Source organism: Podarcis vaucheri, assembly GCF_965113315.1.
Source record: "Podarcis vaucheri genome assembly, chromosome: 2".
In the NCBI taxonomy this organism is placed as follows: Eukaryota; Metazoa; Chordata; class Lepidosauria; order Squamata; family Lacertidae; genus Podarcis; species Podarcis vaucheri.
Window position 1 is genome coordinate 92,106,966 of NC_138760.1, and position 111,515 is coordinate 92,218,480.

Sequence of the window (111,515 nt, forward strand, 5' to 3'; positions counted from 1 at the left end):
ACAGCTATTAGCGACTTAGCGGCTATTAACGGCTTAGCGGCTTAGCGACTATTAACGGCTTAGCGGCTTTAAGAAAAAGGAAACAAACTCGCAAGAACTCGCAAGATGTTTCGTCTTGCGAAGCAAGCCCATAGGGAAATTCGTCTTGCGGAACGACTCAAAAAATGGAAAACTCTTTCGTCTTGTGCGTTTTTCGTCTTGCGAGGCATTCGTCTTGCGAGGTAGCACTGTAGTTTAAATGCTGCAGAAAAAATGCTAATTTCCTGAAGGTGTGGAGCATTACAGATCTTTGGCCAAGGCTCTTGTCTATTTTTATTGGACCAGCTCTGTCGACAGGTGTTGGGCAATTAGTTCTATCTTGGAAACAGTTGTGAAACTCCCAAGGATTTTGTTCCTGATAACACAGTTATGGGAAGGCATGATCAAATTTTAGATTAAATACATAAGCTCACACCATTAGTAGTTGTCAAAGTATTTCAAGCTTCTCGTAACATGTAATTTCAGGACAGCTCAGTTGGTAGACCGTGAGACTTAATCTCAGGATGTGGGTTTGAACCCCATGTTAGGCAAAAGATTCCTGCATTGCAGGGGTGTTGGTCGCTTTCAACTTTAGGATTTTATGCCAGGTAAATTTGGTGTATCAACTAATCATTGCACATACAGAATAACTAAATCAGTTCATTACCACAAAAGAACTTATCCTTCTACCCTATATGCCCCCACCATCTGTTCTGGGTTTCCCCCCAACTCTGGAGGAGAATTGGGGCAGTGTTAGGGTGGGGGAGAAAGGGAAAGTTCCATTGGACTCTTGGAAGTTACCCTGCATGCACAATGATTTGGTTGCATAAGCATAACTCTGCAAAGTATAGGTAAGCATATGATTCTATTGCCATGTTAACATAACATTGTAAATGAAGCTGTGTTGGCCCATGGGAAATTCTGAAGTCCGTATTAAGGCAACAGCTTTCTTCAGCCAACCAAAATGACAAAATGGTGCACACATCTTCTGGTCACCTAAAACTCTTCATCGGACTATCAGGCACCCCCAAACTCGACCCTCCAGCTGTTTTGAGGACTACAGTTCCCATCAGCCCTGACCACTGGTCCTGTTAGCTAGGGATGATGGGCGTTGTAGTCCCAAAACAACTGGAGGGCCGAGTTTGGGGATGCCTGGACTAGATGGTAAGCTGAGCAATGTGGATGAGAGAATGGTCTGGTGTAGAAAATCACCGTTGGCTCAACTTCCAGAGGAATAGGTGAGGCCAACCTGATGCCCTCTAGACGTTTGGGATAACTCCCATCTTCCCAGACCAGCACAGCTGACACACAGGGTTGATGGGAGTTGTAGTCCAAATCAAGGGTACCAGGTTGCACTCTGGGAACGTGGGATACAGTCGGAAGCACTGTATCAATAGCAGACCAGGCGTTGCACTAGATGACCCGCAGGGTCCCTTACAATTCTCTGGCCACTGTGAAAACAGGATGGCCCATTGGCCTGATCCAGCAGGCTAGTCTCATGTTCAGGTCGAGTCTCCCCGGCGATCAGGCTTTGCCCTGGAGAGGAGATGGATTTCCTTGCTGTGTTTCGCGCTCCTTCCTCGCCTCTGAACAGGCCTTTCACGGGAGGACCAGGTCGCGCTACCCGCCCCGCTGGGAACAGGCGCACCTGCCCGCCCTTCGCGTGCCTGCAGCAGGAGAAGCGCGGGCGCGCGCCTGAGGAGAGCCTCGGCCTCCAGGCAGCTTTCAGAGAGGCGAAGCCCCGCCGCGCCGCCCTTTCCAGCGGCTTCACCTCGGCCTTGGGTGGGAAAGGGAGAGCATAAGCATCCCGGCGTGGGCTGCCTTAGACCCCGTCTTAGGCCCTGGCTGCTTCTAGGCGGCGCGCAGCAAGAAAGCCGCGGGTGGGGTGGGGGAAGTGCGCGCGCCCTCCCTGGCCGCCCACGCTCCTGGAAGGTTCGGGCGGGTTCCGGAGGTGGAGGGGGCGCGCGGGCGGTTGCCGTTCCCACCTTGCCATCCCCAGGGCCGCGGTGTGAGAGGGCTTCCCTCGGGAAGGGCGGCGCCAGGCGGCGAGGGCTCGTCACACCGAAGTGGGAGCGGGAGAGGCAGCCTTTCGGCCAGCAGGAGGCAAGGCAAGGTCCCGTCCCCGCATTCCCTCAGCATCCTCGGACCCTTCTCTTCCACATAGCCCTCCCTTCTTCTCATTCCGCAATCCCCCCCCCCCCAAGCAGGGCAGGATTAAAATCTTGAGAGAGCCCAAGCACTTGGAAGGTTTGGGTGTTCCCATATTATATATGCATCTAGTTCAAAATATAATCAACAGTAAACCATAAAATGAAACGAAATGAAGTGAAACCTACAGTAAGATGGAAAATAATGCTTATTGGTGTGTACTTCCACTTTACTTGTATTTGGGGGGGGGACACACCTCCCCACTTTTCTAATTGTAAAAATGTCCTTGATCAGATCCTCAAAACTAATGTTTCATTCCATTCTATACTTAGTAGAGATAAGGTATCCAGCCTGGTAGGGGTGCCAACTTGAATAAAATATGGAGGTGCAAGTATGGTAAGCCCTTCCCTGCATAATCAACCACATAATGCAGTGCACATTATGTCATTTAAATGACAGTGCCCGTCAGCTTTGATAGGGCCCAGTCCCCTCAGCCTGCCTTGTTGTCTTGTTGTTCTGTTGAGATTTTTAATGTACTTCAACTGAGAAAATGAATGCTCAGCAATTTGTGACCATTGATGTTAAAACTCTAGCAATGGGAAATTGCTGTGGTGCCCCCTTTCCTTTGATGCCCTAAGCACACGCTTATTTTGCTTAATGGTTAACCCTGCCCTGCCCTGGATTCCAGGATGAAGGAATGGTGAGCGAGGCACCTGGTGCCTGGCACTGCTCCTACCCACCCTCTGCCCCAAATTTACTAATAGTAAGTAGCAGTACAACTGCTGGACTGGGAACTGTGGCATCACCTAACGTATCTTATTGTGCTGCCTTTGGTCCAGCAAGGGCCACTGGCTTCTTCTTGTTCTTTCTGTAGCGTCATCTGTGCACATGGTGCTTTGCAAAGGGTGTGTGTGAGAGGTTCCCTGTCCCATGGGGCTAAGAAGAAGGAAGGCAACAGCAGCAGAAGTAGGGAAATGGTGGAGGAAGGGGAGGGAAACCCAGGCAGGGTTAAATAGAGGATTATTTCCATTGCACGTACTTGGTATTCATTACAGTAAAGGTAACATTGGCTATACATATACACATTGCTGGCCTAAAATGTAGCCAGGTTTGTTTATTTATTTCTCAATTCAGATCAGAACTGGTTTGGGGAAGAACACATCAGAACACAGTATTTCCTAAGAAATGGCAGGATAGATATTATTGTGACTAACGTTGTTGTGGGTACACCGCTTCCCAAACCAGTGGTGGGGTCACAGTGGATGCAGAGTAAATGGGAGTGTGTACATGACCACTGTTTCTGGAAGAAGTTGCCTTTTGTTCATCTGAAGAGCTGTTCTGGATCTGACCGAAGGCTCCTCTAGTCCAGTGTCTTGAGACTGCAACAGAGCCAGCCAAGTGCTTCTAGGAATTCTTCAAGCAGGGAATGAAGGCATCCACCCTTCCCTCATCAATTGAGACCCCAGCAATTATTACTCAAGCAGTGCGCTGCCTTTGAACATGGAGCTTCCATTTAGCAATGATAGCTAATAGCAGTTGGTACACCTATCTTTTCAGGACCTGGCTACAAAAAGCCTTTAAAATATCATCAGAGATCTAGTAGCCATCAACACATCTTGTAGCAGCAAAGCCTATTAGTTAACTACGTATTGTGGGAAGACAGGCTACCTTTCTTTTTTGTCTTGAATGTACCTCCAGTCTGTTCTACCAAATGATCCATAGTTCTAGAATGAGAGAGAGGGGAAAGCTTTCTTCTTCTCAACACAATTAATAATGTAGTACATTCCAGCTCTTCTCTATCTCTATGCAGATTCCATGGTAAGTTGATATCAGCAACAAAAAGAAACTAGGCAGTTATTATATTAGGGAAAATGTAGATAAATTTGGTTTTTAGAAAGTCAGTACAAGCCAAACTGGGGGGTAAAGTGTCCTTAGAGAATAAAGCCCCATCTTCAAGTGCCATAATTTCCTCCAGTTTCAGATCCTGCTGTTTGTTTTTTAATGTTACTTATATTGACTACCTGCCTTAAAAAAAAGAAGTTTATTTTCTTGTTATGTTTCATTGCTTTAATCCTTGTGTTCCACCTTAACAGTCTTTACATTAACAGTTAGTAGTTACCATATTGGAAGGAGTGAGGGCTTGGTACTACTGCAAAAACAAAAGGGCAGGGCAGGGATACCAGTGGGGTGGGGGGAAGGCAGCTGATAGAAGACCATGGCTGAGTAAGGAACAGGAACAGGAGATCAGAAACAAAGGGAAGAGTAATGACCGCTCCCCACATTAAATGGGGTGTGCCCTTTGCGTGGTTGCACGCAGCCCCGGGACCCTATGTGGCACCATTAGCACAGGCTTGGCTTCGCCTTCTCCAGGTGGGATTCCTGGAGGTCTCCGCCTACCTCAGCCAGTTGCCCAATCCCGCCTGTGGAGGCGTTGCCAAGGTGATCAGGCCAGATAGGGGGAGGGACCACCCTGCCCACACAATAGGGGGAGGATCTTACCTGGGAATCGTCAGTTGGCTCCAGAGCTTCTCCCGCCCTACTCACCCTCAGTTAAGACTTCTTTTGCGAGTTAACCTTTTCTCCACAGGTACACGGGCGCTGCCACATCAAGCTCGCTGTTGAAGGGCCGGAAAGGAATTCTCCTGCATTGGCAGGTTTGCCTTTCCCATAGCAAAACATCACAACTTTGGCGGTATCAGGTCTTGGGCAGAATCCTTTAGCCTATCTTCCCTAAATGGGGGTGGGCGTGTAGCGGTGACCCACGCCCTCCTTCTCTTTACGGTGGCAATACCAGGGTTCCCCGTTAAAGGGGTTGTTTTGAGGGGAAGCTTTGGCCATACGCCTAGAGGTTGTCATTGCTCTCCCCTGCGACGGCGGTGTAATGGGGGCAGGCTCTCTCTGCTTGAACATATGTTCTCCAGAGCCAGCCCATCCCTCCCACACACTCTGGATAACCCTGATGTTCCCCACATCCCCAGCGAGGGACTGGGAGGGATAAACGCCCAATGCCTGAGCCAAGGTCTACCCACATCTGAAACATAAGAAAGTTGTGGCCAATTTTAATCCCATAGCACGTTGTCTTGAGTCATTATTCCATACGGGGCCGCCCAGGGTTTGGACGACTCCACCTGTCCATGCAGTAGGTTCAGCTGGTGAGTCAAGCAGTGGGATAGCAAAATTTGGGATGAGGGTGAAGAGCTCAATGTAAGCTATAAAATGTGACATGAAGCAAGCAGAAGGGGAAGAAAGAAACAATTTAAAACTTAAAATTTCTAACAGTAAGGGCTGGAGCCAACTTCCTTGGAAGGTGGTGGGCTCTCCTTCATTGGAGGTATGCGGTTGGATAGATGTCATGGATGCTTTAGTTGAGATTCCTGCATTGCAGGGGTTTGGACTAGATAACCCTCAGGGTTCCTTCCAACTTTCTATGATTCTATGAAAACCGGCACCTTGAACCTGACCCAGAATCAAGATGGCAACTATTAGGTAATACTGTATACTTTTAAAGTCGCATTTGTGTCATGTCCTTCATCTGCAGCAAACTTGGAACTATTCCATTTTATCTTAACAACAGCCGGTGATAATTGCTAACAATTTATGACTTCCACCAGGAACCATTCTTATAAAATGTTGATTATCTATAGACTACAGTGCAACCTCCATAAACAAGGAGGTAAGTTGTGCATTCTTCAAAACCCTGGTGTTTTTTGGGGTATTGAACTAGGTTCATGGAAAACTTGATGTGCACACAAAATCCAAGCTATTTTTACAAATGGGATTTTCCACTTCATTATGTAAATTCATGTTTTTGAATTTCAGGTAAATGTTTTATTGGTTACTAGTATGGTGAATCTTCTGCACCAGCCAGAAATCAGCATAGGGTCTTATTTGTTCTGCACCTACTAGCCAATAGCTTTTGGTAATGGATATAGGCCAAGGGATTACCAGTGCTATAAAAAAGCAAAAGCGAAGAGGTTCCAAGAAAAAAAGGTGAATATGGTACTATATTAAGATTCAACATATTAACTTTAAAATTATCCTTTTGGGTTTATCTGCATGTAACTTTGAAAACATTTTTTGAGTTATGCACCCATATATGCCTCATTGTCGCATTTCTAAAAAGAAATGGGTTGGGTCCAAGTCTAACTTGATCGTTTCCTAAGTCTTTAAGCCTTTTCTGCTATTTGTAAATTTGTGAAAGCTGACGGTGGGTATTCAGCAATGTTTCACTCCTCTCAGCATGTTATAAAAGGCACCCCCTTTCTCATTATTTCATATATCCATATACTGATCCCTAAAACAATCCCGGAAATCACAATAAATATACCCTGCCCCCCACCCCAGAGCTGAAAGACCAATGCTGAAAGTATCACATAATGTCTTATGTAGGCTCCTGCAAACAAAAATTAATTAAAATGTTAAGTTCTAGTAAAATCAGATTAAGGCTTTATTTTTGAAAAACCTCTTAATTAGAAATATGCATTTTTTTCTAGGCACTTTAGAAGTTTGTTTTGTAGACATTTGTGGGCGGGATGGGGGGTACTTTCTGGCATGCTAGACTCACTGGGATTAGTGCATTCTAATGCTTATGGCAGGAATGTACTTAGCTTTCAGGAACTTTTAACTAGCCTGTATCCAGAAGAGACCTCAGTTACAGTTCCTGCCTTCTGCTCAAGGCAATAGCTTGGCAGTCTTTCCAGCATTCCTGCAGTCAGGCGTGTGCTTGGGATCCTGCAGACTGTTTTCTGTGTTTTGTTGGTGTGCCTGCTTGTCTTTTGTTCCAAGTTGTGCATTTTAGTTACCCTTGAGAGATAACATATTTGTTCTTGCGATTGTTAGAGCTGGCTACTGAAAGCCAAAGCTATGTTGCTGATTTTGCAGTTATATTATGGTTGATGTGTCAACCTTTAACTTCTATTTTCTGATTGCTAACTGCCAGCAAAGTAAACCCAGCATTCGTTTTGAGATTCCATCTGGGCCCCACCCCCCCACCAGTCATCACTTCTGTTGTATATGTGTAACATATAAGATGTGTTGCACGCCACTTCAATCTCTGAGCAATATGAGATTCCTGGAGTTCCAGGTGCTCATATTGGTTCATGTTTCCTTTTGGAAATAGGTCACAGTGGAGACTTTGGTGTCTCTATGATATCTGGTTTATTTACACGCATGTACAACCTGAGCTTATGGTGGAGGGGTTCACAGCATCAACACCCAATAGGAACTTGTCTCTCCCATAGCCACAGCCTTGGATTCAAACAAAAACCAAACATTGCTTTCTGACCCTCTGCTTGCTATTTCCCACCTCCCCACCCAAACTCTGACCTAAAAAAACTCGGGCTTTTTCCCATTTAACCATCTATGAACCATTATTTGTCCTCTATCCCCTTAATGGCCCACTCCCCAGGCAATGACCTCATGAGGAATCTAGCCTGGTTTATATTGTTAGGATAATATGGATTAGAAGTCTGACGCCCACAAACCCATAACAGATGCAAGATATAAGATGACCTAGTTTCTGAGGAACCATAATGTAGCCCATAACTCATAATAAAACATGACAATCATGTTATTTGTGATTAGCTGCATTGCCCTTCAGCTGTGAAACCATTTTGAATTAAATGTATAGTTAAACTGGTACTATATTAATTTTATTTGGGATATTTTGCCCTGTGGTAGAATTGCTGGTATATCTTTCTGTTGGTCTTTACACTTCTCTGTGAAAAAGGAAGTAATTATCCTACCAACTTTTCTAAATTTAATGTATATTTTAGTATGTCAGACTAAACATGTGAGGGGAAAAAAATATTCCATGATCTAGCAAGGAGCAAAAGCTGTCAAAACCAGGCATTTGTATGGTTTGCCCTTCTAGATTAAGTGTGTGCATACAAAATAATATACAGGGGAGAAACTCTTTCATTTATTACCCAAAATATTACTTCTTTTACGGAACATTTTAATTTTTTAAAAATAATGTTAATTAAATTTTCAGTTTTACATCTCAAAATGAACATCTTGCATTACAGTCAACAACTTCCCTCCCTCCCCTTCCAAGGTTCTTTTAATTTGCCCACCATTCCTGCATATTTTTCTATATTCATATAATTCAGTTCTCCCATCTTACATCCCTTTTAAATATATTATACTGTTGAATTTACCTTAATACTGCCAGCGTTTTCAACTGGACATAATTATTTTCTACATACTCAGGGAAAATTTTCCACTCCTCTTTAAATACCTCTTCTTCTTGCTATCTTATTCTACTTGTTAGACCTACTAACTCTCCATATTCTATCATCTTAAGTTGCCAATCCTCCTTGATAGGGACCTCCCTCACCTTCCATTTTTGGGCTAACAAGACCCAAGCCACCGTTGTTACATACATAAATAAGTTTTTCTGATAACTGGGTACCTCTGTCTAAACCATTCCTAACGGGAATGCCTCTTGTTTGTTTGTTTGTTTTTTGAGGGGAGGTGTTTTAAACATTTTTTTCATCTCATTATATATCATTTCCCAATATTCTTTAACTTTTTTTACATGCCCACCACATTTGAAAAAAACAGTTCCTTCCATTTCCAACACAAATCTGATTTCGCTCTATACACCTTAGCTAGTCTACTCAGGTTAGATACCATCTATTATTCATTTTCATGTAGTTTCTCTTTCTTTTTCAGAACATTTTTAGGCGTGCTTTGCCCTATAAGCAATCATGGCTGAAAGCTATATTAAAATTTAGAGTCATGGGAAAACAAAAGTACACCCTCTTTGAATTCTGTGGTTTTATATATGAGGACATAATAAAAATCTTCTGTTCCTTAGTAAGTCTTAAAATTAGGTGAATGCAACCTCAGATGAGCAACAACACATGACATATTACAATGTGTCGTGATTTATTTAACAGAAATAAAGCCAATGTGGAGATGCTATTGTTTCATCATGTTAAATGTGGTTTCTCTTCCATTTTCACAAACTGCATTGTAGTATATTTCTTACCTAATCCAAATTTCTGTTTCATTATTGTGAAGATTAACTTTTGAAGATGAGGTGGCTAGAACTGAAGAGCATTTAAAACCAAAGGATATATCACCTCAAATGTAAGTACATACATACATACATACATATATTGTCTCTGGAGATCTGTCTCAAATAGAATCTAAAATTTGTAGCATATGAGCACCATTGTCACTCTAATGAGTCTTGTATACCAAATATGTTTTAATTCTGTTTTGCTAGCATTTTTGTGCCTGAAAACAACTTTTCCACTCCAAAAAAGCGGTACTTTGGTTATTTATTTGATTGGGTTCACATACTATATAAAAACTTGCTTTATTTCTTTTTTTTTGTTTTTGTTTTTCCACTTGAATTTTAGAACTTTGAGTGCAATGTGGCCAGTGGAAATAGATATGCTTCAGTCAGTACCATTTTCCCAGTGCTGTTTATGTATGTCTCTAAAAAGTTAAATTATTCTTCCTGTTGCAGATTTATAGGAAAGGGCACTGCCTTTCTTTCTTTTGGCTTCAGATTAATTAAGAGCTACACCCAGCAAGGTTTAGATATCATTGGAGGTAAGAAGATGTAAATTCTACCCAGTTAAAGATAAAACACCTGTAGAAACATTAGGATCCACCTTCCCTTTCCTCTGTGTATCTCAGTATCCTTCCAGTCATATAAATCTAGAAATGTTGTTTGAAGTCATGGCTTAAAACCATCTTCTTCACAATTCCTTTTAGCAACCTATTCTAACAGTAGCAAACGACTGGTGTTGTTAGATGCGAAAGGATTTTTCAGTCTGGATTTGCTTCCTACTAATCTTTCTGGTAAGGTAAATCTATAGTCTACTTTCAATTTCATTTCACATTTGTGTGTACTTTCAGAAGGAAGAATTAAACAAAGTACCAAATAGTGTGCCCACTAAGAGCTTTATACCGGCCTCTGCCACTTCACATTTGATTAGTGTCTCTAATAATCTGTCTTTTTTTAAAAAAAAAAAACAAACAAACTATTTTTCTGATGACATTCGGCAATATTCAACAAGTAATTGTGCAATGAGTTTCCCTTGTGTGTGTCGTACTGCAGGGGGTTGGGTTGAGAGAAACCCTACAACAGAATTAGGAGGGCTGGGGTGGGGTGAGGAAACCCCATTGTGTGATGAGAAATCCTTGAGTTGACAGAATGCCGCCTTAGTGCTACATTGAATTCCACCTTTAATGGTTTTGTTTTCAAGTGTATTTTCATTTTGTGTCAGTCTTTTTGATCAAGTAGCCCAGATTTCTCTCTTTTTTAAAAAAATGAAGCAGAACATTAATTTCAGCATTAATGTTATTTTTTTATCAAAGTAAGTATTAGATGTTTTGTTTATTTTCTCTTCCTGTATAGTGTGTGCGTATACATGTCAGTAGTACTGCATGTGAGGGATGTCAGTTTGCATTTCTTAGTGCATAAAGTACTGATCTGATGTGTAGAGATCTTTCCTATTCTATTTACGGTAATTCAAGAGGGTTCTGGAAGCTTCTCTGTGTGAAAGAAGCAAGCAGAAGGTTCATGGTGTTTGGGTTATTTCTTCAGAGAAGCTGAGGACAGATGGTTTAATCTGGTTCTCTTATCTCTTCTGTCAAAGGTCATGCTGACTATATAAGTAAGGCCTGGGTTTTACTTTCTCTGTCTATCTTTTTGTTCTGGTGTGATATTCTGTTCTGTATATAGTGTTAAGGTTTATTCTTGTTATAAGTTCTTGCTAGTTTAAGATTAATCTGCTGCAACTGACAGTGCCACTCCTAAATGTACTGGATTTGTGACCTTTATGCTCATTTGCCTTCAGTAACAATAAAGCTCTGCTGGGTGAAGTACAATTGCCTCTGGTCTATTTTTGGGAACCCTGCAACATGTTTTAAGTTTTTCCTCCACACGCACAGCCCTGGAACCACCCTCCTGACACCTACGCCACTGCTCCTTATCTTTACCAAGCTGGGGTGCTGCCAAGGAAGGTCAGGGCTGTGCAGCTGAACCAATGGGAACACTGGAATGTATAGCCACATGGCTCTGACCTTGCCCCAGCCTGGTCCAGGTAAGCAGCAGTGACAATGGTGCCAGGAATGTGGTTATCCCGCTCTTCCTCACCTCTCTCTCTCTCTCTCTCTCTCTCTCTGGTGGTTGCATTCTGTAACATGCCATTGACACAATAATAGCACATTAGTGGTGGATTTATACTGGACTGCACAGACATCATTCCACTTTATTACTTGTTCTGCGATGTTTCCCTAATATCACATTACTGCCGTCTGGAAGGGCAGCACAGCAAAAGTGGAGCTAAATAAATAAATAATTGGAACATTTTGCAGTATGAAAAGTTACAGGATTTCAGCAGGAAGACACAGCCCTGTGTGTGTACATGCAGGTCCCACAATCTGTCCACTCACAATATGGAAATTCAACTAGCCAAATGTAAAGAATTGTGTCCACACCTCACTATACACTCTGCAGATTTAGCCCCCTTCCTTCCTTCCTTCCTTCCTTCGTTCCTTGCTTTTTTGTGATTGCTGGGCAATGGCAGCCATTTTGGGGAAGAAACCATGCAGGGAGGGAGCAAGATCAGATACAGTAATAGAATCATAGAATTGTAGAGTTCGAAGGGACCCTGAGAGTCGTCTAGTCCAATGCCCTGCAATGCAGGAATCTAAACTAAAGCAAAGGAAAGCAGGAGAGATCTGACAGATCAATTTTTCCTTTGTCTCTCTTTTGATGGTTGGCTGCAGCCAAACCAGGAACAAACCATAGAGAGAGATTGGGCAACTCCCAGTTTAGAAATGTTCCCATATGAAACAATGGTAATTATGGACTCATTATGCTAATGCTTGTCTAATGAACAATTTCCAGGGAACACATTGTGTTCAGTAAACTGGACTAGCATTTATCTTAATCTGTTCTTTGAGGTCTCCTAGCTGAGGAGCCATTTATATTGATAAATCTGCTCTATTCAGTGCCCAAATCCCTTTTCCATTTCTGTTCTGCTAGATACAGAGTATGAAATTGTTCATAATCCTATACCAACTCAAGTTAGTCATGTTAAATATAATTTTAAATATTTCTTCTATTGAATTGTAGAATATGACTTTTCTACTGATTTTAATGACTATCTTCTGAGTAGTTCCATTGAAGATGGAGCCAATAGTATAAAACAGTTGGATTAGCTGAGCTTGTATTCAACTACTTGCCAGGAAGACATAGCAAACCAGAAATTCTATGCAGATGATTGAATGGACTGGTGGAAGAAGACAGATCTTGCCACCTCTCCTCTGCAGATCTACTTGGTGGAAGGCTAGTTAGAAAAACCTGCCTGCTAAGTGGTAGCACCTTTGCTGGCTGCAGAGGAGAATACTTCCCTTTCTCTGTAGCCAGCATGGAAGCACATGCTAGTACTGTAGTGCCTTTGCAGCTTGTTTCCCTCACCCTCTCCCTATCTAGTAATGTTTGTGGATTTATTTACAAGGCTAGATTAGATTCCCAAATAATTATTATTATTATTATTGTGTAAAAAATCTTGTCTGTGTTCAACTTTTCAGTTAGAAGAGAGTTGGAGTTTCCAAAGTCTCAGCTCAGCTCAGCAAGAATCATCACTTACTCTGAAAAGTATAATGTCTACTTTGTTCTGCAAAAAGATTTCTCAATTAAGGTAAAATTGTGTTTTGTCATTCTTGATACAAGCGGTTTTTTTTCCTTATGAGAAGAGAAACGATTTGCAGATTCTGGCAGCAAAGTAATAGGACTTCGGTATTTCCCTGTTAGGGAAGATTTGCGCAGCACGTGAGCATATGGAACTAGCTATATGTCACTTTCAGAGAAGTGTAACAGAGCCCAAGTATAACTGCCCCCGCCGCTTAATGGATCCAAATGGTTTCCAGAGAGTTGTAGGGGATGTTTTATCCCATGTTGATGTCCTTTCAGCTGATTCCCTGGTGGCCCACTGGAATGTAGAGTTAACCAGGGCTATTGACTGTTTGGCTCCGAAGTGCCCTCTCCGATTGCATGGAGCCTAGACAGCCCAATGGTTTTCCACGGATCTAAGGGCAATGAAACAATTGCTGAGACGGCTAGAGTGCTGGTGGCTAATAACTCATTCTGAATCTGACCGGACACGGGTTAGAGCTCAATGTCAAGCCTACCAAGTGACGATAGCGACGGCGAAGAAGACCTTCTTCACCGCCTCTGTTGCATATGCGGAAAACAGCAGCAGGAGACTCTTTTAGGTGGTTTGCAATTTAGCAGAACCACCTGCTCCATCGGGGCCCAGTACGGGCCACATGATCTCCTGCAATGATTTTGCAAAGTTTTTTTTGCAGATAAAGTCGCTAAGATTTGGAAAGAGGTAGACTCCACCGTGGGAGCAGGGCCAGGGCGGGAGAGTGCTAGATTCCTGTCTAGTTAAGTTGCATGGGATCAATTCCAATCTGTTACCTTCAAGGATGTGGACAGGCTGCTTGGACAACTGAAACCAACCACCTGTCTCCTTGATCGTTGCCCACCCTGGCTTATAAAAGCTAGCTGGGAAGGGCTGGGCAATGGGCTTTGTGGGGTGGTGAATGCTTCTCTCTATGTGGGAGCCTTCCCAGTCCCACTGAAAAAGACGGTTATCAAACTGCTTCTTAAAAAACCATCTTTAGATGCGGCCAATATGGCCAACTATCGCCCAGTGTCACATCTTCCATTCTTGGGTAAGGTGATTGAGCAAGTGGTTGCTGAACAATTCCAGGCACGCCTGGAAGAAGCGGGCCATTTGGATCCCTTCCAGTCAGGATTCAGGCCTCATCATGGGACTGAAACTGCCTTGGTCGCACTGGTTGCTGATCTCCAGCAGGCTAGGGACAAAGGTGAGAGCTGTTTCCTAGTTCTGCTGGATCTCTCTGCGGCTTTTGACACCATCAACCATAACATCTTTCTGGACCATCTAGAGGGACCGGGAGCAGCAGCCAAGACCATTTAACACCGGTCTTGAAAGACCTACATTGGCTCCCAGTACGTTTCCGAGCACAATTCAAAGTGTTGGTGCTGACCTTTAAAGCCCTAAATGGCCTCAGTCCATTATACCTGAAGGAGCATCTCCACCCCCATCGTTCTACCCGGACACTGAGGTCCAGCTCTGAGGCCTTCTGGCGGTTCCCTCACTGCGAGAAGCCAAGTTACAGGGAACCAGGCAGAGGGCCTTCTCAGTGCTGGCACCCATCCTGTGGAACGTCCTCCCACTAGATGTCAAAGAGAACAACTACCAGGCTTTTAGAAGACATCTGAAGGCAGCCCTGTTTAGGGCAGCTTTTAATGTTTGGTGGATTACTGTATTTTAATATTTTGTTGGAAGCCGCCAAGAGTGGGTGCGGAAGCCCAGCCAGATGGGCAAGGTATAAATAAATTATCATCATCATCATCATCATCATCATTTTAAAGTTCAAAGCAGCTTGGGGAGAAGGGAGTTCTGAGTGAAGAAACTGGGTGTTCAAAGGGTTAAGTGCTCCACTTCCATGTGCAACATCTTGGCTTTAAATTATTCACTTTCAAAGCCACATTTCACTTTCAAAAGCAGTGTTGAAGCTCAGTTGCATGCCTTTGCATGTGACATATGAAAACTGTTGTCTGCTTGAGCTGCCCCTATTTACCTGAAACTCCAGTTTTTTAGTAGCTGTACCTGGTAATCTACTGTCTCTGCTTGTGCACCCCCCCCCCTTTTCCCTTTGCCTGTTTGGGGAGATTTTGTGGGTGCCTTCTAAACATTTACAGAGCAATCCTAATTATAGGAAGCCAGTGTAATTTAGGCTAGCATAACTCACATCCACATAAACTATCCCATTCCAAACTCCATTCAGGAGCTTTTGGCAAGGGCTAATGCCAAGTGCAGGGGACCAAGCTTTGAGGTGTGGGCCCTGAGTCACATGACCAAGCTGAACAGGGTTTGGAATAGGTATAAGTCTCTCTTTGCCCCAACCTGCGCCTCCTCCTCCTCTGGAATGTCCCTTTTAGTTCAGCAACATCTGGCAGACCAAAGGCTTCCCACACCTGCCTTAGCACATTAGCAGGTAAGGCTTCGTCATACTGGCCACATGACTCTCTAGGCAAACACTGGCTCCCTCGGCTTATAGAGCGAGATGAGCACACAACCCCAGAGTCGTCCATGACTGGACCTAATGGTCAGGGGTACATTTACCTTTTACCTTTAAGCTTTACTGAATCAGCGGGCACTACTCTTGAGTAAGCATGTTTAGGATTGCAGTGGCAGTTTTGCTCTGTAACCGAAAACACGGACATCCCATTTGCTTTTTCATTCAGTTCAGAGACACTGTTGCAAAGCTAATGAATACAAGCATACAGCAGTCACAAAATAGCCTTTAAAGAGGTTCTGACACTGATGCTTCTGTGAGGATAGGAATGAGACAGGTACACAAGATGCTAGAATCTTCAACATTGCTTATTACTTTGGTAATCCAGACAGCATTTTTTGTCAACTCTTCCATATCTGAGCTCATCAATCTGGTTTGCCTGTCACAGCAAGCCAAACTATAGTGTTGTTGGATGTTGTTCAAAATTCACAGTTTGAAAATTACTGTATTTTTCTGTGTATAAGACTAGGGTTTTTTCCTAAAAAATAATGTCCAAAATTTGGGGGCGTCTTACACATGGATAGATCTTCCCCCATTTTCTTAAATTGGAGTCCCCAAAAATACATGAGGACGTCTTATAGACGGAAAAATACAGTATATATGTATCAGGAGACATATTGTCTCAGAACTATGCAGAATGTTGCTTTCTTTTGGGTTGTGAGAAGAAACAGGTTAAAAGTATATACGTATTATAAACTGAGGGAAAGATTTAGGATTCTTGATAATGTTTGATATTTTGGAGAATATCTGGACAGGGAGTCATAATTTTTCATTGTACACCAGTATAAAAGAAAATTCTTTTATAGTAATAACCAGATGATACATGACAACAAAAAAGTTCCATAAAACGTGAATCTAATACTGAAAGGGGTTTCCCCCCTCATTTATGGTGAAAGCATGAGAACACAAATAAATTTTGGGGGCCACTGGGGGGCGCATTGGAAGTTGGCTGACAATAACATCTCTCCGACCCACACGAGGTAATTTGGAGGCTATGATGGGGGTAATTAGCCTCCTTAACCCCCCCCCAGGATTGGGGGGGGCGGCCCTTGCCTGCTGTGCCCTATACCACCCCCGAATTTGTGGGGGTGGGGGCACTAGGCACAGCGCCCTCCTGTGGGATTTCGGCACTCCTGAACGCCATCCCTGATTCGCGCCACTAGATGCAGAACTTCAAAGGAAACAATTTGGATGAAAGGAATGCACATATTTCAAGAAAGAAGGGGGAGTAAAGACTGCTAACAGAAGAGATCTCTGACAAAACAAGATAAGAATAAAACATGAGAAGATACGCCAAGACAAGGTACGGCAAATGCTTGATGGGGGAGGGGGAAAAACCTCTTCCTTCGTTCCCTATGTGATTAAACAAGAATCACCTCCCCTTACGAGTCAGAAATGTCGTTTTAAGGACTTAAGCTGTGGATTTAAGGCTGTGTGGAGATAAACTTTCAAACCAAAGCACGTTTTAAGAAGAGCGTGGAATGTGTAAGAGCTTGGGAATGACGCAGTTAAAAATGCCGTCGCCATATTGGGAAGTTCTGTCGGAGGTTTTGAGTCTGGGAGGAGAAAGAGAGAAATAGAGCTGTTTATTTATTGTGGGTTAAACTCCTCAGTGGGACTTAAGAGCGACAGTTTTACGAGACTATGATGGAAAGAGTGATGTTATCTATGAAGGAGACGATATATGGAAACCATCTCGATTTGAGGATTGGAAGAACGGAAAATTCACACAGGACTATTATTACTATTGGTGTTTATCGGCTTAAGGAGACTATCAGAAGAGATCATAAAGAAAAAAGAGAAAATATATGAACAAGATGTGATGTGGAAACAGCAAGATAAGATGGGATAGAACTATGAACTTTGTTTGGACTGATTGGGACTGATTGGGACATTAACGCAGCAGCAAGAAGATGATCAGAATCCCCCTTCGGATCTTGAAATATGGGTCCCCCCAACAAAATTTAGAATTTGGCTTTGTAATTCGGAATTTATGTGATATGATTTAATTTGATGTGATTGGCCAGTTAATAAAAAATGTTTTTTTTTAAAAAAAAGAGAACACAAATAAATTTTGGATACAAATTAAACAGGCCATGGAAATAATAATGCAGAAATAGTAATAAAACTAAATTATAATGCAGTAATGGTAATAATATTAAATTAAAATGCAGAAATAATAATAATAATAATAATAATAATAATAATAATAATAATAATAATAATAATAATAATTATTTAGAACCTGCTTTATTTTTACTGACAAGGAAAGAAAGTATGTGCACATTAAAAAGAGTTAATTTTAGATGTAATTTGAAATGTTGTAAAATACAAGATCTTTGACATCAGTATTTGTTTTTTTAAGGTTTACAACAAGGATTATAATGAGACTTGTTCAGTAGAAAATCCAGGTTTTGGACGGTTAACCTTTCTATCATTCAACCCAGTGAGAGATGAACTCATCGGTGGAGGAATCATGGGAGTAAAGGTACTGCCATTGCCATTTTATTTATAAGCCACATTTTCCCACAAATAAATCTATGCTCACAGTCACAGAAAAAAAATCAAAATACAACAACAATACATAGTAAGCCATATAGTAACAATGCAACATAACACACACAAACAAATCGCCAGCAATTAACAGTTCATTTGACCTAAACATTTAAATAAACATACACATTACTAATAGATCAAGTCAAAACATATATTAAGCAACAGTTGGTCTACTGGCAGCTTTTCACTTCTGTTTTTTTATTTTTTTATTTTTGTAAAAAAATTTATTGTGTTTTTCCAGATAAAGATATACAGTCAGATATACAAAGAAACAAGAACAACAAGAAAGAAAGATAAAAAGAAAAATAGATCCTTTCAAAGCTTCTTTCAGTTTTCTACCGGACTTCCCCACATCTCCCTCACCGTGCATTCTTGACAATAAAAATATCAGCAAATTATAACCTTGTTTCATGCGTTTCATTTGTACTTTCAAATCATTATATTTTAAGTTTAAATTACTTATTATCAATTTACTCTAAGCATAAATATAATCTTGTTTTAAACATTTAAACATTGGTCCTTTCGTTAATATTACTTTGTTTCATATAACATCCACTCTCATTACTGGGGCTAACCTTTCCAAATCACGCGAGTTCTTATAATTCATATAACTTATAAAATTTTTGCAGATAGTTCTTAAATTTTTTCCAGTCTTCCTCCATTGCTTCTTCTCCCAAATCTCGGATCCTGGCAGTCATCTCAGCCAATTCCATATAGTCCATCAGTTGCGTTTGCCACTCTTCCAGTGTGGGCAAATCTTGAGTCTTCCAATGTTTTGCGATGAGAATTCTTGCTGCAGTAGTTGCATACATAAAAAACGTTCTGTCCTTCTTTAACACCTTTTGGCCGACTATGCCCAAGAGAAAGGCCTCTGGTTTCTTAGGAAAGGTGTACTTAAACACCTTTTTTAACTCATTATAGATCATTTCCCAAAAGGCCTTCACTTTTGGACAAGTCCACCATAGGTGAAAGAATGTCCCTTCAGCCTCCTTACATTTCCAACATTTATTGTCAGACAAGTGATATATCTTAGCAAGCTTGACTGGGGTCATGTACCACCTGTATATCATTTTCATAATATTTTCTTTCAAGGCATTACATGCCCTAAATTTCATACCGGTGGTCCATAACTTTTCCCAGTCTTCAAACATAATGTTGTACCCAATGTCTTGAGCCCATTTTATCATGGCTGATTTAACTGTCTCATCCTGAGTGTTCCATTTAAGCAGCAAGTTATACATTCTTGATAATAACTTAGTCTTTGGTTCTAACAATTCTGTCTCTAGTTTCGATTTTTCCACCTGGAATCCTGTTTTTTTATCCATCTTAAACACCTCCTGAATTTGAGCATAATGAAACCAATCTTGCACCTTACTCTTTAGTTTTTCATAGCTCTGTAATCTCCAGTTTTCTCCAATTTTTTCTACTATTTCAGCCAGCCGGCCTCCATATTGGGTTTTTTCCTGGCTTTAGCCTCCACTGGTGATAACCACCTCGGGGTCTTACTTTCTAGTAAGTCTTTATATTTTGTCCAGACCATAAATATTGCTTTCCTGACAATATGGTTTTTAAACATTTTGTGAGTCTTTACCTTGTCGTACCACAAATATGCATGCCATCCTAACGAGTTGTTAAACCCTTCCAGATCTAGGACATCCGTGTTCTCTAAAAGCAACCAATCTTTCATCCAGCAGAAGGCTGCAGCTTCATAATATAACCTTAAGTCTGGCAGGGCAAACCCCCCTCTTTCTTTTGCATCAGTTAATATTTTAAACTTTATTCGGGGCTTTTTGCCCTGCCAAACAAACTTCGAAATATCCTTCTGCCACTTTCCAAAACATTCCACTCTGTCCACGATCTGTAGGGTTTGGAACAAAAACAACATCTTTGGCAAAACATTCATTTTTATAGCTGCTATTCGGCCCAACAAGGAAAGTTTCAGTCTTGACCAAATTTCTAAATCCTTTTTAACTTCTGACCAACATTTTTCATAGTTATCTTTAAATAGGTTCAAATTTTTGGAAGACAAGTTGACCCCCAGGTATTTCACTTTTTTAACCACATTTAACTCTGTTTCCTTCTGAAACCCATCCGTTTCTAAAGGTGTCAAGTTTCCCCCCAAAACTTTAGTTTTTTGTTTATTCAACTTAAAACCCGCCACCCGACCAAAATCATGAATCAGTTCTAAGACTCTTTTTGTACTAGATTCTGGCTCCTGTAGTGTTAACACCAAGTCATCTGCAAAAGCCTTCAGTTTGTATTGTTTCACTCCGACCCGTATTCCTTGAACCAGCTGGTCCTCCCTAATCATATTCAAAAGCACCTCCAGGACTGAGATAAATAACAAAGGGGAAAGGGGGCACCCCTGCCGTGTTCCTTTTTCAATTTTAAACTCATCTGTCACCACATTGTTCACTATCAACTTTTTGTTCTGAATAAATTGCTTCTAGACCGTTTTCAAACCCCCGTCCCACTCCCATTCCTTCCAGGTTCTTTTTCATAAACTTCCAAGAGATATTGTCAAAGGCCTTCTCCGCGTCAATAAAAATTAACACTGCTTTAGTGTTAATATTGGTTTGCAACAGTTCCAGAATATCAATAATGTTCCTGGTATTGTCAAACAAATGTCTGCCTGGGAGAAAGCCTGCCTGGTCCTTATGGATTACTTCATTTAAAACCGTTTTAAGTCTATTTGCCAAAATGTCCGCAAAAATTTTATAATCCACGTTTAGGAGTGAGATGGGACGGTAATTCTTAAGCTGAGCCTTTTCAGTTTCCAATTTAGGTATCAATGTGATGAAAGCTTCTTTCCACGTTTCCGGTGCCCTCCTTCCCTCCATAATCTGATTACAGACCTCCATTAGTGGTTGTGTCAAATAGTCTTTCAATGTCTTATAATACTTGGAGGTAAGTCCATCTGGGCCTGGGGATTTGCCTAGTTGCATATTCTGAATGGCACCCTCAATTTCCTGTAATGTTATTCTGTAGTTCAGGGTTGATCTCTTCTCCTGAGATAATTTTGGTAGGCCATTAACTTTCAAAAATTGTTCTATCTCTAATACTTCCTCAGGTCCTTGCGTGTACAGTTTTTTAAAATATTTCTGGAAACACTTTCTAATTTCATCTGGTTTCTGAATATTTCTCCCTTCAACCTCTAAATTGGTAACAAAGTTCAGTTTTTGTCTCTTTTTCAACTGCCATGCTAGCAGTTTTCCACATTTGTTTGCCGATTCAAATGATCTTTGTTTCATTTGTTTAATTTTCCATTCCACTTCTTGGTTTATCAATTTCATATATTGTGTTTGGTGCAATTTAATCTCTCTTAAAATCTCTTTTGATTTTGGTTTTAGTCTCAATTATTTTCTCTCCATCTCTTATCTTCTCTAAAATCTTATCTTTTTTCCCATTCCAAAGTTTTTTCTTGATCGTATTCTGTTGTATCAGAAATCCTCTCATTACAGCTTTACTTGCGTCCCAGATTACTCTCTTTTCCACTGAGGTGTTCAAGTTAATTTCAAAATAGTCCTTTAAAGTTTTTTGGGCCTTCTTTACAATCTCTTGATCTCTTAATAGGGTGTCATTCATTTTCCATCTGAAGGAGCCAGCTGACAGGTGGGCCTCAGAAAAGAATGTTCCTTCTTTACCTAGGGGGTTTCTTGTCCTCCAAATATCAATCAAATCCATATTGTCAGTTAGTTCAAAAAATGTTTTTGGTAGTCTGCCATCTTTAGTTAGATTTTGATTTTGTGACTTATCCATATAAGTAGAGACCACCCCATTCATGTCTCCCATCATAATGATGTTGGTATAATCCAGAAAGTCCAGCAATGTCTCATGTAGCTTCTTATAAAATTCCGACTTCCCCTCATTTGGTGCATAAATTCCTAATATCAAAAATTTTTCTCCTTGAGTTTGTATTTCAATTGCCCAAATTCTTCCTTGCTCATCTTTAAACAGAAATTTCGGTGACAAGTTCTCCTTTGCATATATCACCACGCCTCTCTTTTTAACTCTATCTGATGAAATAAATTCTTGGCCCAATCTTTTATTAATTAAAACTTTCCTGTGGAGTCTAGTCACATGTGTTTCCTGCAAGCAAATAATGTCCAATTGTTCTTTTTTCAAGATATGGAAGATCTTTTTCCTTTTTTCCGGGGAATTTGCTCCATGAATATTCCAACTGTACAGCTGCAGAGACATCCTGAATCAGTCTGTTGTCCTCTTTATGGGGTGTCCTTCTCTTCGTCTGGGCCCGAGGGAGAAGGTGTTGGTTCTATTCCAGGTTGTGGCTGTGGCCAAGGAACTGCTATTCCCTTCTGCAGATCCTCTCCGTGGTCGTGCAGGAACTTCTGGTTGTCCTCTGTTGTTTTAATCTTAAATTTCTTTCCTTTGTAGTTAAAAGATAAACCTTGGGGAAACTCCCACCTGTAGGGTATCCCGTTGCCTCTCAGTAGTCTTGCTAGGTCAGTATATACGGCTCTCAGGTCCAAAAGTTGTTTTGGTATATCCTTGTAAATTTCCGCCCTTTTATCTTGAATATCAAGCGATTTCTTGAAATGAAGGTCCAATATTTTGTCTCTCTCCTGTTTGGATCTCAAGATGATCAAACAATCTCTGGGTCTGTCTCTCTTTACTACTCTTCCCAATCTAAACACGGTTGTTATTTTAAAGTCCTTATCTGCTTCTATACCCCAGAACTTAGAAAATTCTGCTGTCAGATAGCCAATCAAATCTTCTTTCTCAAGCTCTGGGATAGATCTTAATCTCAAATTATTTTCCCGATTTCTCAATTCCACCATAGACAGATAGGCCTGTTGGTCACTGATGTGCTTATGAAGTGGCCTTACCTCCCCTTTTATGGCCTCAACTTTCTGATTTGCTTGATCAGCCTTTAAATTGGCTGCCTCAGCCAGTTTCCGATTCTCAGAAGTTGCTTCTTTAAGATTTCCAATTGCTTGTGTGTTTTGTGCAACTTGTTCAGACAGTTTTGTAATAGAGGATGTGGCTAGGTCAATTTTTGCCGTCTGGTCGTCCATCTTCTTGTTTAAAATTGCAAATTGTTCTAACATTTCTTTTAAGAGGGTATCAGATCCTCCTGCAGCCATATCCTCTGTTGTTGGCTGTTCAACTTCCCTTAGTACAGCTGGAATGGATGATCTACGTGACTGAGTGGTCAAAGTTGTTTGCACAAGTTGAGCTTGCTTTGCTTTCGTTTTTGCTCTTGTTTTCGGTGGGCCACTCATTCCACACCTGTCTATGAATCAAGGTCAGATTGCCTATTATCCCATGGGAAAGACAGTTCCCAAATGTAAATAACCGAACAGCAGAGAGTCAAAATAAAGTTTGTTCCCAGGCTCTTATAAATCCAAAGTTCCACTAGGGGGAGTGTTACAGTTCAGGAAAGAAAGAAAGAAGTTTGTCCACCATTAAAGTCCCTGCAGTCCCAAACAGTCTAACAATAGTCCTTCAAACTTTTTTAGCTTACAGAGCACTTCCCAAATTGCCACAAAGTCTCATCTAGAAGGTGCAAGTTACAGTTCCTTAGTTGTATCTTCCAACAACACTCAACTGTAGCAATTTCTATTTTAGTTACAGTTTCCGCAATGACAGTTCTCTTTTCTCCTGTCAGTCCGATATTTGGTATCTTAAATTTTTATAATCCATAAAAAGGAGGAGAGTCCCAATTAGAATCCAACACACACAAAAAAGACTTGCCTTTTCCCTTTTACGTACCAGTTCCACCAGCGCACGATAATTCCAAATTTGTAATCCTTTTAAATTGCCTCCAGCTTGTCAGTTTCTTTGCCTTTGATCTTTAAGCGCAGCCGGGAGACGGACTTCCTTTTTCTCGTCCCCCGCTTTCAGCCGAATTAAGAATTTATAATCCCAATAAAAATGGTCCTTACTCACGAGTAGGTAATTTAGAATCCAATAGTTCAGGAAGAAAGGTCGGCGCTCATCAGCAGCAGCCGCGCAGCTTCACTCCCGCAGAAAGAGCGATGAACTCACAGCACCGCTTCCCCTCCACGCTTCCGGAGCCCCTTACGGGGTCCCTTCTTCGTTTTGGGGGTCGCTCCAGGTGCCCGCCGAGTCCCACGGCCACGGACTCACTCTGCCCGTTGTTTTTCTTGGTGGGTCGTCGCTGTGCCGCAGCATACGACCCTTTTCTGCGGAGCCCCTCTTCAGAGACCGAAGAGGACCGCCATTGCTGTTTCGCGCCGCCTCCGGAAGTTGCCCTTCTGAAGGCTTTTAAGGCTGGATGGAGGCACAAGACTAGTAGAGATAGTCATCCTCTGATGTCCAACACAGAGTCTTTCACGCCTCACAGTTATTCCTCTGGAAACAGCTCCCTTCTGAAGGGATGTAAAAACAATACAGAGGCCTAGGCAAAGCGGGTAGTAAAATTCAAAAATGACCTGGGCAAAAGAGGAGAGAAAGGTTAGCCTTCTCCCCACATGGTACCTGTTTTGTAACTAGCCAGACTCAGCCATAGAAATGCCGTTTTGTGGTGGGTGCCCATGGTGTTTTCCAAATCTGCCTGCAGGCCCAATAAGTTTGGCAAACCCTGCTTTTTTGTTTGTTGGTTTGTTTATTATTTGAATAGTCAAGTTCATGATTCCATGGCAGCTTACAACACTGGATACTTTCAGACATAAACGAAACAATCCTTGTAACATTTTAGACAGAAGGCATCTTGGAAGCTGGTTAATCGCATCAATTCCGTAAAGAGGTGTGCTGAAAGCATTGTTGCCAGTCAGTCTTCAGCAGAGTGGACATTCTATAGGTGCATGAACACTAGAATTATGTTTTCCTGCGTTAAGTTTGCAGGCATGACACCAAATTAATGTAACTTGGAAGCTGCATGTTTAGGGGTGCTGATCAGGAAAATCAGGATATATGAGGCCTCTTATTTTGTGAATCACTCACTGGAATCCAGATTTTATCAGTTATGTGTATATGCATTATTATTCCATGGACACTTCTATTATGTCACTTGGTGGATGGCAGATCATGCAAAAACTATTGAACTAATTAATATTGATTTCTGATCCACATCTTTATTATTTTACTACTGAATTACTGAATTAGGTGGATTCGGTTGAAGAAGAAAAATCTTTTAATGCTTGTTTGGTACAGAAACCTGTAAAATTATCATTGCAGCTCTCTGATGAATATTTTGCCTGCTAATAAAAGATTTGGAGAATAGATTTTTTTGGGAGGGGGGTTCATTAATTATATAATACATATGCTATTTTAAAAGAAAATGAGGATTTCTTCCGTCTGGTTCTAGCAGTGTCCTTTCTAATAAAAAATAAAATAGCACACTTTCTGAAATGTAAATCCCTTGCCAAAAAGATTTCAACACAGCTCAATCATACGCATATTTACTTGGAGATAAATTTCACAGCGTTCCAAATAAGTGTCCGTAGGAATGAGGTCTTAAACTTCTAAATTTCCAACTGATGCTATTTAAGCTTTTCAACTAAGTTTATAAAATTTTCTATTTTAGATTTGGAAGTTTAAAGAAAAGAGGATCTCAGAAGAATCTAACATCTATCCAATGTGCAATTATGGCCTCTTCCCCAGGTACATGAGTTTGTTTGAATTTTGGAATGAGCATTTAGACTAAAGAGCCCAGACCCAGATGCCTGTATATGTGTACCTTATTTCTTTGATGCAATCCATCACAATTCATGTATGTGAGTTGGAATATACAAATATGTGGAAGTATAACTATGAGAAAAGTATCACCCTTTCCATTTGTGATTCAAGCTTTCTGGTGCTCATGGAACTGCAGCCAAAATATCATCACTCACACACAAGCAAAGAGGTGTCAGCAGACTCAGAGTAACCTGAGGTTTGCATATATGCAAACATTGTTTAGAATATACATGAGGGAGCAACACCCCTTTCCCAGTAGCCTCATCATAACCATAATAATGTTGAGGAGCTGAGAGCAGGGGAAACAGGCAACAGCTTAAGAGAGGAAATGGAACTAAGTGACTGAGGATAGGAAGAGACACATAGATAATATATATACAGTGGTACCTCGGGTTAAGAACTTAATTCGTTCCGGAGGTCCGTTCTTAACCACTTTACCTAATGGGGCCTCCTGCTGCTTCTGTGCCGCCGGAGCACAATTTCTGTTCTCATCCTGAAGCAAAGTTCTTAACCTGTATAATGAAATATTACACACACACACACACATATATATACAAACAAACACACACACTGGTACCTCGGGTTGCAGACGTTTCACGTTACAAACGCTTCAGGTTACAGACTCCGCTAACCCAGAAAATAGTACCTCGGGTTAAGAACTTTGCTTCAGGATGAGAACAGAAATTGTGCTCTGATGGCGCGGCCGCAGCGGGAGGCCCCATTAGCTAAAGTGGTGTCTCAGGTTAAGAACAGTTTCCCGCCCCCCAAAAAAAAGTTTACACAAATTCTATTTTAGCTCACAGCTATGCAAATGGAATGAAAATGTTTACTTAGACTGAAATCCTATATGCTTGCCAAGGATAAGCTCCATTGAGCATATCTTTTGGCAGGCTTTGGGCAGAGATGTGAAGTGTTAGGTGATATTTTGCTGCCAGACTTTTATAGAATGATGAACAATTTAATGCTGATTTTTTATTGTTCTGTTGGAGATATTGTTTGCATTATATTTGATTTCAATTATAAAATATTGCTTTATATTTTTATTGTTGTGAACCTTTCTGGGCCTATTGATAGATAAATAAATAATAGTATGCAATACGTTTAGCAGTGTCTGGTTACATCCACATCTTGGGTCCAGAGTTTTCATGAGCAGATCTTGGTTCATGTGATGCTCCAGCTGGATGGAGGAAGGGAGGAGGTGGTTTTTGCTGATTCCTTCTTCCCTCTGTAGCCCCTGGTGATGCTTCGAAAACTGTGCTGGAGGGTTGAGGAAGTGACCCTGGCTCCTGCAGCTAAAAAGGAGAATTTGTGTGAATTGCTTCTTTCCTTCCACCATTGGCTCTCGGTGTCCTTTCCACAAACAGAAGCAGCCCTTCCATTTGTAGAAGTCACACATTGGATCCAGCCATATATTTCTTGCTCAGTAGTGACAGTTCATATAAAACATCTGGTTCTAGCAGATTTTCTCTTTTTATCAGATTCAAATAATTCCTACAGTATTTTCACATTGCTATGTTTTATTATTGTGTATGTATATTTAATGCAGTAGAGAATATCCACACATGGGGAAAAGGTGGTGCACAAATATGGATTTTGATGTCCTTATGCAAAGATACTACTGCTTTTCTGAATGCCATTTCACCTGCTACAACATAAACGGGAAAATGCTATTCGAGATACCAAATGCACATACAAGCGAAATTACCTCTTGTGTCTACTCATCTGACGTTAACGTTTTGGTTACTTCCTGCAAAGGCAATGAAAGTAAGTTGTCCCAGAGAAGCTGCAAATAATCCAATGTTATCTTCATACTTATCTCCTTATTTTATGGCACATTTTATTGCTGTTAAGAAAAAGGGATTAAATCAACAGTCTCCAATTACTGTTAATTTAAATGTGAAATTTGTAGGAGTACTTATTTAAAATATTTTTATCTTGCCCTTTATCACCACAGATTTTTTGGGGGGTACGTGCAGTAAATTCATAAAATTAAACCTTAGCAGTGAAATACAATGCAGTACTTAAATGACAGCAACTAAAATACCATGGTTAAAAAATATTCTTTATAACAGCAGGGCAGACTTCATCCTTCCAGTCCGAAGCTATGAAACTTATAACCAGCAGAACCCTGGGCAAATCCATAAGTTTTCAGTTGGGACCAACCTTGGCAGATGGGCTGCCACCACAGAGCAGGCTGCTTACCACATCACTGCATAATGAAGTTTTTGTCAGAAGAGACCCCAAAAGGACCTCTGACAATAACAATGCATGTTTTACTAGTACAGGAGGCACTTCTTCAACCAAATTAATACATTTCATGTATTATTTTATACATCATTTAAACCATCCACATCCTGCCTTTCCTTCAAAGTGCTCAGGAAGGCTGCCAATAAATATAAAACCACAAGTTACCAATGAAAAGTTTGTTAAGTGCTAAAGCAGCAGCAAGAAATAAGGAAGCATTTAATGGAATACAAGCTTCCACACAAGAAAGCCAGAAACTTAATGGGGACAGTGGATGATAGATCACAAGGTGCAATGTAGCCTGCACTATCTCCACATGGAATTACCAATGGTAGATCGTACAAAAATAACTAGACTAGATGCACTCTTAGAAAGGCAAATAGGCCCTGAATTGGCTCTGATTCTATTGCTCATGGAGCCAGAAGACACTATGGTCACACTTGCCAGTCCAGGAAAACTGCTTTCTTGCTGCTGTGTCTACTCTGCTAACAGTGAAATTTATAATTTGGTGGGAGAAAACATTTCTATTTAGTCCAAGTTCTCAGTTTTGACGCAGTCATGAAGAGATCAGTTATGGAAGTATAAATTCCGCGCCCCCCACAAAAAAAATTAAGACAAGAATTTTGGAGTTCACGAGTCACAAGCTAACTGTTAACTCTTTAGAGGAATAAAGGTACCCCTGCCCGTGCGGGCCAGTCGTGTCCGACTCTAGGGTTGCGTGCTCATCTCGCTCTAGAGGCCATGAGCCGGCGCCGTCCGAAGACACTTCCGGGTCATGTGGCCAGCGTGACGAAGCTGCAGCTGGCGAGCCAGCACCAGCGCAGCACACGGAAACGCCGTTTACTTTCCCGCTATAAAGCGGTCCCTATCTATCTACTTGCACTTAAGAGTGCTTTCAAACTGCTAGGTTGGCAGGAGCTGGGACCGAACGACGGAAGCTCACCCCGCCGCGGGGATTCGAACCGCCGACCATACGATCGGCAAGTCCTAGGCACTGAGGTTTTACCCACAGCGCCACCCACGTCCCCTTTAGAGGAATACTTAGTACCAAATCAGTAATGGATTTATAAACAGGCCAGATTTGTCTGTTGGATTTTAGAACTATCTATTACTTATATGAGATATAGACCTCCTGCAGCATTCACTAACTGGGACTTCAGATTTGGAGATTGTTATCAGTAGAATTTAAAACTGGATGTTTGCAGATAGAATTATTTGGGGCTATGGCTTAGATCCAAGAAAGATATTGCAATGATAAAGCCAGACTAGATGTCACTCAGGTTTCTTTCAGCTTTAGAATTTTATGACCTTACATTGTGTTTGTTAAAACTACTGGAGAGTAATTTGCAGATATAGAGTTGAATCCAAGTCTTTGTACAATGTACAGAAGGAGTTTCTACCAAATTCCTTTCTCTGCACTTCTCAAAACCCAAGCTACTTAAATCCCAAAATCCCACTCCTAACTCCTCACACTTTCAGCCAAACCATCAACAACCTTCTAATAAAGTAGTTTATGGAACTGTCATAAAAAGTAAGGAAGCAAGTCAGATCCCCTCTTTCCCCTTGTAATTCAAGCACTAAACATAGGATAGATCTTGACAGAACAGTGCAAAGCTGGAGACTGGAGTGTCCTCCTTAGCCAAGCAAATAGTGACATGATAGAGCGATCCAGGTGAGTTTCCTTGCACAGAAGTGGAAAGCATATCACACCCTCTCTAACATCCTAAAACTGCAACTGAAGAAGCTGTCATAAAAGGAAGGGGTTGACATACCCAATTTCAAACACTGATTTCAATAACAAAACCTGTGGATCCAACTCTGTAATCATAACTGAATTGTTACAGCTTTACTAATTTCGTGTCTTCCTGTTATTCTTTTTACCCAGTAAAATCTTGGAGTGACCAAGGCTCCTTGCTGCACACATTTCAAGGTCATTCGAAAACTGTCACAAAGCTTCTGCTGCACCCAAACTCTTCCTCTTTATTTATCTCTGGATCTCTAGATGGATCAGTCAAACTCTGGTCATTTGATACAATGGACATTTTTTACAGGTAGTTTAAACAAGGTAGTACTCCCTAATTTATAAATATATGGGTTTATATCTGGAGGTGGAAGGGTACCTTTGCATCCAGTTCATACATTTTACACACTAGGAGGTTGACTAGCATTTCATAAAGCTTCTAAAATACTAATATTGTAATCCTATGTACACTTACTTGGGAATAAGCTCCACTGAACCCACTGGAATTGATGTCTGAGTGAACATGTATAGGATTATACTATGAATTTGTTTTAAAATTCTCCCCCCTGAATATATTGATTGTCAAAGATATTGCATCACGTACTTTGTACAATTCACTATAAATCGTTCAACAAATTATATAATTATAATTATTTTTAAATGGCTTTTGTAGGGGCTGGTGTTATATATTGCTTATAGTAGCGTTTTTCTGTTATATTTGCATATGATACAAACCGTAATTACCTGTTGTTACAAAGTTCCTTCTTTTTGCTGGCTGTTTGACAAATGTGCCAAACTGACTAATGATGTTGCCCTCATTGACTTAGCATCAGTATTTGCACATAATGTGGATGATGAGGACAAATTTTAATGAATTTGATGTGCTTCCAAGACTGTCATGTCATGAATTTCAACCATGGACTGGCTGAGTGCAGAGGAGTGGTGGGAGGCACTAGCTGGGGAACCCCCAAGGGAAGAAGGCTCAGAGACAGGGGATTGGTGGTGGAAAGACAATGAGTGGTCAGAGGGAGCAGACAGGGAGGAAGAGATATTGGAAGCTAAAGAGGCAACAGGGTTTAGTGAGCAGGAAGAGGCTGTGTCAGAGAGCAGTCCAGAATTAGAGACAGAAGCAGAGGCTGAGTGGAGGCAGGCTGCTGAAGAAGCCAGAGAATCTCCCCCCTCCTGCTGTGACCAGCTTCCCTCCCCATGGTCCCCCAGAACATGCAGAGAAATGAAGAGGGCAGAGCAAAGAGAGACAAGACAACAGAGCCTTAGGCTACTGGGGAAGGATCCTGGGGAGGATCCTTAGAGAGCAGTGGGAAGGCGGGTACCTTCAGTCCTCAAAACTGCCTCACTGGAGCAAGACCTAGTGGGAAGAGTTGTTGTGGTCACTAGGCCTGCACTGTTTTGGTTTCTTTGAATTAAAAGTTAACTTCACTGACACCAGGTGTTTTATGGCTGATCTACTCCTAACTCCAGCTCCCAGCACTTTTCTTCAGCTCACATCTGGCCTATAATACCATTCTTTTATATCCAGCATATCACCATTCAAAGAAGGAATACGTTGGATTGGCACAGTGGATGATAATTTTCTGTACTGCTGTTCTCCCCGCAATCTTCATATATATGATCTGAATTCATTTACTACCTTTTGGACTCGTTTCAACAGTCCGATAACTAAACTCTACGTCTGTAGTGCACATGAGAAGCCCAGCAGGGTGGTTGCTATGGGTGCTGACAACAGGTATGTTGAAATGTTGGGATTTCTGTAAAACAGATTTCTTAAAAAGCAAATTCTTACTGTTTCCAGTGTGAACACATTGTGATCCTTCCAAAATGAATATATTACTATCTGGATGATATAACTCTGAAGCAAATGGTTCAGAGTCATTCCATACATATCTACTCAGAAGTAAGCCCCACTGAGTTCAGGAGGACTTATTTCCTGGTAAGTGTGTATTGGACTGTAGCCATAATATCCTAATGCTAGTATCTAAAACTGAAAGCAGTTTCCGAAATAAAGATGACTGCATATATGGGGCCCTTTTATGGCAATGTAAAAGAGTTCTTTTTAAAGTGTATACCAGTGTTTCCCAAACTTGGGTCTCTAGCTATTTTTGGGCTACAAGTCCCATCATCCTTAGCTAGCAAGACCAGTGGTAGGGATGATAGGAATTATAGTCCCAAAACAGCTGAAGACCCAAGTTTGGGAAACACTGATGTATATAATAGTTGACCTATAGTTTTTTAAAAAATTCTGTTTGCTCTCTGTTTTCTTTCCAAAGTTTAAGAATATTCTCACTTCAAGACGGGGAAACATTATGCACAGTTCTGCCACCTCCTTATCCTCCTCTGATCCAGCCAGTTCTAAGTTTTACCTACAACCGAGCCAGTGGAACTGTTTTCTTCCTCCTGACACCTTCAGAAATATGGGTCTACACAGTAAGGTAATCATGCTAACCGTTTTGCTTGCCATTCCAGTTACTGCATCAATCCAACTCTTACACAAGTGTGGTTCACAATTTGTTCAGCGGGCGAGGAAGCCCTGATGAATAGGAAGACAAAATAACATCTTTTATCGCTTCTGCAGCAACTGCACCAGCTGCCTGTGATCATCTGCACCCAGTTCTAGGTGCTAGTGCTTACAGCCCATCATAGCATCAAATCCATATATGATCACTTCTTTCCACATTAACTCATTTCTAACTAAGATACTATTACTAAGAGCTACACTGTTTACGTTCTTTGCATTAGATGCAATCAGCAGCAGCAAGAAGCAGGACTTTACAGCCATTAAGAACACAAGAGGAGACTGCTGGATCTGGTCAGTGGCCCATCCAGGCCAGCATCCTGTTCTTACAGTGGTCAACCAGGTGCCTGTAGGAAACCAAGAAGCAGCACCTGAGCACCAGAACACTCTCTCCTCTGAAGAAGTGTGCATGCACACGAAAGCTCATACCAAGAACTAACTTAGTTGGTCTTTAAGGTGCTACTGGAAGGAATTTTTTTATTTTGACTATGGCAGACCAACACGGCTACCTACCTGTAACTCTCTCCTCTGGCAGTTTCCAGCTACTGGTATTCAGAAGCTAGTAACTACTGATGGTCTTTTCCTCCATGAACTTGTCTAATCCTCTTTTAAAGCCATCTAAGTTGGTGTCTGTCACTGCCTCCGGTTTGAGTGAGTTCCATAGTTTAACAGTGTGCTGTGTGAAGAAGTGCTTCCTTTCATCTGCCCTGAATTGCCCAGCATTCAGCTTCCTTGGAACATGGGAGAAAAACTGTTCTCTGTCTCCTTTCTCCATGCCATGCATCGTATTATAAGTTTCTATCCTGTAGCCTTCACTCGCCTTTTTTCTAAATGAACAAGTCCCAATTGCTGCAATCTTTCCTCATTGGGCAGTTGCTATATCCCCTTGATCATCTTGGTTGCCCTTTTCTGAACTTTTTCCAACCCTACAACATCCTTTTTGAGGTGTGGCGACTAGAACTGTGCACAGTGTTTCAAATGCAGTCTCACCATAGATTTGTATGGCATTATGCTATTGTCCCTAAGGCTGTCAAATTAACTCCCTTGGAAGTCAAGACCCGTGAGACAGGCTACAATCCTAATCCCTCACTGACTGGGGTGGCGATTGATGCGGTAACACAGACAGCACTGTATGCTCCTCAGCCCTACCAATTTGACTAGCCAGGGCAAAAAGGGATGGGTAGGTAAGGAAAATGCCCCTTCGCTGTCCCAACTTCTAGGCAGGCATAGTGGAGAGGCTTAGTTTGAGTCTAATTGCTGTCATGTGATAGCAGGACCCAGTAGAGCCTATAGCAGCCAAGCCCCCCTCCCCAAATGCTCCATTTCAGGACTTTTCATTGACAGGGATATCACCAGTGGTAGCTTCTGCCTTCCATTTGGGTAGATGCATTGGTATGTTTCTCGCTGGTAGGGGCTTCTCTTCTGATAGAGCCAGGCAGGAATGGACACCTCCTCTAGCATGGCAGATCTGGGGTGTAGATTGCTCTTCCTGGCAGTTTGCTAGCTAGAATTGTCTATCTGTCACTGGATGAAGATTGGGGTCACGGGGTAGGGGAAGCTTCCACTTGCAGCTTATTATTGGGGTACAGTAGCAGAGGGCAATTCAGTCAAGCACCATACAACCATGTGGTTGTGGACAGAGTAACAGTGGCATAGCTTCAGTGCCACTTCTTACCTGTTACAAGCTTTCATCTCCTTCTTTGATTGACTCACATCCATCATGGGTAGCTTTCAACAGAGAATCATTTCACTAGCCACTGCTCTTTATGAACTTTCAAAGCAGCTGTGAATCCCTCTTTTTCCATGTGGTTACTTATTTATTTAGCATATTTGTTATGCACCCTTCACCAAATGGTCCCAAGGTGAGCTACGTATAGCAATAAAGCAGTAACTTAACAATATCATATGTACAATATTAACATGTACATAGAACATTCCTAACAGCCTAAAAAAAAGCAGCTGATGAACAAATGCCAACAGTTCAACATTAAACCTCACCTGGAGGTGAGGCTGGAGTCCTAGAGCCTGACTGAATGCGGGGCTTGACTAAATTATTGTTTTGCTGGCTGCTGAATTATTTTAAATTTCTTGTTTGCTGTAAAAAGTATGCTAGTCTCATTTTATTGTGGCTTTATGTTGTGTTGTGGTACTTTTACATAAACTGCTTTGAGCCAAGAAAATGCAATATTTAAATGTTTTAAATAAACAAGTTGAGTAGAGTAGGTTACAGAACAGGCCATTTGTAATTTGAGGCCAAGAATGTGTGTATATAGGCCCCTTCGGTACTTCTTCAACTGCAGAAACAGAAACAACATGGTGCAGCCTAATGCAAAAGGTGTAGGCTCAATTTACTGTTCCAGTTTACAAGGCACCTCTAGCTTGTGCTTCTCAACTCCACTCATCCAGCCATAGAAGTTGACTCCAGTTCCCTCTGTAAAACCTTTTGTTGTGCCCTTTCAGCTCTTGCCAAAATGGCATTGTCTCACACAATGTGCTCAGTGAATTGTAGCATTTTTGGCTTAAACATGAGCCCTGGTGATTGATAGTAATCATCCACCCTTAATTCCAAAGAATTAGTTTGGATTAACTCTCGAGAGATTTTTTCCCCCTCTATTGGGTGATGTTAACAAGTGACATTGAGGATTTTTGAAGCACCTGAAGATTTTACTGTTATTAGGTGCTGAAGGTTTTTAACAGAAGCCAAAAATAAATTTGCTGATGAGTAAGATAAACTTGCATTCTCACCGTAATATTGAAAACAGTTGATTGGTCAGTTGGTATGTGTTGCTACAAGTTAAAAGGTATAGAAAAATGAAATTATATTTTTAATGTTGTTCATTCTAAGGCAAAGAGGCAGTGAAGTGAACATTACCTAAAAATACTGCATTACTTGTCCATATTGACCGATCTGAGGCACATTTTTAATGGCATTTGATTTGTAGACATCAAAGTCAGGACCTTCTTAAAGATGGTACACAATTTAAGGAATCTGTCCCCAGAGAGACGTTTCATTTGTCCCCATCTTAGTTGCATGTTGATAGCTTTTAAATATTTGATTTGTACAGCTTTAACATACTGTTTTATGCTGGTTGCTGTGTACGATGTGTGTGTATTATTGGTTTCTATATTTTTACTTCTGTCTATGAAAGCCACTCTGATTACTTGTTTAAACAATATAACAATAACCTGAAATTAATTAAATGTTCTGGATTTTGAAGAAGGAAATGAAACGATTGAGGATACTTATGCCAGTAGAACATGATAGTGTTATAAATATGTCAACTACCTGTGTCTAATGCTCTGAGGCTAAATATATGTACAGTGGTACCTCAGGTTAAGTACTTAATTTGTTCCGGAGGTCTGTTCTTAACCTGAAACTGTTCTTAACCTGAACCACCACTTTAGCTAATGGGGCCTCCTGCTGACACCTCACCCTGAAGCAAAGTTCTTAACCCGAGGTAATATTTCTGGGTTAACGGAGTCTGTAACCTGACACGTATGTAACCTGAAGCATATGTAACCCGAGGTATCACTGTATTTGCAGTAAATTTGACTGAAATCCAGTACTTTTTATGGCATTTTCCATCCTAATATTGGTGCTCTCGTAATTTTTTTTTAAGTGAATTCTTTAGGACATTACTTGAAAATTGGTTGTCTATAAGTGGAGTTACATTGTATTCTTTTTGAATAAGTCCTAACTGTAGGCCTATATAATTGTACAATAAAACTGAATGTGTCTCCTTAGGGAAAACAAACAGCTGTGTCTTCCCTGTCCACTTTAAGTTCAGTAGAGGACAAACCAGAATGCCCGAAATGGTGTGGGTTTGAATTCAATTAATATGTCTCCCTTTCTCTGTGTAGATTTCCTCCTCTGCTGATGTGTCATTGCCCAGTTCAGAGGGTTCTTCCTGGCTGGGACAGTGGCACCTTCAGTAATATTAGCACCTCCAGTGATTAACCTGTGATATAGTACCTGTGATATAGTAGGCCTAGTTCTCATACAAACAGCAGGTAAATAAGTGTCTGGGCTGTGCCATTTCAGACTGCAAGTGGGGGTTCTCATGGGATAACATTCAGGACAGAGTGGCTTGCCTGGTGGGGCAGTGCCGCAACAGTGTTGTTGTTGTTGTTAACATTTCTACACTGCCCTTCATCCAAGGATCACAGGGCAGTTTACAATATAAAATCACAAGCAGACATACCATATTAACAAAGAAAAACAATTCAACCCCCACCTGCTGCCCACAGGACACCATAAAGAGGTGCCTGGTCCTTTCCCACCACTCCTCCTTCAGGGTCTTCTGTGCTGTTCTCCAAGTGTCCCTGAAATTGCTCTTCTAAATAAAGGAAGTACAATGTGCAAAATAATAAATGTGCATCTGTTGTTTTAATGATAGAGATGTGCATTTTTAAAACGTGGCAGTCTGTATTATGACTCTAAAATGGATTAGTAAGAATTGGGAATGAAACTTTGGAACAGTAGATCACACACACCACAACCACTGTAATGTATTTGTGGCAAGTGAACAGTAAACAAAACAACTTCCTTAATTATTATTGCATTTGAGTCTATTTGTTGAATTGTTGCCAAATCCTTCCTTTGCCCTAAATTCCCAACATCTCAGTATCATTGTGCCTCCATTATACTCCTCTGTCCTTATATCAAGGCAAAAAAGGTCTTAGTTTCACATATTCGCTCATAGGACCTAAACTGGTTGTGACTGACCAGGAATGAGACCTTGGGGTCGCCGTAGATAGCTCAAGAATGATGTCAACCCAGCAACTGTGAAAAGGGCAAATTTCCATGCGAAGAACCCTTAGAAAAGGAATGAAAAATAAACCTGTGCCAAAAGTTTAGGGAAGCTTTTAATGTTTGATAGGTTATTGTATTTTAGTGTTTTGTTGGAAGCCGCCCAGAGTGGTTGGGGAAACCCAGCCAGATGGGCAGGGTATAAATAATAAATTTTTATTATTATTATTATTATTATTATTATTATTATTATTATTATTATTATTATTACAATGTTGTTATACAAATCTACATTTTGGAATACTGTGTACGGTTCTGGTCACATCACATTAAAAAGGGATTTTGTAGAGTTGGAAGAAGGTTCAGAAAAGGGCAACCAAAATGATCAAGGGAATGAAGCAACGCCCCTGTGAGGAAAGCCTTGAGACATTTCGGTTTAGAGAAAAGACGAGTAGGAGGCAACATGGTACCAGTGTATATAACACCATGCATGGAATGGAGAAAAGTTTTTCTCCTCGTGACACTAAAATTCACAGACAATCAAGTGAAGCTGAAGATTCAGGAAAGCGGCATAGTTAAATTATGGAACTTGCTCACACGAAAGGCTACCAACTTTGATGACTTTAAAACATGATTAGACGCCCTCGTGGAGGACAGAGCTATCAGTGGCTTTTGCTATGTTCTTCCTCCATGGTTTGAGGCATTATGCTTCTGAATACCAAGTGCTGGAAACCACAGGTGGGGAGAGTCCTGTTGTCCTCAGGTCCTGCCTGTGGGTTTCCCACAGGCACCTGGGTGGCCGCTGAGGAGACAATGTCAGTCTGGATGGGCCACTGGCCAGATATAGAGGCTCTCCTTATGCTCTTAGGTGCTGCTGCTTGTCCTTGCACATGTTGCTCTTTAAAATATTGCTGAGCAGATGCACACCTGTCATATTAGTTCAAATATGTTTAAAAGTGCAGTGGAAATATATCTGGGCTTTGCAGAATTTGGTAAATGTATGTTTTGCCATTGTATCTTCAGTGAAAGACAATGGTAGAACACTGAGGCACTTCAGGGAATCTCTGCTGTGGTCAAAATGGAGCTTATTCCTGGAAAATGGTAGGTATTACCTCCTGCTCAGATTTTCCTGGCCAAAGGTGTGGGGACCATTCCTGAAGTGGCTTACAGGAAAAGAATGGCTGAGCAATCCCGCAAATGGAACATGATGTGGGGAGAAAACCCCAGAATGAAAACAAAATTAAAGCCTGATATATGATGAATGCATTTCCTCTGCAGTAGCCTGCCTGGTGTTAACTTTTGAAGCAGGGTTAGCTAGAATCTAACCATAGTGGTTTTCAATATTTTTATTACTTTTTTTTTTTACAATCATACCCCACTTTTCAGACTTTTGTGGTTTCAGTTTTTTTAAAACTTTAGAATGTTCAGACTCACAGTTCTATTTATCAAATAGTTGCATTTCACATTCAGCAATGTTTGTTGTGGTGTGAAATGGAAACCAGTGCACCACTGTGCACACTTACATTTTTTGTATATAGCCTGCCCCAAAATCTCTCCAAAAGGCAAAATATGGTAAGGCAGGGCAAGAGTTATTTAACAGAGATAGAATCATGATTGATCCTGATAAAGTGGGACACTTAGATATGTTCCGTAACCAGCCATAATGGGGTGTGTTCATTTCAATTCCAAGAATGATGAACCTGCCAGCTTACCCCCTTTGAGCAGAAGACAGAGAGGCTTGTCTTTAGAATTAATCATCCCTCTTCCTTGAAGCCTTGAAAATCGGTATCTTGTTTTTGCCTTTGTTCTGGTCAGTTTCAGCTTCTCCGCGGCTTCATAAGTAAAGTTATCCATTAAAGTAAACTGGATAAAGCTATCACGTACTGAGCTGAACTTGCTAGGTTAGTGGTTTTGAAACATGGAAACTCATAAGGGATTCCTCAATGAACAGACTGATAACAGCAGACAAACATGTACAAGCTTGCACGCTAGTATTCATGTTCTGTAATGAGCAGCTGGAGGAGAAAGTTGTTTGCGTTCTGTGAAACAGTTTAAATGGGTCACTGGAAATGCTCAATGGACCACGCACCTTAGAGGATGATGCCCAAACCCTCTGCCGATGTGCAAGGATTCCTCATGTGACTCAGTGTGGAAAGGGCTGGGCGAAGCCAGGAAGTTTTATAACGCATCTTCTTGGGAGTTGTGAACCTTTTCGGCTTGTTTTAATTAAGAGAGTTTTTTTGATTACATCAGAACTATCTAGCAGATGAAAAATCTTTCAAGCAGCTATCTAGCTGCTGAGGCTTGGCAGCTTTTTTTTTTTTTTTAATCATCCTTTCTACAAATCAGTCTCAGCAAGGGTATATACATGAGAACATACAAACAGAAGAATAATGTTTTTTAGTATTGCTTGGCAGTATGAAAGCCTGTGCATACTTTTTCCTTTCAGTGTATTTAGGAATAAGATCTGAATGAATGGACATACTAAATTAGCTACAATGGTTTCATTGTCTTGATTATGGTTGATCGCATACGGTAATCGCAGAGGACCCACAGAATCTAGAGAGTATCTAAATTTTCATCTTCTGGATTTCCAGCATACCTGATTTTTTTCCTTTAAAAAATCAATTTTATTAAAGGTTTTCAACCTAATGTACCATAAAATTCAAACTAAACAAAAGAGAATAAAACAATCTCAATATATCAAACAGAAAAAACTAAAGAAAAAGTAAAATAATAATAATACTCAAATGATCCTCATAAAACACAAAATTATAAATACTGTATTTTTCGCCCTATAGGACGCACTTTTCCCCCTCCAAAAATGAAGGGGAAATGTGTGTGCGTCCTATGGGGCAAGCGCAGGCTTTCGCTGAAGCCTGGAGAGTGAGAGGGGTCGGTGCACACCGACCCCTCTCACTCTCCAGGCTTCAGGAGAGCCCCACCGCCAGCCCCACAAGCTCGGGGGGCAGCGGGGAGGCGCAGCGTGCCTTTCCCGCTGTCCCCCGACTTGGTTAGAAGGCTGGCGGGGGGGGGGGAGAAGCCTGCTCCTCCCCGTCACCAGTCCCGCAAACTTGGGAGACAGCGGGAGGCGCAGCGCGCCTTTTCCGCTGTCCCCCAACTTGGTTAGAAGGCTGGCGGAGGGCTTCCCCCTCCTCCAGCCCCGCAAGCTCCCAGAGCGATGCCAAAGCTGCACGCAGCTTCGGCATGGCTCTGGGTCCCGTTATGGGGGCTGGGGGAGGGGGAAGCCCAAGCTTCCCCCGCCCCAGCCCTGCGCCTGGGGAAAAAAATATTTTCCCCCCCTTTATTTCCCCCCCCCAAATCTAGGTGCGTCCTATGGGCCGGTGCGTCCTATAGGGCAAAAAATATGGTATATGTAGCACTCAGTATACCTGATTTATGAATTGCTTCTCTTCTGCAACATTTTGTAAACTCCTGTGCAAATGATAACAATCGAGGACTAACAATAGTTTGGATGGGAAGGTGAATTTTGCCAATTCTGTCTTACCATGAAGCGCCCAGCACCACCATCCACTGACTCTGGTCCTGGGAGTTGGGGAACCCTCCAGAATACAGTGGTACCTCGGGTTACAGATGCTTCAGGTTACAGACGCTTCAGGTTAAGAACCTTGCTTCAGGATGAGAACAGAAATTGTGCTCCGGCGGCGTGGCAGCAGCAGGAGGCCCCATTAGCTAAAGTGGTGCTTCAGGTTAAGAACAGTTTCAGGTTAAGAACAGACCTCCGGAACGAATCAAGTTCTTAACCTGAGGTACCACTGTATTGTGGGAGATGGTGATGGGGGCTGCTGAGGGAAACAGGAGAAACCACCTTCTCATCTCCTCTGCCAGCAAGCTCCTTCTGCTCAATCAGAAGGACCTTTTCCATCCAAGGCACAAATCAGCTCCATGGCAAAGAGTTCCTTTCACCAACACCAGCTGCATTTCTTCCTGGGCCAGGGATAGTAGTAGTAATAGTAGTAGTAGTAATTAATATTATTTATTTATACCCCGCACATCTGGCTGGGTTTCCCCAGCCACTCTGGGGGGCTGCCAACAGAATATTAAAAACATGATAAAACATCAAACATTAAAAACTTCCCTAAACAGGGCTGCCTTCAGATGTCTTCTAAAAGTCAGTTGTTTATTTCCTTGACATCTGCTGGGAGGGTGTTCCACAGGGCGGGCGCCACTACCGAGAAGGCCCTCTGCCTGGTTCCCTGTAACCTCACTTCTCGCAGGGAGGGAACCGCCAGAAGGCCCTTGGTGCTGGATCCCAGTGTCCAGGCTGAACGATGGGGGTGGAGACGCTTCTTTGGGTATACTGAGCCGAGGCCGCTTAGGGCTTTAAAGGTCAGCACCAACACTTTGAATTGTGCTCGGAAATGTACTGGGAGCCAATGTAGGTCTTTCAGGACCGGTGTTATATGGTCTTGGCAGCCACTCCTGGTTACCAGTCTAGCTGTCAATCTAGCTTTGTCACAGTGGTCCATGCCCTGGTAGCTTCACAGCTGGATCTCTGCAATGTGCTTTATATAGGTCTGCCTGTGGGCTTGGATTGTGAGTTGCAGCAGGTACAGAAAGCAACAGTAAAGTTGGTGGCTACCCACAAACATAACACCAGTTCTGGAGGAACTGCACTGACTGTCAGTTAGCTACCAAGCACAGTGTGTTGCATTGACGTGTAAGGTCCTATACGGTATAGGACCTAGGTGTTTGCTCGACTGCCTACCCTTGTAAACACCAGCCCAGTATTTGACATTGGGTGGACATTAAAAACCCTTGTAGAAATATTTTCCTCTACTCAGGCATTTGGTTAGTTGATTGGAGATGTTTTGTCACTTTCATGGTGCAGTAAAGTAAGTTTGATTTATTGCTGTTGCAGCTTGATTTTTTATTTATTGTTGTTTTATTTTATTATGTTTTTATGTTGTGCCTTGCTGTGAGAATTTAATGAGCAGTGGGTTCTAAATTACCTAAACGCAGCACAGCTCTAAATTACCTAAACACAGCAAAGTGTTTAGGTACTTTGAATTTGGTTTTAAAAATACTGAAAATATCACTCAGAAGATTTTTGTATAAAAGTAGATGATATGACTTCTCTATTATGAAAGTGAGTTAATGCCATTTGTTTTAAATATAGCAAGAATGACAGACTTATTATGTCCCAGTTTGTTCCTATTGTTTGGTAATGAATCTGTGTTTCGTTTTACACATTCAGTGGGATAATGCGTAATTGCAAATTAACATGTGACAAACATAATGCTTGAACTCATGATGAGCCATTCTAATAGTCACATCCCTTAACGCCTTGAGAAAATGGGGTTATTGCTTAATTAAGTTACACCCATTGTTATTGATGCGTTGAAGATTACTATCGAGGACTTTGTACATACTAAGGAACAAATCTGCCGAAAGCATTAACACTGAATACAATTTTTTTTTTTAAGTGGGTAATTTGGCTCAAAGGGAGAGGCTAATGGTGAAATTAAGCAGATGAAAATTTAATGAACTCAGAGTTGTATTTGATGTAGCGCTATGGCAAAGGTTCCATTGGTGCAAGGATTTTCCTTGCAAAACAGAACCTTCTCCCCCCTCCCTCCTTAAATCTGCTGTGGGGATCCCCAGATCCTCCTGAGCAGATCTGGGAATCATGTGGGCCGAGGAGAGGAGGAAGTTCTCATTGCCCTATCAAGAATCTTTGTGCTGCCTTCCACTAAGGCAACAATCTCATTGAATTTGGCCCTCATTGCCTTAGGCTGTGTACAAAGCACTAAGCAAAATACTGAGGAGCTTGTAGTACAGAATACCAGACACGCCAAGTGTCCCTATTTTCCAGAGGCAATTCCAGATTTAAAGAAGTGACCCGAATTTCTTATTTGATCCCAGAATGTCCCACTTTTCTTTAGGATGTCCCTTTTCTCATCAGAGAAATGTTGGAGGGTATGGAGTTATGCAACCCCTGAACCACTATACAACCTTTAGAAAACATTTGACAAGGCAGCACTGTATAGGGAAGCTTGTTTAATGTTTATTATGTTTTTATGTATGTTGGAAGCAGCCCGGGACAGCCCAGTCAGATGGGTGGGTATAGACAGTAAAATTATTATGGTTTGTTGAGACAGAGGCACTCTTCCCTTTTGTAGCTAATGTTCAAATGTTTCTTCCTTAATAACTAGCAATGAGCTAAATCTAATGGCTCCTTGCTTATATAAACTACCATAAAAGTTGTCCAAACTGCCCTTAAAGTGAATTTTTAGCCTCTTATGCCACTGGGGATTTAATAATGAAATTCTGTTCTATTAACCCTATTGATTTTCTGTTACCTTATGTAACTGTGATTTGTGGTGTAATATGCAAGGATTTGAGAGGTTATATTGCTTTGAGGTTTGACTAACTAGATCCTAAACTGTTTCTAATCTAATATTGTAAATGTCACTAATAGAGGATGTGCTGTTTATTCTGGGAAAGTGTGAAGCCATAAAAAAAAATTTACTTGCTGAGCCAGCAATCCTAGGACGTGCCCATTTGAACAGCAATAAATAATTTTTGGTAGTTCCAGTGGAAGTTGAGTGGAACTTTGGCTTGGCTTCCTTCTCAGAGGTTTGGCCAACCTCTCCTGAGATGCAGTGGTCATGTGGCTGTGCTGCCGCTGCATCTAAGAAGCATTCATCTTGCTGCTTGCAAAAGTACCTCCAATAGGGAAGTTGACTGTGAGTTTTCACCCTGTAGGCATGAAGGCAGCGTGGCAGTCTTGGTTTTCTCCCTGCCCTCCAAAAAGGAAGAAAGTAAGCTTTCAGGCGATGAAGAGGTGCAGGAGGGGTTCAGCTCTTCCCACCTGTTCTTTGCAATGGACCTCAAGTCATTGTTAAAGAAGGCCTTGTCTTTGCGGATCACTTCTGTGGGGAGGGGATGTTGTTGTTGTTTAGTCGTTTAGTCGTGTCCGACTCTTCGTGACCCCATGGACCAGAGCACGCCAGGCACTTCTGTCCTCCACTGCCTCCCGCAGTTTGATCAAACTCATGCTAGTAGCTTCAAGAACACCATCCAACCATCTCATTCTCTGTCGTCCCCTTCTCCTTGTGCCCTCCATCTTTCCCAACATCAGGGTCTTTTCCAGGGAGTCCTCTCTTCTCATGAGGTGGCCAAAGTATTGGAGCCTCAGCTTCACGATCTGTCCTTCCAGTGAGCACTCAGGGCTGATTTCCTTCAGAATGGATAGGATTGATCTTCTTGCAGTCCATGGGACTCTCAAGAGTCTCCTCCAGCACCATAATTCAAAAGCATCAATTCTTCGGCGATCAGCCTTCTTTATGGTCCAGCTCTCACTTCCATACATCACTACTGGGAAAACCATGGCTTTTACTATACGGACCTTTGTTGGCAAGGTGATGTCTCTGCTTTTTAAGATGTTGTCTAGGTTTGCCATCGCCTTTCTCCCAAGGAGCAGGCGTCTTTTAATTTCGTAACTGCTGTCACCATCTGCAGTGATCATGGAGCCCAAGAAAGTAAAATCTCTCACTGCCTCCATTTCTTCCCCATCTATTTGCCAGGAGGTGATGGGCCCAGTGGCCATGATCTTCGTTTTTTTGATGTTGAGCTTCAGACCATATTTTGCGCTCTCCTCTCTGGGGAGGGGATAGCATTCCCCAAAGGCAAGTCCTTCATGATGAGGTTTCCTTTTCCAGAGAACTTTAACTTTTTGCTAGTGTGGGGGATGCCTGGAGCCCCCAAAGCTTCCCACTCCTTGCTTAGGTGCCTTTATCTCTATGATAAAACTGAGGAAGATTTCTTGAAGGTCAGAAAGACTCTTGCATGATCTCACTTTAATGTTACAATAGTAATTTATGTAAGTTCAGAATGTTGTGGGAGGGTTTAACACCTGAAATGTGCTTTGATTCTAGGACTAATCCGGCATGTAGAGCAGCAGTGTGGACTATAGGAGAGCTACAACAACACTTGCATAGGAAACATCCCTTTGCTTCGTAAGTTTCCTTAATCTGTTTGGTAGTCTTTCTAATTGTTGTTGAACTGCTTTTTCATCTGGCGTAGGCTTCAGTTCATTAAATATTTTTGTCTGTGCAAGCCCTCTTTGGCTGCATTGGTAGAGTGTATTAATCCAGTTAATTTCTTCAGGAATAGTTTTGAAGTAATTTCATTCCACATTTCTAGAGCACCATATGTGATCCCTAGTCAACAGGGAGTGATGAATGCGAACAGAATTATAAAAAGGGTTTACAGATAAGATGATGCTTATATTCAAGAGATTTTACATGCTGAATATTTCTTACATGACAACAGAATCCCCTGTCCTGACAGAATGAATTATTCACTTCATTAGTGGGCATGGACTTCAAGCAGACCTATAGAGGTCTGGCTGAGTCATAAACTCTGCCTATGGAAGAAATGACATTTGCATTTTGATGAAATTTCAGATGAGCAACAGGGGAAAAATTGTTTTGAACAAGTCACCATCTTAGATTGGTGTGTTGATAAGGCTATAATGCGTGTATCACACACACACCCAAAAGGAGAAAGAAAAAACACATAACAATATTATTATTGTTTTAACATGTTGATGTTTATTGTCCTGGGCTTCTTTGGGAGGAAGGGTGGTGTAAGGATATCAGGGGGTTACTCGAGAGCAATCAGGCAAATGCTTCCCTGGTCAGCTGTAAAGCCTCGTTATTGGTGCCAAAAACCCTTCACCATGCAGAGCGCCACTATTCCGTGGCTCGCTCATTCACTGGCAGAATCTGTGAGTAGGCAGTCCTTAAACCTTCCCCAGCAGAGTAGTTTCTTGACGCCCAGTCTGCACCTCCCCTCTCGGCGTGGAAGCCTACTGTGCAGGGAGGGCGTGGGTAACGGAGGACCTCTCTCCTCCCCGCTTTGCTCAGGCAAGGTGTCCTGGCACCGCCTTGCCTCCTCCGAGCCCTGAAGCTCCTCTCCACTGGAAGCGTGGTTACTCTCCTCCGCTGAGGAGGTGCTGCTTCCCACGATCTTTGGGGGCTCTCTGTAATCCACCCGGCTTTTCCCCTCTCGCCCCTGAGCCGATGGCAGTTCCCTGACAGGTGGGATTCAAATGTAATTAATTAATAAATATTTAAATTATTAAAAAGCAAAAATTATATGAAAAAGGGTTCTTTCTGCAGATATAGTTTTCTGTGACATTCCATTTACTGAACATGGGGCCCCAGCTTTTTGAGGCCCATGGGCACACATGGGATTTTTAAAAGGAGAGGGAGAGGGGGAGATGGGGGCAACACCACAAAATTGCTGTTTCGGGAGGCTTTGCCAATAGCAAATTGTTGGCAGTAACCCCGCTTGCTCATACTATGTGTGCTTCTTGGGTGCTGGAAGGGATGCAGACAGGCTGGGAGGGAAAGAGAAGAGAAGAGAAGAGAAGAGAAGAGAAGAGAAGAGAAGAGAAGAGAAGAGAAAAGAAACTACACAGATGCCCCCCCAAAGTAGGTGGAGAAGGGAGCTGCCCCCCTAAAAAAGACCCCAGAGAGGGAGGAAGCAAGTGAATTATCAGACATCCAGAGAGGAGGTGGCAGCAAACAAGCAAGCCAACAGACCTCTCAGAGATGAGGAGGAGGACCAACTTCCTCCAGCAGATTCCCAGAGTGGAACGAAAAACAAATACTGATTCTCTCTACCTGCCCCCTCCTGCAACTGGCAAAATGAGAGGCAGGCAGGGATACAGAGGATTTCTGGGTGCTGAGGGGCAGGGGCTTCACAGGTAGCATTGTATCCCTGGGTACTCTGCACCCACTGGCATTATGTTTGGTGCAGCAACTTTACTGGCCAAAATTCATGTAACACTGGTCTCTTGTGCCATTGTCACTCGTATTGCATCCAGTATGTGCTCCCACCTTTGAAGTTGCTTCAATATGTCTTCCTAGCTGTATTCAGAAGAATGAGCATTTTCAACATACTCGAAAAAGAAATTTCAGGACTTCAGTGAAATGCGAATGCCTCTGCAGCTTGTCTTCACCATTGTGCTACTTGATAGATGAAGGAGTGGTGTTTGCAGATAACCAGGAATTTCTGGTTCTTGGCATGCAGGTAAAAAGCCAGATGATATATGCATAAAATTAATTTGATGAACTAGATTTGTACTTGCCAGTAAAGGTTAGTATGTATACATTTGCATGCTTCATAGGGGTTGGAAAGGCAAATGCTGAATTGACAAATATTTACAAATTTGGTGCTTAAGGTATGTCCATAGGCTAAGCCAGCTTCTTATGGACTAGTGTTAAAGAAACTAGCCCCCTCCAGAATATGTTAACCATTTTAATCTGCTTTATGCAGTGTTCTGCTATGGGGGATTTTCCAACTTCTTCCTTGAGGAACTGCCTGAGGACAGAGGTGTGCGTGGGCAGGGGAGATAGGGCAGGCTTTTAGAAATGCAGAGTGGTTACAAAGACACCCAGAAAAGCTTATTAAGATAACATCCAAATGTAGTCATATGAAACTTAAAACCCTCAAATTAACAGATTATGCATTTGATACAAAGCATCCTTACATTATTGTTGGTCATTCATCCCACTCTTTTTCCTACTCTGGCAGGCAGTGTCAGAGTCAGAGGTCTTTTCCTGATTGGTTCTGCAGAGGTCCTTTTCAGGATCCCTTACATTTTAGATGCTAGGGTCTGAGGTGTGTGTTCTGCTCCCTGAGCTATATAGTCCCTCCCTTCATAATAAATCGGCAAAGATGTCTGCTTGAGACTTGGCTAACTGCTGCCAATTAGAATAGATAATACAGTGGTACCTTGGTTCCCAAACAAATCGGCTCCCGAACACCGCAAACCTGGGAGTAAGTGCTCCAGTTTGCAATTTTATTTTTTTTTTGGAAGCCGAACGTCCATTTTGGCTGTCGGCATTGTTTCCGGGGCCAATCAGCCAGTCAGAAGCCGTGCCATGGTTTGCAAACGTTTTGGAAGTCATAGAATCATAGAATCATTGAGTTGGAATAGACCACAAGGGCCATCGAGTCCAACCCCCTGCCAAGCAGGAAACACCATCAGAGCACTCCTGACATATGGTTGTCAAGACCTCCAAAGAAGGAGACTCCACCACACTCCTTGGCGGCAAATTCCACTGTCAAACAGCTCTTACAGTCAGGAAGTTCTTCCTAATGTTTAGGTGGAATCTTATTTCTTGTAGTTTGGATCCATTGCTCCGTGTCCGCTTCTCTGGAGCAGCAGAAAACAACCTTTCTCCCTCCTCTATATGACATCCTTTTATATATTTGAACATGGCTATCATGTGGAACGGACTTCGAGAATGGATTGCATTCGGGAACCAATGTACCACTGTATTGGGTTAGCTGATCAATGGTTTGACACAATCATATAATCTTAGAGTTGTAAGGGACCCAAGGGTCATCTAGTCCAACCCCCTGTAATGCAGGAATCTCAGCAAAAGCATCCATGACAGATGGCCATCCAACTTCTGCTTGAAAACCTCCAAGGAAGGAGAGTCCACAACTCCCGAGGGAGACTGTTGCACTGTTGAACAGCTCCTACTCTCAGAAAGTTTTCCCCACATGTTTAGTGGAAATCAGTGTACTGAAATAGCCCTTTCTAGTGTAAGGAGGTGGGCTAAGGTTTCTAAGTCAAGAAGATAAAACAAGGACACCAGGAAGCTGAACAAGGACAGAATTTAATGTGATTGGCCCCTGCGAGGAACAGGATATTGGGCTACATAGCCCTTTGGTCTGATCCAGCAGGATAGGAAGGGAGATTAGGGGATTAGGGAACATCAGCAGAAGTTTGCAGGGTCAAGAAGAGGAATGAGCGTGAAGGATGAGCAAAAGTCTGTAAACTGCATTCCCGTAGATGACTTGGTGTGCTTTGAATGGGAAGTGGATGTAGTGGCAAGGGGGTGGGGGTGGGAGAGAACCAATCACGGTGAAGGGAAATGAAGGGAGAAAAGCAGCCAATAAAGTTATCTGGGCCCTGGACATTCACTAAGCTCAGCAGAGGAGCAACAATTCCTGGAACAGGATTCCAGCTTAGCTTTTAAGAAGTCCAAGATTTGAGTCCACCCTTCACTGCTGGTTCTGACACTAGGATATAGCTAGGATATAGCTAAGGTAAGCTTTTCATTTAGTTACTCAAGTCTGTGTTTCTAATGGATGGCAATTAGATTGTATTCATTTTATTTATATATATTCATTAGGGTGTATTTCACAGCTTGTGGGTTGATCCTTTCAAGCCAAATAAGCATTAATAATGATATTTGTGGTTTTGGTATTCTTTTATCAGCAATAATAATAATAATTTGTCATGGTAAATTATGAAAACATAAAAAAAAAAACATGACCACAGAAAACAGTCAAGAGATGTTGTGTAAAACCCAGTAAGGAACAATCAGTTATAGTCAGCATTTTGAAAAGTTTACTTGTATGCTTCTGTTATACTGTGGTACCTTGGGTTACATACGCTTCAGGTTACAGACTCCAATAACCCAGAAATAGTGCTTCAGGTTAAGAACTTTGCTTCAGCATAAGAACAGAAATCGTGCTCCGGCGGCGCAGCAGCAGCGGGAGACCCCATTAGCTAAAGTGGTGCTTCAGGTTAAGAACAGTTTCAGGTTAAAAACAGACCTCTGGAACGAATTAAGTACTTAAGCCGAGGTACCACTGTACTCTCACATGAAAACCAGACTTCCACACAAAATGCATATCTAGCTGTTTGGCTGCATAACACGTTATGTTCAAGAACAATTTCACAGATTGCTGACCCTGAAATCTGAAACATGAATGCTACAGCAGTTTGCAACAAAGCATTAAAAAAACCTTGTATAACTTGTTTCATTATGGAGTGATTTAGCATCTGAAACTTTCTTAGTTTGTAGATCTAATAGTTAAAACGAAACAGGTTGAGTACAGAAAGTACAGTAATTGCAATTATCTTACTGGCAACCTGTCACCGTGCTCTAAAAATCTGCCTGATAGTTAAGAAATTTAGAAATTTGATAGTGGACAGATTATGGGAAAAAACATCTCAGAGCATAATTCACACAGTGCCCTCCCCACCCCCTGCATGTGAAGCTGCACCTGGGGGAGAGGATCAGCATAGGTCTCAATGAGATTATTTTCCATCTCTCTTTTACTTTACAAGCTTAAGTGTACATAGATTTCCATGCCTCGGTCATCAATGAGAATAGGAGGCCAGTAATTCACCCATCCTCCTCCTTCCCACTGCACCACCCTGCAAAATACAGTGGTACCTCGGGTTAAGTACTTAATTTGTTCCAGAGGTCCGTCCTTAACCTGAAACTGTTCTTAACCTGAAGCACCATTTTAGCTAATGGGGTCTCCTGCTGCTGCCGTGCCGCCGGAGCACGATTTCTGTTCTCATCCTGAAGCAAAATTATTAACCTGAGGTACTATTTCTGGATTAGCGGAGTCTGTAACCTGAAGCGTATGTAACCCGAGGTACCAGTGTATTCAAGTCTCATGGAAGCTGTCTAGTCTTTATTTATTTATTAGAACAGAGCAATAAGTAATGTCCTGGGATCTCCATGTCTTTGACTTTATAGGCACACTCTAATATTATGGCATTCTGGGGGAAAGCTGTGGGTGTTTGTAGGTGTGGGTGTTGATGGATAGTGTATGTATGTGTGTCAGATTTTTCATCTCATTGAACCTAATGAGCCATCGTTCAGCCTGGACACCGAGATCCAACACCGAGGGTCTTCTGTTTGTTCCCTCACTCCGAGAAGTGAAGCTACAGGGAACCAGGCACAGGGCCTTCTCGGTACTGGTGCCCATCTTGTGTAAGACCTTCCCATAAGATGTCAAGGAGATGAGTAACTATATAACCTTTTGAAGCATAGCTGTCAATGTTTTCCTTTTTTTAAGGGAAATTCCCTTATTCCAAATAGGATTCCTCGCGAGAAAAGTGAAAAGTTGACAGCTATGTTTAGAAGGCATCTGAAGGCAGCCCTGTAGAGGAAACCCTGTATAAGGTTTAATGTTTTGTTAGGTTTTATATATATGTTAGAAGCTGCCCAGAGTGGTTAGGGCAACCCAGTCAGATGGGCTGGGTACAAATAATAAATTACTATTATTATTAAAGGATGGACGAATTCTATTTCTCCATACATCAGTACAGAATTTGGTTTATTATGAAATGACTGCTTATACAGATCCAGTAAGTATGCTTTTTTCTAATCTTACTTTTCTCTACAATATGTAAAAATGTTTTTTTAGTTTAAATATAACCTTTTTTTTATATACTGCTTATTTTTGAGAACTGTCAGGATTGTGATAAGATCATCACGTTACATTACCGGTAATTGGTCCAAAAAGGCTGCTACAAGAAGTGTCCTGCATGTATTATCTTGAACTGCTAATTGTCCTCCGCATAGCATATATTTTAAAGGGTGAGGCACATCACGTGCACTTAATTACCATAATCTAGTTGTTCCATGTTTGCACAAAATTTCCTCTAGGCAGGGCAAAGCTGGGAGTAGAAAGGCATGCCCCTTTCCACACAAATTATCCAACTAATTCTTTAGTTATGCAAAGACCAGCCACTGAGGCCCATCACTGCTAGCCCTCTCAGCAAAAGGGAATTCTGGCAGGCTCAGCTTGCCCAACCAGTTTGAATCATTATAGAACCACAGTTTTAGGAAGCAGGGTTCTTGAGAGATCATCCAGAGCAACATATCTCATTAAAATGTTAAAGGTTAATATGAAACATTATTGTGAAACCTAAACATACCAGCACCTTTCCAAAGAGTATATGAAAATGTGCTCTATGTGGCCCGCTGATTTGGTTTTATTAATTTTTAATTTTATCCATTCAGGAACTGCTATTTTAAAATATAAACATCAATTGGTTTAGGTGGTCCATTTAAGACACGATGTGGCCCATCAGCAGCTAATAATTATGTGCCAGAGCCCAAGATGCAAACTGATACACTTCAGAAGCTTACCTGGTCTGGAGCTCATGTCGCAAGTGAACACAGCAAACGATACCATTGTTTTTACAAGGCTTGTGAGTAACGAGAACAATTGAGTGCTAGTGTGAGAATATGTCTGTGTGACACATTAATGGAAATGCTAGAGTTATTGTGCTGTGTCAAGCTGCAGTTGCTGCAAAAACACTGCTGCATGGTTGCTCTCTGGGGCAACCTATCAACAAATGTGAAACCTTTGTTGAATAGATTGCAGTAGCGGCCAATTTGCTACCAATCTAGATTCAATGTTTTACTACTAGTCTATATAGCCCCATACCTCTCCTCCTACAGCCTACCCCAGTCACTTAGGTCTGTGGTTGAAAATCTGTTGCTGATGTGTCTCCCCCCCCACACAAGGTAAGAACTGTTGTAACTTGAGCACTTGCTTTAAGCATTGTGGCACCAGTTGCCTGAAATCCTCTTCCCTTAGAAATGAAACAAGCCCCAACTTGGTTGCGTTTTTGACTTCTGTTGAAAGCTTCTTTTCTCCCTTGCCTTCCCCAAGGTGGCCTATTTTATCTCTCCAGTTTTTAACCCTTGTTGAATTTTATATTTAATACTGTTTTGTGACTTGTTTTGTTTTATTCTACTTCTGTTGTCATACTATATTCTGTATTCTTACATCTTCTTATCAGGTGGAGTTGGTTTTTACTGGAGATAGTAGGCTGCTTTGTGCTAAGGCGAAACTAGGCCTTTTTCACCCGGCTCAAAGACCCAGTTTGGCACACACCCATGCATATTTGCGCACACACACACACAGGCTGGAAGCCTCAATGATGCCCCTCTGGAGGCTTCACCCAGGGCAAAAAACATGGCTAGCTCCCCCCCCCCCCAGCTATGGTTCTGCTTTGTGGAGCAAGTTCCTAAAAAAAGAAAAGTATAAAACTTTAACTAAATAAAAACAAATAAACCCTTTTCTTATAGTCATTGCAGAAGCTGTGTAAAAGGAAGAATTGGGTTGAAGGAAGATGAATGGCTTTATAAGATAGTCATGAAGGAATGTTCTCCATAAAGGGGTGGCAATCTCAGGGCCATTCTTTTCTTGACTATAAGTTACTAGACCTATAGACAGAGAGAACAATGAGTTTGTGTATACCAAAACTGAAATTATATACCTGTTTCAGAGCAATTCACTCTTCATTGGCCTGACATCTGGAAGTGTGGATGTTTTAAATATAAAAGAAGACAACAAAACAACTTTGTATGGAAAAGATGTGAAATATCATGGTGAGATCCTTTAAAAATAATTTAGTATACGTACAAATAGGAAGAGTGAAACCTTAGCCTTTTTATAGTAAAAAATTGTTAATGTCTTTTATGGAGATTTGAACACACTGATGCTGCAATCCTACACGTATGTCTGAGAAGTGATGACAGGATTGCATAGTAAATCAGCATCAAAAATAAAAGTTAAAACATTATTCCTGAGTTTTACTCAGGAAATTATGCTGGTATAAAGGGCACGACTTAGGCAAAGTAAGTACTTTTAAGTGAAGAAAGAGTTCAACACACATTTAAATCTTTCCCACTGAAGACAGTGGGATTACATAGAGGCTAGTTTGGGCAGAGTAGCTAAATGTTGGTGACATTATTTCAGGTCAGGCAGCCCCTGTCCTTGTTGAATATCCAACAGGCATTTTAACTAAATTCTAATCTTATCATTTTAACTGATCTTTTTGTCCTAAGTAACTTGTATACTGCTTAGAGCAGACATCCCCAACCTGCAACCCTCCAGGTGTTTTGGCCTACATCTCCCATGATCTCTAGCTAACAGGACCAGTGGTCAGGGATGATGGGAATTGTAGTCCAAAACATCTGGAGGGCCAAAGGTTGGGGATGCCTGGCTTAGAGACTGCTGTATTTAAGCAGTATATAAATGGTCAAAATAAATAATCAGACATTTCTCCCGCTACCCCAAAAAACCCCTCAAATAGTGCTTCTACTTTCGCTTGAAATAAGTCCCTTTGATTTCCATGGGATTTACAAGCCTGTGTGCATAGGATTCCAAACTAATTCTTTTGGCAGATAGAGAAATCCTTAAATTAAACTGTGTTGGCCTCATAATGTTTTGGTGGCCTGGTTTGTACACCCTGGTAAGCCATAGCCTGAAATAAGCTATGGCTTACAGAAAATAAGCAGCATGCTCAAACCATTCCCATCTTGCTCTTCCCATTGCTACAACAAAACAAATCACAGTGTTGGCTTCATATTACATGTGAACCAGTGCCCATGGTTTGTTTCTCTCTAAGCAAACAATGAGCAGCAAGCCAGGAACAACAGAGAAAACATAGTTGTATCAAAAGTCTCTGACAAGTTCAAGAGAATAAACAGGGTCACACTCTTCTGGTGCCAGTTATCCACCAATGTAAGCAACGAAATTTCAGTCTCACATCCAAGCTGGAAATCAGATTGGAATAGATGCAAATAATCACTTTCATCCAAGAAAATGTGGAGTTGGCGAACCATTACACATTCAAGGACCTTTTTGCCTGGAAAAAAAAATGACACCACATGATAGTTACTTAGATCCAGTGGGACAAGCAATGGCTCCTTGATAAGGAGTTTCACAATTGCTCCCTTAAAAGGAGTCAGGGCATCATCTTTTCTCATGGCATTTTAAATCACAATGATCCAGATCCTTTGTCCTGGTCCAGTAGATCTGAGCAGTCATGATGGACATGAGTGCAGCAAATGTGGCAGCAATCCTCGCTGCCCCAAGTATCTTGATTAAACATCTTGAAGTTGCACAAACTGGACACAGTGGCTGGATATCTGCAGAAGGTGTGGGGAAGCTTCCTCACTCAGGTCAAGTTTCCTAGGGCCAACATGACCACAGTGGGGCCAAAACACACATCATTCTCACACGAGCATCCAATTATCCATGCAAACACCTGCCATTCTGTCTGGTTTCTCTTGCTCGCTCACACACCCCATTTCACTTGCATTTCACCTCTGTGCACTAAGAAAAGGCCCACTGTACAACCATATCACTTCAGATCACACTAGGCATGGACATTGGGCAATGTTCTCCTCTCAGCAGATGGCTGAGTTTTAGCATCCTCCAGCCTGTCCTCTCACATGCAGCAGGAGGCATAGTGGGCCAGTGGAGCAGATGAGAGAACAGACAGTGGGCATGACATTTGGAAATAAACAAAGCGAAGGCAGGATATTTTAGTAATAAAGTTGTTGTTAGGTTACAGAAAGAAATGGAACCAGAATAAAGCTTTCTTGGTCCTCTAGCACAATATATTCTGCTCAGGTGTTGGTGTTGTGCTAACATAATTGAGTGGACATCATTCTGTGAGAACACTATAAGTAAAGGAATGTGTGTAGTTCTAATCCATTAAGTTATCTCAATAGATCTTTTCATGACATAATTGTTTCTTCAAAGGCACAACTTCTATTGAGCGTCCTGGGAACAAGCCTGCAATCCTTACCTGAAAGTCAGCCACACTAAATACCTGAATAAACATGCGTAAGATTGCATGGTCATCCTCATTCAATATTTGGATATGCATAATATCCAATGATAATATTGATTATTTCAGAAAATTATTAATACAGTTTCACATTCAGCTGTTGATACAGCCTTCTAGCCATGAATGGATGACCTGAGCAGCTATTTCATGATCAACAGTAGCACTGACTTTTCCCATGCCTAGCCTTGTGTACAGAATCAGCTTGCCATTTAATTCCACCCACATATTTTAGTCCGTAGTAGATCTTTCGAGTTCTACTGAAGTTTTGTAATACATTTCAAAAATGATTCACACTTTCATTTTGTAGAGGCTGACTTGCTAGTAACCTATTTTTGACTAGTTGTTACTAGTAATGGCTTCTCTCAATTCATTTCACCTGTGTGGTTTTTTTGCTTTTTTGCACTCTTTTATATTGATAGAACTTATAAAAACAATGAAGAGTTCAGAAAGTTACAGAAATGTAATATATCTTATCCGTAAGCTTCTGTTTTTTGGGGGGGTTTTTTTGAGATGAATGAAGGTTGGAACATTCTGTATTTCGGTTTCAATGGCCTGGGGGTATCTGGTTAGAACACAATTATTTTCCTTTGGCTAAACATGGGCCTATTTTATAGTTTGGATAGGATCAAACCAATTGTGTTTATATATATATATAAATAAAACAGGGGCAAGAGTCAAATAACTTGCTCACTTGATCAACTGGTAAGTGCCCATTTAGGGCCAATCTGTACATGAGAGAGGCAAACCTAACTCTGCCTCAGTTGTGGAGAAAGTAAAAGTAGATTGGTAGAGTTCCAATTTTAAGAGTTAAAGAAGCACCAAATGGGGAGTGCAGAATTCCCACCCACCCCGAGCAGCTTATCCTCCAGTGTTACTTTACCCAAAGGAGAGAGAAGTGGGATAAGGGAAGGCCAAAGAGGGGAGGGGCGACCCAGGGCAGACATATCATCATTATAACCTTTTCCTGATGGTGCCCACATTGTTTGGGAGAGGGTAAGGGGAATGAATACCCCCCACACACCAAGGCTGCTCACAGAGCCCTGCAGACCTTAAACCCACCACTGTTCTGGCACATGATATTATCATTTCTTGACAAGGGTGCATTCAGAATCTGAAATCAGATCCTCAAATTCACAAATTATATCAGAGTATTCCTTTTCTTTAAGGGAAGAATGAAGAAGAAAAAAAAGATGCTTTTTCGGACAAGTACCACAATGGCCCTGTACTGGCAGTGGATTCCTGCAAGAATTATTCTCTCTTTTTAAGTTGCGGGTAGGTGAATAGTTTGATGTTACCTTTTGTAACATGGGAAAAGGAAGACAGGATGGTACATGTGCTATAAAATCCATAAATCTATATTATGCCTGCAAGCCCCAGATGAGCATCCAGCATAGTGGGGGAAATGCCAGCGCCCACCACTGCTGACACCAGCATTATTTTAACCTTTTCTTTTTAATACTGTATTTTTTAAAAAAAAAAATCTCTACCCTAAGAAGATAAGTACTTGGTAGGAGGGAGATGGCTTCAGGCAAAGCTGGCATGCTTTATCATAATTTCAGTATTTTGTTGCTGCTGCGGTTTGTTTGTTGTTGCTGCTTTGTTTTTGTTGTTGTTTATGAGGTGGGGTATCACTCTTGTGGAACTAGAGTGATACCCTCTAGTTCCACTCTAGTACCACTCTTCCACACTAAGTGGAAATAAATATTATCCCCTGCCTCAAAAAGAGTACAAGTCTCCATATTACCCATTATGAAATATGATAACTTGCAGACACCCAGTGAATTTTTATTTATTTATTAAATGTGCACCTGGAGATAGAGAGATGCCTGTGTGCATGGAAGAAGATTGCAGAGGGTGGGTGGGGGAGTGATTTAGGGGAGGGACAAAATAATACAGCCCAGACACATTCCATTAAGCCCCAGCCACTGGTGTGGGCAGTAGCTGCAGAATAGCAATACAGTTAATATCTATTTGGGTTTTAAACTGAGTGTGTAGAATCCAATCTCTCATGCCAAAAACCAAATCTGAACGACCTGCTTGTGTTTCTTGAAGCATCTCATATTAGAGGCGTGGGGAATTAGATTTAGCTGGCAGGCCAGATCTTCATTTACCCCAGCCCCTGTGGGTCAACCTTGTCAGGTGGTTGATAATGTTCACCAGCCAATCACCTGCTGCCATAACAAGAGCAGGTAATTTCCTCTCCTACCCACTCCCGCCCTGCCTCTGCAGAGAAAGATATTTGGATTCAAACCACCTCCTTCAGCAATTCAAATTGCAACCTCTAAGAAAAAAGAAAATGGAGCATTTTCTCTCTCCAGGGGGAATGGAATGGATTCAAAGCACTGGTGGAAGATCTTTGAATCTAAACCACTTCTACCTGACCCCTTGACCATACTAGGGAGTTCCCAATACCAGTTAATTTTGGGGACTGTATTTTGAAGCACTGGCAATCAGCTGATTGACACCTGTGGAGGGCTCTTTTCAAGCACCTAGAATTAGCTGGTATCTAGCTGATCGTAGGAGCTTCAAAGTGCCTCTCCAGCAACAAGCTAAGAGGGAGGGGTATTATATCTAGAAATAGAGAGGGTATGGTGCTAACAGGTAGAATTAGTTGGGGAGGGGTGCTTTTAGCCCACTGAAATCAAAGATTGTTGCCAAAGTATATGAAAACATTTTTTAATAGGAATTTAAGCAGCAAATGAATAACGTGGGGAGGACAACAATTTTCCTTCAGCCTCCCATGTCCCTTCTAAACCTGTTCTCCAGAGTTTCTTACCCCCTCTGGAGAATATTTAAGGAGACATGGGGGGCTGCAGGGTAGAGGGGGGGTGACTTAAAATTACTTCCCTCCCCATTCTGCTCATGGAAGTCTTACCATCAGCTGAGCAACACTGTTGGATACAAGCTTGTGTGTCTTTTATAATTTTGTTTTATTTCTCAAATGTAGGATTTCATTCATTTAATACAAACAATAAAAACACACGATTTTAGAAAAAACCTTCATCCTGTAATCAGGAACCTGGTATATTCAGTGCTAAACTGCAGTTCACATGAAATGTGTATGATTTAATTCCACTTTGCTTTAGTACTGTGTGGGTCTTGAAAGTAAGCTTCTGCATAAGAGTGAGTTATAGTCTGTTTTAAGACTATTTCCCATAATGTTCCCTTTATTTTCTAGTTCAGATTCCACGATAAAGTTATGGGATACACAGAAGAATCTGGTGGCAGATATCACTCTTGATAACACTTTAAGCACAGCCTGTTTCCTGAATAGTTCGGGTGATATTTTACTGGCTTTCAAAAATGATATTTACGTCTTGTCTCACAGTAAGACACTGGACTTATTGAATGCAAATATTGATGCCTCTAGAATCTCAGCAACAGGTAACCTCTATGATTATATTAACATAATTTCTTCATTTTTAAATAATATTTCGTACTCAGGCAGTCTGATCCCATCCATTTTTACTCAGAAACAAGTCCTACTGTATTCACTGTGGGCTATTCCTGTGTAAGTGTTTATAGGATTGCAGCCTTTTCTGCTAGTTGGTGTATAGGATAATTTGGCATGATCCAATTAGCAAACTTACTGCTAACCAGCATTTAGTATTCATATGTACACCAACACTAACCGGTATTAACAGAAACCAAAGTTTCTGTCATAACCATGTTTTGAAATGGGGTTTGAACTTTTGGTCTGTGTCAGTCATGGTAAGTACGGACATAACATATGTCATGGAATTTTTGAAAGGCGGCACTTTGTCCTGAATTGTCTTGGGCAAATCAATCGAGAAATCGTGTTTTGTAACGTGGGAGTTTGCTCAACAATTTTGAGTTCGAATCTATTGTTAAAGAGAAAAAGGATCCATTCTGGAAGAGGAAGTGTACTTGGCAAATTGGGAACCAGACTCAGGAAACCATGGTTTTCAGGGAAATTGTGTTATGCCTGCCCTGGCTCATTGTGGTATCTTATTTGGCAGTGTTTTCCTGTTCATTTGATTGAAGAACAGAAAATTAGTTATTGATAACCAATATGCATGTAAAAAACAACTCATATTTCTTTTTATTGTTTTCAGGGGTATAATGCTAAGTAAAAATTGTAAATAAAATAAGAGTGGTTTATCATTACGGTTTCATGTTACAACGTGAATGCTTCAATATAAATGCTGCTATCATGATCTCTTCTCCAGAATCCTGTATTTTTGAAAGTCAACCTCCAGAAGAGCTAGAAAGAGGGAAAACTTACGTCTCGAAGCCAGTTGAGATGGCATCATATCTGGTATGTTGTAACTGACACAGCATTTTTAACAACATGAAGAAACAGAGGTTGCCTAAATACTGCGCTCTTGGAGATATGATTCACTAAACTGAATTGCATCTAAAATCAGGTGCAAAGTCTGCCACCCCCTGTTAGATGCAGTGCATTGCAATAACTGCAAAACTAATATATGTTTTAAAAGTTAGATTTGGAATCTGTCATTAACAAAATATGTATGTTACGTTGAATACTAGATTGCCACAGCTTATTTAAATAAATTCAACATTACGTATTGTTTCTAGATTTAATTTATAGTAGTTTTTTTTTTAGGAGCTGTTTTATTTCAGGGCAGATCTATTTCTGTATTGGATCAGATTTCACAAACTTACAATAACTACTTTTCATAGTATCACCCTCTTAAGTCTTTAAGGCTAAAATATGATACCCACATACTTGGTAGTAAACCTAGGTGGAATCTACACACATATAAAAACCACTGTGAAAATGCTTTTAAAAAATGTTTTGAAAAATGCATTGAATTTTGCATAGCTCACTGTTTCCATCTTGTGTCACATTTGTATATTGCACTTTAAAGGTAAAGGTAAAGGTACCCCTGCCCGTACGGGCCAGTCGTGTCCGACTCTAGGGTTGTGCGCTCATCTCACTTAAGAGGCCGGGGGCCAGCGCTGTCCGCAGACACTTCCGGGTCACGTGGCCAGCGTGACGAAGCTGTTCTAGTGAGCCTGCACCAGCGCAGCACACGGAAATGCTGTTTACCTTCCCGCTATAAAGCGGTACCTATTTATCTACTTGCACTTAGGGGTGCTTTTGAACTGCTAGGTGGGCAGGAACTGGGACCGAAAGACGGGAGCTCACCCTGCCGCGGGGATTCGAACCGCCGACCATGCGATCGGCAAGTCCTAGGCACTGAGGTTTTACCCACAGCGCCACCCGCGTCCCTATATTGCATTTTACAACACATTTAAAACATTTTATTTGCAGCTGTGTAGCTGAGTCCATAATTTAACTCAATGGGACTTCTGAATATATATATTCAGAAGTCCCATTGAGTTAAATTATGGACTCAGCTACACAGCTGCAAATAAAATGTTTTAAATGTGTTGTGTGTGTGTGTGTGTGTGTGTGTGTGTGTGTGTGTGTGTGTATGAATGATTGAAGTATGACTTGAACACACTGAACATCTGTAACACATATTCCTGTTCACTAATAGCAATATTATAAAAAATAGACTTTTATCATACCATGAATATCTTTACTATTTCTCTAGGTACCTTACAAGGGATATACCTTCACTGAAGACTTCACATCAGACTTGTTGGTTTTACCAAAGAAGAAAGGAAAGGTTGGGTTATAGTGTAATGAAGCATATTTTACACAGTTATGACACAGACCCTTCAGTATCACAAAAAGACACCTATATCAAGTTTTAAGTTATATCAACAGCTACTTAAATTTAATTGGCAAATAATGAATTAATCCATTAAAAGGCATATAATTAGGTGTAAAGAGGTGAAGTAATTTTAGATGTTCAATTATAAACAATTTTATTTTTAAAAGATAGTAAGCAGATTACATGCATTTGTATTTTTCTCTTCCCTATTAGCCAGTCTGGAGATTACCAGTGGCTCCCTCATCAATCTACTGCTCTCCCTGTTCCTCAGATGTTTCTCTGAATATATTTGATTTCCTGCTCCAACCTGGAACTCCTGACTTAGAAGAACGTGATAAAGCTGAAAGTAATGGTTTAAATATAAATATAATCGGGGGTGGGGGGCATTCTTTGGGTTTGCTCTCCCCTCCATCCTGGAAACCTATCCCAAAGCAATGCAACAGTGTTTTTCCCTGGCATGGCAGAGCATGTTCCTTATCAGCTTGCTTCAGCACACAACACTAGAAGTCCTTTGTGACTGAGATAAGCTGGGAACTGGTTTTGCCCTTTTCTGCCTTGCATCTTGATTGCTCCCATCCATTCCGTGGCCCCATTTCCATTTGCTTCCATTCCCCTTTTGTTCCCTCAGTTGCATCTGCAGTGCTTCTAATCGTAGCTGAGTAACAGTGTGAGCTGATGAATTGATAGGCTGTCTGCTTAAAAAAAAGGCAAAGGACCCCTGACAGTTAAGTCCAGTCACAGACAACTCTGGGGTTGTGGTGCTCAGCTCACTTTACTGGCCAAGGGAGCCGGCGTTTGTCCACAGACAGTTTTTCCGGGTCATGTGGCCAACATGACTAAGCTACTTCCGGCGCAACACAACACCAATACCAGAGCAGCGCATGGAAACGCCGTTTACCTTCCCTCTGGAGCAGTACCTATTTATCTACTTTTTGGCATGCTTTTGAACTGCTAGGTTGGCAGGAGCTGGGACCGAGCAACGGGAGCTCGCCCCATTGCCGGGATTCGAGCTGCCGACCTTCCAATCGGCAAGCCCTAGGCTCTGTGGTTTAGACCACAACACCACCCTGTTAGGGCATGTTATTCTGTTCACAGTCAAAAGCACAGCTGAGCGAAGCATGGGCTCTATCACACTGGTCTTCGACTGGTAGGTCAGGACCCAAAGTGGGTCACAGCCTGATTTGAGGTGGGTCATAGCAGGAGACTGCTACCTTGCAAATATGTGGTATAAGATTAAGAAATGGGTCCCCACATGCATGTTTGGATTTTAAAAGGGTCCTGGATCTGGAAAGGTTGGAAATACCTACTCTATCACATTTCTTTTGGTGCTTGTAATGTGTATGGGTTGCTCGTGCGTAAGTTGCCACCTCTCCAGGCTTTGTTGCCTTGCTAAACCTTTCAGTCTGGACAGCCCTTCACTTCGTGGCTGCCTCAGTCGCTAGCAGAATCCGTCAGTGGGCATTTCTTAAATCTTTTCCAACATAAAAGTTGTTTGACACCCAGTCTCCTCCTACTCTCTCTGCACGGAAGTCTTCTGCACAGGGTGGGCGTGGGTAGCGGAGGACCCGTGCTCTCCCTGCTGGTGTCCGGTGAAGAGTCCTGGAGCCCTCTCGCCGATTCCCCCATCAGCCCCTCTATATCCCTGGTGTTGCGCTGATTTGCTTCCCCGTCTGCGGAGCTGCCTCTCTCCCTGCTGGGCCCTTCTCCAGCATCATTTGAGAGCCTTCCCTCTGCCTCTAGCTCCGATGTCAGTTCCCTGACAGTGCTGAACAGTGAAAAACTACTATGCAATATCTAGCAAATTACTCCTTTTAATAGCAAGGTGGGGGGCTCCCCTGTTGTTTTACTTAGAAGCAAAGCAGGGCCACCCACAAATACAAAAGAGGCATCTGTAAGTTGGGGGCAACCCTGAGGTTTTGCAGAAATAAATCTTTCAAAGTTAGATACCCAAGAGGAGGGAGCCCCTGTACAGCATGTCACAGTCTCATTGTTCTTCATTGCAAGTCCACAGCAGTGCAGGTTACAACAAATAGCAAGTACCATTTTAAAACAGATAAAAATCACTGCAGTTTTAAAATGCAAAAGACTATTCCAAAATGGAACAGAGAAATAAAAATTCAGCAAGGGAGGTGAGTCACAGAAAACAAAATGCCTGAACTATCAAAGGTCAAGGTAAAGAGGTATGACTTCAGCATGTAGTGAACATTATATAATGGAAGGGGTTGATGCAATTCTGTGGGGAGGGAGTTCCACAGCTTAAGGGCTGCCACAAAGAAAGCCCACTCCCAGCTGCAATTCCCCACACTTCTGAGGGAGGCGGAACTACTGAGCAAGACTTCTCTGCATATCGTAACTCTAGAGAAGGTCGGTAGGGATGGAGATAGTCTTTCAGATATTTGGGGCCTAAGTCAAGCACAAAAGGTAAAAGCACATCTCCACCAGACCAGCATACTTGGAGGTTACTCTCATTGTAATAAATTTTCAGGTAATTGCATTTAGGAACGGAGTGTTTGCAATAAAGTGAAGTTAAAAGTATATAGTCACACATCACTCAATTCTATTTTCAGTGTTTTAATGACATAGATTTCCCCTTGTAAACGTGAGAGAAATGTTCTGGGCTGCACACTGCATCTCCAAGAATGAGTATTGGCTAAGAAATGGGCTAGTAATTAAAGATAGGTCAAACCAGAAGTGGGGAGTATGAAAGAAGGACCAAATGAATGTAAAACTGTTGGCTTTGCCAACAAATACTTACTTTGCTTGAGGAGCATGTTATCTCACTTTGGGCTAGTAAAGTCTATCTCCCTAGTCAAAAGTTTCATTGACTGTGTAAGATTACAAGGAGCAGAAGTAAAGGATCTGATTGAAGTTCTCACTGTTTTCTTTCCTCAGTGTCCGAAAGAATGGTTGTGACAGATGATAAGAAGTACGTGCCTGGGCCAAAATTTCAAGCACAAACTCATTTAGAAATACCTTTCTTTGGAGTTTCTCCATGTTCATCTGTAGTCTGTGAAGAGCCCAAGACAGAAACACAACCTAAGGAGCAGGTTTGTATAACCTCCTTTGTGGCTAACTTAACTATACTGCTAGAGTAGCAGGCTTCACTCAGAGAGTAGAAAAACAGAAGCTATAGGTAACTTTGTCTTACTATCCTGGGCATGCATCCCCTTTTAAAATTTTCATTGGAAGCCAAGTTTATTATATCATTGGCTTACTATACAATTTTAAAAGAAATGTTCCTGCTGATTTGAACTGAAGCGTACAGCAATACTCCATATCTCATGTGATACATGACTCAGATAGACTAAGACCCCTTTAAGAGACACAGGGTCAAGGGACACCACAACCTCTCATCTGTGGCTAAGAGAGCACTATTCCCCAGTACTCCTAGAGTTGCTAAAAGAGCAGATGTCTCTTCGAAACATCAGAAGACTGCTTTCATTATGGGCTGAGTTTACAGCCCGACTTCCTTGGCTCAGAGGACCTCAGTGGGAACTTCTGTCTGGTATGACACCAGGGAAGGTCAAGGGCAAGAAATTTCTGCCTTAATAATCCCGATTCCATATGTGCACCATGTAATTTATGATCCTGTGCTAGATTTTGAGTGTGGCTTTATTTTGGGAGTCTTTTGTAAGCTGCTATGGCAACCTAGTTTGGGCTATAAAGTAGGATAGAAGAATTCTAAGTAAGTAAGTAAATAAATAAATAAATAAACACTTCAGAACATTTGCTCTACTACTTAATTTTAATAGCGGTGACCTCATATGTATTGATTTCCCGAATTTGTAGACAGATGGCCAAAACAGAGACGCTACGACTACTTTATACCATATGTGGACAAGCTTTTGCCATCAAGGGCAAAAAGCCACAGGGAAAATTATTTATAAGGCCAGATAGCCAAGAACACTCTTGCAGAGCACACTATGCTCACAAGAGGGGCTTAAGGATTGCCTTCTTTGGCACATGTCTATTAAATGGCAGCTTCCTATGACTTTGACTGAAAAGTGATCAACTTCACCAGGTCACATAAGTCCAGATTCAGCAATTAGCTATTCTGCTTCACTTGTAAGCTAATATTCTTGAGAGGAAAACATCTCCTTTTGCTCTCTCACCCTTTCCTTCTTAGCTGTCTGGACTTATAAAACATGGAACGTTTCCACAACTTTCGACTTAGCTGGGGTCTACATTACAGTTATAGGATTTCCAGATTTTATGTTGCTAGACCTTTGGAGATCTCAGAAATTGTGTGTGTTTTTAAGGGTGTTGGAACTGAATCTTCTTCTTCTTCTTCTTCTTCTTCTTCTTCTTCTTCTTCTTCCTGAAAACTAATGCTACTTTATTGCTTGTTAAGGTTGCTTCAGCAGAGAGTGAGTTACCCATTGTGGAGCCAGTACAGGAGATTATAAGTAAAGAGCTGCATTTGATAAAAGAAGACACAGTCCCAGAAGCTGCAGAAGATCCCGGAGCTGCAGAAACTCTAGAAGATTCAGGAGCTGCAGAAACTCTAGAAGATTCAGGAGCTCCAGAAACTCTAGAAGATTCAGGAGCTGCAGAAACTCTAGAAGATCCAGGAGCTCCAGAATCAAAGCAAGAGGCTATCCAAAATTTGAAGGAAAAAAGGACCCTAGAGTGCTTAGATTCAATTCCACACATAGGTATTCCAAGATTATCTACTTCCACTATTTGCTTTCATCGGAGTTTCCCTTCCCTGTTCTTGACCACGCCCCCCCCCCTCAGTCTCACAATTAGGCTTGAAAGAAGCCTTGGCTTGGCTAGAAAAGGAGGCTTTGTTCAAACCTAGTTTCAACAGAGGGGCAATTTCAGGCCAGTTGCAGCTGGGGGGTGGGGAAGATTAGCTTTATCTCTCCAGCAGAGATACACACTCCTGAACATTGAAATCCTCCCCTACCAGCCCCACTGCAATTGGACTTGAAAGAAGCCTTCTATTATAGCCATAGGGAAAAAATGCAAGCCTAATTACTGGCACAAGAGTTTAAGCACATCTTTTATTTTAGTTTCATTCTTTTCTATGAGAAGAGGGCATTGGAGGGCATTCCTTCAACTGAGGATAATATGTCCCCTCTGATACATATACAGTGGCACCTCAGGTTACAGATGCTTCGGGTTACAGATGCTTCGGGTTACAAATTTCGTTAACCAGGTTAAGAACTTTGCTCCAGGTTAAGAACGGAAATCGCGTGCCAGTGGCGCAGCGGCAACAGGATGTCCATTAGCAAAAGCACGCCTCAGGTTAAGAACTGTTTCAGCTTGAGAACGGACCTCTGGGACAAATTAAGTTCTTAACCCGAGGTACCACTATAGACAGCGTCCAGTTCTTCAGGTGCCTCTCCAGAGGTAGGGCTAGCCTTTTGTTCCAGATCAACCCTGCCTTGCATGCAGAATGCTTGGTTCCTGCTGGAACTTTCAAGAGACTGACTGTTTTTCTTCTTCAGGCCTAAACTTTAAAAAAATCTTACAGCCTTGCAGCCTTCTAGCCTTACAGCCTATTTTCCCCCACCTCCACCTCCTTCCCATTCTCAACCCATCTCCCAATGCATTGAGCACAGACTTGAAATAAGGGACCACAAACCAGCAAATGGGTTTAGGAACCTTCCCTCACTTCACCTGCATCAAGAAGAGCCCTTTACCGGGTAGCGCAATGGCACTGCATCTTCTTCCCCATCACCAACAACTACCCTAGAAAGCACCCATGACAGACAGTTCTGGATCAGTGGCACCATCTGTAGCTCACCCAGAAGCATCCCAACTCCCTCCCCTTCATATAGGGCAGGTAGAGGACAGTAGCATGACCAGCCTTTTGAAGAGGCCCAGCAGACGTTGGAGCACTGCAAGTCCAGTGAACTGAAACAAGGCCAGGTGCCGGAGGAAGCCAGGGAATAAGTACTCAATTTAACACAAGCCCAAGATCACTTTGAACTTTTCTGGTGAGAGACCCCCCAGAGTCATACAATGAGCCATACAACGACTTAGTGGCTCCATGAGCCCTTCCATCAGAGGCAGCCAGTTCCTTATGTATCTGCTCTATGCCTCATTCACCCCCTTAAAATCACAACAAGAAGAGAACAAAGCAAAAATTGCTGTATTGATAGGCCAAGACATAAACTTGAGAAAATCCACAGTTCCCATCCAAGGATCTCAGACTGCCCTTTGTCCAAGTGGCTTCCTTCCTCTGCCTCAGTGAGTGTGTGTCCTCCATGCAAAAAGACCAAACATCTCCTGAGAATCAAGGCAAGTAGAAGACAGTTCTCTAAACTTGTCATAGCATAAAATAGGGTCATATGTTCCCCCTCTGGCATCCTCTACCTTGACTTGGATGCGCAAAAAGGAGAAAGAAAGCATCTGAAGAATTGGACCCTGCCTATCTCTGCCAGGTGTTAATCCAAGGTTGAAGGAATGCTTCTCATTTCAGAGCTCTGGTGTGAGGTATAGAAACAGCAGTTCCACAAGAAAATGCCTTCTGCATTCAGAAGGGCACCTTTAGATCCAACCCTTTATTTTCATGTAACTGGTGTGAAGACTCATAAAACTGAGAGGCTTTGTCATCATTTTTTGTAGATTCTTTAATTTATGGAACAACCAAAGAAAGATATTTGGGCAAAGACAGACTATTCAAGCATGTAAAGGTATTAATCTTCCTGTTTAATATTTTCTTTCATGTTAATGATGTTTAAATTCCATTGATTTAAACAGAAGCATTGATCATAACTAACTACAGCTGAAAACAGTAAACATAAAGATACTTAATATTGGCCAAACTATATCACTAATTTACAGGGATGATTTTGGGTGTGTGCTTTCTAAAGGCTATCTTACTAACTTACTACATTAATATCCCAGTACTGATATGAAGTATAGGTTTCACACCAAATGTAGCATGAATTCTCAGCTATCTTTCTCTGGAGATTATAAAATTATAAAACAAGAACAAGACAAACACCTAAAACAGGCATAGGCAAACTCAGCCCTCCAGTTGTTTTGGGACTACAACTCCCATCATCCCTGACCACTGGTCCTGTTAGCTAGGTAGGGATGATGGGAGTTGTAGTCCTAAAACATCTGGAGGGCCGAGTTTGCCTATGCCTGACTTAAAACAAAAGCAGGCCTACAGCTCTCTGCTAGCTTCAGGCTCTCCTTTCACGTTGTCTCCTAGACAGAAACCAGGAGGTGATTCTTAAAAGATACAGCAACACAAATTTATTGAGATTTTGGTACTTCACAGCAGAGGTTGATTGAAAATTACATTTGTCTTAATTTTTCACTTGCCACTTTACTGTAATCTCCAAAATGTTAAAAGTTTTTTTTTTCTTTCTCTGCTGTATCATTTTTAAGCTCGGTAACAAAACCACAGCATGGGGCAAAACTTAAATTAGAGCTTACTATGCACGGGACACGGGTGGCACTGTGGGTTAAACCACAGAGCCTAGGGCTTGCCGATCAGAAGGTCGGCGGTTCAAATCCCTCCAACAGGGTGAGCTCCTGTTGCTCGGTCCCTGCTCCTACCAACCTAGCAGTTCGAAAGCACATCAAAGTGCAAGTAGATAAATAGGTACCACTCTGGCGGGAAGGTAAATGGTGTTTCCGTGCACTGCTCTGGTTCACCAAAAGTGGCTTAGTCATGCTGGCCACATGACCCAGAAGCTTACGCCTGCTCCCTAGGCCAATAAAGCGAGATGAGCGCCGCAACCCCAGAGCCATCCGTGACTGGACCTAATGGTCAGGGGTCCCTTTACCTTTACCTTTATGCAATGAAATGGTAGTTTCAGTGATATGGAAGGATGGGTCACTGTGCAATGCACAATGAGAGGAGAGATTTTCCCCTCCCCACTCACTTCACTGTGCACTGAACAGCGATCTAATGAACATTGTATCCACCACATTATTGTAACATGCAATCAGTATGATTTTGGTTTTTCATGTCCGTTCTTAGTTTGACACATGGAAGTTGCCTTTGGAGACGACTGAAGTTAAGGAAACAGTGAAGGTCTCTGAGGTATATTTTGAGCTATCCAGCTCAATCCTGGGTAGAGAGAGATGTGGCCCGATTGTTCAGGCATGCCAGTTGAACATTGCATCCACTTCCAGCATTAGCATCCCTTCTATGCCTGTATCAGATGACTTCTAAAGCATTGGTCTTGGCCCTAAAGTTGGCATTGGTGCAAGACTCATGAATGCTGCCATCTACAGTGGCACACTGTCCTCTGTGGCAGGGCTGTGTTCCTGCCCTGAGGATACAAGGTGTTTCCCATCAATGTTTACCTCAGGGTGGGACTGTACTGCTTTCTGCTGGTGGGGCTCATTTCCCAGGTGCTAGTTGTGCCTGTGATAGTCTTGCTGTTGCCATGGAAGAGCTTCATTAGATCGGGGTAAGGTGAGATGCTTAACAGGAAGAAGCAGCACACTACATTTGCAGTGTTTGAATATGAGGCAGTAGAGACCAAACTTGGCCCTCCAGCTGTTTTGGGACTACAGTTCCCATCATCCCTGACCACTGGTCAGGGATGATGGGAGTTGTAGTCCAAAAACAGCTAGAGGGCCAAGTTTGGCCACCACCGATATATGGGGTTTCTAACTGGGACAACTAGTTATATCATGTTTCTTATAAGATTAGGTATTCAAATTATGTGATGTTATGAAATATGCTGCGTAATTTTTCAAAATCTGTGTGATATGCTTAGGAACCCAAGAAGCTCGTGCCCAAGAAGCTCCTGAAAATAGAAAGGTTGAGTCTCAAAATGATGCGGACACCCAAACATGCAAAAAATAGTTTGCTTGCAAAGGTACTTTTTGTTATTCTAACAAACGAAAACATCTGGATATTTATAATTTTAACTCAATTGCTGGTTGTTGGGGTGGAGGTGAAAGAAAGTTTGTTGTCATTTACATAGTAACTTTGCATGAGAGACACTTTTTCCCCCCTCCCAAAGAGAACACTTCTAATAATATGGCTTGGGTATACTAAGATACCTTTTACATACTAATTTCTTTCTTGGATACTGGCAGCCGTTCCACCTGGCTGCAGCAGACACACAGGTGAGGCAGCGTATCCACTCCATTGAGTCGATTGGGATAAGCTACTATTTGATCTTCCTCCTCTGGAATTGTCTCCTTGGTGACTGTTCCAACTGGTCATTGTGCAAGGAGAAAGCTTTGGAACCCAAATTGGCTTCTTTTTATTTCTCTTTCCATAACTCCCCGCTTTTTTGTCATCCTGTCTTTTAAATTGTACATTTGAACACAGGGCATTAGAATTATTTTTTAAAGAAATAATAAGGTCTATATTATTGGGGAATGAAGGAAGCTTCAGCAAAAATGAGAGCTAGCTAATTTTCTTCAAGAAAGAGTATACATAGAGTCTGCCCCCAAATGCAGCACTTCTGCATCAGACAGCTTGCTGCTAGAACGTGGGGCATGGTTGGTTCAGCGCTGGGTGAAGTGAGGAAGGGAAAATGCAAGCCAAGAACTTAATTTCAGTGGTGTTGGCACTTCTCACTGTGCACCTGGGATAGTTATGGGCATTCTTGCGAACTGCAAATGACCCTTCACATTGCATCCAAGCCTCTGGCCACAGGAGTAGCGACACCACTGCTTGACAAAGGTGGACTATAAGGGACCATTCCCATGCTTTTGTTCAAACTACTTGAGTTACAAGTGCAGTGGAACCACAATTCTCTTTCTTAGCAAAGTGGATTTGCAAGTCCTGGTTATAATTGAATGTAGTTGGTGTCAAAATGAAAGCAAACCATGGATGGAAGGGAGGGAGGGAGGGAGAGAGGGAGGGGGTGGGAGTGCCCAAGAATAAGCTTCTTCCAGCATCTCAACCATGGTGCACCCATGATTGTCTGTATGGCTTGTCCTGCAGAATGCTTGATGTGGAAAAATGACTTTCCTTCTCTTTTGCCCTCTAGAGTGCTATGAGATCTAGAGACCACACATATGCCTCATGTGCCCAATCAGCTATTTCTGTTGGTAAGATGTTGGGAATCTTGTATAAACTAGTTCTTTTCCTCTGTCTCATTCATTTCCATTTCAGATTCAGTGGGTTGGATCCAGGCTAACTGAGCAGTCCTAACATGGCAATAGTGGGGGAGATACCACCATCTTATTATAATTACAATTGCCTTCTTTTCATTGGTTATTTTACCAGTTGCAACAATTGCTGATCACTTGAGTTCGTAGGAAAAAGCCTTACGCTGTACAGTTACCATAAATAACCAGAAGATGGAGCATAGGCTACACTGTTTGGGAAATGTGAAATTTGTGAATGCAGTTACTTGTTGAACACTGTAGAGCAGTGGTTCCCAAACCATGTCCCCCATGGACCACTTGAAAATTGCAGAGGGTCTTAGCAGACCACTTAATGACTTTTCTGACTTGTCACACCAATTGCAATGCATTGTGCTAGATGCTGTATGATTTTAAACTATAGTGTCAGGGGTTCAGGGGCAGAGGCACATGGGAGGCAGGAGAGGGAGGACCATTGGGCAGAGTCCGAGGACATCGAGGAGGAGGAGGACTGTGGCCCAAGGGACTCCATGAGCTTTTACAGCGAATCAGGGGATTCCCAGGAGGGGGCGCCTGTAGCCAGGGGGAGAGGAGCCCCAGGGGGGACTCATCAGGGGGAAAGAGCCAACAGGGAATCCTGAAGCAGCAGCTGGAGATCAAAGCCGGCTTCCCCTCCAGAGCGTAGCGAAGGGGGGGGGGAGTTCCAGTGTGTCAGGAGAAGCAGCTCCGTTGGCTGGAACGGAGGAGAGGTCAGAACAAGCCACTCTTCCGGAAGGGGAGGGGAGCAGTGAGAGGAGTGACGTTACTGTCAGGAGAAAGGTTGGAGGCTGGGCGCGCGCGCCAAGTTCAAATGTGCAAGCGCGCGGGGAAACTGAGAGCCCGGGGGAGGAGCCAGGTCCCAAAGCCCGCAGGAGGGAGGGAGAGCCATCGGGAGATTCAGCGTCAGAGGAATCCAGGAGGGGCGGAACTCCAGCGGGCAGAAAGACCCTGCGGAAAAGGAAAGACAGGAGGAGGTGGAGCAAAGCAAGCATCTTAAGCTGGTGTAGGGGAGGAACCGACTCAGAAGGGACTTAAACGGTCTAAGGCTAACAGACAAGGGGCTGCGCGCCTCGGTTGTGGAACCAATAATGAACTGAAATAAACATCCTTGTATATAAGAAGAACTTGGCGTTGGTCTTTTGTGAGCTGAGACCTGAGGCAGCCCTGACATATAGTCTTATTGCTTCTTTCATTTCTTATATTGTATTTTATTGTATTGCAATTTGCATATCATAAAATTCAACATGTAATGCAATATAAGAAAGAAACGAAGCAATAAAAATACAACTAAAAAACAATATGCCTAGTTAATGCAAGACATGCAATAGTCCACCTGGATGAAGCTCACAGACCATGGATGGTCCAGGGACCACAGTTTGGTTACTCCTGCTGTAGAATGTCATGGTCATCCTCTTGCCAAAGAGAAGCATAGTAATATGCCTGGTGAATTGTGGCTAAAAGCCACACAAATAAATACTCTGTATTTTCTTTAATACTAAGCACCATGACCTTAAATTTACTGAAGGCCAAGTTTAGCACTTACATAGCTGTATGAATTCATGAGTAATTCTATTTATAAAACCTCAACACTATACTTAAATTCACAGTGGTATGTAATCTAAGGTTTCAAAATGCTAAGAAGGAGATATATGAAGGATATGTAATATTAAAAAAATGGCAGGTAGCCATGTTGTTTCATTAAAAAATAATAATCAAAAGTAGACTACTGTTAGAACCAACTAAAAAGTTAATGACGAATTGAAGTTAGTGGGCTGCAGTTTCATCAACATCTTTCATCAGTCTGGATCAGGCATAGGCAAACTCGGCCCTCCAGATGTTTTGGGACTACAACTCCCATCATCCCTGACCACTGGTCCTGTTAGCTAGGGATGATGGGAGTTGTAGTCCCAAGACATCTGGAGGGCCGAGTTTGCCTATGCCTGGTCTGGATATTAGAAACAGTTGGCGTGGGGTCAGAAAAGACTCTTCTTATTTTATTTTTATTTTTTTATAAGATATTTATTAAAATTTTCAAAATATTACAAAATAAAATAGAAAAAAGAAAAATACAAAATAAAAATAATTAAAAACAACTCAATCTTTCCATTACTTATTTTTCATTAGCTTGTTTCCCAGACCTCCTCACGCCTCCCATTTTTGTATTCCAGTTCAGTTTGTTGGTTAAGCAAATCCTTCCCCTCTTTGTTTATCCTAATCTTTAATCTTAAAATATTATAACATTAAATCTTTACCTATTAGTAATCCATTTTTCATATTCCCTTATAGTATTGCAGCTAAAAACCCCTTAGTTTCTATCCAACATCATTCTAACATTCATTAATTTTACAATATTTCTGTAAATAGTCTTTAAATTTCTTCCAATCTTCTTCCACCGACTCTTCTCCCTGGTCTCGGATCCTGCCAGTCATTTCCGCCAGTTCCATATAGTCAATCACCTTCATCTGCCATTCTTCCAGAGTGGGTAGATCTTGTGTCTTCCAATACTTTGCGATGAGTATTCTTGCTGCTCTTGTGGCATACATAAAAAAAGTTCTATCCTTCTTTAACACCAATTGGCTGACTATGCCCAGGAGAAAGGCCTCTGGTTTCTTCAAGAAGGTATATTTAAATACCTTTTTCAATTCATTATAGATCATCTCCCAGAAAGCCTTAATCCTTGGGTACGTCCACCAAAGGTGAAAGAATGTACCTTCAGTTTCTTTACATTTCCAACATTTATTATCGGGCAAATGATAGATTTTTTCAAGCTTGACTGGGGTCATGTACCACCTGTATGTCGTTTTCATAATATTCTCTCTTAAAGCATTACATGCCGTAAACTTCATACCTGTGGTCCATAACTGTTCCCAATCAGCCATCATAATATTATGTCCAACATCTTGTGCCTGACTCTTCTTATTTTATCTGTAAGCCATCAAGAGAAAAGGTGGGGTATATAGATTGCTATACAATATTTTTTGTAATTTTTTTTAAAATAGAATGGAGGAGACATTCTGTTTTTCCAAACAATGTTTTGTGTCTCTCTGTGTGTACACCATTATTGGTACCTAGTGGTGGCATGAAAGCCTTTGTCAGCAGCTAATTTGCTTCTGTTCCAAGTAGCGCTAAAAGCAGAACCAGATAACTGCTCACCTTTATATTTTCAGAGAGAGCAGTTGCATGTGCTTGTAGCCACTGATGCAACCTGAACTGTTTTTGGGTTTGTTGCTCCTTGGCTCACAGACGCATTTCCCCAGAACTACGTTTTCATCAATTTTTAGAAGCTTATAGTGATACATTGATCATGATAGTAAGAATGTGGAACTTCACCTCTGCTCTAATCAAGGCTGCTGGCAGTCATGCAGTGAAATCCTAAGAATGTCTAATCAGAAGTAAGATATATTGAGTTCAGTAGAACTAACTCCCAGATACAGTGGTACCTCGCAAGACGAATGCCTCGCAAGACAAAAAACTTGCAAGACGAAAGGGTTTTTTGTTTTTTGAGCTGCTTCGCAAGACGAATTTCCCTATGGGCTTGCTTCGCAGGACGAAAACGTCTTGCAAGTTTGTTTCCTTTTTCTTAACACCGTTAATACAGTTGCGACTTGACTTCGAGGAGCAACTCATAGCACGCGGTGTGGTAGCCTTTTTTGAGGTTTTTAAAGACTTTGGTGATTTTCGAAGCTTTTCCAAAACTTTCCCGACACCGTGCTTTGCAAGACGAAAAAAATTGCAAGACGACAAAACTCGCGGAACGAATTGATTCCGCCTTGCGAGGCACCACTGTATGTGTGTATAGCAGATTTGGGTGTTTGGGACTACAACCCCATCATCCATGACCACTGGCCATGTTGTCTGGGGCTGATGGGAGTTGGAATCCAAAATATCTGGAGGGCACCCAGTTAGGGAAGACAGCTAGTGTATAGGATTCCTGCCTTGAAAAGGATTCTGTGAAATTTCCATCAGCACTTGCTACAGATTTACAAATCTGTGCCACTTATGACGACTTGGGTAGGAGTTTTACTCTGGAGCAGGGTAAATTAAATTAAAGAGTATATTTATTCAATTTGTGCAGAGGGCCAATACCCCAAAATGCTCCGGGGTATATAATCATGTAGATATGGATTGAATACAAAAGCAGGTAAGAGATGACTATAGTTAATCCCTTTTGTAGTTAGTGCTGTCTCTTGAGTGCTGACCCTAAGACCTTGAAGTTTTAGCCATATAAAGGCTTTCTAAGTAAGTAAGCAAATGCCTATCAATATTCATGATTCATAGTTTCAGGCACAGCTTCTCTATGTCAATCCAGTCAAAGGCAGCAGAAAGAATGAGAGAGAGAACAAGCAAGGGTAAAAAATTTTCCATCGTTCCTCCAGGGAGAAGAACTGTGGCTCTTGTCTAGGAATTCTTGGATCCACTGGAGAATGCCTTTGAGTCATCATGTTTTAATTGGGTTGGATCCTCAATTAGTCTTCCTCCACCACCTCAGTGAGGGAATCAGAATGAGAAAAACAGAAAAAGCATAGGCTCTAGCTTCCATGGTTATTAGTATCAGCAAGCTGGCCCAACATTCTTAAGCAGCCACTAAGCTGAAATCCAAAATATTAAAATGGTTAACTGCTTATCCTGGATGGAATAGCTCTGATACTTCCTTAAGCAGAAAAAAATGTCTCTTTTGAAAAGGGGCAACAGGGAGGGCAGGAGTTTCTCTTTGGATCACTGTCCAATCAGCACCCATCAGGGCCAAGTTCAGCACTGCAAGCCAGTCTATGATTTTACCAAAATTTCCACCATTGGATGGGCACTGACCCTTGTTTCTTTTGAAATTAGAACTGACTCTATATGTTAAGAGTGGGTCCAAAATTCACCATCTTAGATTCCTTATAGGATTAAAAGTCTGGCCAGAAGAGTTTAATACTTCAAAGGCACAGATGCACCATTAAACAGGGAGTGATTATTTGGTGAGAAAAGTTTGTTGACAAATGGCAAACACCTCCCAGTGCTCTCATTGAAGATAACAAGGATAACTTTAGCAAAAAGAAAAGATTAGTCATTGGCTTGAAATTCACATCCCATGCCCTCTAAGGTTAAAAACAATTAAAACTGTTTACATGGGATGGCTGCTTCCTCTGAAAGCAATCTTAGGGTCCAGGTTACAGGAGGCTGTTGGTCCAAATTTTGTCTCTATGGACTTTTCCATCACAGTACACTCCCCTCCACCCAGTGACGCGGCTCCTGCTATTGTGATGTAACGTAAAGCTCACTATAAGGAAAGGGTTTCTCTCCACCAGTTTGACAACATCATACTCAGGCAAAGCAAATGAAGGGCAAAAGAAACTAAGCTAAGGTTTTTAATTCCTATACTATTTTTAAAATTATAATTGCTATCTCAAGCATTTTCTGAAGGTTGAAAATTTGTGTAGCATTCTGACAGGCTAATGTTTCCACAGCATCAAATGTTCTGAAACTCTGTAATTGAAGGAAGCACCACGGAGAATGTTTTGTTCTTTGTGCTTGATATGATATGAAAGTAGAATGGCTGAATATAATATAATATAATATAATATAATATAATATAATATAATATAATATAATATAATATAATATAATATAATATGTAATACTATTTACAATACTATACAAGATGAACTATTGATCTCATCTGTTGAATAAAGGCAATGGCTTTAATCAAACTCATTAAATGTTTTTTTCTTTCCAGAATGAGCTTATACATAGTTCTGTCAGCATGTGACTCATAGGTGAACCTCTTTTACCAGTTAAGGTTGCTTCCTCTCCTTTGCCAGTAGGAGTGTCTTTTGAGTCAAATTCCACTCAGCTGATCCTCTGGCTGTTGGGGGGAAAGTTCCAATCCATTAGACTATTAATGCAACATAAAGTATTCATGAGTCCATTCGTAATGAGGTGAACCGAAGTGATTTGGGACAGACTCACATTTCCAAACCACATCATTAACAAGGCTTGGTTCACACACAATGCTAAGCCATAGTTGTTTAAAGTATGGTTTATATAGGAATGTCTGAGCCCAGCCTAGCAGACTGGTCCATGTTTGTTTTCTGACCTTCAGCAGCAGTGAAAAGCCCTACTTTCATATGGAAAGAGGGTTTCATTTGTGTATAACAGGCAAGAAAAATTAGACTGCTTGTCTCATCCTATTCCAGAGCAGGATATTTAGGTAATATTAATTAATGGCTAAAGATGAACCACATATGCTTGATTTGGTTCCTGATTTTCTCTCTCTCTTTGTACCAGGACAGAAACAATTCCCTGCCCTTGGGACTGAGGTATGGCATACTGTATTTGTATTCAGAATACTGGGATTGATTGTATGTTTTAAAATTTATTACCAGGATGTTATGCTTTGAAAGACTGCTGTTATGCTTTGGAACAGGGGTCTGCAACCCGCGGCTCCGGAGCCGCATGTGGCTCTTTTACACCTTTGCCGCGGCTCCGGGGCGGATACTAGCAAGGGGAGGAGGCGCATTTTGCGCCCCGACACTCCCCACTGTGGCGGGCGCTGTACTGGCTGTGACGTCGCATGGGGGCAGTGCGTGCGTTAGTCACGCACCGTCCCGACGTCACCTTCCCGCCCGCTGTCAGATTGTGGCTCCGGAGATATGTTTGTTTTAAATGTCGCAATGGTTTTGCGGCTCCCAGTTGTTTTTTCTTCAGAAATGGGTCCAAGTGGCTCTTTTTGTCTTAAAGGTTGCAGACTCCTGCTTTGGAATTTTGAAAACTACTTGAAACAGCAAAACTGAAAAGGTCTCTCCTCCACTTATACCATACACTTGCTCTTGTTTTGGTAGTTTCATCACTGGTAGTCTTGCCTCCTGTCAAGAACCAAATTGTCCTCACCCAGGCAAATGTGTATACATTCTTTATACACAAAGCATCATACATCAGTTTAGTCAGAACCTCCCATCAACCCACCTGGCCCATAAGGGGATAGGTGGCAACTATCCAAGGCTTATAGCTAGCGCCCTTCTCTGAGCCAAGATCCCAGGGTCCACAGATAAGCATAACATCAAAGCAAGCCAATTACCATGTATCACAGCAAGTGCATAAACACAGGGGAGCTCATTGCTGCTGCAACTAAAAATTAGTTTCAGGCTTATCCTGACTACCAAGATAGGGTTTGCAGAGCTTCTGGAACAGGCCCACCTTTGCTTCAACAGATACTGCAAATGTTTGGATTCCCCAAGCCTCTCAGTTGTGCATGGGTGGTTCCATGTGGTTACATAAAGATTCACAGAGCATGTTTACTTTTAGTTATATTAGAAATTGTTGGGGAATTTTAGTGATGGTGTGCATCTAAATGGGGCAATGGGAGAATTTCCATAATCTTTCCTAAAGAGTGCACCAACTTAGCCTGGGTCTTGAAGGGCTTCAGTAGAAGTAATGAACATCTACATTTTCTGCTTAACAGCTGTTATTAAAATTTACAACCTCTGTTTCATGTCTTGTTTTTGTCTGTTTTAGGGTTTGGTACTTGCTGACAAAAGGTATTTGTGATGAAAGTATGATTAAAACATGTATTTTTTTCACACGTAAGGAACAAGATTTTGTTTCCCATTTCATTATCATTTGTATACTTCCTTTCTACATTGCTGTGTTCAAGATGGTTTGCTCATGCCTTGTGGCGGGCAGCAACACTATTTATTTCATCTGCTACAGCAATCAACCAGTAGTGTAGCTCACTAGCAACAGGTAACCCATCCTGTTTCTCCCTTTCCACTTGCCACCACCCACTGGCCATGTCCCCCCAAGGCAAGGGGTGAATAATTACAACTGCACTATGATGGTCTTCTTGGGAGCAGCTGTCTCCCAAGAAATTCCAAGATTTCTGTTTGGCAACCTCAGCTAGTGTCCCCTCTAGGTCTTACTCTCTCTTTAAAAAAAACAAAACCCTTCCAGCTCTTTGAGGCATTTTAACCACTGGTTACATACGCCATGGTCCAAGTAACATTGGTGTGAGGACCACCACCCCTAGAGTGTGCCCATAAACCAGCACAACCCAGAAATCTAACTGAGCATCTTATTTAAAAGGAGTATAGAAAATGGGGTAAGGGAGAGAAACAGAGAGTAGGCATGATCAGGATGAAAATTACCGTATTTTTCACCCCATAGGACGCACTTTTTCCCCTCCAAAAATGAAGGGGAAATGTGGGTGCGTCCTATGGGGCGAATGCAGGCTTTCGCTGAAGCCTGGAGAGGGAGAGGGGTCACTGCGCACCGACCCCTCTCCCTCTCCAGGCTTCAGGAAGCTATCAGCAAGCCTTGCAAGCCCGGTGGGAGTTCCTGCGGGCTCACAAGGCTTGCGGGCAGCAGCCTGCAGCCCCCGCGAGTGCCTGCAAGCCTCGCGCGCCCGGCAGGAGGTCCCGCCGGTGCGCGAGGCTTGGGGCAGCAGCCTGTCGCCCGAAGCACGGGGAGCCCTTCGGAGGACTCCCCCTGCTTCGGGGGAGTGTCTGCAAGCCTCGCGCGCCCGGCAGGAGGTCCCACCGGGTGCGCGAGGCTTGGGGCGGCAGCCTGTCGCCCGAAGCACGGGGAGCCCTTCGGAGGACTCCCCCTGCTTCGGGGGAGTGTCTGCAAGCCTCGCGCGCCCGGCAGGAGGTCTCACCGGGTGCGCGAGGCTTGGGGCGGCAGCCTGTCGCCCGAAGCACGGGGAGCCCTTCGGAGGGCTTCCCCTGCTCCGGGCAGGTGAGTGCAAGGCTTGGGGCGGCAGCCAGGGCTGGGGGGGGGAATAATTTTTTAAAATTCATTTCCCCCCAAAAAATGAGGTGCGTCCTATGGGCCGGTGCACCTTATAGGACGAAAAATACGGTAAACAATCAGAATATTTATCCTATACTAAGCACACTATCACAGCATAAGTTACTCTCAGTGGTCTCCTCTAGTGCTGGTAGCTTCTGGAGTTGGTTGCAGGATGAGGGATAAAGAATGGAATATAGAGACCATTTTTGTGGCCTTTTGTGCCCAGGTAGCTTTGAGTTACAGGTCACTAAGCCCAGCCCAGGATGGGCATTCACTAAGGAAAGAGAGCTTAAAGTTGAGAGGTTAGGCTGTCAAGGCATTAACTACCGATGGAGCTCCCCATCTCCCTGTGAAACAACAAATCTTTCATTGTGGGGGGTTGGTGGAGAAACATGGGCTGTCCGCCACCAGGTAATGGAAGTTGAGACAGGTGAGCCAACACATATGTGGTCCTTATTTCTGTGGGTGATGTGTAGTCAGAGTAAAATATTTCTTTAGGATTTAAAATATTTATAAATGTTGGAGGGGGAAAATGTAATTTGAGCAGCTTATGTTATAGAGCATAACCTGAGCCAGATGTCAGAAATATTCCTCTCTTCTCATTATAACCAGATATACTGTATATATCATACATTATAGACAGACAGACAGACAGACAGACAGATAGAGAGCCAGTGTGGTGTAGTGGTTAAGAGCGGTAGATTTGTAATCCGGGGAACCGGGTTCGCGTCTCCGCTCCTCCACATGCAGCTGCTGGGTGACCTTGGGCCAGTCACACTTCTTTGAAGTCTCTCAGCCCCACTCATCTCACAGAGTGTTTGTTGTGGGGGAGGAAGGGAAAGGAGATTGTTAGCCGCTTTGAGACTCCTTCAGGTAGTGATAAAGCGGGATATCAAATCCAAACTCTTCATATAGTGTTTTGCAGAGAATTGTACATGCTGAAAAAGTATTGTAAAAACAATCAGAAGTCAGTGCTGCTATTTAAATTTTGTTTGATGAATCAACAACTGTTGTGGAGGAAAGCTGGATATATTTTTCATTATTTGCTTGAAGCTATTCTCTTCTTTTTTGATCCTTCAGTGAATTTCAAACTAGTTTGCTTGCACAATGAATGATAAGGGCCTGGGGGTTTGCATTTCTGCTACAAACATCCAGAGAATTCTTTTAATCATGCATGCAGTGGTGCTTTCTGTGGTCATTTCTCAGCTGCCGTAGCCCTTGCTTTCATCCTGTGAGCTTTTGAAACTGCTTCTAAAGTTCAGGGTAGGATGAGTATGTGAATAATGATTCTGTTTGAATCCCACCATTTACTATATAGAACCACGTCCTTGGTCCTTGTGGTTCAGCTCAGGTGAACAGGGTGCTCCGAGACCCATCTAAAATAAAGTTCAGTAAAGTGGAAAAATCTATCACATAAAGTATCCAAAATATAGAAGCCATTTAAACTTTACTAAATATTCCAAGGTACAAAAAATAAATGTGACGGAGATTTTTTTTTGGTTTTGTTTTTAATTTGAAGCCTGTCCAGTGACAAAGCTGTAGTTAAAAGTTCATAGAAAAAAAGGATTTGGGACTCTAAAGTGCAGGCATGCATGTGACAATATGTATCTTAGAACACAAAATGCAAAGTGTATTTCACAGCTTCTCCTGATCTACATTTTCTAGATAAAATATTATAAAGAAAAGAAAGTCTTTGGGGTGTGTGGGGGTGGGATCAGAATCAATTCTTTCAATGAGGGAGTAACACACACACACACACACACACATTCGCAGAGTTAAAGCTATCATTCCTTTTTCGTCTACTTAAAAATGTATAATGGAGTGCTGTGAACTCTAATACACAGATTCCTAGAAGTCTAATTCATTGCCAGCTGTGAATATCAGTATGTTGTGGGAATTTATGCCTTGTCTATTTTTATTTTCCCATGAAGCAGAGTGATCATTTCATGGGCACCAACTATTATTTATGACAGACATTTACAATCTTTGCTTTTACAATTTTTTAATTGAGATTCATAGATTCAGTTAGGATTTCATGCCTGTAAGTAGTAAACTGTGTGACTCAGAAAGAACTCATGAAGACTGACTATAAAGAATGAATTTAGCTGGTAGCTATGAAAAGCAAAATGGCTTTGTGTATAGACACGTATCTATATTATAACACTTACCTTAGGTCACGGTTCAGGGCTTAAATAAAACAGATTGCATAATCTGCAAAAGTTTAAATGTTCCTCCCTTAAATGGAAAAACCTGCCATGGCTCTATACAAAGGAGAATGGGCAAGGGAATTTGTTGCTGCTTGGGTTATACCCATGGCCACAGTGTGAGAGGTAGAGCTGTCAAGACATGGCTGCCTCTGGGGTTTCTCCATATCTCTTCCCCGAATTTTCAGCTTCCTTATTTATTTATTTATTTCATGAAATGTATACACCACTTGATTCTTAAAAAAGAAAGAAAATTAAATCCTCAAAGCGTGATTTTTAAAAATCAAGAAAAAATTACAACCATAGTTTAAAACATACAAAGGCAAAATACTAAAACAGATTAAAATTACCTCAACGTTCCATGCATCTGGGTAGGCTTATCAGAACAAGAATGTTTTAGCAGGCACAGAAATTTTGTGCAGTGGAGCTGCCTGCTGGATATCAATAGGCAGGAACTTCCAAAGTGTAGGTACTGCCACACTTAACATTCAAGTTCTTACAAATGCGATACAGGTATTATGTAGCGCTGGTGAGTAGTGCAGATTCTGCCAATTTAAGTGGTCGAGTGGGCACCTGTGGGGTAAGGTGAGCTGGTAGATAAACTGGTCCCAAACCGGTCATTAAAGAAATCTCCAGCCATTTTATTTGTGAAAAGGAAGCTTTACCATCAGTTCTTTAGCCAGTGTAACTGACAAGCACCAAGGCACTTGTTTTTAAATTTTGTAAAAATTAAATGTTTTATTATTACTTCTGAATACTATTACACAAATCCAAACCTTATTCAGTGCTCTGCATTTTGGTTATTGATGTTCTGCGTGGATCCTGCCCCCTGCTTTCTATCCTGTTTTTCAAGACTGCAAGTCTTATCTCAGGGGAAGCTTAGCAGTTAGCATCATGTTAGTGTTATCACAGCAGGCTCAGTCATAGGTACTTGCCACATCTGGTAGAGTCACAGCAAGAATAGTTAGGTGGGGATAATGACAGAACTTTCAAGTTCAGGTTAAACAGGTTAGGACCTTGGATAGCTCCCAGAGACTGGACCATGCTTGTCAACATAGAGCCAACTGTGAGGCAGACAACACCTCTTCTGCTGTAGGCCCCACCTTCTAGAGCAGGCTTCCTCAACCTCAGCTCCCAGATGTTTTGAGACTACACTTCCCATCATCCCTGACTACTGGTCCTGCTAGCTAGGGATCATGGGAGTTGTAGGCCAAAAACATCTGGAGGGCCAAGGTTGAAGAAGCCTGCTCTAGAGGGGAAATGCTGTCTGTACTCATTGTCTGATTTTGCATTCTTCGGCTTCTGCAAAGCTGAGAAGAGGCTCGGAGCTTTTCCTCAGAGCCTGAAGTGGTGGTTGCATCATCCGGTCAGTAGGGCACAAATTTACAACCGAGAAAATGATGCTTTAGAAAATAAAAAGTTTAAAATAGGATCAAGAAGATGCGTGGTATACTTGATATCTATGATGGCTATTGTCAGCATTTTCATTCTCTCCCATTGGTGGATGTGGTCTGAGGTCTTGAGATATACGCTGATGCAAGTTTTGAAAGTGATCCCACAGATGGGGAAAGCACTTCAGGAGTCTGTTATATACATAACGACTGTATGTTTGATTGTGTATGGCTGCGTTAGGTAATGCAGCAATGGTTACCATAAAAAGGGGGAGGATGTCAGCATTTTCATTCTCTCCCATTGCTGGATGTGTGATTATTACATCACATGTCTGTGTTTACATTCCATGCTTGGAAAGTGTGAGAACGGAAGCCAGTCCTATCTCTTCCGTTGTATTGTACTTTTGTATTTTCTCTCTCTCTCTCGGAGAAGATGTGAGAGGATGCCATGATTGCTTTGTCCTGTATATATTGCTTAATAAATATAACTTAGATGTCACACCTCATCGCCTCAGCTTCCAGTTTTACTCTGCTGTATGAGTGTGCACATATTTTCAGATATGTGTCACTGCTGCACACCGGGACGGAAGAGTTATGAACATCCCGGGCTGCGCTCCACAAGGAAGACTCCAGGAGAGGTTTGTCTCAGTTCAGGGGCTGTGCAGTGCCCACCCCCGGAACTTCTGACAGCTATAAGGGTTTAGGCAGACTGTAAACTACTCAGGACCCAAGTTTTTCAAGGACCTTGAACCTGGCTTGACTGTAAATGGGCAGCAAGTCAGTGCAAATGTGACACCATTGCTAAGACATGTTGCCAGCCCTGTCACACCCCACCCCCGCCACTTTAGCAGCTGCATTCTGCACTGGTTGAATCTTCTGAACCAGGCCCAACGGCAGCCCCACATAAAGCACATTGCAGTAATCCAGCCTCAAGGTTACAAACACACAGACTACAATGGTCAGGCTACCTCTGTCCAGGCATGGCCATAGCTGGTGAACCAGATGGAACTAAGAAAAGGTACTCCTACATATTATATTCAATCAATTTTGCTTAATAAACAATTGCTTCATAAATCAGTTTCCACATGATGTTAGTTAGTTAGTTCTTACATAAAGCATCAATGCATTAAAACGTGACTTATTTATAAATCTTTTTATTTCATAGGCCCCATCCAAGAAAGAAGACCGTCCCACAGGAAAATGAAAGTTATGAGACCTCTTATGAAAGAGATATTATAAGGTACAGAGTTTTAAAAAATTAATTCGTATTTAAATGTTAATAATCTGCCTGTCTGTCGCTAGGGATGCTCTGTGTGACTCATGCTAAAGCATAAAATACTATGGGAAGTATTCAGCTGGCTTTTACTTGGAGTAAATCAATTGAAATTAAAGGGTCTACTCTGAGGAAAAGTAAATTGAATACAACACAGTATTAATAAAATACTAATTAGGGACTAACCGTAAGCCTTCAAGGAGCTATTGGATGCTGCCAACCTCCCTCTCTGACAGCAGAGTGAGCACAAAAAGGGGGCATTCCAGAAATGTGTCAGGGGTGTCTTGGATCCATTGGACTCAACATCCCTTCTTCCCAGTGGCCCTCATGAAAGGTCAAAACTCTGTGCAATCCCTGGAGCTGGCTTAGTTATTAAACTTCCCATTAATGCCAGTCAAAGTGAGGGAAATGGAGTGGCTTAAGAAGTACTGGTTCCTCTGTTGTGGAATCTCATATATCAGCACTACCTTAAGATCACTCTGTTAAAACAACAACAAAATCAAATTCAATGGAAACTAATGCAGCAGCATATAAATACCCACAGCCAAATGCCTGATGAAAGGGTTCAAAACTTTAATTACTTAGTTAGCACTGGTTGTATATAGCACAGCTCCTTGGGAAGGAATTCAAATGTTACCGTCTTAGTTTAATCCACCGTGCTCTCCTTAATCGTTTCCATCAACACACCAACTGCCCAACAAAAGTAATTTCAGCCATCCAGGAACAGCTTGACTGGCATGCAGGGTTATTGCTGCCTTGCATGCAGAAATCAAGGTGACAAGTCTAGCTGAGGGCGATGGATTTTGACATGCCTCCAAGTCTCAGGTTTTTATGTATGTTTTGCATCATTTGCATTCAATTTCCCCTTAGCCTTAGGGAGACTTTTATGTGCATTTTACATATTTTATTTAGAATTCCCCTTAAGAATGTGTGAAGTTTAAATAAAATCCCCCATGAGTGGAAATTGAAGGAGAGAGAGAGACAGAGAATATGTAGAATTCCCACTGAAAGTGACGGCACATCATCAAGTCTTATGATTCCCAGTGGGACTTGTGGCATTGATTTCAGTATGTGTGGCAGCAGGAGCTCAGTGCAATAGCGAACCACTCTTAGGCAGTTGAAATTATCATATTTTTCGCCCTATAAGACGCACCAGACCATAAGACGCACCTAGTTTTTGGAGGAGGAAAACAAGAAAAAAAAATATTCTGAATCCCAGAAGCTAGAACAGCAAGAGGGATCACTGTGCATCAATCCCTCTTGCTGTTCTGGCTTCTGGGATAGCTGCACAGCCTGCATTCGCTCCACAAGACGCACACACATTTCCCCTTACTTTTTAGGAGGGAAAAAGTGTGCCTTATAGAGCAAAAAATACGGTACTTCTTTGACAAGCAGTCCTCAAATCACCTGGTATGGAAAACTGGAGAGAACTCCTGCCCTGATCTCACATTAGTCCAGGCAGATAAGATCATGTGTATCCACTTGGAAACCACAGCTCATTGGATTCCTCCCCCAGCCCTAATTCAAACAAAACTCACAGCAGAATATAACTTTGCACTTTCTTTAGGGTGGTGGCCTGGAGGAGGAAGCAAAATGAACGAATTCGCCAAGCAGAGGAGCGGCGTCTGATGCAAGAACATTCGAAAAGGTCATGTTCCCGGAACCACTGTTTCACACCTAGCAACTCCCTGCAGTGTAAGGAGGTTGATTTCATTAACACATTGTTATTGTGGGGGGCATTAGGAATGTTGGTAGATCACGCGGCTCTTAATCTCAGGGTTTGAGCCCCATGTTGGGCAAAAATGAGTCCTACACTTCAGGGGGTTGGACTAGATGATCCTCGGGATCCTTTCCCAAAGCCATGAATCTGTTATTCACTGCATTGTAAGGGATCCCATCCAACTTTACAATTCTATGGTTCTTCCATGAAATAGGCGTCAGACTAAAGCAAAAACCATGACTAAACAGAACTGTTTTCTTAAATGTGCTCTTTACATTGGGCAGGCATTTGAGGCCATTGATTGAGGTCTTAACCATCTTTCTACCCTCTACTTCTCTTTGGTGCTTAAATCTAGACAACATAAAAAGCAAATCGGTTTTAGAAGTTATGATTCATTCATTGCCAGCATGTTTCCAGCTTTGGTTTACTTGATGATGGCTTCTGTTCTAAGTGACAAGGAAGGCTCAGCATGTGGTTTACATCTGAGGCATCCATTTGAGAGGGAACAAATCCCGGCATGTCCGAGGGCCTTCCTTCAATTCTATATAATTATGGTACCGGCAATTTTAAGTCAAGTGCACACCCTTTCCATGCCACCGCAAACAGATGACATCAACTGAACAGATCTGATAATTAAAACAAAAGCTTCCTTTTAGTATTTTTCTAGTTATATAATATTCTACCACAAAACAGATGTGTGAGCTATTTTGCTAGTGAACTATAGCAGTTTTACTTGCATCCTTGCACATGTGAGCAGGCTCAGTAATGTGAACAAGGCATCACAGGTTAGCTGAGTGAAAACTTGATGTATTTTAAACACAGATTGGTGTATTTTAAAATAGGCAAAGTGGTAGATTACTCACCTTTATTACATGCCTTCATAACATATCTCAAAATTCCAGAACAATTCACAATTTTTATAAAAACACACATTTCATTCCCTTAGGCCATAATATTTATCACAGGTATGATTTTTTACTTGAAGACAAGCTCATTTTTTATTTTTTATTTTTGCTTGAGGACATATTCATTCTTATCCAGAATCTCATATTCTGCAACAACAAAGCCATTTTAAATGTATGCAGTAAGGATTTAACCATGCAAGTATTGCATGCATGTACACTGTTAACACACCAACCTGCTTGGCTACAGATTCATAGGATGCTAACATTTCACACTGGAAATAAGATCTGACTTAAATGAGATTCTAGGTACATGTAATGTTTCACAGGTAAGTTTTTCTTGTGTACCAATCATCCTGTTTAAATTAGGCCCACAAACAAGGGAAATACCGTGTTGTATTCCATACAGTGTGCCCCGTGACTGGCAGCTGCTTTTGTGAAAAAATACCAGTACAGCAATGCCTCACAAACAAAAAGGGCTTCAGTGTGAAAAGAAATGCAGATAATATATGAAAGGGTATGTTTATAAGGCTTGGTATCAGCAGTTTGGTATTTTTCTCCATGGGTATACACAAATGTACATAAAACAGCAGTCTTGAACTCAGTGAGTACAACCCAGAGAAAGTTTACTGAGCTTAGGTCCGATTGAAAATCACTGGAGCAAATTTAACAAATGATGTGGAGCATGTTCATCCTTTTAGCTTCTTACTCCTCGTCTTAATTACCTAGATCAAAATCTACAATCTCCTGAAAACTTCCCTGAAAATTTATTTGCCTGGATGAAGCCTTACAGACAACACCAGGGCCGTCCATACACAGTGATGGAAGAAACAACCATCAATCTCCCTAGAGAATTCCCTTACAGGTAGAGGAAACATTAAAACATTTCTGTGTTTTTTTTGTTAGCTTAATTCCTCATAAAATGTCTTGCAAACATCTTGCAGTGTTTCATACAAACCTAAGTTCTATTGCCCTGAAGTTAAAGTGACTGAGCTACTCTACTGAAATGTTAGTAAAGGGCATCAAATCTAGCAGAGCTAGACATCCCCCTTCAATTTGCTTTTTCCCAGATTTCTCTTCAGGGCTCTGTATTTATGCTAGGTTTAAATAAACATATGGGGACAACAGGATGGCTATCTTGTCCAGGTCATCCATTGTATGCAGAGGGGATATTGTGCTAGTATCCTGGCACTGAGACCAAAGGGAGCATTAGACAAAGGATTAAATGCACTTGGTGCACATTTCACTCTTATCATGTGAAAAAGCTCAGAGGCTGATCCTGTTGATGTTTTCCTGAAGATATGTCCCATTGTCTATTGGGGCTTGTTCCCAGGTTAAATAAGCATAGGACTGCAGTCTCAGATCAAAACACCTAGAGGTTTTTTGTTTTTTTTAATTAATATTTATATTCACAAACTATGCTTCTGTGTCTTTTAAGAATTCTGGCTTGCATTATTTTAGAGACCAGTGTAACCTGTTATATTCATAGGTTGGCCTGGGGAACTCCAACCACTCAAGATGTAGACATAAAATTGTATCGTCCCAAGGTGAAGTTCGATAAGGAACGCAATATAAGCAGCCTGCACGTAGAGAAGAATTTGCAGCCAACTCAATCAATCCCAGCCAGAGGGTATGTTTGGAAGATAATATTTGTTCCTGTGCCAACTAGGTCCTGCCATTCTGTTCACCCCTCAGTTCCTTGTGCCCTTCTTCTCCGTCTTACTGATGACAGAAGGCAGCATCACATCTTCATTTCATGGAAGAAAGAACTTTGATTTTCACCATGGTTTTTGTTTCTAATCAACAAAGGTTTGATTGCTTTTTAAGCAAAAAATAAAAATAAAAATGGATTGTGTGATTATGGAAGAAGATTCACAATTCTGCTTCCTTTAACGAAATGCTGTTACAGAAAATGCATTGGTTTATAGATGCTGGTTTACTAGATTATATTACATACAGGGATTACACTATTTTTCATTGTCACTAAAATATGCAGAACTGGAATTCACCAGAACATTTTATGGACACTTATTAAAAAAATCTGGTGACAAGAGTTCTGAGAGATCTCTTGGACAAAATTAGTGCAAGGCCAGCATGTTCCAGTGATGTCACTAGGGCTGTGTACACATTGTACTTTTGTACAATGCACATTCTTTCCTTTAAAGAATTCTGATCACAGTAGCTTACCCCTTGCAGAGATACCAACAACCCATTAAAAAAACTATAATGCCTAGGATTCTTTGCAAGGAAAATTTGCTTCAAATGTGCTTTAAAGGTATACTGTATACTCAGCCTAGAGCATTCCTGAATCCAGATGGGAGTCTTTGTGAAGATGCCTAATTGCAGAGATAGTGCTGGTACAATAATAACCCTATCTCTCCAGTACAGTTATTTAAGGGAGACAGTGGAGATCTCATCCTCACATTTGTTATACATTCATGCACTTATCCCATATTTTTCTGTCTATAAGACACTCCAATGTATAAGACGCCCCTATTTTGGGAGACTCCAATTTAAGAAAATGGGGGGGGGGGAGATACTATCCATGTATAAGACAAGCCCAGACTTTGAACATTATTTTAGAGTAAAAAAAACAACCATAGTCTTATACACAGAAAAGTAAGGTATATACATATACAGAGGTAGCTCAGGTTAAGTACTTAATTCGTTCTGGAGGTCCGTACTTAACCTGAAACTGTTCTTAACCTGAAGCACCACTTTAGCTAATGGGGCCTCCCGCTGCTGTTGCGCTGCCGGAGCATGATTTCTGTTCCCATCCTGAAGCAAAGTTCTTAACCTGAAGCACTATTTCTGGGTTAGCGAAGTCTGTAACCTGAAGCGTATGTAACCTGAGGTACCACTGTACATACAATACATAGTGTATATACTGTACATCAGGGTGGGCCAAGTGGACTGCAATTGTACTTCAACACAGACCCCATGGGCCACACACTGCCTTGTCGTGGGGCGGGGGGGGGGAGCAAGGCCCAAATTTGACACCTCCCAACTATCCCCACGCTCCCTTCTCAAAGCCGGCTAAGCAAGGCACTGGGCCATGGAAAGGAGGCACAAGGCTCTGGCAGGGTCCTAGAGCCACCCCACCTCATTCCCAAAGCCCAGTGCCTTGGTTACCCAGCTATGGGAAGGCAGTATGAGGGCTGTGGGGTGGGGCATCAAATGTTGCTGAGGGCCACCCAAAAAGGCCTTGAGGGCTGCGTGTTGGACTGACCTGCTATATAATTTAAACATTGCTACGTAATTAACAGTAACAGTCACCATCGTCCCTGGTGCAAAAAGCCTCTGGAAACAGCTGATAATCCAGCATTCCACAGTAAATATTTAGGAGCCCTGAAAAACCACATTTTCCATAATTCCTGGTGCCTAGGTTGCTGCCATGTCAATGTCCTGATTCCAGGGAGCGAGAGGCCTTGCAAAGAGGCCTTTCTGTTACCATGGACATCACAAGGTAAGGGGTAGGCGGAGGAAGCAGTTTCAGTTCAGGGATACATTGGCACCAGGCAAACGCATTACAAGCCAGACTTGAACTTTAGTGGAGTTTTGTCTCAGCTTGTAATAAACTGGAAGTGTTGACTCTTCCGTTTACCATTATGAGCCCCATAATTCTGCACTCACATGTCATCGCTATTGCTAACAACGGTTCTCAGCGTTATGAGACACAACCTTTGGATATAGTACAGTATGAAAACCATGTATTTTTTCCGTCCCTGCTTTTGATTACTAGTTGTTTTTAAGTCCCATTGTCAGCATTCCTTAGTGTTAACTGTTTTATCACTTGGTGATCTGCCTTCTTTCTTTCCTTCTCTCTCTCCAGGAGATTCATCTTAGTGAATGACCCAGTTGGAGTACCTTCTACTCCGCCTTTGAGCCCACTGGAGAGCAGGTTACTCAGTGCTCGTTTCCCTAAACAGAAAGAAAAGATTCTGAATTCTCTCTTCACAAATGTGCAGGAACCATTCTAGGCTTCGCTTTTATTTTCAGCAGCTTTGTCTTAGTGAATGAGATGCCTTCATCATCTGCTCCTTCTGTGGGTCCATTGCACACAGCTTTCTTCATTCTTTTCTCCCAAACTTGTGGGCACAGTGATGTCTCGTTTCATATTATTTGAACTGGTCTCCAATATTGGTTAGCCAAGTAATAACACCATATTCCAACCCTCAGTTAATTTTGCAGTACGAGTTATTTTTATGATGGGCTGTTTGTTGCTCTTAATTGATTCTTACTTGGATAGTTCATAAATTATTTTCCTCCGCATCAAGCACTATTTAGTAAATAAGTACTAATGGCCAAATGGAAAACATATGAATTACTACTTATATGAATAACTAATGGAGTTAAAAGCCAGATATCTGATTTGTGCAAATGTCCATAGCCTATGGTTGTGAGAAATTTTGTTTTCCTGATAGAATGAAGTACTACGCTTTCGTTGATGTCAACCTCATTTGGGCTTTGGGTGAAACTCCCAGTCCTTCCTTACAAGGAATCCTGTTCTCTTTCTTCCACTCATCTTCATGCAAGAAATAGAATTAGCGCCTTGCAAGGGGCATTACAGGAAGCACTGTAAGTCTCACCCAAAGCTCAAATGAGTTGTTGTTTTTAATTTGCAAGTAGACTTTGAGCAACTATTGGCATGTCTATGACTGTCACCACCACATCTTTTTGGGCTGTCCATTTGGCAACCTGGTGATCCATTGAAGTGGATGCTGTTTCTCCTTCTTGAAGACAAATTGGTAACTACATGAAGGATCCTTGTTGCTCCTGATAAATTCTGATGTGTAGCATCATTCAGAATTTATTCATCCATGTTGATACTAATGGAGATAGTTACCTTATGAGGATTCTTCTAACTCAAAAATAGTTTGAAACGTCAGCTGTCACACTACTCAAGTCTATCTAATTGGGTTTCCTTCCCTCTGGAATCCTGATTTTGAGGGAGTATTAAGGACCACTGGGTTCTGACTCTTAAGACACCTTAATATATGCCAATTGAAGTGGTACAAAGATGGTGTAGCTTGCAAGTTTCAGAAAGAACACAGAACTCATATAGTTAACCCAAAGATTAGCTATTGAAGCTACTATATCTAAAAACTGAGGCAGGAGTAAAAGTATAGTAACAGGACTTAGAAACTAAGGTTTGTCCTAAGCAAGCTTCTTTGCTATTTCCACCAGAGAAAGTCAGTATAATTTTGCTAAATAAAAAAAATGAGATGCATGTTTAAAAAGCTTTGATCAGTATTTATCTTTTCTGTGTACAAGACCATGTTGTATGCTAAGCATTTGGCCAGTCTTTGAGCTCTCTTCCAGATGCAGTTCAATATTTCTGGTTGCTATATATCCTAGATACTCAAAACACACACACACACACACACACAGAGAGAGAGAGAGAGAGAGAGAGAGATTAGGGCTGGCTTTACCCTAAAGTAGCATAACGTGATTACTTCAGGCCACAGGATCCAGATGGGGCACCACTTTTCTACCCCTATGTATCCTCAATAAAATGAACATTGTGTTGTTTTTATCTCTCACTTCAAGTGTGCACTGAAAAACATTTTCCTTGGTTTCTCTTCAGCAACAAACACTCTTCTTATTTCTTCCTAAGCTGGAACATCTTCCAGAAGCCTGGAATCTCTAAACAGGATTCAGCAGTATGTTTTCAATTATTCTGTGCCTATATATATATATATATATATATATATATGCTTTCGTAGATTTTCACGGGTACAGGAATGCAGGTTTTGGTGTCTTCGGGTGTCTTCCCGTGTAAGAGTCGGGGTGTCTGTGCGACGTTTCGACGAGGTCTCACTCGTCATCTTCAGGCTGGTGCTTTCGGCCTCCCGTTGCCCCTCCCACTCGCAACCCGCTGAGCAAAGACCCCCCGGACACCCCAAACTGTCCGCCCCTCAGCGAGTGATCTCCAAGGTGCACCTTGGAGATCACTCGCTGAAAAGCAGACAGCCCGAGGCATCCAGAAAGTCCCCGCTCAGCAAGTTACGAGTAAGAAAAGCAACAAGAAGCCGAAAGCACCAGCCTGAAGATGACGAGACCTCGTCGAAACGTCGCACAGACACCCCGACTCCCACACGGGAAGACACCCGAAGACACCAGAACCTGCATCCCTGCACCCGTGAAAATCCACGAAAGCAAACATATATATATATATATATATATATATATATATGCCTTCGTAGATATATATGTGCCCGTGAGGATCTACGAAGGCATATATATATATATATATATATATATATATATATATATATATATATGTTTGCTTTCGTGGATTTTCACGGGTGCAGGGATGCAGGTTCTGGTGTCTTCGGGTGTCTTCCCGTGTGGGAGTCGGGGTGTCTGTGCGACGTTTCGACGAGGTCTCGTCATCTTCAGGCTGGTGCTTTCGGCTTCTTGTTGCTTTTCTTACTCGTAACTTGCTGAGCGGGGACTTTCTGGATGCCTCGGGCTGTCTGCTTTTCAGCGAGTGATCTCCAAGGTGCACCTTGGAGATCACTCGCTGAGGGGCGGACAGTTTGGGGTGTCCGGGGGGTCTTTGCTCAGCGGGTTGCGAGTGGGAGGGGCAACGGGAGGCCGAAAGCACCAGCCTGAAGATGACGAGTGAGACCTCGTCGAAACGTCGCACAGACACCCCGACTCTTACACGGGAAGACACCCGAAGACACCAAAACCTGCATATATATATATATATATATATATATAGGTTTTAATATATTTTTCCCTCCTAACATTTAGTTTTTATGGGATCATCACTTACTCTAAAGGCCAAACTAGACATGGCTGAAAATGTATCATTGTACTTAACGTGTGGCAACATAAGATGCCCTCCCACTGCAAAAAGTAACCTCAAATGAGCACTTTTAATAAGGTCCATTGCAGTCCCTCCCTATCTGATGTGATCCCCTCCCATCTGCTTTTTTGCATTTTTTTGAAAGTGAATGTTAAGTGCAACTTCCCAGCTGGCCTTAGGTTTAGGGGAGCTGCATATCTTAAATTTAAATAACTTTTAAAAATTGCTACCAATTTGTATTTATTGTGAATTTCCCTATCCGCTTGAACGTAATAACTTGGTTAAGGGGCCAATCTTTCCCCCAGCTGCTGAACCCTATTCTCCCTTTACTGTTGGCATTCTCCCTATGCACTGAGAGCTCTCCATGATCTATGGGGCACATGAAGGAGGTGCTGGATTCAGGGCTGGATTTAGGTTTGATGAGGCCCTAAGCTACTGAAGGTAACGGGGCCCTTTATATGTCCAGCTGTCCTTTGTCAACAACAAACTGTTGCTGTTTTTTGTGTTGAATATATGCTATATGGTAATTTATGGACCTAATAGGTATCTAAAGCCATTTGCACATAACAAAATATGTATTTTATCAAAGTAATTGTTGAACTGAAATACAGTTAAGAAGAAGTATATCAATAGTGAAATACTTTTAAACTTTTTGGGGTCCCCAAGAGAGTAGGGGCCTAAGCTATAGTTTGTTTAGCTTATACGTAAATCCGGTACTGGCTGGATTAGACCTAACATTATATTCCCCTATTTTGCAGAGCTGCGTTTTCTTCTCGGGTCATTTTTCAAAACCTTGCATCAGTTCTCAAAACAGCAGCACATTCAAACTTTAAATGCTGTGCTATTTCAAGCACAACTTGAGGCACAGAGGTTATAATTTGCTTTACACACACACACACACACAACCCTCTACTCTATCATGACACTGGTTGCATTTAGTTAAAGCTCTGAAGAAAGCACATATGCATTCCTTGTTTTTTAAAAAGCAGCTGGGCAGTGTCCAATATTGCTAAGGAAAACTTTGGCAGTGCTGAATCCTCCTGGACAGCATTGAATCCTCTTTTTTATTTCACTCTAAATGGCAAGACCTTTGAACAGCCAAAATGTCTTCATAGGTGAAGGCAAGTGCAAAGCAACCTGGAGCAAGAGACTGTGACAGCCACCCCCAGCCTAGTACCCTCTAGATGTTCCTGAACTACAACTCCCATCATTCCTGACCATTGGCTGTGCTGGCTTTGGCTGGTGGGAGTTGTAAGGCATTCCAGGCAGGAGGATATTTTCAGAAGAGATGCTGGAAGGAAGCTGAGTGGTTCCTCAAGTCATATACTGAGCCATTCCTTGCCTTAAAGCAGGGACAGGGAACCTGTGGCCTGCCAGCTGTTTGACTACAACTTCCACCATCCTTGACCATTGGCCCGGCTGCCTGGGGCTGATGGAAACTGGTGTCCAACAAGATCTGGAGGGCTGGAAGTTCCCCCTCCCCGCATTAAAGGAAATAGGAAAACAAGATGCAGTGGGCAGGTTTACGTCATGGAAAGCCTTGATTATTTGGGACAGAAAGTTATGCAGATAGTGTTGGAAATGAGCAATAAAAAGCCTCGCCTCCCCCTTTAAATGTTCTTAAATGTCTACATGCTGGGCGCTTTCCCTGCGTGACTAAAGCAGGAGAATGATATACCACTCCTAAAGCTCAGAATACCAGCAAGATTATTCTCTCCACTTACCTCCAGTTTTGGAAGCCCTCCTAGGGGTTCTTTTCTTCCATCTATAACCTATTTGCTTTTCTTCTCCAGCCTGCGAGTGTCCTTAGAGATATAGGCGAACATGATTTCCTGGCTTTCTCAGCGGGTCTCTCCCTCTCACTGCCGCCACACACATGCACTCGGTAGCAGTACTTGTGGTGGAGCTGAGCTCCCCCCTTAAAAACTGCCATCCTTTGCTGCATCCCTAGATGGGCCAGATTGCAACTTGGTCAGTTTCACTGGTGTAGCTGTGGGCCCTGGCCTTGCAGCAGCAGCTCCATCATCCCATCCAGGAAAGCAGCAGTAAAGTTGGTATCAGGGAAGATGGCTGTGCCCCATGACACAGGCCTCTACTGTGCACACTTCTGCTGCATCGCTGTCACATGCTACTGTCCAACAAAGCCTAAAATACATTTGGCATGCTGGTCTTGTCACTAAGTGCCGAAGTCATTGCTACAGATTTTCCCCCCTTTGTTTGCATGCTTGGTCAGTAGTTTAGGAGACAGAAATAGAGAAAAGGGCACTTGGAATTGCTATGTCTGCTCATATCACTAATTCTGTGTGCCTCAAGTTATGTTGACCTAGCCTTGAAACTGCTGGTAATCACAGAGGACTGGGATGTAGTAGATATGAATAAGAAGACTACTCTTCTGTGGGTTGGTGTCTCGTTTTGAGTCAAAACAGAAGTCATTTAAAACATTTTTAAAGAGCTACAGTTTGGTAGATTTCCCACAGAGGTTTATTTTTCTTCTTCTGTTAACAGTCTCCTAACCAAAACCACTGGCTGGAGCCTAAAGGGGAGGGTTATTTGATCTAATACACTAACCTTCCAAAAATTATGCTACCTGTATCAAGACTGGCAAAGCACCTGGATGGATGGGTGGGGATGAAATGGTCAGATATATTGAAAGAGAGTACCATTTCATTTTTCTGATATATACCGTATATATATATCACTCCTTTCATCAGTAAAGTTCTTTTATTTATGAGATTTCTCTCCTACCCTTCATCACAAAAGTTTGAAGGGCTAGTCACAACAATGTAACATGCAGCCTAACAATAACTTACAATTAAAGACATCACTGTACACCTATCAGCTATATAACCCCCAATACACTCTAAAGGAAGGCCTATGTAAAGGAGTGTGAGTCTGACACACTCTGTCCCGAAAGCCAGCTGGGCCAAAGAGCTGCATATTGGTATTTATGCTGCTCTCGGTCATTGATAACCGCGAACAGCACACAGATGCTGATCGGGTTTAAAGTTGGAGAAAAGGGATGCAGGAAGAGTCTGGAGTCTAGAGGGGAGGGACGAATTGGTAAATGTGCCTCTTCAAATGCACGTCCTCCAAATGGCTTCTAAGTAAAGTGTGTGTCAGTAGATAAAGGTTCTAGCATGGGCACCCCCAGATCGACATTCTCTTTTTTTTTTTTATAATAATTTTTATTACATTTTTTACAGAAATAACAAAGAGATCAAAAAGTAAGAAGAAAAAAAAAAAAAAGACCAGAAAAAAGGAAAAAGAAAAACGACCATTTCGATAACTCATTTCAAATTTCCATTGGACTTCCCCCATCCCTCGCAGAATGCATTTCTTAACAATAAATTTATCAGCAAATTATATCCTTATTTCGTATGTTTCTTTCTATTTTCAATTACAGTTTAAATTTAAATCTCTTGATCAATATATACTCTGAGCAATATACCATAATATCGTTTTTACCCATTTAAACCTTGATTCTTTCATAAATCTTGTCAAATTTCATAAATAATTAAGTTTTGTTACTGGGGCTAGATTCCCAATCACACGACATCTTTTGTTTCATATAACTTATAATACTTTTGCAAATAGTCTTTAAATTTTTTCCAGTCCTCCTCCATTGCTTCTTCTCCCAAGTCTCGAATCCTTGCAGTCATCTCGGCTAATTCCATGTAGTTCATCAGTTGCGTGTGCCAGTCCTCCAGTGTGGGCAAATCTTGGGTCTTCCAATGCTTAGCGATAAGAATTCTTGCTGCTGTTGTAGCGTACATAAAAAAAGTTCTATCCTTTTTAGACACCTTCTGGCCGACAATGCCCAGAAGGAAGGCCTCTGGTTTCTTGGGAAAAGTGTACTTAAACACCTTTTTTAACTCATTATAGATCATTTCCCAGAAGGCCTTCAGTCTTGGGCAGGTCCACCAGAGGTGAAAGAATGTTCCCTCAGCTTCCTTGCATTTCCAACATTTGTTATCGGACAAATGGTAAATCTTAGCTAGCTTAACCGGGGTCATGTACCACCTGTATACCATTTTCATAATGTTTTCTTTCAAAGCATTACATGCAGTAAACTTCATACCGGTGGTCCATAACCTTTCCCAGTCATCAGACATAATATTATAACCAATGTCCTGAGCCCATTTTATCATTGCTGGTTTAACTGTCTCATCTTGAGTGTTCCATTTAAGCAGCAAGTTATACATTCTCGATAATAACTTGGTCTTTGGTTCAAGCAACTCTGTCTCAAGTTTCGATTTTTCCACCTGGAAACCTGTTTTTTTGTCTAGCTTAAAAACCTCATTAATTTGGGCATAATGCAGCCAATTTTGCACCTTATCCTTTAGTTTTTCAAAGCTCTGCAATCTCCAGTTACCTTCAATATTTTCTATTATTTCCCAATATTTCGGCCAATAAGCCTCCATATTGGTTGTTTTCCGAGCTTTGGCCTCTATTGGTGAGATCCACCTCGGAGTTTTGCTTTCCAATAAGTCTTTGTATTTTTTCCAGACCATATATATTGCTTTTCTGACAATATGGTTTTTAAACATTCCATATGATTTACCCTTGTCATACCACAAATACGCATGCCAACCTAACGAATTGTTAAAGCCTTCCAGATCTAGGACATCAGTGTTTTCTAATAGAATCCAATCTTTCATCCAGCAGAAGGCTGCCGCTTCATAGTATAGCCTTAGGTCCGGCAGGGCAAACCCCCCTCTCTCTTTTGCATCAGTTAATATCTTAAACTTTATTCGGGGCTTTTTGCCCTGCCAGACAAACCTAGAAATGTCCTTCTGCCACTTTCCAAAGCATTCCACTCTGTCCACAATCTGCAAGGCTTGAAACAAAAACAACATCTTTGGCAAAACGTTCATCTTTATAGCTGCAATTCGGCCTAACAAGGATAATTTCAGTCTTGACCAAATTTCTAAATCTTTTTTAACTTCTAACCAACATTTCTCATAATTATCTTTAAATAGATTCAAATTCTTGGAAGACAGATTGACCCCCAGGTATTTCACTTTCTTAACAATATTTAGTTCTGTCTCTTTCTGAAACCCTTCTGTTTCCATGGCCGTCAAGTTTTTCCCTAAGACTTTAGTTTTTTGCTTGTTCAACTTAAAACCCGCCACCCGACCAAATTTCTGGATCAGTTCTAAAACTCTTTTTGTACTGGGTTCTGGCTCCTGTAGTGTTAAAACCAGGTCATCTGCAAATGCTTTCAGTTTATATTGTTTCGCTCCGACCCGTATTCCTTGTACCTGCCGATCCTCCCTTATCATGTTCAGCAAAACCTCCAGGACTGAAATAAACAATAAGGGGGATAGGGGGCACCCCTGTCGTGTTCCTTTTTCAATATCCAGATCGACATTCTCAAAGCAGTGTTAGAAAAAGAGATATGAAAGCTAGGAGCTAAATGACACCTTAAACCTAGGTTATGGGCGCAACAACGGAATGTCTAGGCGTGCTATTTTAATAACAAGAATACAAAGCTGAAAAAGAATGAACTGCAGCTAAAATATTATGTTCAGTTTTCACATGGTCTAGTCCTCCCCCTGCCCACCCCTCTAATATTCTTAAGAGGGTCTCTTCTCCAGTCTTCGGAGAGTAGCTGGAAGTAAGGTAAAGGTAAAGGGACCTCTGACCGTTAGTTCCAGTCGTGGCCGACTCCGGGGTTGCAGCACTCATCTCGCTTTATTGGCTGAGGGAGCCAGTGTACAGCTTCCGGGTCATGTGGCTAGCATGACTAAGCCACTTCTGGTGAACCAGAGTAGCGCACGGAAATGCTGTTTACCTCCCCGCTGGAGCGGTGCCTATTTATCTAGTTGTACTTTGATGTGCTTTCAAACTGCCAGGTTGGCAGGAGCAGGGACCGAGCAACGGGAGCTCACCCTGTCGCAGGGATTCGAACTGCCAACCTTCTGATTGGCAGGTCCTAGGCTCTGTGGTTTAACCCACAGGCCACCTGCGTCCCTGTAGCTGGAAGTAGGGAGGCAGAAAAAGTTCCTCCTCTCTTTCCACTCTGCAGTTTTAATCTGAAATCTTAGGTGCAGTACTGCGCCCGGAGCTCAGAAACTGCTCACACTAATGAAATTCCCTTTCACAAAATGCGCCTAAAACAATGGGAATTTCAAACACTGTCTCAAAGGACAGCACTGCTCATGCCCCTGGTCCACTGGATTATGAGCAGATAGCTTCATTATACAGTGGTGCCTCGCAAGACGAAAAGAATCCGTTCTGTGATTCTCTTCGTCTAGCGGTTTTTTCGTCTTGCGAAGCAAGACCATTGACGGATTAGCGGATTAGCGCTATTAGCGGCTTTTAGCGGCTTTTCGGCTTATCGGATCAGCTGATAAGCGGCTTAGCAGCTTAGAAAAGGGGGGGGGAGGGAAAAAACCCGCAGGAACTCGCAAGACATTTTCTTCTTGCGAAGCAAGCCCATAGGAGATTCGTTTTGCGAAGCACCTCCAAAATGAAAAACTTTTTGGTCTAGCGAGTTTTCCGTCTTGCGAGGCATTCATCTTGCGGGGCACCACTGTAAACTAAACTTCTCATATGTATTATAAACTAAACTATCTCATGTATATATATTTTCCCTAAGAATGATGCACACTCACACACTGGGTCCTTTGAATTGTGATGGGGCCTGTCCATTCTCTATTCAAAGAGCTGAGAAGACAGAAATTTGCATTGGAGGAAACATTTCTTCCCAGATCATTCCTATCTCTCACACAGTATAAATACCAATCATCCCCCCCACCCCGCCCGGTTTCACTTGCTAAATCTAGAATCCAAGAACTGATTTTTACATCCCATGGACTGCAACTTCCTGGTGGCAGGGCAGTATTGCAGTTTGATTATTTTATCACTCCAGAAAGTTGCTGAGTACATACTGCCGCAAACTCAAGCTTTACCCATAAAAAAAATGAAGTCGCCGATGTGCAACTTCCAATACACTGGTTTTCTTGTTCAAAGACAGCTTAAAGTTGGGGGGTTTCAGCAAAACTGGCAGTGTTTGAATTGGAGGAAAGTTCATCTGTTTTACTCAAATGCAAATCTGGGGGGAAGCACAGCCAGCACTCATACCCTAACACTGTTTATTGGTATAATAAAAGACAGCTCAGTTTCAATTTCCATTACTCTAAAAACATTCTTGCTATTAAGTCAAGATATTCATAAGTTATAAGCACCATTGTAGAAATTTAAACATTTTGTCATGCTTTCATTTAGCTGAAGTTTGGGGTGATTTCCTACAAACTTTGAACTCTCTCAGGCTTCACAGAAATCGTAGGCATTTTTATATTGCTGTGAAGTTTTCTGTGGGGGTCAGACAGCCTGTAGGCTGCTTGCCTGTGTTCCTTGTAATTCCTGGATCCAACAAGGATTCAATTGCTGGAATAGCCAGGCCATTTCCTGGTGAGGTAATGGCTGAAGTATGGGTCATTAAGGTAACAAAGGAAGTGGCTCTGTGCCAGAAGTAAAATGGATGGGGGCGGGGCTTCCCTCAACTGTCTGTTAATGAGAAAGACAAAGACCAGAGGTGTGTGAGCTAGCAGCTAGAAGCATGCTGGGAAGCTAAGAGACAGAGCCATTGCTGATTTCTGCTGAGATCCAAGGCTATAGGAGAAGAAAGACCCTCTTGGGGTGTTAATGCTGTGAGCACCATATGTCCTAGGTACGTGGGTGGCGCTGTGGGTTAAACCACAGATTCTAGGGCTTGCCGATCAGAAGGTTGGTGATTTGAATCCCTGTGACGGGGTGAGCTCCCGTTGCTCGGTCCATGCTCCTGCCAACCTAGCAGTTCAAAAGCATGTTAAAGTGCAAGTAGATCATGGAATCATAGAATTATAAAGTTGGAAGAGACCACAAGGGCCATCGAGTCCAACCCCCTGCCAAGCAGGAAGCACCATCAGAGCACTCCTGACATATGGTTGTCAAGCCTCTGCTTAAAGACCTCCAAAGTAGGAGACTCCACCACACTCCTTGGCAGCAAATTCCACTGTCGAACAGCTCTTACTGTCAGGAAGTTCTTCCTAATGTTTAGGTGGAATCTTCTTTCTTGTAGTTTGGATCCATTGCTCCGTGTCCACTTCTCTGGAGCAGCAGAAAACAACCTTTCTCCCTCCTCTATGTGACATCCTTTTATATATTTGAACATGGCTATCATATCACCCCTTAACCTCCTCTTCTCCAGGCTAAACATGCCCAGCTCCCTTAGCCGTTCCTCATAAGGCATCGTTTCCAGGCCTTTGACCATTTTGGTTGCCCTCCTCTGGACACGTTCCAGTTTGTCAGTGTCCTTCTTGAACTGTGGTGCCCAGAACTGAACACAGTACTCACACTGTTGGCTCATGTCAAGTTTGTGGTCAACCAAGACTCCTAGATCCTTTTCACATGTACTGCTCTCAAGCCAGGTGTCACCCATCTTGTATTTGTGCCTCTCGTTTTTTTTTGCCCAAGTGCAATACTTTACATTTCTCCCTGTTAAAATTCATCTTGTTTGTTTTGGCCCAGTTCTCTAATCTGTCAAGGTCGTTTTGAAGGGTGATCCTGTCCTCTGGGGTGTTAGCCACCCCTCCCAGTTTGGTGTCATCTGCAAATTTGATCAGGATGCCCTTGAGTCCATCATCCAAGTCGTTGATAAAGATGTTGAATAAGACCAGGCCCAAGACAGAACCCTGTGGCACCCCACTAGTCACTGTTCTCCAGGATGAAGAGGAACCATTGATGAGCACCCTTTGGGTTCGGTCAGTCAGCCAGTTACAAATCTACTGAGTGGTAGCATAGTCAAGACCGCATTTTACCATCTTCTTTACAAGAATATCATGGGGCACCTTGTCAAATGCCTTGCTGAAATCAAGGTAGGCTACATCCACTGCGTTCCCTTCATCTACCAGGCTTGTAATTCTGTCAAAAAATGAAATCAGGTTAGTCTGACATGACTTATTTTTCAGAAATCCATGCTGACTATTGGTGATCACAGCATTCCTTTCTAGGTGCTCACAGACTGTTTGCTTGATGATCTGCTCCAGAATCTTCCCTGGTATTGATGTCAGACTGACTGGGCAATAATTATTTGGGTCCTCTCTTTCCCCCTTTTTGAAAATAGGGATAACATTTGCCCTCCTCCAGTCTGCCGGGACTTCACCTGTTCTCCAGGAATTCTCAAAGATGACTGCCAGTGGTTCTGAGATCACATCTGCCAGTTCTTTTAATACTCTTGGATGCAGTTCATCTGGCCCTGGAGACTTGAATACATCTAAACTAGCCAAGTATTCTTGTACTATCTCCTTAGTTATTCTGGGCTGTGTTTCCTTTGCTGAATCATTTGCTCCAAATTCTTCAGGTCGGGCATTGTTTTCTTTATCGGAGAAGACTGAGGCAAAGAAGGCATTGAGGAATTCAGCCCTTTCTGAGTCCCCTGTTTGCATTTCACCATCTTCTCCTCTGAGTGACCCCACTGTTTCTTTGTTCTTCCTTTTGCTACGAGCATACCCATAAAAACCTTTTTTGTTGCTTTTAACCTCTATAGCAAGCCTGAGTTCATTCTGTGCTTTAGCTTTTCTGACTTTGTGTCTACACGTGCTGGCTATTTGTTTGAATTCTTCTTTGGTGGTTTCCCCCCTTTTCCATTTTTGTGCACATCCTTTTTAAATCTTAAATCAGTTAAAAGTACTTTAGATAGCCACCCTGGCTTCTTTAGGCACCTTCCATGTTTCCGTCTCATTGGTATTGCCTGACGTTGTGCTTTTAGTATCTCCCTCTTAACAAACTCCCAGCCATCATGAACTCCCTTTCCTTTTAGTATTGTTGTCCATGGGATCTCACCCAGCACTTCCCTAAGTTTTATGAAGTCGGCTTTCTTAAAGTCAAGAAATTGAGTCCTAGTATGCTTGGCTGCTCCTTTCCGCTGTATAGTAAACTTCAGAAGAGCATGATCACTCGCGCCTAATGATCCTTCCACTTCTACCCCACTAACCAGGTCATCAACATTGGTTAGGACCAGATCTAAAATGGCTGTTCCTCTTGTTGCTTCTCCCACTTTCTGGACAATGAAGTTGTCTGCAAGGCCAGTGAGGAATCTGTTTGGCCTTATGCTCTGGCTGAGTTTGACGTCCAACAAATATCCGGGTAATTGAAGTCCCCCATTACTACTATCTCCCTTCCTTTTGCATGCTTGGCCATCTGTTCCAGGAAGGCATCATCTATGTCCTCCGTTTGGCTTGGGGATCTATAGTAAACTCCCACAATGAGGTCTCTGTTATTCTTCTCTCCCTTAATTTTGACCCAAATGCTCTCACTTTGGCTTTGAGGATCTAAATCTTGGATCTCTTCACAGGTATACACATCCCTGACATATAACGCCACTCCTCCTCCTTTCTTGTCTGGTCTGTTTCTCTGAAATAGATTGTATCCCTCCATTATTACATTCCAATCGTGGGACTTATCCCACCAGGTTTCAGTGATGCCTATTATGTCATATTTAGTTTGCTGTACCAAGAGCTCAAGCTCATCTTGTTTATTTCCCATGCTTTGCGCATTAGTGTACAGACATTGAAGTCCATTAATCATTCCCCCGTGACTCTTATTTAAGGATTTTTTCCTCCCACCACTAGGTCTGTGTGCTATTTGCTCCATTTGGTCTATGACATTTGGATGATCATCTTCATCAATTGATAGACTCCTACCTTCAGGAGCACTGTCTCCCTCCCCCACATTAGTCAGTTTAAAGCCCTCCTGATGAGTTTTCTGAGATTTTTGGCAAAAACATTTCTCCCAACCGTTGTGAGGTGCAGCCCATCACTTGCCAGAAGTCCATCTTCAAGAAACTGCAGTCCGTGATCTAAGAATCCAAACTGTTCCTGTTTACACCATTTGCGAAGCCAGCTGTTCACTTCCACTATTTTTCCCTCTCTTCCTGGGCAACGTCGTTCAACTGGGAGGACAGATGAGATGACAATTTGTGCATTTAGTTGCTTCAATTTTCTGCCCAGAGCCTCGTAGTCTCTTTTGATCTTCTGGAGGCTATTGCTTGCAGTGTCATTGGTTCCCACATGAACCAAGAGGAAGGGGTATTTGTCAGTGGGTTTTATGATTCCTTGCAGTCATTCAGTTACATCTTGGATCTTAGCCCCGGGGAGACAGCACACTTCCCGAGACATCTTGTCAGGCCCACAGATCACTGCTTCTGTTCCCCTCAGTAGGGAATCCCCTATCACCACTACACGCCTCCTCTTAGGTTTGGTCGGGGTTCTTCCGTGAGCTGTCCGTTCCAAGGTCACCTGCACATTCCCTGAGGACTGACTTTGCTGCTCATCTTCATATACCTGATCGACTGTAATGAGGGAGAGATCCTCAAATGGAGTCTGCTCTTCGTCTTCCATGCTAGGGGAGAGGACCTCAAAGCGATTGTGTATTTCTAAACAATCAGAGCGAACCCTGGGCCTCCTACTTCTTTGAGTCATGTTTCTCCATATATCTGGCTCCTGTGTTGGTGAACTAGCCTCCTCAGGGGAGTCCCCTGTCTCCTCCTTGGTGGAGACGGTGTGCTCTGTTGCTTCCAAGAAGAGCTCCAGCTCTCTAATTCTTTGGAGCGTAGCTACACGTTCCTCCAGTTGCTGGACTTTGTCTTTTAAGAGGGCAATCAACATGCAATTGCTGCAGGTAAAGCTGCCTGCAACCTTTGGCAAGATGGCAAACATTGCACAGGAACTGCAGGCGACTGCAGTTGTTCCCTCCCCCTCCATCTTGAGAACGTGTCGTTGGGGGTGGCTAGAGCGGTCCTCCATCATAAAAAGCGTGAAGACAGGACAAATAACTCCCCCCACAAAAAACCCTAGGTCTCCCCCAACAAACGTTTGAGACTAGCTCCCCTAAATCTAAAAGATGGATCGAACTCACCTGCCTCAACAGAAACCCTGCCCCCTCTGACCTTTGCACAGGGAGAGCAGCTAATCAGCCACAAAGAAACACACACACACAAGAAAACCCTTTTTGCTCCTTCTTCAACTGCTGCCCTGCAAGATAAATAGGTACCGCTCCTGTGGGAAGGCAAATGACGTTTCCGTGCGCTGCTCTGGTTCGCCAGAAGTGGCTTAGTCATGCTGGCCACATGACCCAGAAGCTGTACGCCGGCTCCCTAGGCCTGTAAAGTGAGATGAGCGCTGCAACCCCAGAGTCGGCCACGACTGGACCTAATGGTCAGGGGTCCCTTTACCTTTACCTTTACCTTTACCATATATCTTAAAGTCACCACCTTCTCTGCTGACCCTAATTCTGATGAAGCCGAACCCTGAATAAGCACCTGGAACCCCAGTAATCTCACACCGCTCAGAGATTTGGGATGGCATGCAACAATATAATTGTCTGATGCTATCCAGAAACTAATAAAAAATTATTGAGCAGGAGTGGCTTTTTAACATGATTAAATTCTCCGTGAGGTGGACATCTTGATTTTTAAATTCTGCAGTGTTACATTTTAAAATGTAAATGGCAAATAAAACCTTCACTTGCCAGCAGCTCTATTAAGATGGTTTCTGTGCTATAAAATAGAAGTATGTTTCAAGCAGATGTGAGCACCTCATGCAGGGAGAAATTCTACAGCCTGTAATTTGGCTTCATCCCACCCTAGCGTTGCTTTGAAAATAAAGCATCTGCTTTTTATTTTTAATTGCACTGCCAAAAGAGCTAAAAGAGGCAGGAATGATTGATTTCCCAAAATCTATTTTGGAAATGACCAACCTGTCATTGAATAACCCTAAGCATCCAGCCTGTGTCAAACACTTTCCAAGGATATTTTCTGAAGCATGATTCAGAAGGCTTTTTGCTAAACAGCGTGTATCTTTAAATTTCTATTCCTAAACAGATGTGTCAGCAGTTCTACAATATCGCTGGCCTTGAATCAGCATGCTGAAACTAAACTTACTGTTCCTTCCCCCTTCAAAAAAAAAAAAAGTTTAAAGTTGGCAAGTGGTTGGTTGCCAGTTTCATCCTCCTCCTGGTCATTTACCAAAAGAGAAACATATACAACCAAAACAACTTTATAGGTATACATTATTTCTGGTATACCCCTAGAATAAGGTATGTTTTGTCAAGATAGCTTCCTGCCCATTCACAGGGCTTATCCACATTGACCTTTTGCCCAGATCTTTCCAGGCAGAGGTCTGTGCTTTAACGCTCTGTGTCCAAGTGGTGGTTTGTGTGGGGGGGGGGGGTTGCCCTGAGATTTCCCCCACAAAACCTGCTCTTTACAGCTGAATCAGAGCAAACGTCAATTCAGGTTTTCTGCAGATTGCCATTTGCTTTGACTGAGCTTTAAAGAATGGGTTTTTGGAGGGAGGGGAAAAAACCACTCTTGGACATGGAGCTTTCAAGCTTCGATTGTGCCTGGAAAGTGCAGAGGAAAGCTATGTGTAGATAAGCCCTTAGTGGCAATCTTTGCTTACATTACAGATATCAAGTGCACCATACATGTACTCAGAAGCATTGTGACCTCAGACTCATTTCACACAGAACAGAACGTGCTTCATCTTGCAAGTGAAAGGCATTCTGCAGATGTTCAAAGATTGCTTGCCTTTAGGTTTCTCCCCTGCCCACTTTTAAAAATGTACAATCTCCATTATCCAAGCAGGAAAGGATACTTAAAAGGCACTAGCATTGCCTCAAAAAAACATTCAGCCAAGAGCAATGATTTCAGTAGGTCTCACTTGAACGTGCTTAGGATCTTTTTCTTAAAAAAGAAAATCCATAACAGCAAATAGAACTATTTCTCTGTATGAAACAAATCATATAGTTCTGTAAAGATCTGAAACTGGCAGAACAAGAGGAAAGTTGGCAACACTGAACATACTGCAGAAACCAATATTGCTTGCATTTATGGCAAATCCCACTGTATTCCTAAAGCTGCTGGGATTTATGCTCATGGCTACCTGGGATTGTTTGGATTCTGAATCTTTTTATGGTAGATACTGTTGTCTCCATCTCATGACCCTTTATGGACTCAATAATGCACATGTGGAGACCTGTTTTATAGGTTTCTAAGCTTTGAACACCCAAGAGGATTATAAGGTGATGCTCCTGTAAACACAAGACACATAGACTTGCTCTCCCCATTGAACTGGATGTGTAAGCTCATGTATTTTCCACTTGGAAGTACTGCATAGCAGACCCCTTCAAATGGGCAGGGGGGGAATTATGCCCAGGCCTATTGTGATAGGGCTCAATCAATCCAGTTTAAATTACTGATTGAAATGCCAAGCATTGCTTTGAAAGATGAGGTGTCATTCCTTCATTCCCATAAGCACTTACCGGGCATTGCACAGATAATAAAACTTTTAACTGTATCAATATGATTCTCCCGGAGGTAACCGCAGACAACATTCCTGTAAACTGCATTGTTGCTTGGATTTCAGCAGATGACACTCTTATAAAAATGCAAATTTTTTGAAAGGCAATTTGTTTAGTCAGGCGAAAAGGTCTGACATCTAGGTGTGAAATCAAAATACTGTCAGAAAAAAAGTTCTTTCTGGCAGCACTAAAAAGGGGGGAAAGAAATGCATGAACCCTCTCACCTCTGAAACAGCTCTGGTATTCTACTGCATTCACACATCGCTAAGCCAGCCTCTGGGTTGCTAAGACATGAATGTGTGGGCTCTAAGAGAGGAGCTTACTGCTCTCTCTCTCTCTCTCTCTCTCTCTCTCTCTCTCCCCCCCCCCCCCCCAATGCTAAGCTAAGCTAGGGAGAAGCAAAGTAGCTTCAAGGTCCTCAGAGCAGTCCACACATTCACGTGGTCTGCATAAGCCATAGTTTGGCTGACTGTGATGTGTGAACCAGGCCACTGTGATCATGAGCAGGAAAAGCAAAATATTTTGTTAGAATGAGTACTAGAGGAAGTTAAAAGGGACGTAGGTGGCGCTGTGGTCTAAACCACTGAGCCTCTTGGGCTTGCCGATCAGAAGGTTGGCAGTTCGAATCCCGTGATGGGGTGAGCTCCCGTTGCTTGGTCCCAGCTCCTGCCAACCTAGCAGTTCAAAAGTACATCCAAAAGTGCAAGTAGATAAATAGGTACCGCTGTGGCGGGAAGGTAAACAGTGTTTCCATGCACTGCTCTGGTTTCGGTGCTCCGTTGCGCCAGAAGTGGCTTAGTCATGCTGACCACATGACCCAGAAATACTGTCTGTGGACAAACGTCGGCTCCCCCTGGCCTGTAAAGTGAGATGAGCGCTGCAACCCCAGAGTCATCTCTGACTGGACTTAACTGTCAGGAGTCCTTTACCTTTACCTTTTTAGAGGAAGCTACTGATGGAACTTCTTAATTAGCAGCGTGCCAGATGCCATGTAAGAACATGTTGAATTTCAAGCAAGTGCTGTTGCTGCTGTTGGGGTACAGCATAGCACAAAATGGCAGCGGGGGGGGGGGGGGAGAGGGCCACAACATGGTCTGGGCATGCCCTCCCCCCTCCATGCAAATAAAGCATGTAAATCAGCCATGGCCACATCTGATCACAGATAGCTCTTTCCAGCTCTCTGTTCACAGTGGATGGAATGATGGGATCTGTCCCCGGCATCTAATGAAGTGCGTTTATGTTTAAGAAGTGTGTGTTCAGTGTTGGAGAGGCTCAGCCACACTAAACAGGATCTGAGCAGGGAGAGCAATCAGTCTCATATGCAATGTGGATTTTTAAGGAATGCTTACAGCACTTACACCTGCTCTTGATGGACTGAAAAGAGCTAGCTTCAGTTTCTAATACAGATATAAGGCTCATTTGAGAGTCTTCAGAAGTCATCATTTAGCCTACTTCACTGGATGGCAATGAGGATGAAAGGAAATTATACACTGGACAAATATATAACATTATGCTTTCTGTGACAGGAGTACTCCACACTTTAAGACCTTCAGAAAAGCAGCTCTGGGGAGTGAGGCAGTAGTGCTACGCAGGGCCTTTTTAACAGTGGGCGCAAAACTTTGGAACTTCCTCCTGAGGAAAATGCAATTCTACCCACTCTGCTCATTTTTTAATGCTACAGGAAGGAATGAGGTTCTTTGAATAAGAAGGTAGCACATTCCCTGTCTGTTGTACTGGTTTCTGTCTTTCTGCTGTTTTGTTGTCATGGGCGTAGCCCCCCTAAATCAAGTAAATCAATAAAAATACTTACCGTATTTTTCCCACCATAACACTCACTTTTTTCCTCCTAGAAAGTAAGGGGAAATGTCTGTGCGTGTTATGGAGAAAATGCCTACGGGTGGCATGCCTATGGATTTTCCTCCTCTAAAAACTACGTGCGTGTTTTGGTCGGGTGCATGTTATAGAGCGAAAAATACAGTAACTGAGGTTCTGCCTCCCCATGAAGCCTCCCCATCCCCCACCATAAATCCTGGCTACGCTCATATTTGTTGGTTGTTCTTTTTACTGCAAGTAAAAAAAGTTTTTATCATCTGCTTGTTTGTTTTGATAGGTTGCTTTTTTAAAATTTATCCTTTTTTTTTAAAGTGAATTTGATTTTAATGACATCAGGCCATGTGTACATTTGGCTGGGAAAGGTGGGGAATCAGGGTATGAATATTCAAATCAGCAAGTGAACACAAGTGATTAAACAACTACTATACAATCTACTGAGGTCATTGAAAGAAAAGTGGGGTGTAAATGTAATATATACAATACCAATGAAGCCCTTACACACAGACCCCACGAAAGCCACCTTTACCCAAAAATAGAGAGATCTGTGTTTGCAGCATTATGGAGAGGGCATTTCATGGCTTTCACATTCATTTCTTTTAGAAATGTTTTTTTTTTGGGGGGGGCTTTCCTGAGGCTACCAAGGTCATAGTACAAAGATTGAAGGCAAACAGTCTGGTTCTTCTGTCAGGTTTACATAACCTGCTTTGATTTTTCTCATCACAAACAGCCAGCTGAATCATTGTTTTTGCTCTTGCAGAATTCCTCTGTCCCCATACAATGCCATAGATGCTTTAGACCTGGCCAAGGATATCAGAAAGGATATTGCTTCACCCACTCTCTTCCACAAACGGTGGAAAAATTGGGGCAGACTTTATTTCAGAGGATAAAAAAAAGGAGGCTTATGGCTCTGTTGGAATCTCTTCTCTCACTGTTATAAAGATACTGTGGGTTGAACACAGAAGCGAGAGCACATAGGCAGGCAGTGCCAGATTCACAGTAATGAAGTCATATTCAAACAAGCACTTTGAAATCAGTGGGTTTAAGTTTGTCGTCATGATGAACAAGCCCATTCTTTCAGTGAGTCTGCTTGGGAGTATGACTTAGATAGAGCCACAAAGGAAAAGCAGCAACTCTAAGGCTTCAGTGCACACTTACATGTAAGAAAGTCCCATTAGACTCAGTGGGAGTTACATCTGGGTAAACAGCAAAGGATTGGAAAGCGCAAAGCAAAACATTTTCCTCCAAAAAACTCTTAAGCTCTTCGTGCACCTAAGCAGCATGAAGTT

The 111,515-nt window shown here is 42.1% G+C and overlaps 1 protein-coding gene and 1 long non-coding RNA gene across 3 annotated transcripts; one reads left to right on the plus strand and one right to left on the minus strand.

Annotated features, from left to right (window-relative positions):
- Positions 1–5,307: 5,307 nt before the first annotated feature.
- Positions 5,308–91,411, plus strand: LOC309524578 (uncharacterized protein). Its single transcript, XM_082209247.1, has 34 exons — positions 5,308–5,839; positions 5,986–6,156; positions 9,193–9,261; positions 9,647–9,732; positions 9,898–9,984; positions 12,727–12,836; positions 17,675–17,797; positions 25,376–25,452; positions 27,074–27,291; positions 29,657–29,822; positions 31,050–31,256; positions 31,798–31,959; positions 44,694–44,774; positions 46,695–46,857; positions 50,879–50,953; positions 51,650–51,802; positions 52,889–52,991; positions 56,410–56,515; positions 58,422–58,627; positions 59,434–59,522; positions 60,790–60,864; positions 61,126–61,258; positions 63,805–63,959; positions 65,264–65,567; positions 67,489–67,556; positions 69,609–69,710; positions 70,839–70,899; positions 77,245–77,276; positions 78,472–78,494; positions 84,504–84,578; positions 86,179–86,306; positions 87,963–88,098; positions 88,723–88,863; positions 91,066–91,411. Exons 2-34 carry the CDS (start codon positions 6,089–6,091, stop codon positions 91,211–91,213), a joined length of 3,930 nt encoding a protein of 1,309 aa, XP_082065373.1. The 5' UTR covers positions 5,308–5,839; positions 5,986–6,088; the 3' UTR covers positions 91,214–91,411.
- On the minus strand, positions 80,719–84,494 carry LOC309525492. Of its 2 annotated transcripts, XR_014216346.1 has the most exons (3): positions 82,298–84,494; positions 81,912–82,183; positions 80,719–81,119 (listed from the first exon to the last, which is right to left on the minus strand). It is a non-coding gene; the product is annotated as an uncharacterized lncRNA (long non-coding RNA). The 2 variants fall into 2 exon arrangements; XR_014216347.1 differs by having other exon boundaries at positions 81,912–84,494.
- Positions 91,412–111,515: the final 20,104 nt, after the last annotated feature.

Coding starts and splice junctions, on each gene's coding strand:
- LOC309524578 (XM_082209247.1), top strand. CDS start 6,089: ATGGATATAGGCCAAGGGATTACCAGTGCTATAAAAAAGCAAAAGCGA. Junction 46,858..50,878: donor TTCTGGTTCTTGGCATGCAG/GTAAAAAGCCAG, acceptor TTATTATTAAAG/GATGGACGAATTCTATTTCT. Junction 63,960..65,263: donor AAACACAACCTAAGGAGCAG/GTTTGTATAACC, acceptor TTGCTTGTTAAG/GTTGCTTCAGCAGAGAGTGA.